Source organism: Ziziphus jujuba, chromosome 2 (genome assembly GCF_031755915.1).
Source record: "Ziziphus jujuba cultivar Dongzao chromosome 2, ASM3175591v1".
Lineage (NCBI taxonomy): Eukaryota > Viridiplantae > Streptophyta > Magnoliopsida > Rosales > Rhamnaceae > Ziziphus > Ziziphus jujuba.
The window spans coordinates 7,326,607-7,468,827 of NC_083380.1; the positions used below are offsets into that span (position 1 = coordinate 7,326,607).

Here is a 142,221-nt window from a genome sequence, read left to right on the forward strand (position 1 = left end):
AATTCATTTGGTAGGTTTGGGTTTCGATTCTGATGTTTGGTGAGTGGATTTCAAGCTTCAAGTCCCTCAAGATGCTGTACCTCGATGGTTTTGATGGTTTTCATAAGTTCAACATTAGCTCTTCTTCACTTAAAAAGACACTTTAGGATTTGATAGTAGGTAGTTATGATGTTAATTGCTAGTTTCAATATCAGAGTTTCAGCAGAGAAACTTGAATATCTGCTAATAGATTGGTGAATTGGTATATACCCATAGATACTCGCTAACATTACATGCTTCAAAACTTGGAACAGTTTCAGTGGCATGGTAATGTTTCTCATTACTCTTATGAAGGAAATTTTGAGTCCCCGTCTAAATCTAATATATCTATGCTTCCTTGTCCAAGTTGACAATCAGTACGGGGCTTTGGCTAATGAAATCATTGGTAAAATTCTTCAAACAATATACGAGTTTCAACAATCTGTATCTACGACAGAATAGGACTCGTTACATAAATTCCATTTACATTATTCCAAAATCTTATTCATCACTATATTGATTCAAAGTTTAAAAAATTCTCTGCTTTGATTTCATGAACCAATTCTGGTGATCATGTTATTACCTGAAAATCCAAACTCTTTAGTCCATTAGCCGTGAAAGATGTGGAAAAAGGGGTAGAATGGTTGAGGGACTGTCTTTCTAATTTAGCATGGAGAGCACCTTGAAAATCTGGTTTATTCAAATAAGCTCTGCATTGATCAAACTTTGTGATATTATCTGTTACAGAAACCCAAAAACCTGTTGAAGTTTCTTAAAACCAATTGACAATCAAATAAGTGCCTTAAAGGCCAAGTTTACTGGGGTAGGGGAAAAGAAACCGTTTCTGCTGCAATCTTCTTTTAGATAAATTTTATGGGAACTTCCTGGTGCAAAGGGACAACAACCCCAAAGTAAGGATCATCTTTGTACATAGACAATCCTCGTAGTGATTTGTTGCATTGGATGAAAATTCACTGTGGTTTTGGATTTTATTTTGCAGCTTCATCAGAAATAATAGCCACAGGCATGAAATTGTTAAATGGAAGGTATATTTTAATGACTTATAAGAAATAGGCTTTGCTAAGATGATTCTATATGTAATGTTTCTTGTTAAAAGCTCTTGAATTTCGAACCATTATATCATTTTTTTAATCTGATGCGGCTAATTTTAAGCGGACAGCATGACTGCAAATGATAAGAAGCTGAATGCCTGTGAATACACCTATTGTAGATGTTCTCCTATGTAATTGACAAAAAAATAAAAAAGGATGCAAAAAAAATAATGAAAAGCGTGGACAGCATTACATTCATCCACCATGAACAAAGAAACAAACATAGTTTTGATTAGAAAACTGACAATACTAACTATAACGTTTTCTAGAATGAAAATATTGCTGAATAGATGGTCTTTATTAGAAAATATGGTTGTATCATGACATGAAGTATATATTTGGGAGCATGCATTGTGCCACTAAGGAAGTGTTTAACAAGTGAAAGACTTTAGCAGGCTAGTAGCTTGGCATTTTGATACCCTGCCTATGTTAATGTAGCAAATATTAAGGTCTCCTTCATATACTTATGTGTAGTCACCAACTACAAAATACAAAAAGAAGTGTTCATACTATTAATTGTATACTGTATCAAGTTAGTACAACACGTGTCATATAGCTAACATTACTTTCTAAAGTTTAAATCTAGGTTCAGATAGAGAATTTGCTGCTTTCATGTCTTCCATTGAAAAAGGAAAAAAAAAATTATTCCCTTAGATCAGCAGGGAAAGGAAAATAAACTTTCTGGTTTGTTCTTTTGAGATAAAGAAAGAGTAAGAGGTGGCTCTTTCCTTGTTCTTCTTTATGCCCTGGTCTCTCTTGCTCTTCTTGCAAAATATTTTGGATATATAAAATTGCTTTGATCTATGACATTGAATAATGACTAATGAGCAACATCTAAATAGGAATGCATTAAAAACAGAAGTTTACCTCACAATTGATGAATCAAGGGGCAAGGATGCCATGTGGTACAATGACAAAGAAATTGTGGCCTTCACATGCCAAACAATTACTATAGATGCGTATCCAAATACTACACGAAGATTAAAATTCAAAACCTTATGGTCACCAATGCTTTAGTATCATATAAAAGCTATTCAACAAAAATCAAAGAATCAAAGCAAAAGATAATAAAAGAAGAGAAGAGACAGAATGCAATTGTTTATCAATGATTAAAGAAACAAAATGAGTATATATATACTAACAAGCAAAGGTAAAAGGACTATTACATCCTTACTACTAACATATTAAATATCCTACATAAAGAATTAATATTTAACAAAGCATGTTGACATGGTTCTCTGCACCATTGGCATACCATTGTATATATAAGTGTTTTCTTGAAACTATTTGGTCGGAACTTGGAAGAATAAAATAAATAAATAATTAATTAATTAAATAATCATGTAGAAGCTTGGAGGGCAAAAGTGTACATGGACAACGTATATGTGTGTTTGTGTGAGCTCTTGCAAACAGAACATTTGCACAAACTGTGCCTCACACATATCCTCCAAGCCACAAAGAAGTTCTCTGCGATTGTGGGAAGCTAGCCTAACGAAGGTGAGTGCCTAGCTTTTTGAGATTCTTAGAAGGGATTGACTATATCTATCTATATATATATATATACATACATATATATAAATAGATCTAATGGAACAGCCACGTGAATCAAATAATTTGGATCGTCTGAGTGATCTACCGGATTCCATATTTCATCAAATTCTTTCTTTTCTTCATATAAAGCAAGTTGCACGAGTTTCTACATTGTCTAGGAGATGCAGAAAAGTTTGTTTGTCATCACCATTCTTGACCATTGATTTAGAGGTACGTGATCACATAGAGCTTTACAGGCTTAATACATTTCTTCACCGGTTTATGTCCTCGCGTAATGGGGCCTGTATGCATCAATTTAAAGTAGACATGTATAGGGCAAATTGGAATGATTATGATGAAGAATTACAAATTGGTAACTGGGTACTTGAGGCAACCAGGTGTAATGTTGAAAAGATTTAGTTGAAGTTAAACTAAAAAATGTTAAATTTGCCTAGTGGTGTCTTGAATTGTGCATCTTTTAAGAGATTTGGAGGTAGATATGGCAACGGATTCCTTGTTAAATTTGCCGGCCTCGTCATTTGGGGGGCTTGAGAGTTTGACATTGAGACATTTGTCAGTTTCAATTGCGTTGTTTGGTGAGTGGATTTCAAGTTTCAAGTCCCTGAAGATGCTATATCTTGATGGTGTTACTGGTATTCGTGAGCTCAACATTAGTTCTTCATCACTTGAAAAATTGATACTTGAAGATTTGATTGGCTTTTATGGCATTAATGCAAATTTCAATATCAAAGTTTCAGCAGAGACACTTAGATATTGTGTCTAGAATGGAGGATGGTAAAGAAACAAAGAAACTCACTTACATTACATGCTCCAAATCTTGAACAGTTTCTCTGGCATGGAAATGTTTCTCATTACTCTTGTGAAGGAAATTTTGAGTCCCTATCTTATTCTGATATATCTATACTTCCTTGTCCAATATCTGCCGATGAACATGGGGACTTGGCTAATGGAATCATTGGTAAAGTTCTTCAAACAATATACAGAGTTTCATCAATCTGTTTCCACGATCTTTGCATTAAGGTGACTTTATCTATGTTTCTTTTATCTTCTTTCAACTGCGAATTCATTTTTTTACATCTAAATTGGGCACTAAACATTTTTTACCATTTAGTAATATCTTTGCATGAGGTGCAGCCAGAATTTTGTAACCTGCATTCGTTTACTCTAATCCGAACTGATTTGGGCGCCAGAATCCTACCTGAAGTTTTTCTACTCAATTTTATGACACAATTAGATACCCTGAAAATACATTGGTTGAATATTTCAAAAGATGTAAGTAGTAACATATGTGTGTGAGAAACGTCACCCTACACGAATTATTATGTCATTGTGTTCATATGTCATTTAAAAACAATGGTTTATAATTTGGTCACGTATTATATTCTGATGCTGCATAAAAGAACTCATTCTTGTCTGAAATTTACATTCAAACTTATGGTAAACATACAACCGTCGTCTTATTTGTTAATTTGCACATTGTCATTGTCTACAATATTGTTTTCTTTCTAACCTTCTTAGTCTTAGTATACTTCCTCACAGCAGGTGGAGGAGAAGATACATTATAGTGCAGAGTATTGGGAGTCTCATAATCTAGAGTTTGTCCGCTCATTGAAGGAAGTAGAAATGGAGATCAAGGGAAAGGACAGTGAGATGGAGTTGATAAAGTATTTTCTCAAAAATGCAAAAGCATTGAGAAGATGACCATTCGTTATCCATCTGCATTGCGTAGGCAATCTATGATTAGTAGAAAGATTCAACAATTCCAAATGGCTTCTTCCTCTATTGTTTTATATTTCCTTCAAAAGTAATTTGCAAAAAGTTTTTAGTTGTAGCATTTTCTGACAATAGAAACTCTGATGTTTGAACGACACGGTTAATTTTGGAATTTCTTTTTGGGTTGAACTTGTTCTAAATTAGCTATAAGCACTCTTTAGCTTCACATGTAACTTTTGTGATTGATTCATGCAGGATTGGAGATATGTTATGCATTTTCTAGCTTCAACTTATGGATTTTCTCTAAAAGATTATAAAGGGTATAATCTTTTTATCTGGTAATATTTTAAGTGGACTGCTTCTGATAAGTAAGTTCAGAATTCTGAGTTTTTTTTTTTTTTTTATTGTTTTTATTATTTTTTTTTTTTTATCATAGTAGTGATATATCATTGAAGATGAAAGGTTGGTATCTTGGCCACTCTGCTATGACTTTGTCAACCAAAACAACTTTGTAACTGAAGTTCCGTTACTCCCTAGATAAACTCAAAATCTCATGCTCATCAATGCTATAATTTCATATCAAGTTATACACGCGAAAAAAAAAATAATAATAATTAAAAAAAATAAAAATAAAATAAAAATAAAATAAAAATAAGAAGAAGAAGAAGAAGCAAAAGAGAGAGAAGAGAAGGAGCTTAAGGCAATTGTTAATCGATAATTTAAAAAAGAAGAAGATAATCTATGAGCTTAAAGGCTTTAAAAAAAATTAAAAATTTGATATGGTAACTTGCCTTTGGAGTCGATGATAAGTACTCATTTTATATCATTGTGAAAATCGTCAAACCCACAGCCAACATCTTTCATATGGAAGGAAATCTAGGTTTAGATTGAGCTTTTGCTGCTTTCATGTCTTCCATAAATAATAATACTAATACTAATACTAATACTAATAATAATAATAATAATAATAATAATAATAATAATAATAATCTTATTCCCTTAGAGATACTAAGAATCAAATTCAAAAGCCTTATGGTCATCAATGCTTTGATATCACATAAAGTTATTCAACACAAATCAAATAATCAAAGCAAAATATAAGAAATAAGAAAAGAGCAAAAAAAATAAAAATAAAAACGAAATTGCTAATCAATGATTAAAGAGAAAAAAAAGAGTATGTATAGACTAACAAGGCTAATATATCCTTACTACTATAACAATAATTATTGTAAATAATAACTTATAATTCCTACATAAACAGTTAATATTTAACAAAGCATGTAGACATAGTTCTATGCAGCACTTATTGGTACACCATTGTGTTTGTGTGTGTGTGTATATATATATATATATAAGTTTTTCTTCAAATTATGTGGTTGGTTTTTGAAGGAGCTAAACCAAAAAAAAAAAAAAAAAAAAAAAAAAAAAAAAAAAAAAACACATGTAATGGCTTGGAGGGCAAAAGTGTATTTTACCTTACATGGACAATTTACATGTATATATGTGTGCCAGCAAACAGAGCACTTGCACAAGCCCTGTCTCACATATCCTCCAAATTAGCGCTCTTCGATGGTAAGCTAGCCTAACCAAGGTGAGTGCCTAGCTCTTTGAGGTTTTTGAAGGGATTGATTATTTATATATGTGTAAATATATAGATCTAATGGACGGCCACCTAAATCAAATAATTTGGATCGTCCAAGCAATCTAGCCGATTCCATATTTCATCATATTCTTTCATTTCTTGATATTAAGCAAGTTGCACGAGTTTCTACATTGTCTAGGAGATGCGGAAAAGTTTGTTTGTCATCACCATTCATGAACATTGATCTAGAGGTCTGTGATCACAAAGAATTTAACAAGTTAAGTACATTTCTAGAACGGTTTATGTTCTTGCGTAATGGGGCTGATATGCATCAATTTAAAGTAGACATGAGTAGGCGAAATCGTACTGATTATGATGAAGCGTTTCAAATCTGTAACTGGGTACTTGAGGCAACCAGGTGTAATGTTGAAAAGATTTATTTGAAGTTAAACCAGATTGAAATGTTAATTTTGCCTAGTGATGCCTCGAATTGTTCATCTTTAAGATGTTTGGAGGTGGATATGGCACATGGTTCCTCGCTGAAATTGCCCGCCGCTTCATTTGGGGGGCTTGAGAGTTTGACATTGAGACACTTGTCGGTTTCGATTGCGTTGTTTGGTGAGTGGATTTCGAGCTGCAAGTCCCTGAAGATGCTATACATCGATGGTGTTTGTGGTATTCACGAGCTCAACATTTTCTGTCAGTCAAAAAAATAGTTTGAACAAGGCTAATTTTGGGAATTGCCATTTAAGATTGAGCTTGTTATAGATTTATGTAATTGTATTGCTTGGCCCTCTTGGAGCCTCGCAAAAGGTTTCAATTGGCTTTAAGCACTGTTGGAGCTTCACATGTAAGCTTTGTGATACATGCATGCTTCGCAGATATGCTACGGATTTTCTAGCTTCAAGTTTGAATTTTCTGTTACAAGTTATAAATGGGACTATTAGCCTTGAAGTCAATATTCGCTAATAAGAAATTAATTAGGCAGGTTAAGGTGATTCTTTTCTTTAGTGAACCTACTTTAATCTGACCATGCTTTTACCAAATCTGGTTGGATGATCAGCACATAAAAGGCTGGTGCCTTGTGTAACGGTCCGCACCTTTAGAATGGCTTAGTGGCATTTTCGTAAATATTTGAAGGTCGGGATCTTCGATCCCGGGCCATGGGAAGTTCTTAAGAATGTCACTAGGATGGTGCATATCGAATGGCAAGCCAAGATGTGAAGGTTTGCTAGAGAAAACCCCATTATGATTCCTCGCACAAAGTGATATCTATGGGTGCCAGAAAGGAAATGGCTCAATAAGCTCTTTAGGGGGGGTGGTCCGTGTTGGCTCTCCACGGCCCCCGGCTCCGGCTTCTAGCTTGGGCTAAGCGAGCCTCCCATGGGCGACGGCAAGCCATGGGGCGGACATATAGTGCCACGAAGGTGGGCATATGTCTCCGAGGGACAGGGAGTCCCGAGGACAGTACCGGTAGGCGCTACGAGCTGGTATTGCGCGTCACTCCTGTGTCAGAGGCTAAGTGTAGCATTCGCTATGCCGTTTTCTATCGGCTATGCCAAGAACACACGTAGGCCTTTGTTACAAGGTTGTGGCAAATGTGCCAATGAGCGGGGGCTCGGGTTCTGCCTCGCTCAAGAGGGTCGGAAGCTAAATAGGCACGGACGGGGCGACACCGTGCCATCGGGTGACATTCATATGTGGGCTTCCAATCTTGTGTTGCTACCCTGAGGGCATGTTGGCACGATGCTGGTGTGCATGCTCTAGGGTCGGATGCTATTCGAGATGTGCATGGATCAAGGCCCGAGTGAAGAGATGGGTTGCTGGCTAGATCTTGGCACAAGATTGAGTAACAAGCTACCGAGTGGGCGCGAGACCATCGGGCTAGCTTGCTGAGCGACATGAGCCATGATGACTATGGGAACCTCATGAGCATACAATTGGTATCAGATGGGTCGATATATGAACTCGGATAGTGAAAAGGCTGGCCATGACTGGAGAGTCTTGGCGCCGCACGGTCTATTCCGCTGCATAAAATGTAGGACCGTGACAAGTGGTATCAGAGCCCGGTTTGTCCTGCAATAGGCGAACCGAGGAACGGATGGTATTGGTTGGTGATGCTTGGATCCGTAGAACCCCGATGCTACTGTGAAGGGGGCGTTCTTGCATGGAGCGTGGTTAGTTGTGGCAGCATGCCCAACTTGAATATGATGTGGGGATGTTCACCAAACGAGTACCAGTGTGCGATACAAATACCTTTAACTGGATGCTCGAGCAGCGAGGCAAATGCGAAGTTCATGAATGGGACAAGCATTTGGAATAAGTGACTGGTGCTCAGAAAGGAATTCATGCGTTGTTAAATGAGAGCACAAGCCGTAAGTAGTGCAGTTCTCTTGAATAATTGAGGGCTTGTTAGCCATGTGTTTCTTTTGGGGTATTGGTTTTAAGAATTACAGAAAATACCAAAAATAGATCCATTTTGACGAAGAGTCTTGACAGCCACAAAGAGTGGGGAAGAAAGAGCAAGCCAGTGCGGCTGGGTGGCAGAGGCCACGTTTGTCCAAGAGAAAAGACAACCTTGTCGAAGCGAATGAGAAGTCAAGACGAGTGGATGCGTGGAGCACTGTAAATTTGCCAGAGGGCAAAACTGGCTCAGAGGAGGGGCCGAGATACAAAAGTGAGCAAGATCGAGGCAAAGAACTAAGGAAAGGACTTAGTTCAAGACGACACTAGGTGTCAACAGCCGAAATAAGGGGGTCGCAGAAGAGAGGACCTCCATTCAAGATGTGGTAACTCGTCGGGAAGAGGATGCCACTTGCGCAAGGGTTGGCGTTGGAAGCCACAAGAATAAATGCACACTCGAGGGATGTTGTGCATAAATTTGCCTTTGGAGAAGGCAAAGCTAGCTTGAGAATTGCTAGCACATCACCATCGTGGAGATGGAAATTTGAGATGCACACTCGAGGGATGTTGTGCATAAATTTGCCTTTGGAGAAGGCAAAGCTAGCTTGAGAATTGCTAGCACATCACCATCGTGGAGATGGAAATTTGAGCGCGGGAACAAGAGCTAAGAAGGGAAACTTAGCTCGTCACGGCAACAGAGTGCCGAGGAAACATGAGGTGGAGTTCAAGAGAGAAAAGAGCTACCACCTGAAGAACTCTCGAGTTTGGGTACCGTTGGGATAGTTGACGTAGGGGCACCACCTGAGAGGAGACGGTGTGCTCGATGAGAGGGTCAATGTCACCATCGGATTACTTGGTAGAGTTCGGTCCACGAGAGGACCTCGAAGGCAAGAGGATGCCTTACTTTGGAGCTCGGGAAGCTATTCGTCCAAGAAGGGACATGAAGTTGGCTAAGAGTGATGCCAACAAGTGAAGAAAGCATTTGTCCAAGGGGGACATGAGTCTGGCTAGGGTGCCAGCGAGATACACAAGAGGCAGAATTTGTCCGAGGGGGGACACCATCTGCATATCGAGCTGAAAGTGCGGGGCGAAGCACTAATTTATGCACAAGGAGGTGCACGTTTTGAGGAAATCTTGAGTTTGGGTGAATGCATGCAGTAGGTCCTTGGCCAAGTCCAAGAGTGGGCGCGCGAAGGTCGTCACGGAGGTGATTCTACAGAGGTAGAGGGACGAAGTATGCAGGATCTTGAGTTTGAGCCTGAAGAGCTTATGTGAATGAAAGGTGTTGCGCGGAGTGCAGGAGTCTTGAAGATAGCAAGCGGGCACGTCGATGAGGGCATCGACGTAATGAAGTGGGGGAGGATGTAACGGTCCGCACCTTTAGAATGGCTTAGTGGCATTTCCGTAAATATTTGAAGGTCGGGATCTTCGATCCCGGGCCATGGGAAGTTCTTAAGAATGTCACTAGGATGGTGCATATCGAATGGCAAGCCAAGATGTGAAGGTTTGCTAGAGAAAACCCCATTATGATTCCTCGCACAAAGTGATATCTATGGGTGCCAGAAAGGAAATGGCTCAATAAGCTCTTTAGGGGGGGTGGTCCGTGTTGGCTCTCCACGGCCCCCGGCTCCGGCTTCTAGCTTGGGCTAAGCGAGCCTCCCATGGGCGACGGCAAGCCATGGGGCGGACATATAGTGCCACGAAGGTGGGCATATGTCTCCGAGGGACAGGGAGTCCCGAGGACAGTACCGGTAGGCGCTACGAGCTGGTATTGCGCGTCACTCCTGTGTCAGAGGCTAAGTGTAGCATTCGCTATGCCGTTTTCTATCGGCTATGCCAAGAACACACGTAGGCCTTTGTTACAAGGTTGTGGCAAATGTGCCAATGAGCGGGGGCTCGGGTTCTGCCTCGCTCAAGAGGGTCGGAAGCTAAATAGGCACGGACGGGGCGACACCGTGCCATCGGGTGACATTCATATGTGGGCTTCCAATCTTGTGTTGCTACCCTGAGGGCATGTTGGCACGATGCTGGTGTGCATGCTCTAGGGTCGGATGCTATTCGAGATGTGCATGGACCAAGGCCCGAGTGAAGAGATGGGTTGCTGGCTAGATCTTGGCACAAGATTGAGTAACAAGCTACCGAGTGGGCGCGAGGCCATCGGGCTAGCTTGCTGAGCGACATGAGCCATGATGACTATGGGAACCTCATGAGCATACAATTGGTATCAGATGGGTCGATATATGAACTCGGATAGTGAAAAGGCTGGCCATGACTAGAGAGTCTTGGTGCCGCACGGTCTATTCCGCTGCATAAAATGTAGGACCGTGACACTTGGCCACTCTGCCATGACTGATATGATCAGCCAAAACAACTTCGTGACTGAAGTTTTGTACTCTGTAGCCTCATTTATTGAGATGTTCAATCATCAAGGCTATAATACCATGTTTAATTGTACAAGTCAAAACAAATGATCAAAAGCAAAATGGAAGAAAAAAAGAGAGAAGAAATTGTTAGGTTTATTAAGGCATTTACTTATCCATAATAAAGAGAAACAGATGAGGTTATCTATAAGTTTATAAGTAGGCGTTGCAATGGATCGTATTGGAATGGAGTTGTATTGTATCATATTCGTATTAAACTAATAGAGTGGAGATTAAAATTTAAACTTGTAATTTGTTAAGATTATGCCTTACCTATTAACAACCCGATTAATAAAAAAATATGTATATAATTATAAGATATATACTTATATATTAAATTTTGAAATGAAGTATATTTTAAGCATATACAATTGTAAAAAACAAAATAAAATAAAAAAACAAAACATAGAGGCACATATAGATATTTATTTACTGTAATAAATCAAAGACATAAAATCAAATAAAATAACACAAAAATAATTGTTGAAAATCATAAAACAATAATAGAGAAATTTATAGCAAATAAATTTTTTTTTTCTTTTTTCACTCCAAATGTATGAGTCCATGATGAAGCACAGAGACAGGTAACAAATTCCTTATCATATTAAAATAACTTTAATACCTTTTTATGAGTCAATGGGTTTAATGATCCACCCATTAACATAATGGATTTAATGGGTTGATCTTTATTCCTCACAACTCAGACATGGACACTGATAATTTTCAAATAAGTTTATATCAATGTTAATGAATATATAATATTTTATTTAAAAAATCCTAAAGAAACAATTAGTAATTTAATAAAGCATGTAGACATAGTTCTCTCAGCCATTTGTACATAATTCATGATTGTATGATAATGCTATCAAAACCTATAGAAGCTTGAAGGGCAAAAGTGTATTTCAACTTAAATGGACGGTATATATATATATATCGATATATATATATATATATATATATATGGAAATTCTATGGTGAGGACGGTCCGCATGAGAACCGTAGTATTAGTGATGGTTTTTCATAGTATTAACGACGGTTTTTTAGAAAATCGTCACCAATACTATGGTCCACATGAGGACCGTCCGCACCATAGACGGACTATATATATATATATATGTATGTATATATGTACCTCCAAACTGTGCATGCGCCTCTTAGTTATGTCTCACATTCTTCCTTGTCGGGCTCTTTCCTTTCACTGCCCCTTTCTCAGGTTCTTGCTCCATTTCTCTCTAATCTTCCAAACCCCCCCAAGAAGCTCTCTACTATGGTGGGAAGCAAGCTTAACCACGGTCAATTCATAGCCCTTTAAGCTTCTTTGAAGTGATTGATTATGTTATCTTTGGTTGGGTTGGGTGTTTCATCCTCAGTCTTTAGAAAGTAGGTCAGTGATTACAACTCTCTCTGTACGTGTAGATCTTATGGAACCACCATCTAAATCAAATAATTCCGATCGTCTTAGTGATCTTCCGGACTCAATATTTCATCATATTCTTTCATATCTAGATATTAAGCAAGTTGCACGAGTTTCTATATTGTCTAGGAGATGTAGAAATGTTTGTTTGTCATCACCATTCTTGAACATCGATCTAGAGGCCCGTTGTTAGGACCCGTCCAGAATTCCTTCCCCGGAACCCTAGACAGCCTTGATCCCAGGGAAACCCTACCGAACCAATGGAAAATCCGGCAGAGCCTCCCCTAAGGGATTTACTTACCACAAATTACCTGCACTGAAAACACACTTCTAACAACATCCCCTTATTCCTCCCACAGACTACAAATTGTTTCCACAAATTGCAGCACTTCAAAAAGCAACAACAGCAGCAACCCAGTGCATAATTAACAACCACACGTCCAATACAGTATACAGAGCATTATACAACAAATGTGAAATTTATAAAATGACAGATAAAGAAACAATACAAGATAGAGAGGAAAAAGGGAAGAAAAACTTCTTGAACCTTCGGCAACGAACTGAGACGTTGGGCTCGCCCCGGACAATCAACGTCTCCAACCTGGACCTAGGGGAACGGAATTTAAGAGTGTGAGATGCTAATCATCTCAGTGAGTGACCCTATCTACTATACAATATAATACCACAGTAATACAGTAGATAGATAATAATTAATTGGAAAATAATAATTTCTCTCAAAACCCTTACAATTCTCTCAGTTGGAAAAGTTCCCCTTTTAAAACATTTTCACAAAACCCGATGTACGTACTCCCCGAAAACCAAGACATCAAATAATTTAATAAACAACAAACAAATAAATAAATACCCCAAATATAAATAAAATGTAATAAATTATAATAAATAATTTTTGAACACCTTTGGGGTTTTAAACTTTAATTGCAATTTACACCGATGCACCACACCATATACCGGTGATGCCCTCCGATACCCAGCGTCCTAAGTACCGACTGGCGGGGGGGTTAAAGAGAGAAACCTGCAACGGCCACTTCGGCGTCCCGACAGTACCGCTGCTGAAACCATCACCTGGCCAAGGAGGGGGGCGGCTGTGCACAACAATAACCTTGCCTGCCCACGGTCCAATGGCAACTCACGGGTGAAGTAATAACCGTGCGCTAAACCAGATAATAACCGCGCACTACCACGTGTCCATACACCATATACCAGAACACCAATACTGTATGAGTGCGTCTAAAAATAAACAATAATAACCAACCGTACCGTTGTTCCAAAAACCACCGTGGGAAGTATACCAAATTTTCACAAAACACCATCCCACATATTTTTATTTAAACAACCCGGTATGAAACAGCGATAACAACAAACCACAATTTTCTCGAAATACGAAATGCAACCATAAAAATACCACGGGCATAATTTATAAAATTTAACCAAATATTTTCGTAAAATATTTAACCCCATTATGCCCGGAAAATCAATTTTAAAAACCACGTACAAATACCACCAAAATACACCTTGCTCATGCATAATAAATTAAACCACAATATAATTCATAAATAAATCACACCACATGAGCATAATTTAAATACCAATTTAATATAATTAATTGCCCAAAAATGATATAAAATCCAGACGCAATTAATTACTGAAAATACTTGCTCATGTGTAACAAATACCATTTAATCACAATAAAATAATAATCGGGAATTTCTTAATGACCCCAAAATTTCCATTTATTACCAATGGGTAAATATATATAAAATAATATTTTTTTTTCCCGATTATATTTAAAGTACACCACATAAGCACAAATTACAAATATCAAATTAATACCACATAAATACAATTAATTACTCCAAAAATATTTTTAAAGGTGGGTCACTCACCTGGAGCACGCAATTAACCCATGATCCACCACGGGATCAATTTCACGACTCACCGGTGCTCCTAGAACAAAATTCACAGACAGTCAAATAAATTAATATTTTAATCGGGTAAATAATACCCGGTACCCGGGGGGTCAAACGCAAACTTTAACCAAAATAGGCGAATGATATACCGAATCGAAGCTTGTGGGACAAGGATCACCAATCCGGTCTCCGTCGACCCCAATTCCGCCGGAGGTGGCCGAAATTTGGTCGGAAAGTTTCGGCCGGTTTTCAATCCCTCGTATCTCGCAAACCGCTTCGAATTTTTGGGATTGGAGGCCATTTTTGGATTTAGAGGACCCAAAATAGGGGGATAGGAGGCTCAATTGGGAGTGGGCTGGCCGGAAAACACAAGAAAAGAGGAGAGAGAAAATCCGACGGCCGGCGGCTTCTCCGGCCCGATCGGCGCGCGTCCGGCGGCGGCTGGCCGTGAAACTTGGCGGCCGAGCTCGCCTCCTCCTTCCGCACGTCACTGGCCGGCGCGTGTACAATATGGGTGGCAGGAAAAAGAAAACACGGGGGAGAGAGAGATGGCCGGTGGGAGAGAAAAAAAAAAGGTACTGTGCGTGTGTGTGTGTTTCGGGGAAGAAGAAGGGAAAAAAGAAAAGAAAAGGAAAAGAAAAAAAAAGAAAAAAAGAAAAACAGGTGTTTTCCCACGTGGGGAAAAGAAAAGAAAAAGAAAAAGAAAAGAAAATAAAATAAAATATATAAAAATAATTAAATAATAATATTATTATTTAAAATAATAATAAAAATAATTTAATTTTACACATGGTTGACATGTGGCATTTCACCATGGTGACACATGGCCACTTTCATTAAGTCACACGTGGCATCTCGTTATGCGTGTAAAAATAATATTAAAATAATTCTGTATTTGAAAAACTTTACAGGTCCATAACTTTCAAACCACATGTCCAAATCGAATGTGCCGCTAGTCTACGGACTCGTATCGACGAGCACTTCACAACCATGCATGAGTCAAAGCTCAACCTTGCATGAATAAAAAGTCAACTCCGGCACCCCTTGGACAGTTTGAACCCCAACTTGTTTTGCTCAAAACTTTCAAACCGTAACTCCGTTTTCAACGTGCTACAAGTCTACGAACTCGTGCCAACGTGTACTTCGTAATGGTACTTCAGTCAACCCAGAATTCCAACTGGATCAAAAAGTCAACTTTTGACCCCTTCGGTTAACGATCAATAGTCAACCTCGGTTAACGTGTAAAAATTCCGACATGGTTCGGGACGGGATGTTACACCCGTGATCACAAAGAGTTTTACAAGTTTGGTACATTTTTGCACCGGTGTATGTCTTTGCGTAATGGGGTTGTTATGTGTCAGTTTAAAGTAGTTTGCATACAAATTCCAGATGATGTTGAGGAAGTAGAATTTTAGATTGGTAACTGGGTACTTGACGCAATCAGGTGTAATGTTGAAAATATTTATTTGCATTTAAGCGACATTGAAATGTCAGGACCCGTCCAGAATTCCTTCCCAGAACCCTAGACAAGCCCTGATCCCAGGAAAATACCACCGAACCTTCCAACGGAAAATTCGGCAGCACCTCCCCTAAGGGTAGGACTTACCAAAAATTACCTGCACTGAAAATACACTTCTATACTCATCCCCTTATTCCTCCCGCAAAACTACAAATTGATTCCACAATTTACAGCACTTCACAACAATAGCGGTAAACCAGTGCATAAATAAAACATAAGTGTCCAAATAGTATACAGAGCTTTATGAAGTGCTAATCAACAAAAATACAACAAAGATGAAAGAAATAATACAACTGAAATGAATGAGTACATAGGTACTTCTCGAAACACGATAGCAGCGGAAAATTGGTTCGCTCCGGAAGAACGTCTATCACCCCTTGCACCTAAGGGAACGGAACTTAAAAACGTGAGATGCTAATCATCTCAATGAGTGACCCTAACTACTGAACACTTTTAATGATAACAATAATAATAATAATAATAATACAATAAGGGAATTGAATTAATACCAACAATTAATAAATAAATAATAACAGTTGGAAATGATAATTTTTCCCTCAAAACTCTCACTAATCACTCCGTTGGAAATGTTCCCTTTTTAAAACAATTTCACAAAACCCAATATTCGCATTTCTCGAAAACCAAGGGATCAAACCATTTGAGAAACAGTAAATAAATAAATACCCCAATATATAATTAAAATGTAATAAATTATAATAAATAATTTTTGAACACCTTTGGGGTTTGAAACTTTATTTGAAAACTACACTTGAAGCATCACACCATATACCGGTGATGCCCTCCAATACCCAGCGTCCTGAGCACCGACTGGAGGGGAGATTAAAGAGAGAGACTTGCAAACGGCACTTCGGCGTCCCGACAGTACCACTGCTGAACCATCATCCCGATCAAGGAGGAGGGCGGCTGTGGCTAATAACAAACTTGCCTGCCCACGGTCCAATAGCAACTCACGGGTGAAATAATAATACTTGCGCGTTGAACCACATATACATATACCAGAACACCAATACTATATGAATGCGTCTAAAAATAATTATTAAACCATTTGTACCGTTTTCCAAAATCTACCGTGGGAAATATACCAAAATTCTCAATTACCATCCCACATATTTTTATTTAACAAGCGGTACGGAAATATCGATAACAAATAAACCATAATTTCCTCGTAACACGAGGTTCAACAATTAAAATACCGCGGGCATAATTTATACAATTTAAACAAATATTTTCATAAAATAATTAACCCAATTATGCCCGAAAATAATACTTAAAACCTCGTACGATTATTACCGAAATATACTTTGCTCATGCATAATAAATAAATTAAATCACCATAAAACCATAATTAAATTGTACCACATGAGCATAATTTAAATACCAATTAAACATAATTAATTGTCCAAAATATTTTTGAAGGTGCGTCACTCACCTTAAGCACGTAAATCAGCTAAGATCCTCCGCGGGATCAACTCCACTACTCGTACGCGCACCTAAAACATCCACAGTATACCAACCAAATATAATAATATTTTATTCGGGTAATTCCCAAATGGGTACCCGGGGAGCAAACACAACGATAAGTAAAAGTTACGAGTTATATACCGAATCGAAGCTCGAGTGATGAGGATCACGGATTCGGTCTTACTTTCCGGTGATCGGACCCGAGGTGGTCGGAATCTGGCCGGAAAGCTTTCGGGTTTCGACTTCGCAATTCTCCCAAATCGTCGTGAATTGGCGGAAACGGATGCTGGATTCGGGTTCAGGAGGTCGAACACAGTCGGGAGGAATCGGCGGTGCAACTGGTTACTCGCCGGAACAGTAACTTTCGGTGAGCCACCGTGGTCACCGGCAACCGTTGCCGGCGGCGGCGCGTGCGGTGGCCGTTGGCTAAGATTTTTTTGCAAATATGTAGATCGAGGGGAGAAGAATCCAACGGGACCAGTGGTGAGGTAAACGGAGGTCGGACAGCGAAGAAATCGGGGTTTGAAGAATTTCGGCCCCTCGCCTGAAAAAGCTCCGATCCCGGCGCGTCGGAGGTCCGGTGGCCGTGAAATTTGGTGGGTAGGTAGGACTTGAGGAGGTGGTGAGGGGTGGCTGGCGCATGTGGTCTGAAAATGGCAGGAAAAGGGTCAATCGGTGGTGGAGGGAAAAATCGCCGCCGATCTTCGCCGCCTCGATCCGGGCGCGTTCGGCGACCAACGGCCGTGAAATTTTGGGGTTTTGCCAGAAATGGGGAGAGGATTCCGTCTATTGGGTGCGTGTAACGTGAATCGGCAGGAAAATTTAAAAATTCCGGCGGTCGGTCGGTTTCTCTCTCTCTCCTCTCTCTCTTTCTCTCTCTTCCCCGAGATTTTTATCAAATAAAAGCCACAGTGTGACACTGTTCATTCCACATGGACCAATCAGGTGATGACACGTGGCGTCATTGTGCACTTAAGCCAGATATAATAAAATATTATGGTATCCGGCGAATTTCAAACGTCCATAACTTTTTAACCAAACGTCTGATTTAAGCGTGCCGTTAGTCTATGAACTCATATCGACGAGTATTTTACAACCATACAACAGTCAAAACAAAATTATACCACAAGAAAAAGTCAACTCCCGGCACCTTTTGGACTATTTGCACCTCAACTTGTTTTGCCCATAACTTTGAAACCGTAGTTTCGTTTTCGACGTGCTACTAGTCTACGAACTCGAGGCATCATGCACTTCGCCACGGTACCCTGGTCAACTAGCAATTCCAACTGGGATAAAAAGTCAACTTTTGACCCGCTTAATCAACGGTCAACGTGCACGGATTCCGGTGCGATTTGGGACGGGGTGTTACAGAAATGTTTGCTTTGCCTAGTGGTGTCTTGAATTCTGCATCTTTAAGATATTTGGAGGTGGTTATGGGAATTGTACCTGATTCCTTGCTAAAATTGCCCGCGGCCACTTCATTTGGGGGCCTTGAGAGTTTGAAATTGGAACGTATGTCAGTTTCAATTGAGTTGTTTAGTGAGTGGATTTCAAGTTGCAAGTCCCTGAAGATGCTATTCCTTGATGATATTTTTGGTATTGCTGAGCTCAACATTAGTTCTTCATCACTTGAAAAATTGATACTTGAGGATTTGATGGTCAATTTTGATGATCATGATAGTTTCTGTATCAAAGTTTCAGCAGAGAGACTTAGTTATCTGCGTATAAAATATTGGACGGTAAAGCCCCAAATATACTTACTAACATTACATGCTCCAAAACTTGAACAATTTTCCTGGCATGGAATTGTTTCTCATTATTCTTATGATGGAAGTTTTGAGTCCCTGTCTTATTCTAATTTATCTATACTTTCCTGTACAAGTTCTGATGATGAGCATGGGGCCTTGGCTAATGGAATCATTGGTAAAGTTCTTGAAACAATATGCCGAGTTTCATCACTCTGTATCATGATCATTGTATTCAGGTGACGTTATTTTTGCTTACTGATCTTCTTTCCATTGTGAATTTATTTGTATTCATATCAATTGGGTACTAAACATTCTTTAGCATTTAGGTAATATGTGTGCATCAGTTGCAGCTAGAATTTTGTAACTTGCGATCATTGACTCTAATCCGCACTTATTGGGGCGATAGCATCCTATTAGAGTTTTCTTACTCATTTCAACGCTACAATTAAATACCCTGAAAATACATCGGTGGGATATTTCAGAGGATGTAAGTGATACAATATCTCTGTGAGAAATGTCACCCTCCATGAACTATCATGTCATTATTTTCATATATCATTCAAAAACAATGGTTCATGATTTGGTCACATATGCATTCAGATGCTGCATAAAAGAACTCGTACTTGGTAGACATACACCCATTTCCATAGTTGCTAATCTACAAATTGTCATTATATCTAATGTGGTTTTCTTTCTAACTTTCTTAGTTTTAGTCACCATCATCATAGGTGGAGGAAGAGGAGCAGATATGCTATACTGCAGAATATTGGGAGTCTCAAAATCTGGAATTTGTCTACTCATTGAAGGAAGTAGAAATGGAAATTAGAGGAGAGGAGAATGAGATAGAATTGATCAAGTATTTACTCAAAGATGCAGAATCATTGAAGAAGATGACCATTCTTTATCCATCTGACTTATGTAGACAATCTGTGATTAGCATAAAGATTCAACAATTCCAAATAGCATCTTCCTCTATCGCATTATATTTCCTTCAAAGCTAATTTGTGAAATGTCTGGTACTTCTGATTTCAGCCTTTTAGCTTTAGCATATTCCAACAATCGAAAAATAGAAACCCTAATGTCTCATTAATTTAGGAAATGAACCTTGAACTTCTAGCTTGAACGTCTTATAGACTTCTTGGTGTTGGCATGCATCTGTATTGTTTTCTAAATTGTCAGTAAGCATTGTTGGAGCTTCACATGTAGCTTTTGTTATTCATTCATGCTTGCAGATATTTTCATGGATTTTCTAGCTTGAACTCAAGGATTTTCTTTTAAAGATTTAAAATGTATTAGAGATGGTTTCTTCCAAAGTTGAATTCAATATCTGACTTGCTATTTAAATTATTTTCTTCCAGTTTCTGACAAACTTAGTTATTTGACCGAATTGTGTTTCTCTTTATATTTGATTATGGTTGCACTATTGTATTTCAACCTAATATTGCAAGTTTATTTGACGTCTTCTGAATAGACCTTAAATAGATTATATATTCTGCTATATATTGGAAAATAATTGCAAAAAATAAAGGAAAAGTGTGGGAAGCATTTCATTCATTCATCATGAGCAGTGAAATAATCACTAAAAAAAAAATTAAAATTCAAAAGTAAAGTAATAACTACGTTTGGAAATGGGATAATTCAAGTGTACTTTTTCACTAATAAATGAAATGGAAGGAAATTAAAGTGCAGAGTGAGCTTACTCTGCTTTCATTTTGAATTAAAAGCTTAATCACTTAAACCAGCAAGGGAAAGAAATTGACTTCCTAGTCTATTTGTTGAGATAAGAAGGGAGTCAGAGGAGGCCACAATCTTGTTCTTTTTTATTCTCTATTGCTCTTTTTTCATAATCTTTTGGATAAACTCACTTCTTTAAAGGGCTTTAGGTTTTTCTAATCAGCCAAAAAACATCTAAATAGTAGTGAACAAAAATAGAATGTTTACCTCCCATTGATGAACCAAGGACATGACTTCAAACTTGTTAATGGGGTAGTTACTTGTAGGTATAATAATAAAAAAAAAAAAAAACACCTTACATCTATATTGTCACAGCATTACATCAACAATATATATCTCAATTACATAAAATCCCATTTACATGATTCAAAATCTCAGTCCTTTGTCACGTCCCGCGAGAAAGGAGTAAAACCCTTGAGGTTTAACCGGAAGACTCTACACTCTCCATGAAGAATCAAGAGAAGCCCGGAATATTCTAGAAGATTCAAGAGAAACCTAGACTAATATAGATTGGAATCTCTCTAGAATACTCCATGTAAATATCTTGTACATAACCCTAGAATAATCTAGAACCATAACTAGATAGGTGACATGTGTACATATCTAGAACTTTCCTACATGCCAAGCCCTCTATATAAAGGGTTGGACTCTCATTTGTAATATATCCAAGCATATCCAAGCACATCCAAGCATATCCAAGCACATCCAAGCACATCAAGAATTCTAGCAATACAAGTATTCTCCACATTCTCTCAAACTCTCCTACTTCCTACTCTCTCACTCTTAGCTTCCGCATTTTCATAGCTTGTGAGCAAGGCTTACTTAGCAAGGGAGGTGCTAAGTGCCGCACGGGAGTGTTGGAAAAGTTAGGCCCGTGACACCTTGCTCTATTGATCCAAAGTCTGAAAATGCTCTGCTTTGTATTTCATGAACCAATGCTGGTGATCATGCTATCACCTGAAAAATCCAAACTGTTTTAGTCTCTCTGCGATCTTCATTTTAGATGTATTTCTTGGGAACTTCCAAGTGCAAGAGTGTATTTTCACTGTGGTAGATGTCAAGCTTGGAGGACAAAAGTGTATTTTCATCTGCAAACAGAACTTATATTATGCCATGCTCTGTGTGACATTCTTCCTCGTCGTGCTCTTCCTTTTTCACTACCACCTCTTTTGTTTTTTTATAGGTTTTTCTCCATTTTCTGTCTGATCCTCCAAATCCCAAAGAAGCTCTTTGCTATCTTTGTGCTTCTTCTGAAGCGCTTGGTTTTGGTTGTGTTGGGTGCCTCAGTATCAGTCTATGCAAAGTAGGTCAGTGATAAAATCCATCTATATATATATATATATATAATGATCTAAAACGGAACCGCCACCTAAATCAAATAATTTGGATTGTCTTACAAATCTTCTGGACTCCATATTTCATCATATTCTCTCGTTTCTTGATATTAAGTGCGTTGCAAGAATCTACATTGTCTAGGAGATGCGGCAATGTTTGCTTGTCATCGCCATTCTTGAACATTTGTTTAAGGAACACCGACGATCCTGATGTATTTTACAGGTTTGACGTATTTCTACATCGGTTTATGTCTTTATGTAATGGGGTCGGTATGTGTCAATTTAAACTAGACTTGTATAGACAAAATCCTGATGATGATGGTGGTGAAGAAAGGTAGCTGGTTACTTGAGGAAACCAGGTGTAATGTTGCAGGGATTTATTTGCAGTCGCATGGTTTTAGATTATTTACTTTGCCTAGTGCTGTCTTGAACTGTGCATCTTTAAGAGATTTGGAAATGGATTTCGAACTGAGGGCACACTAACACTGCCTAGTTCCACTTCTTCTAGGGGGCTTGAGAATTTGACATTGAAAAATATGTATGTTACCATTCCTAATTTTGATGAGTGGATTTCACGATGCAAGTCCCTTAAGATGCTATTCCTTGTTGAAGTTGGTGGTATGCATCACCTGAATACTAGTTCTCCATCACTTGAAAAATTGATAGGTGAGGAAATGTATCATAGTACCAACGAGCATGGTTTCAGTATCAAAGTTTCAACAGAGAGACTTAGCTATCTGTGTATAGCTTGTTTGTCTGAGTACCCCGAGTCGCAACTACTTACATTACATGCTCCAAAACTTGAACAGTTTCACTGGGGTGGAGATGTTTCTCGGTACTCTTATGAAGGAAATTTTGAGTCTCTGTCTTATTGTGATATATGTATACTTCCTCCTCCCAGTTCGGACAGTGAACAATGGACCTTTGCTAATGGAATCCTTGGTAAGGTTCTTCAAACAATATGCAGAGTTCATCTATTGTAACTATGATTATTCTATGCAGGTGCTTATAAGATCACTTATATTTTTGTTTCCTTATCTTCAGTCAACTGTGTGAATTTATTTGTTTTCATATAAATTGCAGCACTAAATGTTCTTTACCATTTAGGAACTAATATTTCCGCTTGAGTTATGCCAGAATTTTGCAACTTGCGTTCATCGACTATAATCTGCACGGAGGTTAATGTTGGCAAAGGCAACATAATCCCAAATAGAGTTTCCTTAATACTCAGAAAATCTATGGGTTTAATCATTTAGAAAAGTAAGTAATCTCACATGTCTATGAGAATTGTCACCTCACATTAACTATCATGTCTTGTTCATGTGTCATTTCAGAAAAAATGGTTTATAATTTGGTCTCGTTCTGTATTCTGATGCTGCATATAAAAACTCATTCTTTTCTGACACATAACTTCATAGTTCAAACTGATGGTAAACATAAACCTATTTTACTAGTTGCTCATCTATACTTTGTTCATTATCTATGATATGGGTGCTTATCTGCACTTTGTTCATTATCTATGATATGGTTTTTGTCTAACGTTTATTAGTCTTGCTCAACATCATCACAGAACGAGAAGATATGTTATAATGCAGAGTATTGGGAGTCTCAAAATCTGGAATTTGGTCATTTAGTGAAGGAAGTAGAAATGCAGATTAAAGGATATGAGGATGAGATAGAGCTGATCAAGTATTTTCTCAGAAACACAAAAGCATTGAAGAAAATGACCATTCTCTATGCATTTGCATTACATAGACAACCTGTGACTAGAAAGATTCAGCAATTTCAAGTAGCTTCTTCCTCGTTTTCTTTGTATTTCCTTCCAATGCAATTTAAAAAATCCGATGCTTCTAATATAATTATGTCTTTTAGTTTATAGCATTTTGTGACAGTCAAAAATAGAAATTATATTGTTTGAACATACTTCTGAGCTTTGTTATGAAAACTTAGTTAGTCAAATGACATTGAAGGTTAAGTGGGTTGGCATTTTGGTCACAGTTCCATGAATATGTCAACCAATGCTACTTTATGACTGAAGGTTTGTACTAGTTAGTTACATTTATTAGTATTGTTCATCTATTTGTGGTACATTGTTCCTAGTGATCAAATGGTGGATCTATTATTTGGCTGGCTTCATTATGAGTCTTATGAACCACCTTGGCAAATTGAAAATGTATGAGTTGGTTTCTTCGAAACTTTGAATTCAATCTTTGGTTCACTATTGAATTTATGGTTGCGTTGCATTGTTGTTGTCTACCTGAATGTTGAAAGTATATTTAAACGAAGAACAGGGAATACTGTAGCTCATGTTGGCCTATCAAGCTGCTTCTGAATACAGCTTAAGTAGATTATATATATATATATATATATATATCTTCTGCTACATCATGGGGAGAAAAAAAAAAAAGAAGCAAAAAACAATGGCAAAGTGTGGGCATCATTTCATTCATTCATCCTGAACAGTGATCTAGTCCTTAAAAATTATAAAAAAAAAAAGAGAGAGAGAGAGAGAAAAATAAAAAAACCATCCTCATATGGAAGGAAATCCAAGTTCAGATTGAGCTTTCTGTTTTCATATATTTTCCATTAAAAATACTTATTCATTCAAACTAACAAGAAAATGGAAAATAAATCAGCTTCCTAGTCTGGTTGTTGAGACAAGGAAGGAGCAAGAGGTGGCTCCAATCTTGTTCTATTGATGTGATAATCTCTCTTGCTCTCCTTCTCTTAATCTCTTTAAATAAGCTTTCTCCAATTCTTTAGAGGGCTTTTGGGTTTTTGATCATCTAAAATCTAAATAGTAATGAACAAAATAGAATCATTTTTAACTCTCATTTACATAACTCAAAATCTTAATCTTCACCAAATAAATATAGATGCTTTCTTCAGATTTCATCAACCAAGGATGATGAGGTTGTCCTTACCTGAAAATCTTAAGTCCATTAGTCGCGAGTAACATAAACAAGCAAGAATGGTTATTGAGGGATTATCACTTTTTGACTTTTTACTATGCCAAAAAGTGAAAAAAAAAAATAATAATAATAACAATAATAATCTCTCAAACTAAATATTAATAACATTGCTTTAACCCATTCTTTTGTTTAAACATTTCGAAAGCAGTTAGGAAACTATTTTAATATATAGGACATATTTTCTTTTTTCCTTTTTATTTTATTCCAAAGTCTTTTCCGTTTGCGTTACTTATATATAGCATATTTTTTAAGGAATCTCTTTCTTTAAGCATATATTTAATATATGTTTGAAAAAAAAAATTTTTAAAAAAAAGAAATTATCTTTCAATACTTTGGCTAGCTATAAAAGATTATATATAACAAAAAATAGTATTGAAAAGGTAAAAAACTTCTCTTCATTAATTTTTATAATGTAATAGCACTGAACAGATCTCCTTGTGCCATGAGTTTGAGGGTAAGAGATAAATATAAAGGGCTTGATGACGGAGTTTAGCTCTGGTTTGACTGTAATGGAAATGATGGTCATGAAAACCATGTTCTTGGCTTGTCATTATATAAAGGAGCACAAAATTAGTCAAGAAAAAAAAAATGGTTGATAATTTCAAGTAGTGGCAGGGCTTACAATAATAAGGAGTCAGTATATTGACTTTTGAGCAGAGATGATAAAGTGCTTCTTTCAAGATACAACTTTGATTGCATAGCTAATAAATAATCTCTCAAACCCAAAATAAACTTAATAATAAATTAGAAGTGATGACTGGTTATGCTAAATATTAATAATAATAAAATAAAAAAAAAGAAAGTAAACCTAGAACAGAAATTACATGTCTTCAGTTTATTAATAGTTGGAATCTTCTTTATTCAATTAATAAGCTATTAATTGATGGGTTGTTTGGACAGCTCATTTAGTTGATATAATAAAAATCCATACTGCATGCAGTTTTTTCTTTTCTTTTCTTTTAATATTCTCTGTTCACGTTCTCTTCTTCTCTTTCACCTCTCCTGCTGTCGTTTCTTCTCTCGTTACATACTAGTTAAGTATTTTTTATTTAATTTTATTGCCTTTAAATTATTTATTTATTATTATTATTATTATTATTATTATTTTTTCTTGTGAAGTAGCTACTGAATAGGAAGGTTCTCTCTTGAAATTATGTAGAATTCGGCTACTATATATGTATGACAAGTTTTGTTTCATTATTGGAAAAAGTAATTGAAGATATTCAAATAGGAAATATAAAACAATAGACCTTTTATTGCCAAATTGTTTTCCATTTTCGTTAACTTCCTGTATGCTTTTCTTAGGAATCTTTTTCCATGAGCAATTTTTTTAATCTACGTTTTGGAATTTATTGTAAACTATTAGGGGTAAAAAAAAAGAAAAAAAGAAAAAAACGAAATTGTTTTTTTTTTTTTTTTTTAATTTTTCATATTGGGATATTTAATATTTTAAAAGTAAAGTCAAGTGTGAGACAAGTAATAACTTTAATTAGATTATTTACTTTGTTATTATTATTTTCGAAAAATATTGAGTTACTTTCCTGGCATTTACGTGGCACTGACAGAGTACATATATAGTACAAAATGTAGAGACTAAGATACAATCTGTCTTTTCCTTTCTTCTCTTTGGTAAGTATTTTATCCTCAGAAAATTGGAAAATCCGTTTCTGTTCTTTAATTTAATTTCCAATCTGAATATATGTTTTTTTTTTTTCAATAATTTATTTTGAAGAATGGTTTTTGACTGGAAAAATCAAAGTTTTGGAAGATAAGTAACGTCCTTGATTTGGGTTTTCAATGGCCGATCGCTCACGTGGTCATGCAAGCTTTCTGATCCAGTTCAATGCTTTGCTCAGAAAAAATTTGACTTACCAGGTCAGTGACAATTGCTCTGTGTATTTCTCTGTTTTTTTTTTTTTTTTTTTTAGTAAAACTGTTACTTGTGTATCAATTAGACAAACAAACAAATAAAAAAAAAAATAGTAGAGAATGTAAAATGTATATATATATATATATTTGTTTAATTATGAATATAATTTCTGATTATGATATCAATTCCATATTCATCTTTACGGAAAAGAAGATGGTGTGGAAATTTGGTGCTCATTTTATTTCCATGCATTTTCTGTCTGTTGGTTTTTGCTCTCCAACAAATGGTGAAAACTGCAGATGATAATCCCACCAACAATAAGTGTGGCTCAAACAACTCAATTATCGATCGGACTAATGGTTGTCCAATTCCAAATCCTCAAGAATGGCCTCCTCTGCTGCAAATACCGGCACCCCAATTTCGTGCCTCGAGTAATGGTTTCGATCAGTTTCCAGATTTGCCAAATGAGTCTTGCAAGCTCAATGGATCATGTCCTGTAACCATACTTATTACAGGGAACAATCAGTCTATTGGACAAAGTATGTCTAATGTGAAAATTGTTCTGTTTTATTATTACATGTGATTTAATTGTTTCATTTCTAATGGCTTTTTAATTTGCAAAATTTTGCAATAGTTTTGGATGGCAATATGTTCATGAGTCCGGAATTTATGAATTCCTCTGATGATGATACCTATGATTTAGCCTATCATGTTCTGGTAAATAGCAATTGCTTCTTGTTTCTTTTGTTTCATTTCTTTTTGCGGGGGGGAAGAAGTTCATTATGTATTAAATTTTCTATTAATATGAAAAATTTGTACATGTTTTCAGGGCTCAGAATCCATGCTTGGTACTTCCTATTTTTACGATTCTGCTTTCTCTTCTGATTTTCCTATCTATTATGTGCAAAAAAAAGTGCTTGCCAAACTCTACTCTAGATATTTCTAATTCACTGCAACAATTAAACATCTCAGAGGGACAAGGTATAATTCATTATTATTATTTTTTTTCGAACTTTGTAATTGTATTTATATCTCAAGTTTAAACTTGTACACTTTATCTTGAATCTAGAGGTCAGATGCATTGAAGGACTGCCCTTGTGGCGCAACAGTTCTACTGCAGTTAATGATGAACTATTTAAAGGTTATTACCAGAAGATAAAACCAAAGGGGAACATCAATAAGATACTTGCAGGTTATTCTACTTGATATTTTTATGATTTATTTGTTGATTTTAATGTAATAAAAGACTGTACCAAGAAAAAAAACTATGCTAGACAGTTTCATTTTTTCCTTACAGCCTATGATTTTCTAAACTCAAGTGGGAACTATTTTACTGTGAGCATTTGGTTCAATTCAACATATAAATTTAATGATGACAGTACTGGTGATCAAAGTAATTTACTACGAGTTCCACGCTCTGTGAATCTGGTAAACATTTCGTACATGTTATAAGTACCGTGTATCTCTATCTCATTGTTATGCTAGATTTGATAATGACTGCTGCTGAACATACCCAATACATGCATTTTATAGGCATCCAATGCCTACCTTCAATTCTTGAAAGGTTCGGGTACAAAGGTCCTGTTTGAGTTTGTGAAAGAAATGCCCAAATCCAGTTCAACCGACCCAAATATGATCAATATCTCTTCCTTTCTTAATTCACTTTTCTTTACATGGATCTTGCTACTGTTATTCCCTGTAAGTAAGGCAACGAGTTGACATTCTCATTCAGATTTTTGTGGTTTTTTGTTTTCTTTTCTAATGGTTAAAGGCATTCGGATTGTTGCATATATATATATATATATATATACAGTGAGTCTAGAATAGGGACCGACTGCACAGAAATCATGCGGACCAAAAACATGCTTATTTTGCTGGCCGTTGGATTGAAATTGATGGTCCAGATTAGATCGCCATTTCCCTCCCATTCCTTTCCTTTCCCACCCATCTCCGGCCGTGTTCGACGCCCATTTCCCACCGTGTTCGAGCAAGCAGCCATCCCATTCCTTCCTTTCCCTCCCATCTCCCATCTTTCCAGCCAGAAGTAGGGACCGTTCGATAGCTAGAGCCACTGCCGTTCAGCCCATATCGACATCCTAGACCATCCAAAACCCATGGCCAGAAAGAGCCACCGTTCAGGCCAATGTTCGTCCGAAACCACTGCCCAGGCCACCGCTCAGAGAGACCATCTTTCTCTTTTTGATCTCTTTCCTCAACGAACGGCAGCGATTGTGTTAAGGCTAGGGTTTTTAAATACATTATTAAAAATTTTCATTCAATTTTTTATTTTTTATTATTTTTTAGGTTTTGATCGATCTTATTCTTTTTCTATATATTGATTTATTTATTTTGAGATTCTATATCATGAAGATAGGTTTTTGAATTTGTATGTAAGATGCACCATCAGAGACACCATCGACAAGGTTCTTGTCTTCTGATTTGGTCGTGCTTCCTATTCTGTTTGTCTCCTTCTCGACGATGTCGTATGCCCCCCCCCCCCCCCCCCCTCCTTCTTTTTCTTAGGGTTTCCTTTTTGCTATTTTGCTTGATTCTGTGTAATTTGTGAATTTTTGGTACTATACTGCTATCTGAACAAGCACCCCAGCTTTCTAAGTTCGCAACCATCGTACATGTTGATATGGATTCGAAGGACGTTCAACCAGGAACCCAGAATTCTGCTACTCTCTCTGTATGTTTATTCCAATTTATATACAGTATCAGAGGAAACAGTGCTGGATACCAGAGAGAGATTTCTTTTGGAGAGGATGTTGTGATTGTGGTGTGGGTTATTGATTTCGTAATTTCAGATAATTTAATAGCAACTCTCTTTTCTTTTCTTTTCTTCTTCTTTTTTTTTTTTTTAATGGAAGCTTTTGTCTTTCATTATCTCCAATAATTCGCTGCAAAAATCATGGTAAAGACAGTGCATACCGCACTGCCATTTCCAAATCAAATTAGGGGTGGTTTCAAGGACACACTTCCTGATGATTTGCTTGCTGCTATTTTGAAGGTTGGATACCTTTGATCAACTTTAGTTAAAATTTTCTACAATTTTCAATAATAAATGTTTAGAATGAAGATTGGTTCTGCTGCTTGGAGATTATGCTTTTCTGGAAGTTTGGTTATTGTGAAGCTATAGTTTTTATAATTTTACACTTATATATTAAAGCTTATCAATGCAGGCAGTGATAGAGAAAAAAAAATTTGAATACAGGTGAAGTAGGAGACGTAGTTGTTGGCACAGTTTCAGCAACTGGTTTGCAGAGAGCAACTGAATGTAGGAAGGCGGCATTTTATGCTGGATTCCCCGGTAACTTTTCTTTATTTTTCCTTTTAAATTTATGTTTTATCAAATTAATGTGCAGTTCTTCACTACATTGTTTTGAACTTGATAAATTCTGCTTCATGGTATAAGACTACACAACTTGTATTTTAAAGTGTTCATTACCTGTATTTGGAACCCATATTGTAAACTAGGATTGGATCAATAATGAGTAATCGAATATTACAAGTTACTCTTCACGTTTTCAATATTATAATCTTTCTTGGACATTTGGTGCCCTGATGTAAGATTCCATTTAGCTTATATTTCCACTGTACTGTTTAAAACAGAAACAATGCTCATAAGAAGCATCAACAGAAAATGTTCATGAGGCCTTTAGGCTGTTGCTGATGTTGTTGCTTCTATTAAGGTGGGATTTTATGACATCAGTAAGGAACATCCTCGAATATGTTTTACACAACCTCAACTTTTGGCTCTGACCATTTTTGTATTCAGTGCAGGAATTGGAGCAGTATTGGAGTCCATGACAATAAATAAAATGAATAGGGTTACTAAAGTTAACCCAAAAGTATATTTCAAAGGCTCCATTTTTGTTCTTCATTTCTTTTTCTTCTTCGAAAAGCGATTGAAGTTGAATAACTTGTTTGGTGTATGATACGGTGTCAAGAGGTGGAGATCTTTACACATGCCCGTGATTGTCTTCTTCCTGATGGTATTACATCTGAAAATGTCGTACAACGTTATGGTGTGACAAGTGAAGAGCAGGATATGGCTGCTGTGAGGTCTATAGATTTAAATTGTATCTTTATGATTGTTTTAGTAAAATTTAGTAGACCATCATAAGGATAAAATATATAATAAAAATTATTTATTTATTTTTTAAAGTAAGTAAAATAGAAGGGATATTGTTGGGAACTCTGATTCTGATTACTCACATTACCTGCGAATTATAATATGCCAATTTGTTGTGGATTACATTGTTCTAAAAAATATAACAGAAGTGAAAGGGAAAACAAATTACGGTACTAAATGTTACAACAGGTTATATTATATTTAAATTTTGGAATAGAGTTCATCCAAAATAGATTTGGAACATCAAACATTAACATAAGAATTCTCATTCATGTATAATTCTTACACAACTTGTCAGCTAAAGCTAATATCCAGGTCAATATCATCATTTAATAGGTACATCCTCTGATTGATGCCCCAACGGTTTGTTGGGTGCTTAAATTGTTATATTTTTATACATTGGATTTATAAGCTGGAAAGTCCCCTTCCAGCATCACCTTCATCTTTACCAAGGCCTGGAGCAAAAATCAAAGTTAAACACGAGTTATATTAAATTGCATCATGCATGATAAACCTCAATCAATCACCACAAAATTGACCTATAAGTGTCTATTATATATATATATATATATATTAAAAAACAAAGAAAAAAAAAAAGGAAAACAGAGTGCAAAACCAATTAAAAGAATTCACTTGCCTGAAACCGTATTCTGAGATGAGTCACTTGCAAAGTTATAACACGTTACCAAGCTTTTTTTTTTTTTTATTACACATTCCTAAGTTTTTAACTCTAAAGTACCATATACTCCAGGTTTATCATATGCGAGAGACCACTCCTTAACAATGGCAAGCAAAAATTCACATCGTAATTGAGAAAGTCCCTCTTAAAGTCTTCATACCAACACCCAAAACCAAGGGATTTATGCAATGCTTGCATATAAATCAAATGACTAGAGAAAATTTAATACCTTGGAAGCCCATGAGGCTCTTACATAGAACTACTTGCTTAAGCAACAAATGCCTGATGCTCACACCCAAAGGACTGTCCACAAAAGAAGAAAAAGATATTAACAAAAGACTCTGTTGGCAAAATATCTTAGCGGGAATAATGAAGAATAAAAAGTATGTACTAGTAAGAATTTTATCTATCTTAGAGGGAATTACCTCTCAGACATCCTCATGTAATAACTGATATTTAGGTATTCTTTCTAGGGGCAGAAAGTAATTCACTATCAGCTTCCTTGTCACTGCTCCCTTAAATATTGCCTGCAGAAAGTGCAAAGAAACTTCATCTAAGACCCATCATACATATATCTAGAAGCACATATATGAAAGAGCAAGAAGAAATTCTTAGAATCACAAAGTAAGAAAAAACATAGAATCTAAAACAATCATATGAAATGGTTAAAAGTAAAGAAAACTGCAGCAAAGAACCTTATATATACTTTGATGTATCCTAAAATTACCAGACTTTTGTCACTTAGATACAAATAATATTGAAACACATATTTTGCCTGTACAAGCAAATTTTGTCTAATCCAACATACTAATTGAGCTAAAATTTTATATATAGTTTATGAATGTTTTCTAAAAGCCTGACTGCTAATAGAAATGGATTACCATTAAGACATATACAAGGCATGTATTAAGACCATGATGTGACATGGCCAACAACTACAAGAAACGTGGCTGCTAATAGAAATTAGAAATAGGCATCTAATTTCAATTCAGGAAATTATGTGTCCTCATATTTATATGGCATCAAAAACACCCATAACTTGGAACTAGTGTTGTATTTGAAGAAAGTTAAAATAGTTATACTAAGAAAGTCAAATGGTTTATCAGAAAAAAAAAAAATTCTTATGAGAGTGCCAGTTCATTCATGGTTTAATTTATAAGAACCAAATGCCATTTACCTCCACAACATCAATGAAGTCCTGCTTTTGGTAAAATGTGCCAACACATTTAGTGTGATCTGCAATCCTGCGTGACAACAAAATAATAGTCCAATGTGAACCACTATTCTCTCAAGATCTCACTTGCGGGATGCTACTTAATATATCTAAAAATTTAAAAAGATTCTCCTTTCCCCCAAAGCCCATCTAAAAAAAGAGATAGATTCTATTTCTTTAAAATGCAAAGTCACAACTTTTATCCACTCAATTCATCTATAATGTACAAAACATCAATAAAGGAGTGCAAAATGCATAAGGTCCCATTTGCAGTCACATATATTACATAAAAATCAGTTCAATTCAAATCCAATGACGTTCAGCATCAAAAAGTAATTTACGAAGTGGAAAGATGGGCCTTAATGGAGGGTTTTTAAGATCTGATGGTTTAAAGAGAAAAAAATACAATGAAACAAATGAGAGGGAAAAAGGATTAAACCGTAGAATGAAAAAAAAACAAAAAAGAAATAATATCCAGAATCCATCGTCGAGAAGGAGACAAATAGAATCAGAAGCACGGCCAAATCGGAGAATGAGAACCTTGTCGATGGTGTCTCTGATTGTCAGGACCCGTCCAGAATTCCTTCCCCGGAACCCTAGACAAGCCCTGATCCTAGGGAAATACCACCGAACCTTCCAACGAAAAATCCGACAGCACCTCCCCTAAAGGTAGGACTTACCAAAAATCACCTGCATTGAAAACACACTTCTATACTCAACCCCTTATTCCTCCGGCAAAACTACAAATTGATTCCATAAATTTACAGCACTTCACAACAATAACGGCAAACCAGTGCATAAATAAAACATAAGTGTCCGAATAGTACACAGAGCTTCATGAAGTGATAATCAACAGAAAATACAACAAGAATGGAAGAAATAATACAATTGAAATGAACGAGTACAAAAGTACTTCTCGAAACACGATAGCGACGGAGAATTTGTTCGCCCCGGAAGAACGTTTACCACCCCTTGCACCTAAGGGAACGGAATTTAAAAACGTGAGATGCTAATCATCTCAATGAGTGACCCTAGCTACTGAACACTTTTAATAATAATAATAATAATATAACAAATAAAGAAATTGAATTAATACCAACAATTAATTAATAAATAATAATATCAGTTGGAAATAATAATTTTCCCTCAAGACTCTCACTAATCACTCCTTTGGAAATGTTCCATTTTTAAAACAATTTCATAAAACCCGATATTCGTACTTCCCGAAAACCAAAGGATCAAACCATTTGATAAACAATAAATAAATAAATACCCCAATATAATTAAAATGTAATATATCATAATAAATGATTTTTGAACACTTTTGGGGTTTGAAACTTTATCTGAAAATTACACTTGACGCACCACACCATATACCGGTGATGTCCTCCGATACCCAGCGTCCTGAGCACCTACTGGAGGGGAGATTAAAGAGAGAAACTTGCAAACGGCACTTCGGCGTCCCGACAGTACCGCTGCTGAAACCGTCATCCCGGCCAAGAAGGGGGGCGGCTGTGGCCAATATCAAACTTGCCTGCCCACGGTCCAATGGCAACTCACGGGAGACATAATAATACTTGCGCGCTGAACCACAATACATATACCAGAACACCAATACTGTATGAATGCGTCTAAAATAATTATTAAATCAACCGTACCGTTCTTTCCAAAATTTACCGTGGGAAATATACCAAATTTTCACACTTACCATCCCACATATTTTTATTTAACAAACCGGTACGAAAACATCGATAACCAATAAAACCATAATTTTTCTCGTAATACGAGGTCCAACAAATAAAATACCGTGGGCATAATTATAAAATTAAACCACCAATTTAACAAATATTTTCATAAAATATTTAAACCAATTATGCCCAAAAATAATACTTGAAACCACATACGATTATCACCGAAATATACTTTGCTCATGCATAATAAATAAATTAAATCACAATCAAATCATAATTAAATTGTACCACATGAGCATAATTTAAATACCAATTAAACATAATTAATTGCCCAAAATATTTTTTAAAGGTGGGTCACTCACCTTAAGCGCGTAAATTAGCTAAGATCCTTCGCAGGATCAACTCCACTACTCGTACGCATACCTAAAACACCCACAGTGCACCAACCAAATATATTAATATTTTAATCGGGTAACTCCCAAATGCGTACCCGGGGAGCGAACACAAAAGACGACTAAAAGTTACGAGTTATATACCCAATCGAAGCTTGAGTGATGAGGATCATGGATTCGGTCTTACTTTCTGGAGATCGGACCCGAGGTGGCCGGAATCTCGCCGGAAAGCTTTCAGGATTCGACTCCTCAATTCTCCCAAACTGTCAAAAATTGGCGGAAAAGGATGCCGAATTTGGATTTAGGAGGTCGGAATCAGTGGACAGGGACCGGCGATGCAACTGGGTACTTGCCGGAACAGTTACTTTTGGCGAGCCGTAGCGGTCACTGGCAACCATCGCCGGCGGCGGCGCGTGCGGTGGCCGTTGGCTGAGATTTTTGGCGGTTTTGTAGATCGAGGGGAGAGGATTCCAACGGACTGGCGGTGAGGCAAACGAAGGCCGAACGGCGGAGAAATCGGGGTTTGAAGATTTTCGGCCCCTCGCAGGAAAATGCTCCGATCCCGGTGCGTCGGAGGTCCGGTGGCCGTGAAATTTGGTGGGTAGGCCGGACTTGAGGAGGTGGTGAGGGGTGGCTGGCCCGTGTGGCCTGAAAATGGCCGGAAAAAGGGCAAACGACGGTGGCCGGCGGTGGAGGGAAAAATAGCCGCCGAGCTTCGCCGCCTCGATCCGGGCGCGTTTGGCGACCAACGGCTATGAGATTTTGGGGTTTGGCCAGAAATGGGAAGCCGCTTCCATCTGCCCAGTGCGTGTAGCAAGATTCAGCCGGAAAAGTGGACGATTTCGGCGGCCGGTCGGTTCTCTCTCTCTCTCTCTCTCTCCTCTCTCTCTCTCTCCTCTCTCTCTTTCTCTCTCTTCCCCGACGTTTTTGCCAAATAAAAGCCACCGTGGTGATACTATTCATCCACGTGGATCAATCAGGTGATGACACATGGTGTTACTGTGCATTTAAGCCAGATATAATAAAATATTACGGTATCCGGCGAACTTCAAACGTCCATAACTTTTTAACCAGATGTCCAATTTAAGCATGCCGCTAGTCTATGAACTCGTATCGACGAGTACTTTACAACCATACAAGAGTCAAAACAAAATTACAGAACAAGAAAAAGTCAACTCCCGGCACCTTTTGGACTGTTTGCACCTCGACTTGTTTTGCCCATAACTTTCAAACCGTAGCTCCGTTTTCGACGTGCTACTAGTCTACGAACTCGGGGTATCATGCACTTTGCCACGGTACCCTGGTAAACTAGAAATTCCAATTGGAACAAAGAGTCAACTTTTGACCCACTCGGTCAACGGTCAACCTCGGTCAACGTGCATGAATTCTAGTGTGATTTGGGACGGGGTGTTACACTGATGGTGCATCTTAAATACAAATTCAGAAACCTATATTCATGACACAGAATCACAAAAATAAATAAATCAATATACATAGATAAGGAATAAGATCGATCAAAACCCAAAAAAAAAAAAAATTGAATAAAAAAATTCGAATAAGGTTTTTTAAAGCCCTAGCCTAATGCCATCGCCGCTGCTCGTCGAGGAGAAAGATCAAAAAGACAAAGAGTCTCTATGAGCAGTGGCCAGGGGGTGGGTTTTGGATGGTCTGGGACATCGATATGGGTTGAACAGCGGTGGCTCTGGCTATCGAACGGTCCCTACTTCTGGCTGGAAAGATAAGAGATAGGTAGGAAAGGAAGGGAATGGGATGACTGCTTACTCGAACACGATGGGAGATGGGCGTCGAACACGACCGGAGATGGGTGGGAAAGGAAAGGAATGGGATGGAAATGGCAATGTAATATGGACCATCAATTTCAATCCAATGGCCAGCAAAATAAGCATGTTTTTTGTCCGCATGGGCTTCTGTGCGGTCGGTCCCTATTCTTGACTCCCCCTATATATATATATATATATATTTTTTTTTTTCTCTTAAATTGTAAAAACCATTGGTGAAAAAATATTTATATTCTGATGTAGGTTATCTTGACATCATTGGTTTATGATAAGGAAAAAAAACTCATAATCATGATGAAAATGCATGGGCTTGGAGATGCAACGTATTGGACGATATCCTATGCTTATTTTCTATTCATATCCTTGATCTACATGTTATCCCTTGTGCTGTTTGGCTCGGTTCTAGGTAATCTTTTTTATCAATATATTCCCTGCTTTCTCATACAGATTATGCTTCAGGTTTACTTAATTGCTGTTGATTTCCTTTGCAGGGTTGGTTTTCTTTAGAATGAATGACTATACCATCCAATTTGTGTTTTACTTCGTCTATGCAAACTTGCAAATTTCTCTTGCTTTTCTAGTAGCAGCATTTTCTTCAAATGTTAAGACTGCTTCAGGTATATATATATATATGGAACAGTTATTTGGATTTGTTCTTTCACCTTTCAAGCATTGAATTTGCATAAACTAGCTAATCATTTTTGGTTCTGATTATTACAAAAATAGCTTACATACTCGTATTCGGAAGCGGGCTTGTAAGAGAGTTTCTATTCAGATCTTTCATCGAAGATTTAACATTCTCAAGTAAGTGAAAGAATTTGTGAATGAGTTTAGGCTTTTCTGATATATATGGTTCAGTTTGTTTCTATCAACGGAAACTTCAAGTTAGCTTGGGATCTCTTAAGAGTGTAAAGCATGGAAATTATCTGTGTTATTTCTGCTTAATTTCTGGACCTTTAGTATTTCTATAGGAAGTGGTATGATTGTTTTGGAGTTATATCCCGGATTCTCTTTTTACCGTGGAATATACAAACTTTCACAATATGGCACCAAAGGGATTCATATTAGGACAGGGATGAATTGGAAATATATGAATGATGGTGTGAATGGGATGAAGGAGGCCTTATTTATCATGCTTATTGAGTGGTTAGTCGTGCTTCTTATTGTATATTATGCAGAGAAAGTTCAATCATCAGGAAGTGGTAGAAATCCTCTAATTTTCTTGAATAAATTATGGAAAAAGAATCAAAGGCAGCGACGAAATACTTCTGTTCTCATGGATATGCCTGATGTTATTCAAGAGGTAAATTATTCTTCTTTTTATTTATTTATTTTATTTGCATTTCAGCATAGAATTGTTCAAGCAGGTGCATATTTTGATGGGCTGCCCATATGTGTCCTGTCTAAGCAGTGTTTCAACTTTGCTTTCACTCTTATTAATTTTGTAATTTGCAATTTGCAATTTATATTCTCATCTAATCTCTGTAATACAAAACTGGACCAAATGTAATCTGGCTAAGTAATGTGTATAACTAATATTCACCATCAATTTACTCGACAGAGAGAGAAGGTTGATCAATTTTTACTTCACCCTGATGCAAGTTATTCAATCATAAATGACAACCTCAAAAAGGTGTACCCAGGAAAGGATGGGAACCCTTAAAACTTAGCCGTAAGAGGGTTGTCTCTTGCTCTGCCACCAGGGGAGTGTTTTGGTTTACTCGGCCCAAATGGTGCTAGAAAGACATCTTTTCTTAGCATGGTAAGCACATCCAGATGCTCTTTTATTTTCTTAAAGTGTATATATATATATATGAGTGAAATAATTTGAAATATTTTGCTTTAATGGTTTCCTTGTTCAAGTAAAGATTACTTTCTTTTTACATCACATTCTTTAAGTCTTCGGAGGTAGAACTTTGGTCATGTTCATGTTTGAGTTCTTTATGCTATTTTACAAGTTAAGATGTTTGATTTTAACAGATGACAGGTCTCACAAAGCCATCCTCTGGCACAACATTTGTTCAGGGTATGGATATAAAAACTCATATGGATGAAATATATACCAGCATTGGTGTATGTCCACAACATGAGTAAGCTGGAATATTTCCTATGTTCCAAATTTCATTTTTCATTTTTCTTTTTCTAGACTAGTTCCAGCATCTAAATATTAGTTTTAATTATATAATTTTTAACTTTTTTTTTTGTTTGTTATACTTTTTTAGCTTGCTCTGGGAGACCTTAACAGGAAGAGAACACCTATTATTTTATGGGAGACTTAAGAAACTTAGAGGTTCTGCCCTAAGACAAGTGAGTATTATGTTTGCTTTAAGATATTCACATGAAGAGTCATAAGCATTTTAGAGTGAAATCAAATATTTCTTGATTGAGCTGACAGTGAGTTGCCTTGTTATCAATTTGCATTTTTCAAGCAATTAAGGATTCATTAAGTAGCCTTAATCTCAATTATGGAGGAGTTGCTGACAAACAAGCTGGAAAATACAGTGGGGGTATGAAAAGGAGGCTTAGTGATGCAATTTCACTAATAGGGGATCCCAAAGTAATATCTATTTTCAATTCTTTCTATTCTGCTCTGAGACTTTTTGCATAATTAGCTTTTTTGCAATAATAGTTATAACACTTTTGCAAGGTTGTCTATATGGATGAGCCTAGTTCTGGATTGGATCCAGCTTCGAAGAATAGCTTGTGGAATGTCATGAAGCATGCAAAGCAAAACAGAGCAATCATCCTCACAAGTATTATATAGTGGCCTAGTTCTACTTCTAATCTTGTTACGTAACAGAGTATGATTTCGCTTTCACATCATCAACTCATTGATAAGTTGGTTCCATTTTTTTTTTTTTTTTTTTGGTTCTTTCAGCTCATTCCATGGAAGAGGCAGAGTTCTTTTGTGATCGGTTAGGAATTATGGCCAATGGCAGCTTGCAGTGCATAGGGAATTCGAAAGAGGTAACTTAATTTCTGTAACATGAAGAATTTGAACATATAGGATTCTCCCCTTTAGTTTCACCTTAGTTTAGTATGCATCTTATTCAAATATGCTTTTCCTTGATGTATAAGATACAAGTTTTCTAAATACTTTTTCTAAAGGCTCAACTACAAAATGCAGGAAAATTTACAATCTATGGCTTTTTATGTCATATATATTCTACCAAATACATTTGGCTGAAACTTAGCACTGCAATGTTGTCTTTGTTATGACAGTTGAAAGCTAGATATGGTGGAACTTATGCGTTTACAATGACAACATCTTTGGAACATGAGGAAGATGTAGAGAACTTGGTCCGGTCTCTCTCAATAAATGCGAAGAAGATATACCATCTGTCTGGAACCCAGAAGTATGAGCTACCAAAAGATGAGGTTAGAATTGTAGATGTGTACAGAGCAGTGGAGTATGCCAAGTACAAGTTCACAGTTTCTGCTTGGGGTCTTACTGATACCAGTGGAGGATGTGTTCATCAAAGTTGCAAGTGGGGCCTAATGATTCAATTTCTCGACTTGATTACTACGCGTGCATTTGTTCGTCAAACTGCCATACTCCTTTCTTTGTTCTCTTCTTTTTTCTTTTTTTTTTCTTTTTTTTTAATATCATATTTTGTTGTGGGTTTCAATGGGTTTAAATTATAACTTAGGTGTCATTTGGTAACATTTTTTTTTTCATTTTTTGCTACCTAATTGTATGTAATTTGCTTAGCTCAAATGTCAATGGTGGTTAGAGTTTGTTAGGCATCTTAATTTACTAAATAAAAAATAGACACCAAATTAAACAAAATTTTTATTTTTTATTTTTCTATTTTTTTGCCTTTCCTTAAAATTTATAGTAAATTTAAATGCTTAACAAATTATAACCATCACTAACAAACCTTCTAGATAAGTAGATTACACATAATTAAATAGAAAAATCGATTGGGATTTTGGCAAAATCGATTACTTTGGTGTTCTCAGAAAGAAATGCTTTATATTTTCTATGCATTAAGGTTAAAACTATAAGTCCAAGAGAATTTTAAGCAACGCTAATTAATTAGTCTTGTTAACCCGAGAGCTATATAGGGAGAGGGAGCTAGTCTTGGAGTAGTGACAAAATGAATTGATTTTGAAGAAAAAGAAGTCCTAGACATTTAGCTTTTTTCCCCCTTTTGTGTGTGTGTGTGTGTCTGCTTGTGTATGATTGCTCTATTAACACTTCAAATATATTTCAACAAATGTTTAAATTGATTTTTCTTGTTTTGTAATTTTTTTTTGTTTTTTAATGAAACGGTTTGATAATAATCATTGGATTAATAAGCCATGGTTAGGACTAAAAGCCAAACATAGATAAGGATGGCTAAAAGCAAAGTAGAGGATCTTCATTCAGTTCAATATAGAGAGATCTAGAGGGAGTGTGCGTGTCTCGGAGTGGTGACTAATTTATCAATATATATATATGTTGTTTTTCTGGCTCTAAATTAATGGTGAACATGAGGAGTTGATGGGATGATGTTTGGTGATGAAGTGAAATGGAAGATAGTAAGAGAAGAGAGAGAGAGAAAAAAAAAACTAAAATTATGATTTTGCCCTCTTTAATGATATTTTAGCCTAGGAGTTTGAGCCAGAACAGATGAGGGGACTTTTCTAGTGGTTTTAGAGAGAGAAACAATGGGTTCTTCAAAATCCCATCAATGGTTCGATGCTCTTGGTGATTAAGCTTGTAATCTCTTCAAGATAATGAAAATCATCATCTCTTTGCTTGCCCGTGCATGTAGGTCACCTTGATCGAACCATGTAAAAACATTTGTGTGTTTTTCTCTCTCTCGCTCTCTCTCTCTCCCCTCTTATATTTATGTGCTTGTCTCTTTCTCTCTCTAGATTCTTCATATGGGTTTGTTCTGAGATATTCTATTTTATCTATATTTGCTTGTTTGTGGACTTTTATGGGTTGTGTGCTACTTTTGGATATATATATTGCTTGCTATACACAAGTTGAATATCTACAAATTGGTATCAGAGCCTAGGTTGGTGAAAATCTAGGGATTGGAGTTTGGAGATTTGGGGCTTTTATGTAGCTTGTTGTTGTTATCTTGTTGTAGTGGAATTGGAGGTTCCCTTGGTTGAAGCTAGGTTGATTATAGTGTTCCCAAGCAAACTTGACCATGTCTACGAAGTTTGAGGTGGAGAAATTTATGGGCTCAAATGATTTTGGCCCTTGAAAGATGAAAATGAAGGCGGTGTTAGTCAAGGAAGGGTTAGATATGGCTTTAGAAGGTGAGGGGAACTTACCGAAAATAATGGATGTTAGAGAGAAGAGTGAATTATTGAAAAAGGCATATAGTTCAATAATTCTTGGTCTTGGAGACAAGGTGTTGAGAAATGTGTCAAAGGAAACAACGGCGGTGGATGTTTGGAGCATTTTGAAAGAGAGGTACATGGCTAAATCGGTACCAAACCGCATCAATTTGAAGCAACGGCTATATGGCTTCAAAATGAAAGAGGGAAGGTCTTTGAGTGATAATCTTGATAACTTCACTAAGTTGATTCAAGACATGGAGAGTACGCAAATCTCAATTGAGGGTGAGAACCAAGCGGTGATTTTGCTTAATTCTTTGCCTCGAGGAAACAAGCACTTTGTGGATACTATCAAGTATGGAAGACAAACCCTGGATGTGAAGGAAGTTATAGTAGCGATAGTTGCTAAGGATGCAGAGAAGAGCTTGAATGGCAAGAGTAGTGATGGGTTGGGGCTCACAGTGACAGGTAGAACCTCAGATCGGCCTAGTAGTAGAAATTGGCGAGGTAAAAGTCGGGGTAGATTGAAATCAAGGGACAAAATGAGATGTTTTTGTTGTAATCAATTAGGGCATTTCAAAAAGGATTGTCCAGAGAGGCTTGGAAAGGGGAAGGGAAAGCAATCCGATGGAGATGCAAGTGTTGCCTCGGAAGGTTATGAAAGCTCCAAAGAATTGCTTGTAATTGACCGAGACAATGGTGTTGAGTGGATACTTGACTCGGGTTGTACTTTCCATATGAGTCCTATAAGGAGTTATTTTGATACATTTGAGGAACTAGATGGAGGATGTGTTCTCATGGGGAACCATACAGTTTGCAATGTTGAGGGGATTGGTATGATAAAGTTGAAGCTTCATGATGGAGTTGTGAGAACTTTGTCGGATGTACGGTATATTCCCGAGTTGAAGAGGAATTTGATTTCTCTTGGTACATTGGATGAGCATGGATATAGTTATAAAGCCGAGAAAGGCACTTTGAAGGTCTTGAAGGGTTCAATTGTAGCGATGAAGGCTTCTAAGAAGAATAGCTTGTATGTGCTAGATGGAAGTGTGGTTCAAGGTGAAGCTTCGGTCTCGGTGAATGAGAAAGTGAGCGACACCAGACTTTGGCATAGAAAGCTAGGCTATATTAGCGAGAAAGGGCTAATTGAGCTTAGTAAACAAGGGCTTTTATGTGGACACAAGGCAAAGAAACTTGACTTTTGTGAGCATTGTATCTATGGCAAGCAAGCTAGGGTGAAGTTCAACATTGCGGTGCATCAAACTAAGAGGATCTTGGATTATGTTTCATTTCAATGTATGGGGCCCCATGAGAACGAATTCAATGGGTGGTTGTAGGTACTTCATGACCCTCATTGACGATTACTTAAGGAAAGTGTGGGTTTACATGTTGAAAACCAAGGATGAGGCCTTCACTAAGTTCAAGGAATGGAAAGTTATGGTTGAGAACCAAACTAGAAAGAAGATGAAGTAGCTTCGAACGGATAATGGGCTCGAGTATTGCAATGAGGAGTTCAATTTCTATTACAATGAGCATGGAATTGTGAGACACAAGACCATATGGATGACTCCTTAACAAAATGGTCTTGCCGAACGTATGAATAGGACCATTTTGGAAAGAGTGAGAAGTATGCTTTCCAATGCTAAGCTACCTAGAAGTTTATGGACGGAGGCGGTGTATACCGCGGTGTACTTGATCAATCGATGTTCGTCAAGTGCTATTGAGTTCAAGAATCCAATGGAGAAGTGGTCCAAGCATGCACCGGATTTAAGTAATCTTAAGATCTTTGGTTGCACTTCGTATGTTCATGTAAATGAAGGCAAGTTACATCCAAAATCTATGAAATACATTTTCTTGGGGTACCTAGAAGGTGTCAAAGGCTATAGACTTTGGAATCCGAATACAAGGAAGTGTGTGATTAGTAGGGATGTGGTGTTCAAGAAGATGCTTAGGTTGGTGAAGGATGGAGAATCTTCGAGTGGAGGTGAAGTTGTCAAGGTGTTATTTGATCTTAGGATTGAGGATAATTAAAGGAAGAAAGTGACTCATGAGGAGCACCGTGATACACAAGTGGCTTAAGAACAAGTTGATGAGGTAGTTGATCATACCGATGAGGAGGTGGTTAATGTTGATAACCTCCATGATTACAATTTGGCTCACGATAGAGAACGGAGATAGTCTAAGGCACCGATGAGATATGGTTTTGCAGATTGTATTGCATATGCTCTCAAAGTTGCGGAAGAAATGGACTCGGAGCCTAACACTTTTGAGGAAGCTTTAGCTTCAAAAGATTTGGTAAAGTGGAAGGCAGCCATGGATGAGGAGATCGATTCCTTACATAGAAATCAAACTTGGAAGTTAGTAGATAAGCCTAAAGGTGGAAGGGTTGTAGGTTGCAAGTGGGTGTTCAAGAAGAAGGAAGGTGTATCCAGAGTTGAGGCACCAAGGTTCAAAGCTTGATTGGTTGCAAAGGGTTATACTCAAAAGGAGGGAGTGGATTTCAATGAAATATTCTCTCCGGTGGTGAGACACACTTCTATTCGGATCTTGTTATCACTTGTGGTTCACAAGGGTCTTGAATTGCATCAATTGGACATTAAGACGGCATTCTTGCATGGAGACCTTAAGGAAGAGATTTACATGGCTTAACCCAAAGGATATGCAAAGGGTGCCAAGGTATGCTTGCTTCAAAAATCCCTTTATGGCTTGAGACAATCTCCTAGGCAATGGTATAAGAAATTCGGCACGTTTATGCTTAGTACTGGCTTCAAGAGGAGCACGTTTGATCTTTGTGTGTATTACAAAGAGTTGTCGAATGGGGAGTTCATTTATCTCTTGTTGTATGTTGATGATAGGTTGATTGCGTGCAAACATATGTATGAGATTGATAATTTAAAGAAGTTGATGAGTTCTAAGTTTGAGATGAAAGAACTTGGAGAAGCCAAGATAATTTTGGGGATCGATATATTTCGGATAAGGAGAGTAAGGAGATATTTGTCTCTCAAAGGAAGTATATTGAGAAGGTCTTAGGGAGGTTCAACATGGGCAATGCAAATCCTGTGATCGTGCCTTTAGCACCCCACTTCAAATTGTCATCCAAGCAATGCCCAAAAAATGAACAAAAGAGGGAGAGCATGACTAAGACGCCATATGTAAGTGCCGTAGGTTGCATCATGTATTTGATGGTGTGTACTAGACCAGACATCACTCATGCGGTTAGTGCGGTGAGTAGATTTATGAGTAATTCGGGCAAACCACATTAGGAGGCTTTGCGATGGATTCTAAGGTATTTGAAGGGATCCATGGATTTTGGTTTGTTGTATCTAATCAGAACAATGGTAATGGTAATTGTGTTGTCGAATATTGTGATGCGGACCTTGGTGGTGATCGAGACAAGAGAAAGTCCTTGACAGGTTATATATTTTCAGCTTGGGGTAATACAATTAGTTAGAGAGCATCGTTACAACCGGTGGTTGCACTCTCAAGTACCGAAGCGGAATATATGGCGGTCATGGATGTCAGGACCCATCTAAAATTCCTCACTGGAACCCTAGACAAATCCTGATCCCAGGAAAATACCACCGAACCTTCCAACCGAAAATCCGGCGGCATCTCCTCTAAGGGTAGAACTTACCACAAAATTTTTCCTGCGTGAAAAACACTTCTAGAAACATTCCCTTATTCCTCCCACCTTACAACAATTTGTTTCCACAAATTTACAGCACTCCAAAATAATAACAGGGAATCAGTAAGCAATTAAACAAATATCTGTCCAATCCGTATATAGAGCATCATACAAATAATTATGAAATTAATACGATGACAGATGAAGCAATACAAGATGGAGAGGAAAAAGGGCGGAAATACTTCTTGGACTTTCGGCAATGAACTGAGACATCGGGCTCGCCCCGGACGATCAACGTCTCCCAACCTGGGCCTAGGGGAATGGAATTTAAAAACATGAGATGCTAATCATCTCAGTGAGTGACCCAATCTATCACACAATTATAATATTAATAATATAACAATAAAAGAAACTTAATGAATCAATACCAAACAATTTTTTAAATAATAATAATAATAATAAAATAATAAAAATAATAAAATAATAAAATAAATAAATAATATTAAGATAATATAGTATTTAATATGGTTGACATGTGGCATCTCCTCATTGTGACACATGGCACCCTTTCTTAAGTCACACGTGGCACACTGTTAACATATTTAAAAATAATATAAAATAATACTGTATTTAAAAATTTTATAGATCAATAACTTTTCAACGAAATGTCCACATCAGGTGTGCCGCTTGTCTACGGACTCATACCGACAAGTACTTCACATCTGTACATGAGTCAAAGCTCATATCCCCAAAAATAAAAAGTCAACCCGACACTTTTAGACAATTTGGACCTCAAATTGTTTTGCTCATAACTTTCAAACCGTAACTCCGTTTTCGACGTGCTACTACTCTATGAACTCGTGCCAATGTGTGCTTTTTAACGGGACCTCAGTCAATGTGAAATTCCACCAGGAGCAAAAAGTTAACATTTGCCCCCTTCCCCGTCAACAACTGTCAAACCCAGTCAACCTTGGTTAAATTTGAGAAATTTTCAGTGTACTCGGAGTGTTACAACGGAAGCAACAAGGGAGGCATTATGGTTAAAATGGTTGGTAAATGAGCTTGGTGTTCCCCAAAACCAAGTCATTGTGCATTGTGACAACCAAAGTGCAATCTGCTTGGCAAAGAATCAAGCTTTCTCGGATCGTGCAAAGCATATCGAGAAGAAGCACCACTTTGTTCGAGAATTAATTGACAAAGATGAAGTGGATTTGGTGAAGATTGCGCGTGAAAAGAATCCAGCAAATATGTTGACCAAGATAGTGCCAACAAAGAAGCTTAGGCTTTGTATGAGTCTAAGCAATGTGCAAACCAAATGACGAGGATGTGTGTGCAAGCAAGGAGTGATGGGAAGTATTTGAAGAGTTTGTGAAATATAGAGTCAAGGTGAAGAAATGTTGTTTTTGTGACTCTAAATTAATGATGAACATGAGGAGTTGATGGGATGATGTTTGGTGATAAAGTGAAGAGGAAGAAAGCAAGAGAAGAGAGAAAAAAAAAAACAAAAAAACAAAAAAAAAACAAAATTATGATTTTGCCCTTCTTTAATGATATGTTATCCTAGGAATTCTAGCCAGAACAGATGAGGGGACTTTTCTACTGGTTTTAGATAGAGAAACAGTGGGTTCTTTAAAATCCCATCAATGGTACCATGCTCTTGGTGATTAAGCTTATAATCTCTTCAAGATAATGAAAATTATCATCTTCTTGCTTGCCCGTGGACATAGATCACCTTGATCGAACCACGTAAAAACATTTGTGTGTTTTTCGCTCTCTCTCCTCTTATATTTATGTGCTTGTCTCTTTCTCTCTCTAGATTTTTCATATGGGTTTGTTATGACATCTTCTATTTCATCTATATTTGCTTTTTTGTGGATTTTTGTAGATTGTGTGCTGCTCGTGGATATATATATTGCTTGCTATACACAGGTTGAATCTCTACAATATATATAGTAGTTTTTCTTTATTGGGATTTTGGCAAAATCCATTACTTTGGTCTTTTAAGAAAGAAACGCTCTGTATTTTCTACGTATTGAGGTCAAAACTATATATCAATAAGTCCAAGAGAATTTTAAACTACGCTAACTAATTTGGCATATTAACCTGAGAGCTATATGAGGAGAGGGAGCTAGTCTTGGAGTGGTGACAAAATGAATTGATTTTGAAGGGGAAAAAAAATAATAATAAAAAATAAATCCTAGACATTCTGCTTTTTGTGTGTGTGTATGTGTCTGCTTGTGTATGACTGTTATATTAACACTTTAAATATATTTCAGCATATGTTTAAATTGAATTTGTTTTTTTGTTTTGGGTAATTTATTTTTTGATGAAGTGGTTTGATAATAATCATGAAATCGATGATCTACGGTTGGGATTAAAAAAGCCAAACATGGATAAGGGTGGACAAAAACAAAGCAAAGCATCTTCATTCAGTTCATATAAAGAGATTTAGAGGGATAGTGTGTCTTGTAGTGGCGACTAATTCATCAAAAGATATATATATGTGTGTGTATATATATGTATGTATACATATATTAGTTTTTCTTTATTGGATTTTGGCAAAATCGATTACTTTGGTCTTTTCAAAATTAATTAGGCTGGAGCTATCTGTGTAGCACAAGGTTTCGATATAATTAATGCATGTCTTAAAAAATCCTTTGAATGAAATTCTGTCCTGATTTAATTTGGTGCCACTTGAAATTAAGAAATTCTCTTTTTCATTTTGATATATATGTCATCAACTACTTTATTATTGACAAAAACAAATTGAAAAGAAAAATGTGGAAACTTCTATAAATAGCAAGAGAATACAAGACCAAAGTGCATTATCCATCGCTTAATTAGCTTTAATTTTTGAAGACAGTTATTTGTGAAAAAAAAAAAAAATGGGTTCCCAAACAGAGCTCCCTCGAATTCCTATTATAGATTTTTCGAAGGAAGAATTGAAGCTTGCAGCTTCATCTTCTTGGCTTTCACTATGCAATAAAATCCAGTATGCATTAGAGAATCATGGTTGTTTCATAGCAAAATATGATCAACTTTCTCCTGAGCTTTCCAAGAAAATTTTTAGCCAAACCAAGGATATGTTTGAGGTTCCAACAGAAATCAAAATGAAAAATACTAGTCATGTACCTTACCGCGGTTACCATACTGGACCTTCAGATCCGAATATGCCAAGGTTTGAAGGCTTAGGCATTGACAATGCAACATCCCTGGAAGAAACTCAAAAGTTCATGAATCTCATGTGGCCTGCAGGAAAGGACCAGCTCTGGTAAGTAATAAAAAAGTTAGTGTTTTTTTTTTTAATTTTTAATTAATTAAATTATGTTGAATGCATAAATTAATACTGAACTGTTTCTGCAGCGAAGTTGTTAATTCTTATGCCAAGTTATTAGGAGATTTGATTGAATTCATTTATGAAATGGTGTTCGAAAGCTATGGTGCAAGGAAACACTATGCCTCTTTTGCTGCTTCCAATAGTCATGTTCTTAGATTCCTGAAATTGAAGCCTAAGGATGCTAGTTTAACGACCAATATAAGGTTTCAATCCCATAAGGACCTTAGCTTTGCAACTATAGTTCATCAGATTGATATTCCTGGATTGGAGGTACAAGCAAAGGATGGAACCTGGATTGCAATTCAACCCCAACCTTCACACTTTGTGTTCTTGGCTAGCGAAGCAATGCAGGTAAGTGTGTGCGTATATATATATATAGCCAGGTTCACTTCAAGTCGAATTGATGGTTCACAACCCAAAGTCTTTATTTTAAAACTATAAGATTGGTCGATGTAAGCATATATTTAATTAATGAATTTGAGATATATTAATTATTGATTAATTGGTTAATTTATGAATCAGGTATGGAGCAATGACAGGATAAAAGCTTGCAACCATCGAGTGACGATGTCAGGAAGTGGGGAAAGATACTCACTAGGGTTGTTTACTTTCAACAATGGAGTCATACAAGTACCAGAAGAACTTGTAGATGATAAAAACCCATTGCTATATAAGCCATTTGATCATCCTGAGTTTATTCGTTTTTTCCTTGATGCTGATCTGGCAACCAGGTTAAATAATCCTATCAAGACCTTTTGTGGTGTCTAACCACCACAAAGCAAATGTTAATCAGTTTATGGCCAAACAAATTAAGTTTTTTACAAGGTCAATTTTTTTTTTTTTTTTTTAATAAATGGTTGTTGAATTTTTCTTTTTTAAAAGAAAAAGCGACCTTATAAAAGACTGACTATATATATAATTGATGCATGTACCCGATGAATGTGTGATGAAAATGTGTATCACTATCTTAAAATTTATATTTCAATAATATCTCTTGTTAGAGATCTATTTACTGAAAGCCAAGCTTTATTTCCTCTCTGTATTCAGGTCAGAACTATATATCTATTGTCTAACAGAATTGTCTATTCTTAGCTGCCAGTTTTCATTTGATGTAAGTTATTGAACCAATATTTCTTTTTTTAATCAACATTACAACTGGAGGAGAGAAGCTTTTCTCATTGGTTTTATCACCAAACCAAAGCCTACGTACGAATACTGTTACTGAACTTTATTGCCATTAATTGTACTTTCAACTGTCAGTAGTCTCTCTTTTTTCGGCCCTCTAAAATGAAGATATATATTTGAAAAACTCACTTAATTCAAGCACTTTAATTTGCAAATTAAAGAGAAAACTCAAAGACTTATTAGGTCATGAATCTGGCATTTATGAAAGACAAATTAAGGTAAAGAAAAAACTTCAAGTTGCCAATGGAGTTCGGTATGACAGTTGTCTTTCATAGAATCTCAAAGATAGAATCGTCAAGGCTTAAAACATTGTTGGCCATAAAATGACAAAATAAGAATTGATTATTATGTATGCAAGATTCTGAACCAAAATGTAGTTTGCCGGCCAGCAATTAATAATTTGTATGTTTCATAAAGCAGCATTGCTTTGCTTTTACTAACTTTAATTTGTTTCATACAGATCGATCGATTAAAACAATAGAAACATTCACATACATATTTAATTGTTAAATCCTAAACTGCAATATAACCCTTTAATTACAAGATTTTTGGTAATATTTATACATTGTTCATTGTGCTCTGCTCCAAAAATTTACGATAGAAATATCCTATTTGGATCTAGTGTTGAAATAGGATACCGCAATATTGTTCATTTTTCTGCACCAAGAAATTAAATGTTATTACTGAGTTGTGCTTTAAATTTCTTGTCTAAGTTTAAAGATGTATCCTCTTTGTAGTTAATAATGTTGAAAAGCACTCTACCTAATTACTTCATGTTGAAAGTGTTTGATAAGTGAAAGTCCACCTTGAAAAGCACTCTGCAACTTGCACTCTGTTTTCTGTTGTTTGGTTACCTACATTTATTTCTTTCATTTTCTTTCCCAAAAAAAAAACAAAAAAAACAAAAAAAAAACAAAAAAACAAAAAAACAAATGAAGGTACTTTTATTTTTTTGGGTGAAAAATTTAAGGGGGGAAAAATTAAAAAAACAATAAAAAAAAAAACAAAAAAACAAATGAAGGTACTTTTATTTTTTTGGGTGAAAAATTTAAAGGGGGAAAAATTTAAAAACAATCACTCTTAGACATTAGGCGAAAAAAACAGAAAAAAAAAAAGGAAACTTTAATGGGGGATTTTGATGAAAAAGTTGGGATGTTGAAATTAATATTTTAATAATACATGATATTGCAAGTAAAATTACCTCATTTAGAAGAATTAAAACATGCTATATTAGATCGGATCGACTTTTGTTTTGTGGATGGGATTATTATAAGTCCCACACATCAGTCACATACTCATTCAACTCATCAGGTCACATGCATATACTCTTTAAGCCATTTGACCATCCTTGGTTTATTTGCCTTTTCCAGTAATGCCAATCAGGAAATCAAGGCTAATAATCCCACAAAGGCCTTTTGTGTTTTCTAGTCAACGCAAACATATATATATATATATAAATCAATTGATCCATAAAATTAAGTCACTCGTAAGGTCGAACTTATATTTTTCTTTTCAAATGTAGACTTCTTCTCATGGTCCTTGGATAACCAGGACCATAAAATATTTGTTTTAATATTATATTTTGTTAGAGATCTATATAAATTTATATATTAAGATTTAAATGCTCAGCATTTTATTTGTATTCTAGTCATACATAAAACTCAGAAATGGTAGCTGGAATATCTACTTTTTTCTTTTTAAAGGGAAAAAAAGAAAAAAGAAAAAGGAAAGTCAACTTGAATTACTAATGTATTAGAATATTAGCAATCCAAAAGCTAACTAATTAGTCGGTACTTTTGAGTGAGATTACGCAGGATATTACCACATGGAGGGGACCATGCTATTGAAGCTCCCTAGGTGATGCGGTGAGGCCACATAGCCGTGGTGGAGATCACAATGAGATGGTGACAAAATTTGGATTGTAGGATTGTCAATTTGAAGGGGTGCCAAAATGGAATGGGCAAGTAGTCCTTAGTTTGAGAGGTTCGGGGTACTCTTCTTATTGTGTTAATCTTTTGGGTGAAATCTTAAACCTCAACAAAACCAATAAGTAATGGCACACACGAAGTTGCGTATATGTTTTTTAATCAAATTTTGATATCAATTATATAAGAGATATATTATATAAGAAATTGATAAAAAACAAGAAAGGAACAAAAAATGTGCTTTGTGTATACTGTATTACTTAACTGTTTACTACTCTTTCTTGCTTACAATATTGACTTTTACAGCATTATTTATACAAGTATTTCACCATACGTTAGTTACAAAAAAAAAAAAAAAAAAAGGCAAAATAAGGATTACCAATGACAAATAACTACACCAACTACACCAGCTTTATCGGTGATAACATTTATCCTGCACTAGTTTTGTTTTTATCACTTGGAGGTGATTTGTTTGAAGTAGACTCTTGTTGATCCAGATTGTATGATGATGTGGCTATGTGATGACATGGCTGCAGCACAGTCAGCTTATCATCCCCCACTGGCAAGTGGGATCTTGTGAACTCCCAGTTTGCCACAAAAATGAAGAAATTGAGAACGGCTGAGAGTTTTTATAAACAGATCTGCAATCTGAGAAGAAGATGGCAGGTACTGGGTGGTAATTTCTCCAAAGGCAACCTTCTCTCGAATGAAATGATAGTCTAAATGAAAGTGTTTGGTTCGATTATGAAAGACTGGATTGATGGTGAGATGAAGAGCACTAAGATTTTCACAATACAGCTTCAGTGGCCTATCATACGAGATACCGATTTCTTGCAGTAAGTGAGAGATCCAAGTGAGTTCGGTAGCAGCGGAGGCTGTGGCTCGATATTCAGCTTCTATACTTGAACGAGCAACAGTAGGTTGTTTTTGGGAGGACCAAGAGATCAAGTTGGCACCAAAGTAAATGCAAAAACCCGTACTGCTGCGTCTGGTTAAAGGGTAGCTAGCCCAGTCCGTATCAAAGCAACCTTGAAGACAATTGGAGCTTTGTTTTAAAAAACGTAAACCATAGACCATGGTACCACAAACATATCAGAGGATACGCTTAACGGCCCTAAGATGCTACTGTTGGGGAGTTTGAAAATGCTGACACACATGATTAACAGCTTGCTAAATATCCGGCCGTGTAAATGTGAGATATTGAAGTGCTCCCACCAGGCTTCGATATTCGGTTGCATTGATAGGAAGATGATCATGGCTGTGAAAGGTTTGTTTGACAGAAATTGGGGTGGCCATGGGCGCAGCGCCTAACAAATTGGCCTGCTGTAGAAGATCATGAGCATATTTGGTTTGAGATAAGAACAAACAACCAGAAAAAGGCCGAGCTTCAATACCCAAAAAATAACGAAGAGAACCAAGATCCTTTAGAGCAAAATCAGTGTTTAAGCGGGTGGCCAAAGCAGCAAGTAAAGAAGCATTAGAACCTGTCAAGAGAACATCATTGACATAAACGAGGAGAAGAAGAATGTCCGTGGTACTTTTAAACATAAACAAAGAAGAGTCAGCTTTACTACACTGGAAACCCAAGCCGAGTAAGCATTGTGAGAGATGATCAAACCAAGCTCTAGGAGCTTGTTTGAGGCCATAAAGAGATCTTTTGAAAAGGCACACATAATCTGGGTTGGTATGATCAACAAATCCAGGAGGTTGCTCCATGAAAACTTGTTCTTTAAGATGCCCATTCAAAAAGGCATTTTTTACATCAATTTGCTTAACTGGCCACCCATAGGAAAGGGCAATGGATATGATCAACCGAATAGAAGTGGGTTTCACCACCGGGCTAAAAGTCTCATCACAGTTAAGTCCTTCAATTTTCGTGTAACCTTTATCCACCAAGCGTGCTTTATAACGATCCAAAGAACCATCTTCTTTGTATTTCACACAGTAGACCCATTTGGAACCGACCACATTAACATTCATCAGCCGAGGTACTAAGACCCAAGTGGCATTGGCATGAAGAGCAGATAATTCTTCAAGCATGGCATTGTGCCATTCAAGGAGAGTAAGGGCTGTCTTGACTGATTTGGGAAAGGGACAAGGATTGTTTCAAGGAGAATAGCAGTGTTGGTGTTATTATGAGGATGAAGCTCAATGATATGGTGGGGGTTTTGTTTGAGCTAATGGCGTGTGAGCATGGGGTGATGAGGTTGAATGGAAGGTTGAAGGGAAGGAGATGGTAGCGGTGGGAAATCTAAGTCCAGAAATAATTGAGGGGAGATGTCTTGAGTGGGATTAAGAGGAACTGTGATGGTTGTAGGAGACTGTGGGGATGTGAGGCTGTGAGTTTGAGAGAAACGAGAGGTTGGCATATGTGAGAAGTCACGAGAAGAGAAGCTCGAGTTTGGTGTTGTAGGTGAGGGTGGCACCTGATCAAAAATTGATTGTGGGTGAGTGGGGACCGGTTGTGATGTAGTGCAACAGGAGGTAGGTGACATGGGGGTGTGTGTTTGAGTGGGGACCGATTGGGATGGAGGGTAGCAGCTTGGTAGGCGAGGAGGAGAAGACAGGTTGTAAGTGGGTTGTCTCATCACAACAACTGGTGGGTAATATAGGTGCTGTTGACTAGTTCTTGTTGTATGAACTGTTGGGTAAGGGGTTGGGTGACCAATTTTGGATTTAAGTGTCGTGTGAGCCTTGGTCCTTGGGTGTGGCATACCACTCATCAACATTAAAGAAAGTGGTCAGTTCAAGAGGTTCCGGTGAAATAGAAGAAATATTAGTTTTGAAAGGGAATAATGTTACATCAAATACAACATGCGTTGAAATAAATACTCTATTCGTCTTTGGATCCAAGCATTTGTACCCCTTATGAGAAGGACTGTAGCCAATAAAAATACACGGATAAGTTTTCTTCATAAACTTACTATTTTCTGATTGTCTCAGATATGGATAACATCTACAGCTCAGAACTCGAAGACTCATATAATGTGGCAATTGTTCATATAATTTTTTATATGGAATTTCCATTTTTAAAGAAGAAGCTGGCAGTCTATTTATCAAATATGTAGCAGTCAAAAAAATATCTACCCAATATTTAGGTGGTATCTTAGCATGAAACATCATAGTCAAACTTGTTTCAACAAGGTGATGATGCTTTCATTCAACAACACCATTTTGTTGTGGTGTTCTTGGACAAGAAATTTGATGAAGAATACCACAATGATCCAAATGAGATATAAATATCTGTGATTGAAATTCACTGCCACCATCACTTTGAAAGATTTTAATTTTTTTATCAAATTGATTTTCAACCATCTTTTAAAATTTGAGAAAAGTATCATAGAAATCTGATTTCCTTTCTAAAGGATAAAACCAAGTGAATCTACTATAATCATCAATAAAAATAACATAATATTTAAAACCTTGAGTAGATAAAACAGGTGCAGGTCCCCATAGGTCACAGTGTATCTTATTCAAAGGAGCAGTAGAAAGATTATTGGAAGTACCAAAAGGAAGTTTACGGTGCTTCCCTAACTGACAACTTTCACACACAGAGGAATTTGTTATCCAACTTGAAACAGAAATATTTTTATTTATATCTAAGATTTGTAAGAACCGAGTGTTTGAATGACCCAATCTGAGATGCTATATTTCAGATGAACCACCTCCACCTTTTATTGCTGCCAACACTTGATTGTAGCTGTCATCATTCAAAGCATACAATCTACCTTGTTTATGCCCTTTGGCTATTATTTGATTGTTGAGGTCCTTAATCAAAAAATCAAAAGAGGTGAATTCCACATTACAAGCATTATCATCAGTCAATTTACTAACTAAAAGTAGATTTTTCGTCAATTTTGGCACTACCAAGACATTTTTTAAAGAAATATTTTTCTGACGAGATTTAAGTGCAATGTTTCCAATATGGGAAATTGATAAAGCTGTCCCATTACCCACATAGATAACATCTGATCCCTTGTAAGGTTTAGAAATTGATAAGGTACCTGGTCATTAGTCATGTGGGATGTAGCTCTAGAATCTGCAAAGAATGTGGGTTCTTCTTGAACTTTATGGGCAATATTAGCTTTATGGTGTTCACCAGGTTCATCTATAGGATCATATCTGTTCAAACAATTGGAAGCAGTATGATAAGGTCTACCACATATTTGACATATGACTGCTTCTTTTTTAGAGGATTTCAGGATCTGAGTGATATTAGAAACTGGTGCAGGAGCTATATTACGAGAAAAATAGTTACCACGACCTTGTGTTGAAAAGTGACTTCCTCCACGATTATGGACAGAAAAGTTTGTAGGACTAAAACCTCCACAATTTTTCACAGAGAAGTTTGCAGGTCCAAAGCCACTCCACAGGAACTGAATCTGCCACCACGTCCTCTTCCTGTTCCACGACTTCTTTAGCCAACAAATGCATATTCTTCATTCAGGCCCTGTTTTTCTTCTGAAAAATTACTTAGAGCCTGTTCATGAGACCTTAAAGAGAGAATAAACTGCGTGTATGTTGGATATGAGGGCTTTGACAACATCGCCAACCTAAAATCTTGATAAGTATGGCCTAATCCTTTAGATAAATGAAAGGATTTATCCAAGTCATTCACTGGTTTTCCAATTGCAGATAAATTATCACAAATAGAGTTAAAGTTTTTGAAATACTCATCTAAGGTTGCAGATCCTTTCTTCAAACCCATCAAACGATCAGTTAAGTAGATTTCCTTCTCCTTCATAGCTGGTAGCAGTTGCTCTTCAATGGCGTGCCAAACATTGAAAGATATCTCCAGGTCGAAGGTGAAGCTGAGTACATCTACTGTCATTGTCCCGAGCAACCAAGTTATAAACAAGCCATCATTGTTGATCCATAATTGATAATTTGGATTACAAACTTTACTGCTTCCACTGCCTCCAGTAGTTTCTATCTGAAGTTCTTCTAATGGATGTTCAGCATCAGTAATGTGATGTAGAATTTTCAAACTTCGAATCAAGGGAAGCATTTGTGATCTCCATAGTAGATAATTTGAAAAATCAAGTTTTAAAGATATCAAACTGGAACATTGATGAAAAGATTGGATGGTTAGTCTTGGTTCAATTTCCAAAGCTACATTCAGATTAAGCTTTGGAGATTTTCCAAGCTCTGATACCATGATAAAAAACAAGAAAGGAACAAAAAACGTGCTTTGTGTATACTGTATTACTTAACTGTTTACTACCCTTTCTTGCTTACAATATTGACTTTTACAGCATTATTTATACAAGTATTTCACCATACGTTAGTTACAAAAAAAAAAAAAAAAAAGGCAAAATAAGGATTACCAATGACAAATAACTACACCAGCTACACCAGCTTTATCGGTGATAACATTTATCCTGCATTAGTTTTGTTTTTATCACTTGGAGGTGATTTGTTTGAAGCAGACTCTTGTTGATCCAGATTGTATGATGACGTGGCTATGCGATGACATCGATGCTGACTGTGACATGGCTGCAGCACAGTCAACTTATCAAAAATATCGTAAGGTTTTGATATCAATTATACATATAAGAGATATAATAAAGAGTGGTAGAAATAATCACGTAATGGCACACTCTAAAGTTGGATATATTTTTTTTTAATCAAATTTTGATATCAATTATATAAGAGATATCTTACAATATCTCTAAAAAAAATTGATCGTGTGAATCATGAGGAATCATATAATAACTTGTAATAAATAGCTCTATTGATTAGAAGCCTTTGATCCTGTGATCATGTTAAATCATTGCAAAATTTCCACATCACATTAATACATTATATCATCATCTATATGTTAACAAGTAAAAAGTTGAAAAATGTGCAAAGGATTCCCTCTATAAATAGCATAATAATACAAGTCGTAAGTGCATCCAGAGCTTGAGCTTGAGCTTAAATTTGTACACACAGAAAGTTACTTGTGAAAAGAAAATGGGTTCCCAAACAGAGCTCCATCAAATTCCTGTTATAGATTTCTCTGAGGAAGACTTGAAGCCTGCAGCTTCATCTTCTTGGCTTTCATTGTGCAACCAAGTCCAATATGCATTAGAGAATCATGGTTGTTTCATAGCAAAATATGATCAACTTTCTCCTAAGCTTTCCAAGAAAATTTTAGCTAAACCAAGGATATGTTGAGGTTCCCATTGAAATCAACAAGAAAAATATTTGCCATGTGCCTTATCGTGGCTATTATATTGGACCAGCAAACTCGAATATGCCACAATTCGAAGGCTTAGGCATTGACAATGCAACATCACTGGAAGAAACTCAAAAGTTCATGAATCTCATGTGACCGGCTGGAAAGGACTAATTTTGGTAAGTATTTACTAACCTTAATTTTGTCACGATCATGAACCCTTCTTCAATTAATTAAGATTTAATGTCAAATTAATTACGTACTTAATGATTTGTGCAGCAAAGTCGTTAACTCTTATGCCAAGTTATAGGAAATTTGACTAAATTTGTACTACAAATGGTGTTTGAAAGCTATGGGGACAGGAAGCACTATTCCTCCTTTGCTGCTTCCAACAGCCACGTTCTCAGATTCCTCAAATATAAGCCTATTGACATGAATACAAAAATAATGAACTTAAGGTTTCAACCCCATAAGGAACTCAGCATTTCAACTATAGTTCATCAAATTGATAATGGTGGTCTAAAGTACAAGCAAAAGATGGCACTTGGATTGGGATTCAACCCCAACCTTCACACTTTGTGTTCTTGGCTAGCGAAGCAATACAGGTGACATGTTTATATAGTCATGCTCACATCAAGTCAACCTCATAATTTAAAATAAAAAACTGCTATTGCAATCAAATCTTTTTATTTTAAATCTATAAAATCGGTCTTATAAGAGCCTGTCTATATATATATATATATATCCATTTTTAATAAATGAATTTGAGATATATTAATTATTAATTATTTGGTTAATTTATGAATTAGGTATGGAGTAATGACAGGATAAAAGCCTGTAACCATTGAGTGACAACATCAGGAAAAGGAGAAAGATACCCACTAGTGCTGTTTACTTTCAACAATGGAGTCATACAAGTACCAGAAGAACTGGTAGATGAAAAACATCCATTGCTTTATAAGTAATTTGATCATCCCAAGTTTATTCGATTTTTCCTTAATGTTGATGAGGCAATCAGGTCAGCTAATCCTGTCAAGACCTTTTGTGGTGTTTGACCACAAACACCAATTAGTCTCTGTCCAATAAATTAATCTCTCATTAGGTCAACTCTATTCTTTTAAAACAAATAGTTAAAGACTTCTTTCATGGTTGTTTTGATTTGCTTTTAAGAAAGTAAAGTCGATCTTGTTAGAGACTAACTACATTTATATATATAATGGGTGCATGTACCTTCCAAATGCGTGATGAATGCATACTACTGTCTTAAATTTGTGTTGGTTATGTGATTCAAAGAAGTCAAAGCTTGAGTTATTTTTTCTGCATAGTTGCTGTCATCAAAACTACGTCATTTCAACCTTATATCATTAAACAAAACTGTGAGTTTTGGCTTGGTGGTTTAAAGAGAAGCTGGCAGTCACGTAAAGACTTTCCAAGAGTCCTAACAGCAATAGAGATATGCAGCAATAGTTCTACAGTAGCAACAGTTCTGCAGCAACCGTTTTCTTTGGTGTTAATATAATTTAAGTTATCTTTCTCTTTCCCTTTAAGGTTTTCTCTTTAGTATTCTCTTGGGAGAGTTGTGAGGTGCGAAAGGTTGTAAAAGGGGATTTTGGGTCTGGTATATGGGTTTTAGGTGGAGCTTCTAAAACAAAGAAAGAGAATTAGATAAGCTGTAAAACACATTCAGTTATAATGCATTTGAACTCCTTGTGGAGCTCCGAAGACGTAGATTCAATCTTGAATCGAACCTCGTAAATTCTATGGTGTTTTGATCTAGTTTATTATTATTTAATTTCTTGAATGTTTGTCTTGCTGAAATTGTAACAGTGGCATCAGAGCATTTTCAATACATTCAAGGATTAGAGAAATTAATTCCTGCCTGCAACGTGTTTGATAAAATTCCTAAGAAGCAACTTATGGGTTCAAAAGTTGAACTTGAAGTATTCAATGGCAAAGGGGATTTTCTTCTCTGGAGGCAAAAGATGAAGGCTATTCTAGTCTAGCAGAGAGTGGCAAAAGCACTAGACAATTCCTTCCCTCCAGAACTGACCGAATCACATAAGAAGGATATGGATGAGATAGCTTATAGCACCATAATCCTCCATCTTGCAGATAGTGTTCTGAGAAAGGTAAATGATTCAGTTACTACCTTTGCTCTTTGGAAAAAATTAGAACAATTATATTCTGTAAAATCTCTTCCCAACAAAATATATCTTCTAGAAAAATTCTTTGGATTCAAGATGAATCCTTCTAAGGATTTAGATGAAAATCTAGATGAGTTTAATAGGTTGTGCTTGGATTTAGCAAACTGTAATGAGAAGTTTTCAGATGAGCACCAAGCTTTGATTTTACTAAATTCAATTTCTGAAAGCTACAAGGAAGTAAAGAATGTAATTAAATATGGGAGAGAGGTTCTAACTACTGACATTGTAATAAGTTCTTTAAGATCCAAGGAATTGGAGATGAAAATTGAAAAACAAGAAAATATACATGGAGAAGGACTTATTACTAGAGGTAGAAAAGGTAGTAGAGATTCTGGAAAGTATAATAATAACTGGAGAAGCAAATCTAGAGGGAAGAGTAGATCTAAGTCCAGAACAGGAGGAAAAAGGTGCTTCTATTGTCAAAAAGAAGGCCATTTTATCAAAGATTGTTACAAAAGGAAGAACAAAGAAAGCAGCGAAAATAGAGAAAGATCTTAGGAAGATGGAGATGCTGCTCTAGCCAACAATGAGAGTGAAATTGGTGATGTTCTTGCTGTATCAACTTATCAAGCAAGTCAAGAATGGATACTAGACTCAGGCTGCACCTTTCACATGTGTCCAAGAGAGGATTGGTTTAGGAACTACAAAAGGATCAGTGGTGGACAGGTTCTATTAGGAAATAATATGGCTTGCAATGTGGTTGGGATAGGCAATATCTCAATCAAAATGGCAGATGGAGTGGTTGGAATATTGAGCAATGTGAGGCATGTACTGGATTTACAAAGAAATTTGATTTCTGTTGGGGTATTGGATGAAGCTGGATACTCTTGCAAATCTGAAAATGGACAAATGAAGATTTCAAAGGGAGCTTTGACAGTTATGAAAGGTATCAAGAGGAATGGACTATATGTTCTTCAAGGGCAAACAGTAATAGGCTCTACGGCAGCTGCAAGTTCAGAAAGTCATGATGAAACACAACTATGGCATAAAAGATTGGGGCACATTAGTGAAAAGGGGCTTCAAGTACTGAACAAACAAGGTTTCTTTGGAACAAATAAGATCAGTAAAATAGAATTCTATGAGTATTGCATTTTGGGGAAGCAACACAAGTTGAGTTTCAAGCTAGGCTCACACAAATCAACCTCAATCTTGGATTATGCACATGCAGATTTATGGGGACCTTCAACAACACTAACTCATGGAGGTAATAGGTATTTTTTATCTATTGTTGATGATTTCCCTAGAAAGGTTTGGGTTTTTCTTTTAAAGCATAAAAATGAAGCTTTTACAAAATTTAGATTCTGGCATGCTTTAGTACAAAACCAAACCAGCAAGAAACTCAAAGTTCTAAGAACTGATAATGGTCTTGAGTTTTGTAATTATGAATTTGATAATTTTTGTAAAGAAAATGGCATCTTGAGACACAAAACAGTTCTATATTCCCCTCAACAAAATGGTGTTGCTGAAAGGATGAATAGAACCTTATTAGAAAAGGTTAGATGTATGCTCACTAGTTCTAGTTTACCAAAGCTTTTCTGGGGTGAAGCTATTATGACAGCAGCATATTTAGTTAATAGATGCCCTTCAACAACTATTGAGTTGAAAAATCGATAAGAAAAGTGGAGTGGTCACCCAAGGGATTATACAAAACTGAAAGTTTTTGGATGTGCAGCTTATGTACATCATAATGATGGAAAACTTGAGCCTAGGTCTATTAAATGTGTTTTTCTAGGCTATCCCGAGGGAGTTAAAGAATATAAACTATGGGTTAGAGACTCAAAAAGCTATAAAACAATTATTATTAGAGATGTTTTGTTTAAGGAAGATATAATGCCTTGTTTGAGTGACCAAGTTGCAAATTCTAGTAAAACACCTACTAAAAATACGGTACAGTTTGAGGTGGAGCCTTATAACCAGCCAAGTAGTAAAGAAACTCAACAGCCAGTAGGTGAAACAGGTGAATTTCAGCAAGTACAACTGCTGGAAGTAGTAGATGTACCTCAAGAAGAGACAACACCTCAACAAAATCAAAGATCTGTCATCTCACAGCAGTATAATCCACTACAACGTTACCAACTTGCCAGAGATAGAGAACGAAGGGTGGTAAGAACCCCAACCAAATTTAATCCTTCTGATTATAATATGTTTGCTTTGGTTTCATATCAGGATCTTTCAGAAAATGAACCACAGTCATATACCGAGGCAATAAGAGGTAAACAAGCTAAGCAGTGGCAAAATGCCATGTTAGAGGAGTTAGAATCTCTACATAAGAATCAGACATGGATTTTAGTTCCCAAACCAAAAGATTAGAAGTTGGTAGATTGCAAATGGATATTCAAGGTGAAAGAAGGTATGACAGATTTAGAACCTATAAGATTTAAAGCTAGACTTGTGGCCAAATGATTCACACAAGTAGAAGGTATAGATTACAAGGAAATCTTTTCTCCTGTGATCAAGTATACAACTATTAGAGTAATACTATCTTTGGTAGCTCATTTCAATTGGGAATTGAAGCAGCTAGATGTTAAGACAGATTTTTTACATGGAGAATTAGATGAGACAATTTATATGAAACAACCTGAAGGTTTTGAGGTGACGAATTCAAAACAGGAGCTGGTTTGCCTATTAAAAAGGTCATTATATGGGCTGAAACAATCCCCTAGGCAATGGTACAAGAGGTTTGACACCTATGTAATTAGAATTGGTTTTAAGAGGAGTAGTTATGATAGCTGTTTGTATTACAAAGGTGAAAATATTAATTTTTCAGTTTATCTACTTCTATATGTGGATGACATGTTGCTTGCTGGTCAAAGTTTAGAGACTATTAATCAAGTTAAGGAAGCTTTGAAAGCTGAATTTCATATGAAGGAGCTTGGACCTGCAAAGAAGATTTTGGGAATGAGTATTAAAAGAAACAGAGGAAAGAATTGGTTATTCTTGAATCAGGAAGATTACATTCCAAAAATCCTTTCTAGATTTTCAATTTCAGAATCAAGATCAACAAGTGTTCCTTTGGCAAATCACTACAAGTTATCTACAAACCTTTGTCCTAGCACTGAAGAAGAACAAGAGGAAATGGCTGGTGTTCCATACTCCAATGCAGTTGGTTCTGTCATGTAGACCATGATTTGTTGTAGACCGGATTTGGCTCATGCGATTAGTGTTTTGAGTAGGTATATGGCTAATCCAGGAAGAGAACATTGGGAAGCTATGAAGTGGCTGTTAAGGTATTTGAAAGGAACTTCAAATTTTGGTTTAGTATTTAATCATTGCAAAGATGGTGTGGTACTTAGAGGCTATGTAGATGCTGATTATGGAGGAGATAGAGATAAAAGAAGATCTACTTCAGCTTATATATTTACTGTGTGTGACAATTATGCTAGTTGGAAAATCACAATTACAGTCTCAGGTGGCTCTTTCCACAGCTGAGGCTGAATATGTTGCAACAACAGCAGCTATGAAGGAAGCACTTTGGTTGAAAGGCATGTTAGAAGAGTTGAAGTTGTTGAAGCAAAAGGTAGTGGTTTATTCAGATAGTCAGAGTTCTATTCAACTTTGTAATAATCCAGTTTTTCATGAGAAGACTAAGCATATTGATATTAAATATCATTTTAATAGAGATGTGGTTGAGGAAGGTTTGGTAAAGTTGGAAAAGATATCCACAGAAAGGAATCCTGCAGATATGGGAACTAAGGTGTTACCTGTGAGCAAGCTTGAGTTTTGCAAAAGTTTGCTCAAGATTGATACAGTTTGATAATGAAGAAAGTGAGTTGAGAAGCAAAGGAAGTTCAATGGACTTTATATTGCTTGACTTATTTGAATCAAGGTGGAAATTGTTGGTTATGTGATTCAAAGAAGTCAAAGCTTGAGTTATTTTTTCTGCATAGTTGCTGTCATCAAAACTACATCGTTTCAACCTTATATCATTAAACAAAACTGTGAGTTTTGGCTTGATGGTTTAAAGAGAAGCTGGCAATCACGTAAAGGCTTTCCAAGAGTCCTAACAGCAATAGAGATATGCAGCAATAGTTCTGCAGCAACAACAGTTCTGCAGCAGCAACAATTCTGCAGCAACCGTTTTCTTTGGTGTTAATATAATTTAAGTTCTCTTTCTCTTTCCCTTTAAGGTTTTCTCTTTAGTATTCTCTTGGGTGAGAGTTGTGAGGTGAGAAAGGTTGTAAAAGGGGATTTTGGGTCTGGTATATGGGTTTTAGGTGGAGCTTCTAAAACAAAGAAAGAGAACTAGATAAGCTGTAAAACACATTCAGTTATAGTGCATTTGAACTCCTTGTGGAGCTCCGAGGACGTAGATTCAATCTTGAATCGAACCTCGTAAATTCTGTGGTGTTTTGATCTAGTTTATTATTATTTAATTTCTTGAATGTTTGTGTTGCTGAAATTGTAACAATTTGTATTTCAATAATCTCTTTTATTAGAGATCTATATGGAAAAAAATGAATGTGTAATTGTGTTTCCCTATGCCTATGAATACAGTTATTGAACCTTGTTGCCAACGTACTTTTCAACAGCAATAGTCCCTCCTCTTTCAGCCCTCTAATATCAGGATATATTTGAAAAACTCAGTTAATTCAGTGTTAATTAGCAAATTGAAGAGAAAAGTCAAGGATTTTAGGTCATAAATTTGATGTTGGTGAAGGACAAACTAAGATAAAAGAAAAAACTTCAAGTTACCAAATAGAGTTTGGTATGACAATTAACTCTCGTAAACTCTCAAAGAGGGGAATTCTCAAGACTTAAAACATTGCTGGCCACAAAACGACAAAAGAAGATATTGGTTAATTATGTATATTAGATTCTGAACCTAAAATGTAGTTTGCCGGCCAGCCATTGATAATTTGTATCTTTCCTATCGCAACATTATTTAGTTTTTACTATTTTTGTTTCTTAGTGGATGGATGGCTTAATTACAAGATTTGTGGTAATGTTTCTACATTGTTCATTAACAAAAATTTACAATAGAAAATATCCTATCTAGATTTAATATTTAAATCGGACACTGCAATGTTATTCATTGTTGTGCACCAAGAAATTAAATGTTGTTATAGATGTTCTCTTAAATGTTAAATGTTAAATTTCTTATCTAATTTTAAAGATGTTCTCTTTTTAATCATGTTGAAAGCACTCTGCCCATGTTCAAAGTAATTTGATAATATATAAGTGAAAAAATATATATATATATACGGAAATTCTATGGTGAGGACGGTTCGCATGAGGACTGCAGTATTAGTGACAGTTTTTCATAATATTAACGACGGTTTTTTAGAAAATCGTCACCAATACTATGAAAAACCGTCACCAATACTGTGGTCCGCATGAGGACCGTCCGCACCATAGACGGACTATATATATATATATATATATATCACTTACATTAGAAAATGGAAAATTTCATGGGATGTTGGGATGTTGATCTAAGGCTTGAAAAAGTTGGGATGTTCAAATTAATATTTTAATTACATTATATTGCAAGAAAAATTACTTCATTTAGAAGAACTAAAACATTCTATATTAGATTGGATAGAGTTTTGGTTTGTGGATGGGATTACTATAAAATCCCACATCAGTCACGTATTCATTCTATATTATTGTAGACAAAAATGGATTTAGAATCCCATAAATATTTTCTTAGCAACATTTATTACAAATGGTATTAAAGTGAGTTTATTAGGCTCTGAAATACTTAATAAAGAGAGGAATATATCGTCTTCTACAAAGCAATTTTGCTGCTTTGGTTTGTCTATGGATCTGGGAGACGTCAAAGTATATTGGCCTTTTTGTTTTTTTGTTTTTTTTTTTTTTTTTTTTACGCTTTGATTTTTAATTTTTAAATTCAACATTAAATTATATAAGTTCATTTTTTATGTTGGAAAATGTAATTCCGGGCATAGTGTAATTACTCATTTTTATACCAAAAAAAGTGATGAGCTCTGGAATGAACGGTAATTACCAGCCTTTCTTTTCTGTGAACCAATTTCACTAATCAGCAAAGCTTACAAGCTTATAGAAAACTCAGAAGTGGCAGCAGGAAAGTCTACTTGAATTATAGAAAGCCTAAAACAAACAAAACACAACGTTTTGAATACAAACTATTATTTAATAAGCAAAAGACAAAATCCAAATGGAACGGCTCCGTTTCAATGAAATGTAAGAGTAACAATTAGTTTCAAATGGTGTCGTCTTGAATCTCTGATTCTCTTTTTTTTCTTCGCTGCATCAATTTCTTTGCTATTTATTCGTTAATAACTTTTGGATCTTGATGCCCTTCAAACTTTTCAGCACCTAAAGCACTTTTTGCATATAATGACAGATAATCAAAATTAAAATCAATAGTTCAACATTAATGTAAAACAGAACTAAACAAGCTTTAACCATGTGTAATTTATTCATCATAAGAAAGAAAAATCTTGTTGATTCCTTTTTGGTAATGAAAACTTGTGTAATATAAGTAAGATATTATCGTTAGAAATTATACTATTGAAGTCAACAGTAGTGATGCTGACCCTTTCTCCCAAAGAATTATGGCAAATCCCCTGGCCAACACAACAAATACATGTCTTTAGTTTAGTTTTAGTTGAAGTATTATTTAAATAATTAGCCTGATTAGATGCTTGGACATTTATATATAATTAAATTAACAATGAGAATGGAAGATTTGGTATCATTATTAAAGAAAACAATAGCCTAACCAGGTAACATATTTCAATAGATAGTACACACACACACACACACACAAACACACACACACACACATATATATATATATATATAATCTTTTTCTCCAAATTACTTTCAGCAAAATTTTAAGAAAAACTTTTTTTCTAATTCAATCTATGTATGGATATATAAAAAAAATTTGCAAAATTTGGTAGTTTTGGGAGATGAAATTAATCCACTGATACCGTTCAATGGTAACCGAGTAGTAATAACTATTAATTACCAAAAATAAAATAAATAAAAAGTAAGTAGCCATAGCCTTATTTTCGTTTCATTTTTTTAATGAAAAGTAGCACAAGGGTCGTAGAGTCGTAGATTGTGGGGTTGGAGGGGCCCACGGGGGCGGTAACAAAACTCAAAAAAATAAACAAAGGAAATTGAGGAGAAGAGATTACAAGAGGAAGGCCCATGCTTATGAAAATTGTACATGTTTCAGGGCTTAAAAAAATATCCATGCCCACGACTTCCTATTCTTCCATTAATATAAAACATCCTAATCCGGTAATAGAGCCAGAATTTGCCTGGAAATAATGTTGTTCAATGAAAATAAACACCAACCCACATTAATTAATTATAAAATTGAGGTGGCTGGTAGAAAGAGACATTTAAAGAGATTGAGTGAAAGTCAGAGACTCAGAATAAATTATTCTTTTTTTAAGATGGAGAACCAATTAATAATAAATAAATAAATAATCCCTTCTCCATTTGACTTCCACTTCTCTTCCAAAATTCTTCACTTCTTATAATTTTCTTTTGTTTCTCTGCTAATCAAGAGAATCTTATGAATTCTGTCCTAATCTTCAATTTGTTAAAAAATGAAATGAATTACACTCACTCACATTGGTAGATGAATACTTTTAATTGCTTCTGAAAAATCAAGTGGCATTAATAATTGTGAAATTTCTCCATTACTTCTTGTATATTTACAAAAAATGTGCTAACCTCTACAAATGACATAATCATAATACAAGTTTAAAGCGCAATCATATTTATCATCGCTTATAAAGTAATTTTGTGAAACAGTTAACAATGGATTCCCAAACACACTGGCCTCCTCAAATTCCTGTCATAGACCTGTCTTTGGAAGACTTGAAGCCTGGTTCGTCTTCTTGGCTTTTCATATGCAGCCAAATCCGGCATGCATTAGAGGATTATGGTTGTTTCGTGGCAAAATATGATCAACTTTCTCCACAAAATTTCTAAGAAAATATTTGGCTAATCCAAAGATCAGTTTGATCTTCCCACGGAATTAATCAAAAGCAGAAATACTAGTGCTGAACCTTATCGTGGTTATATTGGTCCAACAAAACATATGCCACTCTAGTAGGCTTGGCCATTAACAATGCAACAGTGCTTGAAGAAGCCCACAAGTTCATGGATCTCACGTGACCTGATGGAAAGGACCCATTATAGTAAGTAATTGGTTAATTTTTTGGTCATGATCATGAACCTTTTTAAAATTAATTAAACTCTGTCTAAATAATTTCCTTAATTAATTGTACTTGTGCCGTGAATGAATTAGCAGTGGCAATGATGTTTGAAATTAATGATGCAGGAAAGCACTTCGCCTCCTTTGCTGTTTCCAACCGTCACCTTTTGAGATTCCTCAAATATAAACAACCTTAAGACACCGAAACTACGAGCATAAGGTTTCCAGCACATACAGAACTAAACTTTGCAACCATAATTCATCAGAATGGTACCGGTGGTTTGGAGGTACAAGCAAAGGATGGCACCTGGATTGGCTTTGAACCCCAACATTCACACTTTCTGTTCTTTGCTGGCCAAAGAATGCAGGATCTATATATATATATATATATATATAAACCTCCCTATATATATATATACATATTTATATTATGTTTGTAGAAATGAAAATTCTCTTATGCTAGCAGGTTCTCTTATGCTAGCTAGATTAGAGACTAAAAGGAAGTCTAGAAACAGCTTACAATCGCTTATATAGACGCCTTTGTGAGCACTTGAATGTGCCTGTTAGTGCTTATAGGCTGTTTTTGAACTTTAACTTTTAATCGAAAATCCTGAGGAAGAACTTCACTGTAAGAGCATGATTGTTTTCTGAAAATGATATGTGAAATTATAATAAACGGAAGACAAAGAGAAGTGGATGATTATTTATATGCTGATTTTGATTAATTAATTGGTTGTTTCGTTTATTAATTTAGGTATGGAACAATGACGGAATAAAAGCGTGCTACCATAAAGTGAAGGTATCAGCAGGAACTGGAGAAAGATATTCAATGGGGCTGTTTACTTTCAACAATGGGGTTATACAAGTACCAGAAGAACTGGTGGATGACAAACATCCATTGCTCTATAAGCCATTTGATAGTCGTGGGTTTATTTGCTTTTTTCATTAATTCCAAAGAAGTAGTCAAGTTTAATAATCCTAAGAATGACTTTTGCGGTGTTTGACCATCGCAAACATAAATTAATATACGTTAAAGGTCGACCTTGTCAGCAACTAACAATAAATGTTATATAAAAATGACGGATGCATCTATATATATGTAATGGAGATGTATCCCTGCCTTAAATTTGTATTTTCTTATCAATACCTATATATATATATAAAGAAATGCAGATCATTTTCTCTGTTTTCAGATCAGAACTATTTCAGCCCCTTTATTCTCAGACTGTTCAATTTCCTATGATTTGCAAAGTTATCTATCCTCAAATGCAACTAGATCTATAATTTGAGTTTGCAACCTAATTAACTTATCAAGGTTACAACAGGGGATCAATCTTTCAATGTCTTGACTTGATTAATAGTTAGATCATGTTCATTGATAAGATATTATAATATTTCTAACATAAAAAAGTGATAAACAAGCACGTCATGGCAATTGTCAAGGTATCACATGTTGAGATCACTAATGTTAGAAATATGAAATATTTTATAATATCTCTAAAATAAATGCTTATAACATTTATTAAAGAGATATTAATCTTTCTTGTTAAAAATATGACTATGTTTTCCTCATCTCTCCTGCTTGCTAGTTTTCTTTTCATATGAGTTACTGAACTCAGTTCATAATGGTACTGTCAACTGTCAATAATGTACCTTTCGCCAGACTATCACCTTTGATATGCTAAATTTCCAAGATCTAATCAATTTATCTATCCTCAAAGCCAGCTAGCTTTACAGTTTGTGTGGTACTAATAACAGCAAACATTCTTTATGGAATTAATTTATATCATTCATAAGGAATTTGCTTATATATGTAAGATTCTGAACCAAATGTTGTTTGCCTTAGCCATCGATAATTTGTATCATTCATAAAGCATCGCATTGATGTCACAAGTTTGTTTTTGCTTTTATTTTTTTAGAAGATCAAAACAATAGAACCATATTTTTGTATTTGTATCTAATATTTATTTAATATTGGATACTGTAAGATTAATTGTTCATTGTGCTCTGCACCAATAAAATGTCTTACTGGGTTTTGCTTTAAAAATCCATGTATAATTTTAGAAAGACCTTTTTTTTCATTCATGTTGAAAAGAAATCTTCCTTTGCAGCCCATCTTAGTCCACGATAGCTAACTCATAAAGAAGTGTTAATCAATGAAAGACCTCTAGCAGTCTGATAGCTTGGTATTTGATGCCTTGTTTCTCTTAATGCAGAAATGTTATTAACACAAAAGGTTGTATTTATATGTTAATTTTTTCTATCAAAGATATGTCAAATATCTTGACCTTTAAAAACTTAAAGAACAAAAAATCAACTTGGTGGTCTGATGAGATGCAAGAATTTTACTGGGTTTGAAAATTCAGTAACTTGCGCACTGTTTACCATTATATTTATCTATCTAGTCAAGAAAAGTACTTTAATTATCTTACTCCACAATAGCCAACTAATTTTAATGTCTGCAAGCAATTAAAATTGGTGTAATCAAAATTTCCATTGCTTTTGGAGTCTACTTTCACTGAACTTCAAAAGCTGGCAAATTGTGTTTACAAAAAAAATAAAAATAGTATACCAGTTTCATGTACAGAGAAATAATTATTATGAAACAGTTCGAATTGGAATAATTAAGGATTTGAGGTAATTGCTATCTTATAGTACCTGGATTACTAATAAGCCTTTGATCATATGGAATTATTGCAAAATTTCATTTTGTCATATCATCAACTATATATGTACTAATAAAAATAAGTTTGAAATAAAATTAATTATTAATTAATTGGTTAATTTATGAATAAGGTATGAAGCAATAACAGAGTAAAAGCTTGCAAGCATCAATGGAACATATAAAGAAATGATGAAATGTAATCAAATAATGACAAGTGTATATCTTGTCGGAGAACGTGCTCTCCCCTTCTAATATAGGGATGGAGAGTCCGTACTCTGGAAATACTAATATTCTCCTGTATAGCTAAGATATCTTGTAATATATAATATCACCTGGATATCTTGGAAGTCTTTGTTCGACTATAAGAGCAACAAAAATAGCCAAACTTCCCCATCAAGTTAATTTCTTTTCTTTTATGTCATCAACTATAATTAACTACAATAAGTTGAAAATCTTTGCATGGAAACCTCAATAAATAGCCTGATTATACAAGTACAAAGCAAATATCTATCTCTACAATTAGCTTTAATTGTGCTTTACATGAAGTTGTGTGTAAAAAAAAAAAAAAAAAAGAAAAACAATAACGATTCCCGAATTGAGCTCCCTCAAATTCCTATCATAGATTTCTCTAGGGAAGACTTAAAGCCTGGTTCATCTTCATGGCTTTCAATGCGCGACCAAAACAATCATGCACTAGAGGATTGTGGCTGTTTTATAGCAAAATATGACCAACTTTCCGAGAAACTGCTGAGCCAAACTAGGGACATGTTTGAGCTTCCCACAGATATCAAAAAGAAAAATACTAATGATGAACCTTAATTATCATGGTTATAAACTCCACCACCAGTTGAACAATCTGTCTTCTTCGAAGGCTTGGGGTTTGACAATGCAAGAGTGCTGCAAGAAACTGAAAAGATAATGAATATGGTCATGTGGCCTGCTGGGAAGGACTAATTTTGGTAATTAGCAATGGTTAATTTTATTTCATGATACTCATGAAGCTTATTTAATTAACTACTACTTTTTGTGTAATTAGTACTTATTTGATAGCAGAGAAGTTGTTACATCTTATGCCAAGTCAATAGGAGCTTTGAATGACTTGGTACTAGAAAAGGTGTTTGAAAGCTATGGTGCAGGGAAGCACTATGCCTCTATTGCTGCTTCAAACAGTCAAGTTCTTAGATATTCCTCAAATTGAAACCTCAAGACACAGAGAACATTATAAGGCTTCCAGCACATAAGGACCTAAGCTTTGCAACTATAGTCCATTAGATTGATAACCCTGGTTTGGAGATAAAAGCAAATGAAATCACCTATATTACAATTCAACCTGAAACTTCACACTTTGTGTTCTTGGCTTGCCATGGAATTTAGGTCAGTCGCACTCACATCAAGTCAATAAAATGGTTAATTTAAAGATTTTATCACAGTCCAATCTTTACTTTTCTTATATATATAGATTTTCTCATCCAAGGTTTATCCTATTAAATGGCTCCTTATTTACTATTATATATAGTAACAAACTTCGACGAAAATTTGTCAATGATTATTGGATAAGAGAAAAATTGTACATATATTGTGAAGTCCCACATCGGTTGGAAAGGAAAACGAAGCATGCCTTATAAGGTTGTGGATACTTTTCCCTTGTGGATGCGTTCCCATTAGAGAAGTAAAACCATGAGGAGTAGGATTGGGCTCACCACTTAGCTTCCAAAGCGGACAATATTCTGATTGGGCCTGGGAGGCTCGGGCCAGTGGGACTGGCAGGTGAGGAGTGAGACCTCTAACCACTAAGATGCGTTTTAAACCCGTGAGGGGTGGATTATAAGAGGATTCCTCAGTACCAAAGCGGACAATATCCACATGGGGGTTGACTGGGCTATTGAGTTGGATTGTGAAGACCCTGGGCCCCAAGAGGGTGGATTGTGAAGTCCTACATCGGTTAGACAGTTAAAATAAGAGAATAGATGAAGACGAGACACACAACAATGCACAGTCCCTTAGGAATTCGAGAACCTAGATCTCTGATACCAATTTTCAGGACCCATCCAAGATCCCTCACCGGAACCTTAGACAAGCCCTGATCCTAGGAAAATACCACCGAACCATCCAATGGAAAATCCAACAGCATCTTCCTTAAAGGAAGGATTTACCACAAAATTCACCTGCACAAAATGCACTCTTATATGATACCACCTTATTTCTCCTACCTTACTACAATAATTTCCACAAATGACAACACCTCGATAATAATTCGTATAACACATATGTATATACAATAGGATCAATTTACTAAATAAACAATCAAAATACACCTTTAAACAGTCACGTTCGCCCACACCACTCACTAAGTGCCACACATATCAAATATCGTTTTAATTATCATTTTAAAAAATATATCAATGTGTAATATAGAAAGAAAGAAACAATAACCGCATCAACAATAATACTAGTAGCAATCCCATGAGGGAAGTAAAACACTAAAGGGTAGGATTGGGCTCACCACCTAGTTTCCAAAGCGAACAATATCCCGATTGATCCTGGGAGGCCCGAGCCAGTGGGAGTGGCAGGTGAGGGGTGGGATCCCTAACCATTAGGACTCGTTTTAAACTTGTGAGGGCTGAATTGTAAAAGGATTCTTCAGTGCCAAAGCGAACAATATCCACATGCGGATAGAGTAGGCTGTTACATATATATACAGTAATTTTCTATTGGGTGATGGGAGGGCATGGAGTAGATTTCAATACCAATCAAATGTGGTGGAAAGTTGAACGTTTGTCACCTAGCTCAACAACCCCCATTGGAGCAAAATTAAATATTATGCATATGTTGATTTTCATTAATTATTGAATTTGAGATAAAATTAATTGGTTAATTAATTTTTTTTAATAATAAGGTATGGAGCAATGACAGAGTAAAATCTTGCAAGCTAGCATCGAGTGAACATATCAGGAAATGGGGAAAGATACTCAATGGGGCTGTTTAATTTCAACAATGGAGTGATACCAGTACCAAAAGAAATGATGGATGATGAACACACATTGCTTTATAAACCATTTGATCATCCCGAGTTTATTCGCTTTTTTAATGCCTTTGTTGTTAATTTTATCTCAACCATTAAATGACTTCAATAATTGAGATTTAAAAATACATTTATGGTTAATTGGATTTTAATAGAGTTTATTTTTTCTAAAAAGGATTTTAATATGCCACTAAATATATATTAAGTCATTAATTTATTTTAAATTCCAGTCTTAAAAGCAATAAAAATATTTATAAATGATGAAATGATATTAAAACTATCAAGTGGACTTGATATGAGCTTACTATATATATATATTGCTGAATAGTTAAGCTCAGAGCATTCCTAATGCCTTTATCTATTGAAAGTTTTTTTTTTTCCCTTACACATAAAGAAAATATATAGTCACTCTAAAAAAATACATTTTTAATGGATCTGTTTAAATATTTTATCGAGCTTACTTAATAAGAAAAATAAATAGATAATGCCAAAGTAACCCTCTACTTTAAGAGGCTCCATTTGATATTGTAAAGTTTCCTTAAAAGCAAAATTTTTTTTTGAGAAAATATATATAATTAATTAATAATCATAAATATTTCTCTATACATTACCGTTTAAAAAAATTAAAATTAATTAAATATTTATGTCACCTAAATTTAAATAATGTTAGTTTCTATCTCATATAAGTATTAATTCATATTCACCATTAAAAATGCTTCTATTATAAAAATTATTCATGTATATCTTGAAGCATCTAGATTAGGTGATGTATTTTCAAGAAAGCCTTGTGCATATATTGTTTTCTTCTTCTATGGAAAAGAAAAATTGAAATGAATGAAATCAAATGGTCTTCTAAATATTCTTGACTGATACAGTGATTTTATTGGGATTTTTCATATTTTTACCGGATCCAAATGGGTACATGTTCTTAAATATTGCAAATTGCAAACCATCAATTTTTTTTTTTTTTTTAAACATTGCACATTAATTTACTAATGTTTGGCTAGCTAGCTAGTTAAGAAAGTAACTTTGATATCTTTAGAGGTAAAAGGTAGGAAACCTAAACCACTTTTTGCTTATACATTAAGGGGGGAAAAATAAAGAAAAATTATAGAAATTTGTAATGGACAAATTAATAAAAAAAAATATTTATTTATTTATTTATAAGAAAACTGAAAACATATATTCTGCCATAGCCAATCATTAATGGGGGGAAGTATAAGGCCATGAGGCAAGAAAAATAACTATATCTGGAAGAACTGGAACATGCTATACAAGAGCCACCAAAAGTTGAAGTTTAATAAACCTATCAATTTAACATTCAAAAAAATATTAAATAAACAAAAAATAAAATCTATAATTTCTCTAGAAACGATTGACTACTAAAATTTAATTATAGAGCAACTTTTTGTTGAAAATTTAACAGCGTAACTTTTATTCAAATCATCTACCAATGACACATTAGAGCGACATTTATGGCTTCAGGAAACTGAAAAAACCATCACCTATCACCCTTTTTCTTATAAAATTGCGTTGTCAAATCAACTACCAATGACATTAGAGCTGTATTTATGGCTTTTGGAAACTAAAAAAACCATCGCCTATCACCCTTTTTCTAATAACATTGTGTAATGGTGATGACCAGTACCATTGTGAGACTTGTTAACATGGTTATCCTTCATTGATTGCATTAGTTATATATGAATTTATTATTTTAAAAATCTAATTTGTATAAACCCGATCCGACTCGGTTACCATATCTAATTTTGTAAATATTTTTAAGTAAGGTGTCTATTTCTCATTGGAGGGATAGAAAAAGGACTAAAGACATAGCATAAAAAGTTCATATCCTTTAAATATAATATATATCATCCTATTATCAAAGATGAAGAATATAGACATTTGGATGTTAACAGTGGTCATTATTCTCTATATTGAAAATTGTTAATTAAGTATATTTATTAATTTTTTATTTTAAAAATCTAATATTGAAAAGTAAATAATTATTTAAATTGTGAAAAATAAACAACGATAAACTTTGATATCTACTCCCATTTGCTAAACAACTATAATTATATTAAATAATTACATTTTCCATGATATAATTTTGATTATTATTTTATGATAATACTTACATTATCTAAAATTATATAATATTTAAAGAAGCTAAAACTTTTAATTATCAATAATACATTAAATTGAGCTTTGATTACCATTTACGATCTGTTACATTATTAAAATAATATAATATTAAAAAAATCAAGAAAAAAATATTAGAAAATAAAAATTAGTCTCTACTTTTCAACTCAGAATAGCAAAGAAAGGGCAAAAATAAAATAAAATAAAATAAAAAATAACAACGTTTTAGGGAAAAAAAATTAGTCATAAAGTGTCAAATATACTGTGGCAAAGAAAAAAACAACGGCTTTTTTATTTTTTTAAGGCAAAAAAAAATTTCATCTGTTAAGATTCAAATATAGTTCATAAGTTGAGATGTTGATGTTTCTTTCCATCAAGGCTACCATAGTATCTATAAATTTTACAACTTAACGTAAAAAAGAAAATGAAAAAAAGAAAAAGATGCTTTAGGGGGAAAAAATAAATAAATAAAAAACTTAGTTATATTTTTTTTCTAGTTGCATCAGTTATATCATTGTGCAATTTCAATTATATAAATGTAATACGCAATTTGCTTTATTACCAAAGGCAAAAAACAGAAGCAGCTTTTTCGGGAGAAAAAATAAAAAATAAAAAAAATTACACATACATGTTCAGATGTGCAAAATGGTGGGGCCCCGCGATCCATTTGGTTTTTTTTAAAACAAATTATATAATTTATAAATTATTCAAAATTTTTGCTCATTCTATATGATTCGAACTTAACTTATCTTCTCGTCAACATAGATAAAAAATACTCCATCGTTGAAACTATCGGGTTCAAGAGCGATGATCCTTTGGTTTATGTGGCGCAAATTAAACCCAACTCCTTGTTGCGTTCATACAGTGCGGCATAAAATACATAAAATGTGGGGTCCACAAAGTTGTGTACACATTTGGGGGAATGTGCTTTCGGCGACCACCTCAATGTCTTGACTTTGTAAAACTCATCGTTTAATACTTACTTGTAAAACGCATCGTATGATACTTCTAGAAGTGTGGTAGTCCTAACCGACAAGGTAAATGGATGGGACCCACATGTGGGTTTTATTTTCTTAATGTGGGTTCGACTTTCTTTGTGAGTTGGTGAAGTCCTTTCTTTTTTTTTTTGTGTAGTCCTTAGTTTTTGGTGGTGTCCTTAACTTGATTAATATATAGTAGTTTGTTTTTTTTTTTTTAATATATTAATGGATATTAGTACTTTTTTTTTTTTTTTGGCGCTTCAAAATAAAAAGTAGTTATACATAATTAAAGCATGGTTTTACAGAATTAATCACGCATATTTGGAGTTTTTGGATTGTAGATGGACTTATTGTATGTTAGTCTCACATAGGTCACACAGAGAGTCACTATTATTGTATATTAGAAAATTCAAAAGTTAGGTTAACTAGTCAATACTACTTTTACAAATACAAAAAAAAAGCCGGTTACGGCTTTGAAATGTTCAATGAAAAGAACATACACATGAAATTGAATAACCAAATAGCAATCTTCATCTTTGACAATTTAATTTTTACTTACACATTAAATTACAACTTCATCTTCTTCTTTTTTTCAATTTAAAGTGTGCAAGCATTAAAGTTGTATATAAGAGAGGCTCAATCATTCATTATCTTGACTAGTAAAAATCTAGAACACTTGCATGAGTACATCTTTTCAGGTGGGACCCAAACGAGATCTAGTCAAAAATTTCGAACTAGCACACGGATGGATTTTAGAAATAATAGTAGAACCATTTATTGCTTGAAATATGCTAAGGGGATACGCCAACCAACGAGCCATATATCCCAATATACTGCAATGGATTCGGAAGGTAAATTAATGTCAAAAATATGTTTCTTATTACATTTGCGTTTGACTCACAGAGTACGTACCAATTCTGTAATAGGTTTTTATTTTTATTCAACATTTGGCATCCGCTCCTAGTAATTGACTTTCTGTACAAGAACAGTAACACACTGTTACAAAGAAATCTTATAAATTCTTTCCTAAATGACATGATCATAATACAAGTTCAAAGCGAATTCATATTTATTGATTCACTTAGAAAGTAATTTTGTGAAGAAGTAAATAATGGGTTCCCAAACACACCAGCCTCCTCAAATTCCTGTCATAGACCTGTCTTTAGAGGACTTGAAGCCTGGTTCAGCTTCTTGGCTTCCCACGTGCAACCAAATTAGGCATGCATTAGAGGAATATGGTTGTTTCGTGGCAAAATATGATCAACTTTCTCCACAACTTTCCACAAAATTATTTAGCCAATCCAAAGATCTGTTTGAGCTTCCAGTAGAAACCAAAAAGCAAAATACTAGTGATGAACCTTATCGTGGTTATATCGGTCCAACCAAGTATATGCCACTCTACGAAAGCACGGCCATTGAAAAAGCAACAGTGCTTGAAGAAGTTCACAAGTTCATGAATCTCATGTGGCCTGATGGAAAGGACCAATTCTGGTAAGTAATTAATGGTTAATTTTTTCTTTTTTTGTTTTTTGGGGTTATGATCATGTACCTTTTTAAAATCAATTAAACTTTGTCCGAATAATTTCCTTAATTGATTGTGTGCAGTGAGGTTGTTGATTCTTATGCCAAGTTACTAGGAGCTTTGAATGAATTGACAGTGGAGATGCTGTTTGAAAGCTATGGGTTAAGAAAGCACTTTCCCTCCCTTGCTGCTTCCAATAGCCACCTTCTTAGATTCCTCAAATACAAACAACCTCAAGACACCGAAACCACGACTATAAGGTTCGCAGCACATACAGACATAAACTTTGCAACTATAGTTCATCAGAATGATATTGGTGGTTTGGAGGTACAAGCAAAGGATGGCACCTGGATTAGCGTTGAACCCCAACCTTCACACTTTCTGATCTTTGCTGGCCAAGGAATGCAGGTGCTCTCTCTCTCTCTCTTTCTCTCTCTCTCTCTCTATATATATATATATATGTATATGTAGACACCTCCCTATTATATATATATATATGTATGTATGTATGTTTGGAAAAATGAAAACTCTCTTATGCAGGAATAGATGCTAAAACGAAGTCCAGAAACAGCTTACAAGCGCATTTATAAGCAATTGAATGTCTCTGTTAGTGTTAATAGGCTTTTCTTGAACTTTAACTTTTAGTCGAGACTCTGAAGAAGAACCTCATTAAGTACATAAATATTTGTTCCTCTGAAAATTATATGTGAAATTATATTAAAATGGAAGATAAAGAGAGATGGATGATTACATATATGCTGATTTCGATTAATTAATTTATTTGACATATATAATTAATTGGTTTGTTTGGCTTATTAATTTAGGTATGGAGCAATGACAGAATAAAAGCCTGCTACCATAGAGTGAAGGTATCAGCAGGAAACGGAGAAAGATACTCAATGGGGCTGTTTACTTTCAACAATGGGGTTATACAAGTACCTGAAGAACTGGTGGATGATAAACATCCATTGCTCTATAAGCCATTTGATAGTCGTGGGTATATTCGTTTTTACATTAGTTCCGATGAAGCAGTCAAGTTAAATAATCCGATAAAGGCCTTTTGCGGTGCTTGATCACACAAACATAAATTAATCAGTGTTCAATATATATAATAAAAGGTCGATCTTATAAAAGATTGACTATATATATATATATATATTATATAAATGATGAAGGCATATATCTAACGTACTTGTGTTACTGCTTTTAAATTTGTATTTTAATCATTTCCTATTAGATATCTATATTACCCATATAAAAAAAATGCAGAGCATTTTGTCGGTATTCACTTTGGGACTATTTCAGCCACTTATTCCCGGACTATGACCTTTTCCAGATCCATGTATCACAAGCTTGCTCAATTTCTTAAGATTTGCTAACTTATCTATACTTAAACGCAACTAGCTCTGTAATGTGTTTGTGTGTGCAACTTACTATCAAGGTTGAAACAAGGGATCAATAATTGGATGTGTTTACTCTGTACTTGATTAACAGTTATATATATTCATTGAAAATTAATTACAATATTTTTGTTTTTCTAATTCTTCCTTTATGTTTGTCTCATCTTACTATTTTAGTATTTTTAATTTGAAGAGATATAGGAATTGAGAGGGACACTTTTTCCATATTTTTTAGCTGAGTCTAAAAGTGGGATTAAATTTCAGTAACTAAGCCTGCCCACAGACAAGAAACTCTACATCTAGTCACGGCACAATATCTGATTCTATGGCCAAGTTTGAAGGATCATTTAATATTTTTCAATAAAAGATTTTCTGGCTTTGACCCTCATCGCCCTTTGACCCTTCTTTCTCTTTCTACATCCCCAGTGCCATGTAGCTTCATAGACTCTACTTGCGGCTTGCCAAACATAATTGTCGGTATTGAATTGTCACTGGGAACACTCTGATGGTTATTATGAACAGAATATTATTTTATATATACATATATATATATATATATATAGTTTGGTTTTAATGATAACCTAACTCAAACATATTATATAACCATAAATTCCTTAACATATTATATGATAAATTTTACTCTATGTTGCATAATGTACCTTTCAACGATAGCATTTAAACTTAGTTATATATATATATATATATACAGTCCATTTATGATACAAACGGTCCTCATACGGATCATAGTAGTGGTGATGGTTTTTCATAGTATTGGTGACGATTTTCTAAAAAACTGTCATTAATACTATAAAACACCGTTATTAATACTGCGATCCTCATTCGGATCATTCTCATTATAGAATTTTCGTATATATATATAAAATAAGTTCTATGTCAGAACTATATACCATTGCCAAGTTCTCAGACAGAATATTAAACAATCCCAATTAGACTTATTGTACGTTCAACTGTCAATGATCTCTTCCTTTTTAGACCTCTAATATTAAGGTACCTTTGGGAAACTCGGTTATTAGCTCAGTGTTTGAAGATAACTCAAGGATTTAGGTAATGATTTGACAATGCAAAAGCTTCACGTTGCCAACGATGTTTTGTATCTGAAATTATTTTTCCTATCTCGTTTGTTTATCTGAAATTATATTATAGTTGTAATACTTATTACCAATTTTTTAGTTATATCGTGCTTTATATCAATAATAATAAATAAATAAAAAGTAGTAATAGAAAAATAAATTTATAATCGAAACTAGAAATATACTTTTTGAACAATATAATATTTATTTAATTACTTTTGGTTTATTGTACATAGAAATAGAAATTTATGTAAACTTTTGGTTTTAGTAGCCAAGTTCTTTTATTATTTTCCATTTATTTTTGTGATTAATTTTATTATTTAAAATATATGTTAAATTTGGAACATTCATGGCCAGATTTTTTAAATTAATAAAACATTTATTTCATAATCATTAGAAGTTAATGTTCAAAAAAGATTTCGTTTGCCTTCTATCTCTTTATTCATATATCTACATACATATATTCAAAGAAAAAATTTGTTTTAGTAAACATACTATTTGGTTAGACTTTTCTTCTTCTCTTTTTTTTTTTTAATTTTTTTTTATTTTTAACTGAGAACTAATTGGTTAGACTTGCATTTTTATCTATATATATATATTTTTTTCAAAACACGTATTAAAAAACAATTTAAGGCTTAATTTTGTAACGATGTCCCCTTTAAAAAAATTTTCGGGCTCACCACTGGCATTATCTTCTCCATATCCAGGTGAGAAAGACATTTTTGCAAACATCTTTCCGTTCAATTTGGCAAGATTTGTCTACTCACCTAGAATATATGTTTTTCAAAGATAGAATTTGTGTGGAGGTTGCATATAAGAGAGGCTCAATTATTCAACGTCTCAACTTGTGAACCACGTTCCACAATACTTCTAAAAGTGTGGTATTCCCAACTCACGTGGAAAATGGGATATCCATACCTGGAAAATGAGACAAATTAATTATTAAATTTGGAATTAAAACATTGTATTCTCGATTTAACCACTCATATTTGGAGTTTTGGATTTTGGATGGATTTAGCGTACGTAAGTCTCACATTGGCCACAGAGACTCATTATTAATATTGTATTTTAGTAAATTCAAAAGATAAGTTAAAAAAAAAAAAAAAGGAGGGTCTATTCATATTGACTATTTAATTTTTAATTACACATTAAATTACAACTTCTTTATTTATTTATTTATTTTTTTCATTTAAAGTGTGCAAGTACCAAGATTGTCTATAAGAGAGGCTCAATCATTCAGTATCTTGACTTGTAAAAACTCTATAATGCTTGCGGGAGTCCATATTCTCAACTTTCAGGGAGATGGGAGCCATATGTGGGTTTTATTTTTTTTATTTTTTATTTTTATTTTTGGTGTGGTTCTGTTTTGTTTGTTTCAAATATTTATTAATTTTAATTAATAACAGTTAAAATTTTTTGAAAATCTTAAAAATTATAAAAAATAAAATAAAATTGAGATCAATTTAATATTTTTATTTATTTTTTAAATAGTAATTAATTAAAATATCAAACAAATTTTAATTAACATTAACTAACAATTAAATTAATAAAACTACATACAATTAAATAGATAAAAAAATAAAAAAATAAAAAACAAATCATTTATTGCTTGAAATATGCTCAATGAAAAAGAAATACAGCAACCAAGGAACCATTAATTCCCCATATACTACAATGGAAATTAATGTTAAAATATGTGTTTCTTATTACATATGCGTTTGACTCAAAGAGTATGTACCAATTCTGCATTAGGTGTTTTTTTTCTTTTTTCTTTTTTTCCTCAGAGCAAATATATATATATATATATTTCTGCATTAGTTTTTTTTTTTTTTTCTTTATCAAATTCAACATTAGGCATCCGACCCTAGAAATTGACTTTTGGCAAAATTAGGTGCGTCAAACTTGCTTCATTTGGTCCAAGAAAAGAAACACACAGATACAAAGAAATCATACAATGCAAGCATGATTGGGCGTAATTCTTTCAAAAACGACATGAATCTTTCATATATTGTTTGTCTCTCAATCCCTTTACATCATTTTTTTTTCCCCAAGAAAAAGTAAACATCCTAATTGTTAAGAATTTATTTATTTATTTATTTTGTTTTTTTACTGAGACAAATTGGTTAGACTTTCATTTTTATCTATATTATTATTTCTTCAAAATACACATTAAAAAACAATTTGAAGTTTAATTTTATAATGGTCCCCCCTCTGAAAAAATATCTTTGGGCCAATCACTGGCATTAGTTTCTCTATGCCCAGGTCAGAAAAACTTTTTCTCAACATCTTTCCCCACCATTATAACAGGCTCAATTTCCCAAGATTTGTCTACTTCACCTAGAATTCGTATTTTTCAAAGGTAGAATTTGTGTTGAGGCTGCATATAAGAGAAGCTCAATCAGTCAATGTCTTCGAGAAGCGTGGCATTCCCAACTCACTAGCAACGAGGAAATTGGGATCCATGTGTGGGTTTTATTTTCTTTATGTGGGTCCTACTTTCTTTGTTACCTGGGAATAAAACTCCAGCTAAAGCTAGAAATTTACTCCTTAATTTTTGATTCTTTGGTATGGTAGTTTTTTTTATTTTTTTAATAAAATTAATATATATATAGTAATTTGCAAAAAATTATTTAATAGGATAGATTTATTATGCCAAGAGTGAATTCATCTAATTATATTATATTAATTTATTAAATATGATTCATTGTTTATATTATTTAATGACTTTCAATATAATTAAATTCTAAATTGGAAAATTATTAGTTAACAAATCAAATTCTTTTAATATTTCATCTAAAAGAAATCAGTTCCTCTAGTAATATATTTAGTTTTTTTGAAAAGAATTATCTTATTTATTTTATTTCTCAAACAATCTAAAAAAAAAAATTCAAATACAAGTGTTATTATATATATATATATATTATTGCTTTATTAAGCATTTTGGGAAAATTGGTTTGTATATATATATATATATATATATCTTATAAAATAGTAGCAACCAAAAAAAAAAAAAAGTATAAAAAAGTCTTTCTTTCATTTTCAAAAATGAAAAAAAAATCCCTTTCATTTTATCAAATTAAGCTCAAAAATATGTGTGTATATATATATATATATATATACTTACTTTAAATAAACTAAATGACATTATTTTTTGCATATAATAAAGTAATAACATAATTATTTTTTAAAAGGAAATTAAATATATTAATAAATGGGTTAAATAAGGAAGTTTATTTAATGATAAATAAATTATCAATTTAAAATTTAATTATATTAATTTCAAAAAATAACATAAATAACATGTTATGTTTGATAAATTGATATAATATAATTGGAACGTAATAAAATAAACCTATACTACTGAATAATTTCTAATAGTTATAGTGTTGGGAAAAGTTCGAATATTAAATATAACATTTCGTCATAGTGCAATTCTGTAAGACAAATTAATTACTACATTTGGAATTAAATACTATTATTGAATTAACCACCGATCGGAGTTTTGGATTGTGGTGGGGCTTGCCGTACGTAAGTCTCAGTCACAGACACTCACTGTTATTGTATATTAGTAAATTCAAAAGTTAAGTTAAAAAAATAATAACAAAAAAAAAAAGAAATAAACAAAAGCAAAATACAAAAATAAAATTATAAAAATTGAAAAAAAAAAAAATTTCACATGGTGAGGTGTGGCTTTATTTTCTCACCATCTTCTGCTCGCACAACGTCTAGCCTATTCTAATATTTTATTGTAAACTGATAATTCTAAGCTAGCTTTGAATTGCTGTCTTGTGAATGGAGTATTGGTGCTATCATTCAAGATATTAAAATCCTTAAATATATATTTTTTTTATTATTATTTTTTTTTTCCTTGCTGTAGAATTAGTTATGTGCCTAGTTCAGCTAATTGGGCTGCAGACCCTCTGTCTAGGTTTGCTTTGGACTTTTACAGGGCCTGAGTCCAACTCGTTCGTTTATTCTTGTATCCTTGCTGATGAGGTGCCCATTTCTTCTTCTTAACGGAATACAATTTCAAGTTGTCCAAGAAAAAATAAAATAAAACCATTCGTAAAAAATCTATCACACTTCCAACCGTATGGGACCCACATGCGAGTTTTATTTCCTTCGTGTGGGTTTTATTTTGCTCATTTCGATTATTTGTTAATATTAATTAATAGCAGTAAAAATTGATAAAGAAGATAATTTCAATAGTTGATTATCTTTATTTATATCATAAAAATATAGATTCGAATTATAAAAATGAAATTTGGAATAATTTATAATTTTTAAAAAAATAAAAATAAAAAATAACAGTGAAAATTTATAGCATTTTAACAAATTATAAATTTGAAAAAACAAATTAAAATTGTGATCAATTTAATATTTTTGTTTATTTTTCAGTTTAAATTGTAATTAACTAAAATATTTAATAAATTTTAATTGATATCAATTAAAATTTAAATTAAGCAAATTACATAAAACAAAACAGATAAATAAAAATAAAAAACAAACACATTACCCAAACGACATCTAGGCAACAATTTCGAGCGAAGACCCGCATAGATTTTAAAAATAATAGTAAAACCATTTATTGCTTGAAATATGCTCAATGAAAAGGAAATACACTAACCAAGGAATCATTAATTCCCCTTATCCTACAATGGATTCAGAATAGAAATTAATGTTAAAATATTATGTTTCTTTTGACATATGAGCTTGAATAAAATTAATAAAAAAAATCAATAGCTTTCATTTTGACTATTAATTTAATTGTTATTTTATATATTAAATTAATTAAAATTTTAGTTTTCCATTGTATATTTAATAAAAAATGCTAAATATTATAGATTCACTATTGTATGTAACACCCCGTTCCAAACCACATCGGAATTCTTGCACGTTGACCGTGGTTGACCGTTAACTGTTGACTTTGACTTTAACAGTTGACCAAGGGGTTAAAGGTTGACTTTTTGACTCGGATAGAATTTTAGGTTGACTAAGGTACCGTTATGAAGTACACATTGGCACGAATTCATAGACTAGTAGCACATCAAAAACGGAGCTACGGTTTGAAAGTTATGGGCAAAACAAGTTGAGATTCAAACTGTTCAAAAGGTGCCGGGAGTTGACTTTTTATCATTGTAGAATTTTGTTTTGACTTTTATATGGTTGTAAATTTCTCGTCGATACAAGTTCATAAGCTAGCGGCACGCTTAAATTGGACATCGGGTTAAAAAGTTATAGACGTGTGAAGTTTTCCGAATACCGTAATATTTTAATATTTTTGAATCGGTGAACAGTGAAACACTACGTGTCGACATCTGAGAGGTCCACGTGGGTGAACAGTGTCACCCACGATGGCTTTTATTTTGGCAAAATGGCAGGGGAGGAGAGAGAAAGAGAGAGAGGAGAGAGAGAGGGAGAGAGAAAGACCACCGGCTGCCGGAGTTGTCAACTTTTCCACCCGAATTTTGTCACACGCGCAGGCCAGGCAGGAGCGCCTCCCCATTCCCGGCCAAACCCCAAAATTTCACGGCCAACCGACGGGCGATGCGCCCGGATCGGGGCTTTTTCCGACGGCGGCGCCGCCACCTTCAAACCCAGATCTCTTCGCCGTCCGGCCTCCGTTTGCCTCACTGCCGGTCCCGTTGGAACCCTCTCCCCTCGATCTACAAAACCCCCAAAAATCTCAGCCATCGACCACCGGACGTGCCGCCGGAGGCGACGGTTGCCGGTGATTGCGGCAACTCGCCCGGAAATCACTATTCCGGCAAGTACCCAGTTGCACCGCCGGTCCCTCCCTACTAATTCCGACCCCCTGAACTCAGATCCAGGATCCTTTTCCTCCGATTCGTGACGGTTTGGGAGCATCAAGGCTTTAAAGGCTGAAAGCTTTCCGGCGAGATTCAGGCCACCTCGGGTCCGATCTCCGGGAAGTATGACCGGATTCGTAATCCTCGTCACTCAAGCTTCGATTCAGTATATTACTCGTCAATTTTGGTTAACGTTTGTGTTTAACCCCCTAGGTACGGGGTATTATTTACCCGAATAAAATATTAATTTATTTGACTGTGTGTGAATTATTGTTCTAGGAGCACGTGTGCGTCGTGGAATTGATCCCATGGAGGATCTTAGGTTAATTGCATGTTTCAGGTAAGTGACCCACCTTTAAAAATATTTTGGGGTAATTAATTATATTTATGTGGTATTAAATTGATATCTGGAATTTATGCTCATGTGGTGGAATTTGAATATAATCGGGAATAAAAATATTATTTAATATATATATTTACCCATTGATGCTAAACGGAATTTTGGGTTACTAAGAATTTTTCGATTATTATTTTATTGTGATTTAATTGTATTTATTACACATGAGCAAAGTATTTTCATTAATTAATTGTATTTGGATTTTAATATTATTTTTGGGCATAATTGGTTTAATTGGTGGTTTACATTTTATAATTATGCCGTAGAATATTATTTGTGGAACCTCGTGTTACGAGAAAAATTATTTTTATATCGTTATCGATGGTTTCGTACCGGAAATGTTAAAAGAAAATGTGAGATGGTGAATTTGAAAACTGGTATATTTCCCACGGTGATTTTGGAAAATCGGTACGGTAATAAAAAATTTAATAATTATTTTAGACGCACTCATACAGTATTGGTGTTCTGGTTGTATATGTGGATTAGCGCGCAAGTTATTATGTCTCCCGTGAGTTGCCATTGGACCGAAGGCAGGCAAGTTTGATATTGGCCATAGCCGCCCCCCTCCGTGGCCGGGATGACAGTTTCAGCAGCGACGCTGTCAGGACGCCGAAGCGTCGTATGCAAGTTTCTCTCTTTAATCTTCCCGCCAGTCGGTGCTCGGGATGCTGGGTATCGGAGGGCATCACTGGTATATGGTATGGTGCGTCAAGTATAAATTTTCGGATAAAAATTTCAAACCCCAAAGTGTTCAAAAAATTATTTATTATATTTTATTACATTTTATTTATATTTGGGGTATTTACCTATTGTTTATTAAATTAATTGATCCATTGGTTTTCGGGAAATACAAATAACAAGTTTTGTGAAAATGTTTTAAAAAGGGAACATTTCCAACAGAGTGAATGAGAGAAATTATTACTTTCAAATATTTATTATTTATTTAATTGTTGGTATTAATTAAATTCCTTTATTTGTTATATTATTAATATTAAAAGTGTACAGTAGATAGGGTCACTCACTGAGATGATTAGCATCTTATATTTTTAAATTCCGTTCCCCTAGGTTCAGGTTGGGAGACGTTGATCGTCTGGGATGAGCCCGACGTTTCAGCTCATTGCCGAAAGTCCGAGAAGCATTTTCTTCCCTTTTTCCTCTCCATCTTGTATTACTTCTTTATCTGTCATTATATTAATTCCATATTTATTTGTATAATGCTCTGTATACTGTATTGGACATTTAGTTATTAATTATGCATTGATTTACTGTTATTCATTTGGAGTGCTGCAAATTTGTGGAATCATATTGTAGTAACACGGGAGGAATAAGAGGATGAATATAGAAGTGTGTTTTCAGTGCAGGAAATTTGTGATAAATTCAACCCTTAAGGGAGGTTCTGCCGGATTTTCCATTGGAGGGTCCGGTAGGGTTTTCCTGCGATCAGGGCTTGTCTAGGGTTCCGGTGAAGAATTTTGGACGGGTCCTGACATTGTATATTAGTAATTTCAAATGTTAACTTAGGTACGTTTTGTCGAAGCTCGATTGTGTATGTTATAAATGATATTAAAGCAGGTTTGTGAATTTAAATGCACAGGAAAAAAAACCAACTAACCCTCCATATGCGTATAATACAATTTTGAATGAAAATGTTTAATGCAAAGGAAACATAAATCAATGTTCCATTTGTTTCCTTCTCTCTCCTTTTTTTTTTTGGTCAACAATTTGTATCCATCACTGATCTGGGATTTTTCTTGGTTGAATTTCCAGTTGACTTCCATTTTTCTTATCTATTAACAATTACATATATTGTTTCTCGTAAATATAGCACAGCAAACTAAACGGTCAATAGCTAGCCTTCATTTTGACTACTTATTTTTTAGATTAGATGTTAAATTTCCATCTCTCTTCTGGGAATTTTTAGATATATATATATATACCTAGATTCTCCATTTGACTTCCTTTTCTCTTATTTGCCAATCCCAATATTTCTTGTGCATATAAGCTTAAATAATAAATCACAGTTAGTAACCTTCATTTTTGACAACTTAATTTTTAATTTATATGTTAAATTACTGCTTCCTTTTTTTTTTCTTTTTTCATTGGATATATAATATCCTAATATAAAGAGTGATAAGCAATCGCATCATGGCTTATGCAGGTTACAAATAAAATTATGTTAAAGCAATTATCAGATCAAGCTATATTATCACTAGGTTTTTAAATCACTTAGAAGATATCATATAATATATATATATATATATATTTGTATATATCCACTGATCAATTGCTTAGAAGTCTTTGATCATAACATAATAAATAGCAAAATATCTCCATAGCATCTTGTTACATCACCATCACTTAACTATAAATTAACAAAAATAAATAGGAAAAATGTACATTGAAACCTCTATAAATAGCATCATAATATTGCAAAGCACATCCATCCCTTTAGCAATATACTTTCTACAGATAAGAAAGTTAATTTGAGGCGGAAAAAACAAATGGATTCCCAAACACAGACCCCTCAAATTCCGGTTATAGATTTCTCTAGGGAAGACTTCCAAGACTGGCTGCCATGTGCAACCAAATTCGATATGCATTGGAGGATTACGGTTGTTTTGTGCCAAAATATGATCAACTTTCTCCCTGACTTTCCACCAAACTTTTGAGCCAAGCCAAAGATATGTTTGAGTTTCCCATAGAAACCAAAAAGAAAAATACTAGTGACGAATCTTTTTTGTGGTCATTATGTTGAAATATCACTTATTCTAAAAGTTTAAGCTGATGGAATATGAGCTTTCATTATATTTATATTTTTCTCTAATACTCTCCCTCAAATGTAAGCCTGTCTCTTTTAGACTTCTCTGAGTCCTTACATTTGTTTTTTTTTTTTTGGGAGTTCTTGAGTTTTGAACTCGGAACCTCTTGGATCTCTGACTCTGATGTCATGTTGAAATACCACTTATTCCAGTTTTGAACTCGGAACCTCTTGGATCTCTGGCTCTGATATCATGTTGAAATACCACTTATTCCAAAAGCTTAAGCTGATGAAAGGTGGGCTTTCATCATATTTATATTTTTCTCTAACACATTATACTCGAAAATCTGAAATGCCACCACTCCTAGAAGGCATGGGCATTGACAATGCAAGATTTCTTGAACAAACTCACAAGTTCATGAATCTCATGTGGCCTCGTGGAAAGGACCAATTCTATGAAGTTGTTAATTCTTATGCAAAGTTATTAGGAGATTTGAATGAATTGGTACAAGAAATTGTGTTTCAAAGCTAGGGTGAAGGGAAGCACTATGCTTCCTTTGCTGCTTCCAACAGTCATGTTCTTAGATTCCTCAAATTTAAACCTCAAATTCCTCGAAAAGTATAAGGCTTTCAGCTCATAAGGACATCAGCCTTGCGACTATAGTTCATCAAATTCATAATCCTGCTTTGGAGGTAGAAGAAAACGATGGCACCTGGATTGCGATTGAACCCGAAGTTTCAATCGGATACTGCAACATCAATATTTATTCAATATCGGATATTGCAACGTTAATTGTTCATTGTGCTTTGCACCAATAAAATGTTTCACTGGGTATTGCTTTAAAATTCCATGTCTAATTTTAAGCGGTTTTTTAATTTTAATTTTTATATTTTCATTCATGTTGAAAAGCACTCTCCCTTTGCAGCCCATCAAGAAGTGTTTACTCATTGAAAGACCTCTAGGAGGCTGATAGCTTATACTTGATGCCCTGTTTCTCTTAGTGCAGCAAATGTTATTAACAAAAACGATTGCATACCAGATTGAGCAATCCCTGTGCAACCAAACCTGGCATGCATTACTGCATTATGGTTGTTTTGTGGCAAAATATAATCAACTTTCTCCTCAACTTTCCAAGGAATTTTGAGCCAATTAAACCAATGATACTGCTGATCTTCCAACAGAAATCAAAAAAGAAATATACTAGTGATAAATGATTTTGTGGTTCGTGTAGAAATAAATATGAGCATTTTTTATCTGTATTTATGTCAGAAATATATATCAAATCCAAGAGAATCAAATTTGTCTTATCACTTCCAGCATCATTTCAAATCCTACAAAACCTTCAGACCTTGCATTTGGAGTATTGTGTTTTAGGAGATATTCCAAGAATTGGAGGATTGGTGATGCTAGAAATCCTCAGCTTGATTGGTTTTTGGATCAAAGAGTTGCCAGTGGAAATAGGTAAACATCTAAAGGTGTTGGATATGAAAGAACGTATCGGGCTTGAGAGAATTCCACGCAGTGTACTCTCAAGTTTAACCACATTGGAAGAGTTAAAGATTTTCTGCTTCAACGGTTAGAATTCTCTGGAGGGAAATGAAGAGAAAACCTCCACAAGTCTTGGTAAGCTAATTCCTCGATATTTGAAAGTTTTAAATGTTCGGATACCAAAAGTGGAGTTTGTTCCAAGAAACTTTCCTTTCACTTTGAAGATGTTAGGCCCGATGCTATAAAACAGAGTGGGATTTATCCATTAGTGAAGAAATGTGAAGTTTTGGAATTATATAAGCTGTATAATTTGAAGAATTTATTTCCCCATTTTGATGAGGAGGAACAAGATGGTTTCCCGTGGTTGAGGACTCTTATGCAACTGCAACCATATGGGGTACTTGGTGAAATTCAGGTCAAATAGTAATCGGACTGATCTTCATATTCCAAAGATATTCCCTCTTTTGGAGAAATTGTGCTTGGAATATCTTACAAAAGGGTAATTAAAACTTATATATTTAAACGGATTTAAAAAATTAAAACTTATAGAAGGTAAAGGGTAATTAAAACTTATGAGAGGTAAAATTATAATTTTTAGCATTTGTCATAACCATTTAAATATCTTATTTGTTTAAGGGTTAATGTGATAACTTAAATTTTGCATTTAATTTGTCATACTTACACTTTTGTTTTTTTGTTAGTTTATTCCAATCATTATATAATGAATTTGCCAAATTGCATAATCAAACACACTACACAAAAATAAATATATAAATTAAAAAATATATATTTCAAAATAATATTTATTACTTTTGATTTATTCTACATAGAAATTTATGTAAACTTTTGATTTCAATGACCAATTTCTTTTATTGTTTTTCATTTATTTTTGTGATTAATTTTATTATTTAAAATATATGTTAAATTTGGAAGATTCATGGTGAGATACTTTTAAATAAGACATTTCTTTCATGATTATTAGAGGTTAATGTTCAAAAAAGATTTCGTTTACCTTCAATCCCTTTACATCATATATATATATATGGATATATATTTTTTTTTTCAAAGAAAAAAATTTGTTTTAGTAAACATCCTAATTGGTTAGACTTTTCTACTTTTTTTTTTTTTTTCTCGTCAACTGAGAACTAATTGGTTAGACTCGCATTTTTATCTATATTATTATTTCTTCAAAACACACATTAAAAAACAATTTAATGTTTAATTGTGTAATGATGTCCCCTGGAAAAAAAAATAATAATTTTGGGCTCACCACTGGCATTAGTTTCTCCATACCAAGGTCAGAAAAACATTTTTGCAACATCTTTCCTGACCATTAACTCGTTCAATTTCCCAAGATTTGTCTACTCACCTTGAATATATATTTTTTCAAAGATAGGATTTGTGTTGAGGTTGCATATAAGAGAGGCTCAATCATTCAATGTCTAGACTTGTAAAACATATTCTACAATGCTCGGAGAGGTATGGTATTCCCAACTCACGATGTATATATATGGGATCCATATGTGGGTTTTGTTTTCTTTGTATGGTCCTACTTTCTTTGTAAGTTGGGACTTGGGAGTATAACGCCAGCAGCGAGAACAAGAAATTTACTCCTTAATTTTTCACTTTTTGGTGAAATCCTTGACTTGATTAATATATATTAGTTTTTTTTTTTTTTTGGCTAAAAATTAATATGTAGTAGTAATACAACGTTGGGAAGTCTGCAAGATAAATTAATTATTATATTTGGAATTAAAACCTTGTCTTATAGATATAACCACCCATATTCGGAGGTTTAGATTGTGGATGGACTTACCGTACGTAAGTCTCACATCGGTCTCAGAGACTAGCTATTATTGTATATTAGTAAATTCAAAAGTTAAGTTAAAAAGAAAATTAATTAAAAAAAAAAAAGCTGGGTCTACTCATCTTGACTATTTAATTTTTAATTGCACGTTAAATTACAACTTCTTCTTTCTTTTTTTTTATTTAAAGTGTGCAAGTATCAAGGTTATCTGTATTTATTAATATATTTAAAGTGTGCAAATATTTATTAATATTAATTAATAACAGTTAAAGATTGTTGAGCATTTTAAAAAATTATAAAAAAATAAAAATGGTGATCAGTTTGATTTTTTTTCTTTCATTTAAATCGTAATTAGTTAAAATATTTAACAAACTTTAATAAATACTCACTAACAATTAAATTAATAAAACTACATACAACTAAATAGATAAATAAAAATATAAAAAATAAACACATTAGCCAAAAAGACATCTAGTCAAACAATTTCGAATGAAGAGTGGGATGGATTTTAAAAATAATAGTAAAATCATTTATTGCTTGAATTATGCTCAGTGAAAAGGAAATACAACAACCAAGGAACCATTAAATCCCCACACACACTACAATCGATTCAGAATGGAAATTAATGTTGAATATATGTTTCTTATTAGATATGCGTTTGACTCGAAGAGTACGTACCAATTATACATTAGGTAATTGGAATTGGAATAAGATGAAGTGGTCGTCTGACTCGGCCTCAGTGATAGAGAACATCATAGTTTTGGAAGACCCTTTTGGATGGGATACCAGATATGATTTCATCTTCCTTCGCTCCTTATTTGCTAAATTCAACTGGTTGTTATGCTGGAACTTTAAGGAATCTAATAGGTTGGCTGACTGTTTATCTAAATTAGCTTTAAATGACAGATTGTTTTTTAATTTGGAGAGCTTTTGCTGTGAATATCTCCCAAGGGAGGTCTCAGATATTTTGTTTTCAGACATATTTAGCTCCTGTTTAGGCTTGTTTTAATCCTCTTTTGGAGGTTTTCGTGTTCCTTTTGGCAATAATATTTCCTTTCATCAAAAAAAAAGAAAAAAAAAATTATACATTAGGTAATTTTTTTTTCCCTATCAAATTCAACATTAGGCATCCACTCCTAGTAATTGACTTTCGGCAAAATTAGGTACGTCAAACTTGCTTCATTTGGTCCAACAACAGAAAACACACAGATACAAAAAAATCTTATAATTCATGCATGTTTGGACGTAATTCTTTCATAAACGATATGAATCTTTCATATATTGTTTGTCTCTCAATCCCTTTACATCATTTTTTTTTTCAAAGAAAAAATTTGTTTTAATTAAACATTCCTAATTGGTAAGATTTTTCCTTTTTCATTTTTTCACTGAGAACTAATTGGTTACACTATTTCTTCAAATACACATTAAAAAATAGTTTTAACATTCGATTTTTTTTTTCAATGATTATCCACTTTGACAACAAATTTTGGGGCTACCACTGGCATTAGTTTCTGTATATCCAGGTCAGAAAAACATTTTCGGAAGATATTACCCCACCATTCACTCGCTCAATTTGCCAAGATTTGTCTACTCCACCTAGAATATGTATTTTTCAAAAGTAGAATTTGTGTTGAGGCTGCATATAAGAGACACTCAATCATTCAATGTCTTGACGTGTCAAACATATTGTACTATACTTAATAGAAGCGTGGAATTCCCAACTCACGAGGAAAATGAGATCCATACTACTGAAGGTGGTAGATAAAGTAGATTAACAGAAATAAATTTCTCAACTTTTATATCTATGAGTTCAAAAATTAAGGTTCGAGTTTTAACAAGTCCTGTTAATATTTTAGATGATCTCATGCTATAATACAGTGTGGCGTAGAACTATAATCTGATATTTATGATACAATCAAAAGATATTTTTTTTCTATAAAAAAAAAAGGAAAAAAGAAGAAAATGAGATCCATGTGTGGGTTTTATTTTCTTTATGTGGGGTCCTATTTTCTTTGTTGGTTGGGAACAAAACAGAGCTAGTTGTCCAAAATAAAATTTCAAAAAAAAAAAAAAAATCATCCATTTCGTTATCTTGACATTGTAAAAAATCTATAATACTTCCTTCCAACAGTTCATATTCTCAACTAAAAATGAGGTGGGACCCACATGCAGCTTTTATTTTCTTTGGTTTCTATTTTGTTTATTTATATTTGTACAGATTTTTAAAAAAAATTTAAAATTGTGATCAATTTGATAATATTATTTATTTTTTTATTTAAATTATAGTTAATTAAGATGTTTAATAAATTTTAATTGATACTAATTAAAATTAAATTAAACAAACTATAGATAAGTAAAAATCATAAACAAATATATTACCCAATTAGACGCAACAATTTCGAGGGAAGACTCGGATGGATTTTAGAAATAATACTAGTAGAACCATTTAGTGCTTGAAATGTGCTCAGTGAAAAGGAAATGCACCAATCAACGAACCATTAATTCCCCATATAATACAATGAATTCAGAATGGAAATTAATGTTAAAACATTATATGTTACTTTTTACATATGCGCTTGAATAAAATTAATAAAAAAAATTGGTCAATAGCCTTCATTTTGACTATTAGTTTAATTTTTAATTTATATATTAAATTGATTAAAATTTTAGTTTTGCGTTGGATATATAATAGAAAAATGCTATATTATAGACTCACTGTTGTATATTAATAATTTCAAATGTTGACTTCGGTAGTGCATTTTATCGAAGCTCGATTGTATATGTTATAAACGATATTAAAGCAGGTTGGTGAAATTAAATGCAAAGTTCAAAAACCAACCAACCTTCCATACATATATATAATACTATTTTAAATGAAAATGTTTAATGAAAAGGAAGCATCAACCAATATTCCATTTGTTTCCTATCTTTTTTTCTTTTTTTTTGGTCAACAATTTGTCTTCATCACTTATATGGATTTTCTTGTTTTTTACTTGATTTTCCATTTGACTTCCATTCTTCTTATCTATTGTATATTACATATAATGTTTCTTACACGTATCGCATAACACATTGAACGGTTAATAGCCTTCATTTTGACTTCTTATTTTTTAAATTATATGTTAAATTTCCATCAATTGCTTAGAAGACTTTGATCATAACTTAATAAATAGCTAAATATCTCCATAGCATTTTGTTACATCACCATCAATTAACTATATATTAACAAAAATAAATAGGAAAAATGTGCATGGAAACCTCTATAAATAAAAAAAGAAGAAGATAAAATTCAGAAGCACATCTATCACTTTAGCAATATACTTTCTACAGATAAGCAAGTTAAAAAAAAAAAAAAAAAATGGATTCCCAAACACAGATCCCTCAAATTCCGGTTATAGATTTCTCTAGCGAAAACTTCAAGAATGGTTCATCTTCATGGCTTTCCATGTGCAACCAAATTCGGTATGCGTTGGAGGATTATGGTTGTTTTGTGGCAAAATATGATCGACTTTCTCCTCAACTTTCCGCCAAACTTTCGAGCCAAGCCAAAGATATGTTTGACCTTCCCACGGAAACCAAAAAGAAAAATACTAGCGATGAACCATTTCGTGGTTATTATACTCGGAAACATGAAATGCCACCACTCCGCGAGGGCATGGGCATCGACAATGCAAGATTTGTTGAACAAACACAGAAGTTCACGAATCTCATGTGGCCTCATGGAAACGACCAATTCTGGTATGTAATTAATGGTTACATTTTCATCATGATCATCTTGAACCATCTAGTTAATTAAACTTTTTGTTTTAATTAGTTGCTTAATTACGTTTTTGCAGTGAAGTTGTTAATTCTTATGCAAAGATATTAGGAGATTTGAATGAATTGGTACTAGAAATGGTATTTCAAAGCTATGGTGCAGGGAAGCACTATGCCTCTTTTGCTGCTTCCATCAGTCATGTTCTTAGATTCCTCAAATTTAAACTTCGAGACACCGAGTCAAAAAGTATAAGGCTTCCAGCTCATAAGGACCTCAGCTTCGCAACAATAGTTCATCAAATTGATAATCCTGGTTTGGAGGTAGAAACAAACGATGGCACGTGGATTGCGATTGAACCCGACGTTTCACACTTTGTGTTCTTGGCTTGTGAGGGAATGCAGGTTAGTAATTAAGGCTCCTACATCAACCTAATAGTACTTAAAAGTAGAGACTTATATAATAGTCCAAGACTCTTGTGAGCATAGATGTACATATTTGTTGGATTTAGTTACTGAATTTGAGATGTAATTAATTACCAACTGGTCAATTAGGTATGGAGCAATGACAGAGTAAAAGCTTGCAAGCATCGAGTGAACATATCAGGAGATAAAGATAGATACTCAATGGGGCTGTTCACTTTCAATAATGGAGTCATTCAAGTACCAGAAGAAATGGTGGATGATGAACATCCATTGCTCTATAACCCTTTTGATCATCCTGAATTTGTTCGATTTTTCACTCGCTCTGTCATGACTTCCAATGACCCTGTCAAGAAGCAGTTTGATAATCCTTTGAAGGCCTTTTGTGGTGTCTGACCACTGCAAATATAAATTTACTTTATGTCTAATAAATTTAGACTAAATAGTATATATATATATTTATAGTCAATATTTCATCCGGTCAAATTCATGTTTTTAAAATTAAAACTTCTTTCCTAGACCCCGTAATATTTGTTGGATTTAATTTCCATATAAATAAATAAATTTACCGTGTAAGACTATGTATCATTGTTTTAAATTTATATTCCAATAATCTTTCTTGTTAAAGATATGACTACATATTTTCTACTCCAGCTAGTTTTCTTTTGATTTGAGTTATTCAACTCAGTTCTCAATGATAGTGTCAACTGTCAATAATGAATTTTTCAGCCCTCTTATTCCTAGACTTTCACCTTTAATTTGCTCAACTTCCCAAGATTTTATCAATTTATCAATCCTTGAAGCCAGCTCTACAGTTTACGTGGAATACCAACATTCCTTATGAAATCAATTTATATATATCATTCCTAAGGAATTTGCTTGTATATGTAAAATTCTGAACCAAATGTAGTTAGCCTTAGCCATTAATAATCTGTATCAGTCATAAAGAAACCAATTGATGTTGCGAGTTTGTTTTTGGTTTTGCTTTCCTAGAAGGATTAAAACAATAGAAACATATTTTTATATTTGGATCTAATATTTATTTAATATCGGATACTGCAACATTAATTGTTCATTGTGCTCTTCACCAATGAAATGTTTTACTGGGCATTGCTTTAAAATTCCATGTCTAATTTTAAGTTCTTTTTTTTTATTTTCTTTTTTTTTCATTCATGTTGAAAAGCACTCTGCCTTTGCAGCCCATCAAGAAGTGTTTAATCATTGAAAGACCTCTAGGAGGCTGATAGCTTAGTATTCGATGCCCTGTTTCTCTTACTGCAGCAAATCTTAACAAAAAATGTTGTATATATTTATCTAAATACAGATTGAGCTTTCCCTGTGCAACCAAACCTGGCAGGCGTTAGTGCATTATGGTTGTTTTGTGGCAAAATATGATCAACTTTCTCCTCAACTTTCCAAGTAAATTTTGAGCCAATTAAACCAATGATATTGTTGATCTTCCCACAGAAATCAAAAAGAAAAATACTAGTGAAAAACGATTTTGTGGTTCATATCGAAATAAATATGAGCATTTTTTATCTGTATTAACGTCAGAAATATATATCAAATCCAATAGAATTTCAAACAACGCTAATTAGTCTTATTAATCTGGAAAACTATGCATGTATGTGTATATATATATATATATAAAGAGAAAGAGAGTGAGAGAAAGAGTTTCATTGAGTAGTGACTACTTTCCGGTCCTGCTAATACATTTCTATCAAATGAGTTACTGAACTCGGTTGCCAATGATACTGTCAACTGTCAATAATATCCTTTCAGCCCTCTTATCACCTCTTAAATTGTTAAATTTCCTAAGATTTGTCAACTTATAATCTAGCTACTCTCAAAGCCAGCTCTGTAATTTGCACGTGCAACAAATTAATTAATTTGTTTTGTGTCTTTGGCAAATGAATCAGTTTAGTTTAGTGCTTGAAAGTTGAAGAGACAGCTCAAGGATATTACCTCGATTAAGCCAAAGACTTGATCAATTCATCAATTTGAGTTTGGTATCACGGCTTATATGATAACCTCTTCAAAGATATATAGAGCAATTAACATCTCAAATTTAGCGTCAAAATCACTATATATGCATGTAAGATTCTGAACCAAATGTTGTTTTCCAAGCCAGTAATTTGTTTTTTGCTTTTGCTTCTTGGAAGGACCAAACTCATATAATAACCTCCTGAAAGATATATAGAACAATTAACATCTCAAATTTTATTATCAAAATCACTATATTGCATGTAAGATTCTGAACCAAATGTAGTTTTCCAAGCCAGTAATTTGTTTTTTGCTTTTATTTACCGGAATGATTAAAATTATCAATAGAAACATCTCTATTTTGATCTAATATTTTAATTGGGATACTGCAATATATTGCTTTAGTTGCAAGGTTCTTGGAAATATTTCCAAAGTTCTCTACCGATGTGGATGTGGAACTTGTGGGTGTGAGCCACCATTCAATTCATTCATTGCTCCATCCACCTAGCAATCTGACCCACCTGGGCTCCAGAGTGTCTAGGACCCCTCTGCCCAAGTCCACTTTTGGGCAAGGGCTAGTGAGGTTTCAATTCAAAACCATCAAGTAATAACTGCAATAGCTCATTTGAATTAATGGTAGATTCATTTTGAGTTTTCTGGACTTTGTTTGCTTTTGAATCAACATAAGTTCTATTTTTTCAAAAATTCATGTATAATTTCATAGAATTCCTTTTTGCATTCATGTCAAAAATTGCTTCACAAAAGACAACTTATAAGGCAGCGCATTAATCAGGAAAGATCTTTATAAGGCTGACAGAGCTTGGCCATATCACACTTGATGTCTTGCTTCTCCTACTACAACAAAAAACATTGTATCTCAACATACATGGAAACCTAAGTTAAGATTGAGTTTGCTACTTTCATCTTCTACTTGAAAACTTAAAAATCAACTTGAAGGTGATTCTTAAGAGATACAAGGATTTTAGTTTCCATATTTCAGTAACTTGCTGAATATTTTATCATGCTGCCAGAAAAATTATATATATTAATCACTACACTTGCTAGGAACTAAAACACAGACGGTAAAGCCAGTACATATATAAAAATTTAGAGTTTTGGTCTAGGGATGGCATGTTATAGAGACTCACTATTGCATATTAGTAATTGAAAAGTTAACTTGGACAGTACTTTTAACGAAGCTCAGTGGAATGTTATAAACAATATGAAAGCTGGTCAGGTTTTGAAATTTTAGTATGAATATTAAATAAACCTACAAAGCCCCATATAAATAATAAAATTCTGATTTTTGGGGATTCTTTTTTTTTTTCCACTTGAATTCTCCATTTGACTTCCATTTTGAAGAAATCAAGGAATAGTTTTGATTGATTTTGTATTTGATATGTACATTCTTGGAAGAGTACAATAGTGCTTATATAGAAGAGATAAGCAACTCAAAAAGGAAAGTTATAAAGAGCATTTAAAGAGTGTCCTTAAGAGGTTTCTATATACAAATGAAATTCAGATTAAAAACCTTGTGTAGTAAGTCAACCAAACCGATATAAATTTCCTTGCACAGCAAGTTAAACCGACAGGTCCTTCGGGATTGTTTCCTTTCAGACGCAACCTTTCCTTATTTTAGTTCTTCAACATTACTTCTTTCCTTGTCTGATAATTGGAGTCCTTGTATATTTCCTTCCTTTCCTGGTGGCAGATTTTGTGCTAATGACAGATCTTGTGTGAGCTGTGTGAATGGCAGCTTATCTGGTGTGAGCTGTGTGAGTGACAGCTTATCTGGTGTGAGCTTGTCTGCATTCTTATCACATTTCTCTTATAAGTTAATCCCAACGTTTCTTGTACATAAGCTTAAATAATAAAAAAGTCAATAGTCTTCGTTTCTTGCGTCATGGCATATGCAGATTAGATATACAGTTATGATAAAGTAATTGTAATTCTATTTAATTAGTAATAAATGTTAAAATAACTTATGTAGGAGAAATCATATAATATTCCCTCGATTGCCACGAGTCTTTGTTCATGAGTCTCCATCAGATTCTGTTGCATAATGCATCATTAACTATATGTTAACAAAAATAAATAGGAAAAATGTGCAATGAAAGCCTCTATAAATTAATATTCCAAAGTATGCACATCCATTGCTTTAGCAATATAATTTCTGTAGAGAAAGTTAATTTGTGAAAGAAAAAAATAAAAAAAGGGTTCCCAAACACAGGTCCCTCAAATTCCTGTTATAGATTTCTCCAGGGAAGACTTGAGTCCTGGTTCATCTTCATGGATTTCCATGTGCAACCAAGTCAGGTGTGCATTAGAGGAACATGGTTGTTTTCTAGCAAAATATGATCAACTTTCACCTCAACTTTCCGCGAAAGTCTTGAGCCAAACCAAGGATATGTTTGAGCTTCCCATAGAAATCAAATTAAGAAACACCGTTGATCTACCTAATCGTGGTTATGCAATTGATAAGTTCCAAAAAATGCCACTCTATGAAGGCATGGGAATTGACAATGCAAGATTTGTAGAAGAGACTCAGAAGTTCATGAATCTCATGTGGCCTGATGGAAAGGACAATTTCTGGTAAGTAATATATATGCATGGTTACCTTTTTTTTTTTTTTTTTTAAATCATGATCATGAAAATAATTTTATAGTTCACAACTTAAAGGTTTATATCTGAATTTATTATAATAAAATTACTTAATTATTTTTGTAGCGAAGTTGTTAAATTCTTATGCCAAGTTTTTAGGAGATTTGAATGATTTGGTACTAGAAATGGTTTTTGAAAGCTATGGAACAGGGAAGCACTATGCCTCTTTTGCTGCTTCTAACAGTCACGTTATTAGATTCCTCACGTTTATACCTCAAGAAGACCCTGAGGTGACGAATATAAGACTTCAACCCCATAAGGACCTCAGCTTTGCAACTATAGTTCATCAGGTTGATGTTGGTGGTTTGGAGGTAGAAGCAAACGATGGCTCTTGGATCGCGCTTCAACCTGAGCCTTCACACTTTGTGTTCATGGCGTGCCAAGCGATGCAGGTCAGTAATGTTCACCTCATCAAATCAACTTGATGCATGATTTAAAAATTTTATCATAGTCCAAGTCCTATATTATAAAACAGTAGTACTACAGATACCATGAAATGTTTACCAAAAACATTTATCAAAATGACATATGACAATAAAAGTACTATAAAGACAAAGAACAAAAAGTTTACCATATAATATAATACAAATGATGTGTCATTATTTTATTGGTTGAAAAATATAAATATAACAATATAGATGAGTTAACCTTCAAATGAAAGTGTAAATCAAAACAAGTTAATAAAATAATAGTTATACTAGACTTACCAAAATTTATAACATTTATTTATTAAATGATATGACAGTAAACATGATAATATTTAATTAGTTTTTTTTTTTTTTATTCACTAGCTCATTTAAGAGTTTACTTATTTAAATTTAGATTAATAAATATGTTTACCAATTATCTATTTGAAACATTTGAAACATGTTTTTTGTCAATAGTTTAATGTCGCATCATTTTGTCAATTATTTTAGACAGAATTAATTATTAATTAGTTGGTTAATTTATAAATAGGGATGGAGCAATGACAGAATAAAAGCTTGCAAGCAAAGAGTGACCGTATCAGGAAACGAGGGAAGACACTCACTGGCACTGTTTAATTTCAACAATGGGGTCATACAAGTGCCTGAAGAAATGGTGGATGATGAACACCCATTGCTTTATAACTCATTCGATCACAATGAGTATATTCACTTTTTTATTCGCTCCTTCAAAAGTTCCAAAGACGCATTGAAGCTGCAGTTTGAAAATCCTTTGAAGGCCTTTTGTGGTGTCTGACCACTTTATATCCAACAAATTAAAACAAATATATAAAATCAGTCTCTTATCCGGCCAATGTTATGTTTTTAAAATAAAATGTCTTTGTAAAAGTTATTGGACTTGCTTATGAAAAAATAAATAAATCAACCTATCTGTGACTGCCTTTGCAGAAAAAAAAAAAAATAAATAAATATATATATATATATATATATATATATATAGGAATGGTGGATACATATATGTACCCCATGCCTTAAAATGTGTTTAAATAATCTTTCTTATTGTAGAAAAAAATGCTCAGTAGGCAGCATTTTCTCTGTATTATTTCAGTTCAGTACTTATGTATCAAGTCAATGTTAATTAATTTGCTAGTCTTATTAATCTTGAGGAATATATACGCATATTAGATATATATATTTATTGTAGAAAAAAATGCTCAGTAGGCAGCATTTTCTCTGTATTATTTCAGTTCAGTACTTATGTATCAAGTCAATGTTAATTAATTTGCTAGTCTTATTAATCTTGAGGAATATATACACATATAGATATATATATATATATATAGTTATGAGTTAATGGGTTAGTTAGCTTACTTATGATATTTGATATAATGGGAGAATTGATAAATTAGGGATGACAATATTAATTTATAACATTTATAAATTATATGTTAATATTAAAAACATAATATGAAAAAATGAATCTGTAATAAATAATGATAATCAATTTAAAAGCCACAGTGTATGGATCCTACATGATTTTTCTTTGAAAAGATAAATATTTTGTATTTATTTTTTATTTTACCCTTGTATTGTGTCGCATCAATATTATATACTATAACCTAAGTTACATAGTTTACTAAATTAAAATTCTATAAATACAAATATAATTTTATACAATTTTGATATGATAAAGACATGATAAGAACTTTAAAAAAATATTTTATATGGCAGGCAACTTCATCCATTTTGGTTATCATAGAAAAAAATTATCAATCAAAGTTCTAAATATATACTATATATTTTTAGAACTCCGAGTGAAGCTGGCAGGCCTTCCTTTGACAAGGAGTGGACCGGCGTTTGGGACACGAACGGACATAAAACTATTAGAGTGACGTTAGGAGTTGGAGTCCCTTGGACAGGGATTCAAGATCCTGGAAATGCCCAATGAAAAGAACAGTCAAAGCCTTAGGAAGTAAGCTACACTCATTGTCCGGAAAGGAGAGCAATGCTGGAGGACATGCATGAACAATTACTAATTTCCCAGGAGAGGTGAGTTTATGCAGGCTCCACTCTGAAAAGGGATGCTTGAAATTGGAGCAGTGCCTAACCTCAAGTGAGATTAGGTTGGCAGGTAGACTAGCCTGGGGAAAGTACATGAGACCTGAACAACTTGACATTATTCTTAGATGTTGTAGTGATATGAGCTTTTGCATATTATTTGGTAGAGACTTGAGATTCTCACAGTAAAAGAGTTCAAGTGTTCTGAGATTGGAAATGGGCAAGCCTCTTTCAGGAAAGAATTCTAACTTGGAAAACGAAGTTATAACTAAGATATGCAGATGATTAAGGCAATGCAGAAACTAAGGTAAACTCTCGAGATTCACATAATGAGAGATATGGAATGATTCAAGGGAAGCATTGTTGTGCATCACTGCATTTGAAAGTGATTCCAATTGTGTGATTTTCGAAACGTATGGAGTCTTGAGGGAATTGGGTAACTCATTCATTATCTCTACGCGTAAAGACACTATAATGCTTGAAGGAGTCCGTATTCTCAACCAACAAGGAGGTGGGAGCCATATGTGGGTTTTATTTTCTTTTTGTGTGGTTTTACTTTGTTTCTTTCAAATATTTATTAGTATTAATTAATAACAGTTAAAATTTATTGAGTATCTCAAAAAATTATTAAAAAAATTTAAAATTGTAATCAATTTGATACTTTTGTTTATTTGTTCCATTTAAATCGTAATTAATATTACCATATATAATAGACTTGAATTAACACTAATTAACAATTAAATTAATAAAACTACATACAACTAAATAGATAAATCAAAAAATCAAAAACAAACCTATCATCCAAACAACATCTAGTCAAACAATTTCCAACGAATTTTAAAAATAATAGTAAAAAGATTTATTACCTGAACGAAAAGGAAATATAGCAACCAAGGAACCATTAATTCCCTATACACTACAATGGATTCGGAATGGAAATTAATGTTAAAATATATGTTTCTTATTACATATGCGTTTGACTCAAAGAGTGCGTACAAATTCTACAATAGTTTTTTTTTTTTCCCCTATCAAACTCAACGTTAGGCATCCGATCCTAGTTACTGACTTTTGGCAAAATTAGTTACGTCAAACTTGCTTCATTTGGTTCGATAACAGAAACACAGATACAAAGAAATCATATAATGCAAGCATGCTTGGACGTAATTCTTTCATATACAACATGAATCTTTCATATATTGTTTGTCTCTCAATCCTTTTATATCATTTTCTTTCCAAAGAAAAAATATGTTGTAAGTAAACATCCTAATTGGTTAGATTTTTCTTTTTTTTTAATTTTTTCGCTGAGAACTAATTGGTTAGACTTGCATTTTTATCTATATTATCATTTCTTCAAAATACACATTAAAAAACAGTATGATGTTTAATTCTATAACAGTCCCCCCTTGAAATTTTTTTTTGAGATTCTCAATCATTCAATGTCTTGACGTGTTAAACATATCGTACAATAATACTTCGCGAAGCGTGGTTTTCCCAACTCACCAGGAAAATGGGACCCATGTGTGGGTTTTATTTTCTTTGTGTGGGTCCTACTTTCTTTGTTTGTTGGGAATAATACTCCAAAAATTACTCCTTAATTTTTGGTGAAATCCCTGACTGGTTTATGAGGAATTATTTGGTAGAACGGATTTAGCATGTTAATGGTAGGTGCGTTCAATTATATTATATTAATTTAATAAATATGACTAATTATTTATATTTTTTTTAAAATTTAATATAATATTCTAAATCAGTAGGTTATTTGTCAATAAATTAAATTCTTTTAGTATTTCATGTAAAAGAAATCAATTTCTTTATTAATATATTTAATTTCCTTAAGAAAAAGTATTTTATTCATTTTAATTCTCAAATAATATGGAAAAAAGAAAAAACAATCAAATGCAAATGTTATTTCTTAGTATTATTAATTTATTTTTAAGAAAAAAGCATTATATATATGATTGCTTTATTAAGCATTTTTGGAAAAATGGTATAGGCATATATATATATATATATATATATATATAATTTATCTTATAATATTGTAGCAACAAAAAAAGAAGTCTAAAAAAAATATTTTTTTTCATTTTCAAAAGTAAAAAAAAAAATCCCTTTCAATTTATCATATTAAGCTACATATATACATATATAAACACATACTTTAAATAAAGTAAATGATGTTATTTTTTGCATACAATAAAGTAAATAATATAATTATATTTTAGAAAGAAATTAAATATATTAATAAATAAATTAAATAAGAGAATTTATTTGATGACAAATGACTTACCAACTTAAAATATAATTATATTAATTTTCAAAAATAATAAATGATATATCATATTTCATGAATTGATTTAATATAATTGAATGAACCTACAACTTCTACTGAATAATTTCTTGTAGTTATAACTAAGTTGAAAAAAGCTAGAATATTAAATATAATATTTACTCATAGTGCAATTCTGCAAGACAAACTAATTACTATATTTCGAATTAAATACTATTATTAATTAAACACCCATATTTGGAGTTTTGGATTGCGGATGGGCTTACCGTACGTAAGTCTCACGTCGGTCGCACAGAGGCTCACTATAATTGTATACTAGTAAATTCAAACGTTAAGTTAAAAAAAACAAAAAAAACAAAAAAACAAAAAAACAAAAAAACAAAAAAACAAAAAAAAAAAAAAAAAGAACTAGGTCAGTACTACTTCTGCAAATAATATTAAAGCCGGCTACGGCTTTGAAATGTTCAATAAAAAGAACATGCAATAACAAAACTCCCTTGTCCAGGAAAAAATAAATAAATAACCAAACTCCCATATGTCCTTATAATCGAATGAAAAGTACATAAAAATGAAATTGAACAACAAAAAAGCAATCTTCATCTTAACTATTTAATTTTTAATTGGTGTGGATGTTGTGGTCATAGATTCTATGAATTTCATTGCTCCAACCGATAACTATGGACGAGGTAAGAGTGACAGCTTTCTCTATGGGTGGTTCTAAAGCCCCCGGCCCAGATGGTTTTTCCGGGTCTTTTGTCCAATCGAATTGATCTTTGTTTGCGAGTGATATTTATGCAGCAGTTCGGAGTTTCTTTCATTCGGGGTTTTTGACAAAGGCCATTAACCGTACCAATATTGTTTTGGTACCTAAAATTCCAAACCCAAGTGATACTACTCAATTTCGGCCTATAAGTATGTGCAATTTCATTTATAAATTTTTTTTGAACGTTGTGGTTAATGGGTCAAGACTTATTTTATGGGCCATAATTTTTTTCGAACGCTGTGGTTGATGCTCTGGTTCTAAAACGCTGCCTAGACCTCACTTGTGGTTGCTCAGGCCAATAAATCCTTCAGAATGTCGTGCCAGAAGTTAAACATTCGGTGTGTTACATTTTGCATGCTCGAGCTGTGCAAGATGCATCTCTATGGGGACTGTCGAAGAAGCTTTTCTTCGATGGTATAACTACTAAGCTCTTGACTAAAATGGCGGGATGGAAAAGTACTTTACTCTCATCTGTGGGCAAGGAGATACTCCTCAAAACGGTATCGCAATCTATCCCTAATTATGCAATGTCAATTCTTTTGTTACCAAAGGGATTTTCTAAGGATCTAATGAGTGCTGTTTGTCGGTTTTGGTGGTCTTCTGGTAATATGCTCTCGCTCAAAGTAAATTCAAGTGGGGTCTTGGTCTTCGTGACCTGAAGCTTTTTAATGTAGCAACGCTGTCTAAATTGGCTTGGTGGATACTGCATAATACTGGTGCTTCGTGGGTGCGTATTCTTAAAGGTGTCTATCACCCTCATTCGAATTTTCTTGATGCCTCTTCACAAACTCAACAGTCTTGGGTTTGGAAAAGTATTCTGGTTGGCAGAGATACCATTAGGAGGCATGTGCTCTGGTGTGTTGGTAATGGATACCAGACAAAGGTTTGGGATTCAAATTGGAACCTCTTTTTTTTTCCCCCCTCATGAATTACGGCCATTTAGATCGGAGGACGTAGAGATGGTAGCAGATCTGATTAATCATGATACAAAATCATGGAATCTTGAGGTGTTACGCAGCCTTTTTCGCCCTTCATGTTTGGTTGCCCCTATTCTTCATATTCGACTATATCAGTTTGGTCTTTGATGACAAGCTTATCTGGCCATATTCGAGGTCAGGTGAAATTACAGTTTGTTCCTGTTGTCATGTGAGTGAGAATTTGTATACCATAGCTGTTATTTTTCTGTAACACTCTCGCGCTCATGTATAGGCCGTCTTTACATGTGTTAATTTTATTTATTTATTTATTTATTTTGAGTTCTTATATGTGTTAATTTTCTTTTTGAATCCTTATATGTGTTAATTTATTTTATATAAAGTTGTTGAGTTTTATTTGGCTTCTTTTTAGGTTTTTATATGTGCTTTTTTGTTTTTTTTTGTTTTTTTTTTTTAATTTTGTTTAGGTTTCTTTGGATCTAAAAGGAGTTGTTGAGTTAAAGCCTAAAATTTTTTGAATTTTTTATTCTAATATCAAATTAAATTGTCATTTTTTTCAAAAATTAAAATTAATAGAAAGTGGATTTTCATTTCATTTATATTTCTTTAATTTCATTTATATTTTTATCTATCACTCTTTTCATATATAGATCTTTTTTTTTTTTTTTTTTTTACTTTTTAATAAATCCTTATATGTTTTATGTTGATTCATTTCTTTTGAATTTATTTCTGGATTCTCACACATATTTTTTAACTTTTTTATAAATTAAATGAAAATATATTTTTTATCCGTTTAAGCTTTTGGCAGTATTGGCAATCCAATTTGACATAACAGCCAGCTTTCATCAATTTAAATTTTTTGGATAAGTATGTAATACTGAGGTTGAAACTTTAAAGAATATATCCGTTGATTGTTTGTAAGTAGGCCAGGGCAGTTTGGCTTTGGCTCTGTTATTCAATTCAGAGTTCATGGTGAGGTGTGGCTTTATTTTCTCAACATCTTGTGCTTCCTGCTGCATCTTCCTCAGTCATGGTGGAAATGTTTAGCTTTGTTGCATGGACTACTGCTCGCACAACGTCTAGGCTATTCCAATGTTTTATTGGAAACTGATAATTCTCAGCTGGCTTTAAATCGCTGCCTTTGGAATGGAGTACTGGTGGTATTATTCAAGATATTAAATTCCTTAAAATCTTTTTTTTTTTCCCCCTTGCTGTAGAATTAGTTATCTGCCTAGTTCAGCTAACAAGGCTGCAGACTCTCAGTCTAGTTTTGCTTTGGGTAGGGAAATGGACTTTTACAGGGCCTGAGTTCAACCTGTTAGTTTGTTCTTGTATCCTCGCTGATGATCTGTCCATCTCTTCTTATTAATGGAATAAAATTTCAAGTTGTCCTTGAAATTTACTCTTGTAAAAAATCATTCGTTCATTTTCATTATCTTTGACATGTGAAAAAATATAATACTTCCAACAGGCCATTTTCTCAACTAAAAATGAGATGGGGCCCTCATGCGGATTTTATTTTCTTTATGTGGATTCTATTTTACTTATTTCAATAATATTAAATAATAACAGTCATGAGATATTTGGAAAGTGTCAAAATTGATAGGAAATTTGATTTTTGAAATTTAGTTTACTAATAATTATTTTTTCTCTTCATCTGTTCGGTGAGTAATGTGAAAGTTGGGATTGATAAGTAATTAAATTTAACATTGTATAATAAATTAAGGATAAATACGTATTTTAAAAAAATATTTAAAATTATTTTCTCTGAGATTCTAAAAATGACACCTATATAGACGGGAATAACTTTCCCACATATTTTTCTACATTGGTGGGAATCTAATTCTCTGGGTCGACACTTTTCCACTTCACAACAAGTATCCAAACAACAAAAAGTTATTACATTTCCAAAGAAATTAGATTCACACTAACTTGATATTTATCCAAACATGTCGTTATAGTTTGATGAGCACCTTAATGAACTATAAACTTAAAAGAGTAAATTAAAATTGTGATCAATTTGATATTTTTATTTATGCTTTTCATTTATATTATAACTAATTAAGATGTTTAATAAATTTTAATTAATACTAATTAATAATTAAATTAAACAAACTATAGATAAATAAAAATAAAAAACAAACACATTACCCAATTAGAGCCAACAATTTCGAACGAAGACTGGGATGGATTTTAAAAATAATAGTAAAACCATTTATCGCTTGAAATATGCTCAGTGAAAAGGAAATACACCAACCAATGAACCATTAATTCCCCATGTACTACAGAGGATTTAGAATGGAAATTAATGTTAAAATATTATATGTTTCTTTTTACGTGTGCGCTTGAATAAAATTAATAAAAAAGTCAATAGCCTTCATTTTGACTATTAATTTAATTTTTCATTTATATACTACATTAATTAAATTTTTAGTTTTCCATTGGATATATAAAAGGACAATGCTATATTATAGACTTACTGTTGTATATTAGAAATTTCAAATTTGACTTTGATAGTATATTTTATCGAAGCTCGATTGTATATGTTATAAATGATATTAAAGCAAGTTGGTGATTAGGGATTTTTTTTTTTTCTTGATTTTCCATTTGACTTCCATTTTTCTTCTCTATTGGCTATCACATATAAAATTTCTTGCATGCATCGCATAACAAATTGAACGGTTAATAGCCTTCATTTTGACTTCTTATTTTTTAAATTATCTGTTAAATTTCCATCAATTGCTTGGAAGTATTTGATCATAACTTAATAAATAGCTAAATATCTCCATAGCATTTTGTTACATCACCATCAATTAACTTAGTTCTCAATGGTACTGTCAACTGTCAATGATGTATCTTTCAGCTGGGTTTACACTTTTCTACTTCACAATAAGTATCCAAACAAAAGAAAGTTATTATTTTTCCAAAGAAATTAGATTCTCACTAACTTTATATTTATCCAAACATGTCGTTATAGTTTGATAAGCACCTTAATGAACTATAAATTTAAAAGAGTAAATTAAAATTGTGATCGATTTAATATTTTTATTTATGTTTTTCGTTTAAATTATAATTAATTAAGATGTTTAATAAATTTTAATTAACAAGAAATAGTGAATGGTCTTATCAATACACAAATGTATAACTCGCCAGGAATTTCAATTTCGCTTATATTCATCACTGTAGGAATTAGGTTCACTAATTAATAATTAAATTAAACAAACTATAGATAAATAAAAATAAAAAACAAACACATTACCCAATTAGAGGCAACAATTTCGAACGAAGACTGGGATGGATTTTAAAAATAATAGTAAAACCATTTATCGCTTGAAATATGCTCAGTGAAAAGGAAATACACCAACCAATGAACCATTAATTCCCCATATACTACAGAGGATTTAGAATGGAAATTAATGTTAAAATATTATATGTTTCCTTTTACGTGTGCGCTTGAATAAAATTAATAAAAAAGTCAATAGCCTTCATTTTGACTATTAATTTAATTTTTTATTTATATACTACATTAATTAAATTTTTAGTTTTCCATTGGATATATAAAAGGACAATGCGATATTATAAATTTACTGTTGTATATTAGCAATTTCAAATTTGACTTTGATAGTACATTTTATCGAAGCTCGATTGTATATGTTATAAATGATATTAAAGCAAGTTGGTGATCAGGGATTTTTTTTTTCTTGATTTTCCATTTGACTTCCATTTTTCTTCTCTATTGGCTATCACATATAAAATTTCTTGCATGCATAGCATAACAAATTGAACGGTTAATAGCCTTCATTTTGACTTCTTATTTTTTAAATTATCTGTTAAATTTCCATCAATTGCTTGGAAGTCTTTGATCATAACTTAATAAATAGATAAATATCTCCATAGCATTTTATTACATCACCATCAATTAACTTAGTTGTCAATGGTACTGTCAACTGTTAGTGATGTATCTTTCAGGTAGGTTTACATTTTTCCACTTCACAATAAGTATCCAAACAAAAGAAAGTTATTACTTTTCTAAAGAAATTAGATTCGCACTAACTTGATATTTATCCAAACATGTCGTTATAGTTTGATGAGCACCTTAATGAACTATAAACTTGAAAGAGTAAATTAAAATTATGATCGATTTGATATTTTTATTTATGTTTTTCATTTAAATTATAATTAATTAAGATGTTCAATAAATTTTAATTAACAAGAAATAGTGAATGGTCTTATCAATACACAAATGAATACCTCGCCAGGAATTTCAATTTCGCTTATATTCATCACTGTAGGAATTAGGTTCACTAATTAATAATTAAATTAAACAAACTATAGATAAATAAAAATAAAAAACAAACACATTACCCAATTAGAGCCAACAATTTCGAACGAAGACTGGGATGGATTTTAAAAATAATAGTAAAACTATTTATCGCTTGAAATATGCTCAGTGAAAAGGAAATACACCAACCAATGGACCATTAATTCCCCATATACTACAGAGGATTTAGAATGGAAATTAATGTTAAAATATTATATGTTTCTTTTTACGTGTGCGCTTGAATAAAATTAATAAAAAAGTCAATAGCCTTCATTTTGACTATTAATTTAATTTTTCATTTATATACTACATTAATTAAATTTTTAGTTTTCCATTGGATATATAAAAGGACAATGCTATATTATAGATTTACTGTTGTATATTAGCAATTTCAAATTTGACTTTGATAGTATATTTTATCGAAGCTCGATTGTATATGTTATAAATGATATTAAAGCAAGTTGGTGATCAGGGATTTTTTTTTTCTTGATTTTCCATTTGACTTCCATTTTTCTTCTCTATTGGCTATCACATATAAAGTTTCTTGCATGCATCGCATAACAAATTGAACGGTTAATAGCCTTCATTTTGACTTCTTATTTTTTAAATTATCTGTTAAATTTTCATCAATTGCTTGAAAGTCTTTGATGATAACTTAATAAATAGCTAAATATCTCCATAGCATTTTGTTACATCACCATCAATTAATTTAGTTCTCAATGGTACTGTCAACTGTCAATGATGTATCTTTCAGCTGGGTCTACACTTTTTCACTTCACAATAAGTATCCAAACAAAAGAAAGTTATTACTTTTCCAAAGAAATTAGATTCCCACTAACTTTATATTTACCCAAACATGTCGTTATAGTTTGATGAGCACCTTAATGAACTATAAACTTGAAAGAGTAAATTAAAATTGTGATCGATTTGATTTTTTTATTTATGTTTTTCATTTAAATTATAATTAATTAAGATGTTTAATAAATTTTAATTAACAAGAAATAGTGAATGGTCTTATCAATACACAAATGTATAACTCGCCAGGAATTTCAATTTCGCTTATATTCATCACTGTAGGAATTAGGTTCACTAATTAATAATTAAATTAAACAAACTATAGATAAATAAAACTAAAAAACAAACAAATTACCCAATTAGAGGCAACAATTTCGAACGAAGACTGTGATGGATTTTAAAAATAATAGTAAAACCATTTATCGCTTGAAATATGCTAAGTGAAAAGGAAATACACCAACCAATGAACCATTAATTCCCCATATACTACAGAGGATTTAGAATGGAAATTAATGTTAAAATATTATATGTTTCTTTTTACGTGTGCGCTTGAATAAAATTAATAAAAAAGTTAATAACCTTGTTTTGACTATTAATGTAATTTTTCATTTATATACTACATTAATTAAATTTTTAGTTTTCCATTGGATATATAAAAGGACAATGCTATATTATAGACTTACTGTTGTATATTAGCAATTTCAAATTTGACTTTGATAGTATATTTTATCGAAGCTCGATTGTATATGTTATAAATGATATTAAAGCAAGTTGGTGATCAAGGATTTTTTTTTTTTTCTTGATATTCCATTTGACTTCCATTTTTCTTCTCTATTGGCTATCACATATAAAGTTTCTTGCATGCATCGCATAACAAATTGAATGGTTAATAGCCTTCATTTTGACTTCTTATTTTTTAAATTATCTGTTAAATTTCATCAATTGCTTGAAAGTCTTTGATCATAACTTAATAAATAGCTAAATATCTCCATAGCATTTTGCTACATCACCATCAATTAACTTAGTTGTCAATGGTACTGTCAACTGTCAGTGATGTATCTTTCAGCCCTCTTATTCCCAGACTTTTACCTTTAATTTGCTCAATTTCCCAAGATTTTATCAATTTGTCAATCCTCAAAGCCAGCTCGCTCTAGAATATGTGTGGAACTAATTCCAACATTTGTTTATGAAATTAATTTATATATATCATTCCTAAGGAATTTGCTTATATATGTAAGATTCTGTAGTTAGCCTTAAGCCATTAATTATTTGTATCACTCATAAAGAACCCAATTGATGTTGCGAGTTTGTTTTTGCTTTTGTTTTCCTAGAAGGATTAAAACAATGGAAACATATTTCTATATTTGGATCTAATATTTATTCCATGTCTAATTTTTAGAATTTTTTTTTTTTTTTTTTTTCCCATTCATGTTGGAAAGCACTCTGCCTTTGCAGCCCATCAAGAAGTGTTTAATCATTGAAAGACTTCTAGGAGGCTGATAGCTTGGTACTTGATGCCCTGGTTCTCTTACTGCAGCAAATGTTAAACAAAATACGTTGTGTATATTTATCGAAGTACAGATTGAGCTTTCGCTCTGCAACGTGGGCCCCACATGCGGATTCTATTTTTTTTATGTGGATTCTATTTTATTTATTTCAATAATATTAGTTAATAACTGTTAAAGCTTCATTAGCACTTTAGTGAACTATAAAAGTTAACAAAGTAAATTAAAATTGTGATCAATTTGATATTTTTATTTATGTTTTTGATTTAAATTATAATTAATTAAGATGTTTAACAAATTTTAATTAATACTTATTAACAATTAAATTAAACAAACTATAGATAAATAAAAATAAAAACCAAACACATTACCCAATTAGAGGTAACAATTTCAAACGAAGATTGGGATGGATTTTAAAAATAATAGTAAAATCATTTATTGCTTGAAATATGCTCAGTGAAAAGGCAATGCACCAACCAACGAACCATTAATTCCCCCCTATAGTACAATGGATTCAGAATTAAAATTAATGTTAAAGCATTATATGTAACTTTTTACATATGGACGCTTGAATAAAATTAATAAAAAAAATCGATAGCCTTTATTTTGGCTATTAGTTTAATTTTTAATTTATACATTAGATTAATTCAAATTTTAGTTTTCCATTGGATATATAAAAGAAAAATGTTATATTATAGATTCACTGTTGTATATTAATAATTCAGAAGTTAACTTAGACAGTACTTTTAACAAAACTCAATGTCAGTGGAATTTTATAAATAATATAAATGCCGGTTAGGTTTTGAAATTTTTGAATGAAAAGGAAATAAACCCACCAACTCCCCATATAAATAATACAATTCTAATTTCCAGGGATTTTTTTTTTTTTTTTACTTGAATTCTCCATTTGACTTCCATTTCTTTTATCAGTTAATCATAATGTTTCTTGTACATATAAGCTAAAACAATAAAAAAGTCAATAGTCTTCAATTTGAATACTTAATTTTATTACATGTTCTTATTGGATATATATAGTATCGCTTAAATAATAAAAGGTCAATAGTCTTCACGTTGAATACTTAATTTTATTAAATGTTCTTATCGGATATATATATATATATAATATCGCTCAAATAATAAAAAAAAGTCAATAATCTTCATTTGAATACTTAATTTTATTATAAGTTAAATTACTACCACATTTTGTCATAGGATATTATATTATAATATCCTAATATAATCAGTGATAAGCAATTGCGTCATGGCATATGTAGATGACATATAAAATTATGTTGATGTAATTATCAATCTAATTAATTAGTACTAGATGTTAAAATCACTTATGTAGGAGATATCATATAATATCCCCTGAATTGCCACGAGTCTCATCAACTTTGTTCACGAGGTAGTCTCCATCACATTCTGTTGCATCATGCATCGTTAACAAAAATAAATAAGGAAAAATGTGCATGAAAACTTCTATAAATAGCATGATAATTTTCCAGAGCATGCACATCCATTGCTTTGGCAATATAATTTCTGTATAGAAACTTAACTTGTGGAAAAAAAAAAAAAAAAATGGGTTCCCAAACAGAGGTCCCTCAAATTCCTGTTATAGATTTCTCTAGGGAAGACTTGAGTCCTGGTTCATCTTCATGGATTTCCATGTGCAACCAAGTCAGGTGTGCATTAGAGGAACACGGTTGTTTTTTGGCAAAATATGATCAACTTTCGCCTCAACTTTGCGCGAAAGTATTGAGCCAAACCAAGGACATGTTTGAGCTTCCCACAGAAGTCAAATTGAGAAACACCGGGGATATACCGTTCCGTGGTTATGGAATTGATAAGTTCCAAAAAAAGCCACTCCTTGAAAGCATGGGAATTGACAATGCAAGATTTATAGAAGAGACTCAGAAGTTCGTGAATCTCATGTGGCCCGACGGAAAGGACAATTTCTGGTAAGTAATATAAATGCATGGTTACCTTTTTTTTTTTTAATTAAATCATGAACATAATTTGATAGTTCACTGCTTAAGCTTTATGTCTGTATTAATTATAATAAAATTACTTAATTATTTTTGCAGCGAAGTTGTTAATTCTTATGCCAAGATATTAGGAGCTTTGAATGATATGGTACTACAAATGGTTTTTGAAAGCTATGGAGCAGGGAAGCACTATGCCTCTTTCGCTGCTTCTAACAGTGAAGTTATTAGATTCGCCAAATATATACCTCAAGAAGACACCGAGGTGACGAATACAAGACTTCAACCCCATAAGGACCTCAGCTTTGCAACTATAGTTCATCAGATCGATGTTGGTGGTTTGGAGATAGAAGCGAAGGATGGCTCTTGGATCGCTCTTCAACCTAAGCCTTCACACTTTTTGTTCATGGCGTGCCAAGCCATAGAAGTCAGTAATGTTCACCTCATCAAGTCAACTTCATGCATGATTTAAAAATTTTATCCTAGTCCTTTATTATAAAACAATAATACTACACCTACCATAAAATGTTTACCAAAAACATTTATCAAAATGGCATATATCAATATATTATTAATTGTCAATATTCATATATAACTTTAATATAAATGAGTAAATTCTTAAATAAATAAATGATAAAAAAATCTATTAAATATTATCATATCATTTAACACATCATTTGTTAAATAAATATTGAATATTTTGATAAATGTAGCATTATTGATTTTAAAACTATAAAGACAAACACCAAAAAATTTACCATATAATATAACACAAATAATGTGTCATTATTTTATCGGTTGAAAAATATAAATATAACATAGATATTAATGAATTAACCTTCAAAATAAAAATGTAAATTGAAACATACTAATAAAAAAACAGTTATGTTAGACTTATCAAAATTCATAAAATTTATTTACTAAATGATATGAAGAAAGATATGATAGTATTTAATTAGTTTATTTTTCTTATTCATTTATCCGTTTAAAGATTCACTTATTTATATTTAGATTATATTAACATATTTACCAATTATATATTTGAAACATGTTTTTTGGTGAATAGTTTAATGTTACATCATTTTGTAAACTATTTTAGACAAAATTAATTATTAATTTGTTGGTTAATTTGTTAAATAGGGATGGAGCAATGACAGAATTAAAGGTTGCAAGCATAGAGTGACCATATCAGGAAAAGGGGGAAGACACTCACTGCAACTGTTTAATTTCAACAATGGGGTCATACAAGTGCCAGAAGAAATGGTGGATGATGACCACCCCTTGCTCTATAACCCATTCAATCATACTGAGTATCTTCACCATTTTATTCGCACCGTCCAAAGTTCCAAAGACGCATTGAGGCTGCAGTTTGAAGATCCTTTGAAGGGCTTTTGTGGTGCCTGACCATCTTATATCCAGGAAATTAAAACTGATATATAAAATCAGTCTCTTATCCGGCCAATCTTATGTTTTCAAAATAAAATGACTTTGTAAAAGTTATAGGACTACCTTTAAAAAAATAAATAAAACAAAAATAAGAGACTGAATCTGCAGGGAAAAAAAAATATATGTATATATATATATATATATAAAGGTATGGTGTGTGTTTAAATAATCTTTCTTATTGTAGAAGAAATGTTCAGTGGTCAGTATTTTCTCTGTATTAAGTCAGTTCAGTACTATGTATCAAGTCAAAGTTAATTGTTTTGCTAGTCTTATTAATCTTGAGGAATATATACATATATTATATATTCATATAGTTATGATTTAATGGACTATTTAGCTTACTTATGATATATCATATAATGGTAGAATTGGTACATTATAGATGACAATATTAGTTTATGGGATTTATAAATTATTTCTTAATACTAAAAACGTAATATCAAAAAATAAATCTTTAATAATAGTTAATTAAAAAGCTACATTGTGTATAGATTCCACATGATTTTTTGCTTTAAAAAATGAATATTTTTTATTTTTTATTTTCTATTATTTTGTCATAGTATTGTATCACATCAATGTTATGTACTATAAGGTAAGTTATATAGTTCATTAGATTAAAATTTTATAATTACATATATAATTTTGATATAATAAAGACGTAATAAAAACCTTAGAAGAACATCTTATGTTGCAAGCAACATCATTTATTTTGGTTATCAAAAAAAAAAAAAAATTATCAATCAAAGTTTTAAAATATATATATATATATATATATTGAATCAACCCTCATAATAATTGCAAGTGGATTCTATGCCAATTTGATATACTGCTATTTCCCCATTTAGTTCTTAATTAATAAATTTAAAACATATTGAAATAATATGGTATTATATAAATAATGTGGCTTAATAAATAGCATAAGGCCTTTAACGTCCTTACCGTATCAAATTCCACCCATGCTAGTTTTCTTTTCAAATGAGCCGTTCGCCAATGGTACTGTCAACTGTCACTGATCTGTATTTCTAAGTAACTTTTATTTCTTTAGAGACAAAAGGTTAAAAAAATAAAAAATAAATAAAAAAGGAACCACTTTTTCGCTTAACATTATGCAAAAGGAAAATTTAAAGAAATCTGCAATAAACAAATAAAAATTATTTAATTTTGAAGAAAACTGAAAACCATATTCCTGCAACATTAATTTATAATGGGGAAATCGGATATACAACATTATATTGCTTTAGTTACAAGGCTTCTTGGAATTATTTCTACATTGTTCATTGTGCTTCAAGCCAACAAAATGTTTTACTGAGTATTGCTTTAAAATTTTCGTGTAATTCTAAGAAGTCCTGTTAGAATGTTGAAAAGCACTTCTGTCTTAGCAGCCCATCTTACGCAGCAGAAGACAGTTTATGAGGAAGTGTTTAATCAGTCAAAGACCTTAAGCAGTCTGATATGTAGCTTGGTACTTGATGCCCTGCTTTTCTTACCGTATCAAATTTTATTAACACACACACAAAAAAAAAAAAAAAATGTCTGATATCTTGACATGGAAGGAAATCTAAGACCAGATTGAGTTTGCTGCTTTCATCTTCCACATAAGTAACGAAAGTCTCAGTAACTTTGATCACACAGTTTACTTTATTTGGATATCTAGTTAAGAAAAGTACTTTTACTTCTTCAGAGGCACAAGGTGGAGAAAAACTGTAACACCCCGTTCCGAACCATGTCGGAAATTTTTGCACATTGACCGAGGTTGACTGTTGACCGTTGATCCAAGGGGTCAAAAGTTGACTTTTTATTCATGCAAGGTTGAGCTTTGACTCATGCATGGTTGTGAAGTGCTCGTCGATACGAGTCTGTAGACTAATGGCACGTCCGATTTGGACATGTGGTTTAAAAGTTATAGACCTGTAGAGTTTTTCAAACACTGTATTATTTTAATATTTTTTTTTACACGCATAACGATGTGCCACGTGTGACTTAATGAAGGTGACCATGTGTCACCATGGTGAAATGCCACATGTCAACCATGTGTAAAATCAAATTATTTTTATTATTATTTTAAATAATAATATTTTTATTTAATTAATTTGAATTTATTTGTTTTATTTTCTCTTTTCTTTTTCTTTTTCTTTTCTTTTCCCCACGTGGGAAAACACCATTTCTTTTTTTTTCTTTTTCTTTTCTTTTTTTTTTTCCTTTTTTTCCTTCTTCTTCCCCGAGCACCAAAACACAAAAAAAAAAAACACAGTTTTTTCTCCCACCGGCCGTCCCTCTCTCTCTCCTTGCTGCACCTTTTCCGGCCACCCATACAGTACACGCGCCGGCCACCGTCCAAGCCCGCCACCTCGCGACCTCAGCTACCAAATTTCCCAGCCAGCCGCCGCCGGACGTGCCCAGATCGGGCCGGCGAAGTCGCGGCGGCGAGGTGAAATTTTCCGGCGATTCTCGCCGTTTCCGACCAACCCAGCCCTTCCCATACCTCTATCCCACTATTTTCGACCCCTCTGAGTCCATTTCCGGGGTTAGATTTCCCAAAATCCCCACCGTTTGAAAGATCCCTCAAGATCAAAACCGGCCGAAGCTTCCCGACCAAATTCCGGCCACCTCCGGCGGAATTGGGGTCGATGGAGATCGGATTGGTGATCCTCGTCCCACGAGCTTCGATTCGGTATATTATTCGTCTATTTTGGTTAAAGTTTGTGTTTGACCCCCCGGGTACCGGGTATTATTTACCCGATTAAAATATTAATTTATTTGACTGTCTGTGAATTTTGTTCTAGGAGCACCGGTGAGTCGTGAAATTGATCCCATGGTAGATCATGGTTTAATTGCGTACTCCAGGTGAGTGACCCACCTTTAAAAATATTTTTGGGGTACTTAATTGTATTTATGTGGTATTAATTTGATATCTGTAATTTGTGCTCATGTGGTGTATTTTAAATACAATCGGGAAAAACATTATTTTATATATAATTACCCATTGGTGCTAAATGATATTTTGGGGTCATTAGAAAATTTCCGATTATTATTTTATGGTGATTTAATTATGAATTATATTGTGGTTTAATTTATTATGCATGAGCAAAGTGTATTTTGGTAGTATTTGTACGTGGTTTTAAATTTGATTTTTCGGGCATAATTGGGTTAAATATTTTACGAAAATATTGGTTTGAATTTTATAAATTATGCCCGCTATATTTTTATGGTTGCATCTCGTACTTCGAGAAAATTGTGGTTTGTTATTATCGCTGTTTCGTACCGGGTTGTTTAATAAAAATGTGTGGGATGGTAAGTGTGAGAATTTAATGTATTTCCCACGGTAATTTTGGAAAACGGTACGGTTGGTTATTTATGTTTATTTTTAGACGCATTCATACAGTATTGGTGTTCTGGTGTATGGTGTATGGACACGTGGTAGTGCGCGGTTATTATGTGGTTTAGCGTGCGGTTATTACTTCACCCGTGAGTTGCCATTGGACTGTGGGCAGGCAAGTTTGTTATTGGCCACAGCCGCCCCCCTCCTTGGCCGGGTTGATGGTTTTAGCAGCGGTACTGTCGGGATGCCGAAGTGACCGTTGCAGGTTTCTCTCTTTAACCCCCCGCCAGTCGGTGCTCGGGACGCTGGGTATCGGAGGGCATCACCGGTATATGGTGTGGTGCATCGGTGTAAATTGCAAATAATGGTTTAAACTCCAAAGGTGTTCAAAATTATTTACTATAATTTATTATATTTTTTTTTATTATATATTTGGGGTATGTTTTTTATTTATTTATTGTTTATCAAATGGTTTAATCCCTTGGTTTTTGGGAGGTATGTACATTGGGTTTTGCGAAAAGGTTTTAAAAAGGGAACATTTCAAACGGAGCGATTGGTGAGAGTTTTGAGGGAAATTATTATTTTCCAACAGTTATTATTATTATTTATTAATTGTTGGTATTTGTTCTATTCCTTAATTGCTATTAATATTATTATTTTATTATTAAAAGTGTTCAGTAGTTAGGGTCACTCACGGAGATGATTAGCATCTCACACTCTTAAATTCCGTTCCCTTAGGTGCAAGTGGTGGTAGACGTTCTTCCGGAGCGAACCAAGTTTTCCGCTGCTGTTGTGTTTCGAGAAGTACTTCTGTACTCTTTCATTTCAGTGTATTATTTCTTTCAGCCTTGTTGTATTTCTGTTGTTTAGCACTTCTTAAAGCTCTCTATACTATTGGGATATTTATGTTTAATTATGCACTGGACTGTTGTTGCTTTTAAGAAGTGCTGAAATTTGTGGAACAATTTGTAGTTTGTGGGAGGAATAAGGGGATGTTTTTTAGAAGTGTGTTTTCAGTGCAGGTAATTTGTGGTAAGTAAATCCCTTAGGGGAGGCTCTGTCGGATTTTCCGTTGGAGGGTCCGGTAGGGTTTCCCTGGGATCAGGGCTTGTCTAGGGTTCCGGGGAAGGAATTCTGGACGGGTCCTGACAAAAACAATAATAATACTAACAAAAAACAAGAGATAACCAATGGGATATATATATATATATATGAGGCTTAGAAAATATGTGATGTTAAATATTTTAACAAGTTACATGAAAAATTACTAGATTTGAAAGAACTGAAACATGGTATTTAAAGCCACCAAGATTTGGAGTTTCGATTTGTGGATGGGCTTACCTTACCGAATAGTCTTGTGAGCAGCAGAATCCAGTTTGTAAGTAGACCAGTTTATTGGACATCTAAGCCATCAAGTTTGACACAGGGGATGTGTGCAATCAAGGGCCAATACTCACCTTTCTTCTTCAAGCATCTTTTCTCTTAAACAGGACACTGATTGATGCCAAGTACTCCAAGTGAAGCTGGCAGGCCCTCCTTCAGCAAGGATTGGAGGTCGGGGCACGAACGGATATAAAACTTTTCGAGTGAAGTTAGGAGTTGGAGTCCCTTGGACAGGGATTCAATATCCTGGAATTGCTCAATGAAAAGAACAGTCAAAGCCTTAGGAAGTAAGCTACACTCATTGTCTGGAAATAAGAGCAATGCTGGAGGACATGCATGAACAATTACTAATTTCCCAAGAAAGGTCAGTTTATGCATGCCCCTCTGAAATTGAAATTGGAGCAGTGCCTAATCTCAAGTGAGATTAGGTTTGGAGGTAGACCTTCTTCTGGAAAGTACATGAGACTTGAACAACTTGATATTCTTAGATGCTGTAGTGATATGAGCTTTTGCATGTTATTTGGTAGAGACTTCAGATTCTCACAGTAAAAGATTTCAAGTGTTCTGAGATTGGAAATAGGCAAGCCTCATTCGGGAAAGAATTCTAACGCCGAATAGGAAGTTGTAACTAAGATATGCAGATGATTAAGGCAGTGTAGAAACTCAGGTAAACTCTTGAGTTTCACACAATGAAAGATATGGAATGATTCAAGGGAAGCATTGTTGTGCATCACTACATTTGAAAGTGATTCCAATTGTGTGATTTTAGAAACATATAGGGTTTTGAGGGAATTGGGTAACTTACCATCTGGGAAGAAGGTATGAACATCCACTGATGGTCAAGTTCTCAAGAGAAGACATTTTGTTGCCACCAATGTTGCCATGTGAATGATTCCCTATGCAAGAGATTGTAGATTTATGCAATTTTTAAATGCTAATCTCTTAAGTTGTCCAAGAAACTTGCCTCTTGGAAAGGATACAAGAGAAGGACAATCATTGATTTCCAAGTACTGTAGAAGAAATACTGTTTTTGCTACTGTCCATTAGAATAACATGAGGTAGAGACCCAAAAGCCTGGCAACTTTTGATTGTAAGACGTATGGCGACCATGGCAAACCTATCTGAGGGAAAGACACAAATTTTGTGCACTTGTTGATGGATAACTCTTTGAGACGTGTGTTTGTGCATCTCATATGGCAGCTTCTCAAAGTTGACACAATCTTCTAAGACCAAACATTCAAGGTTTTGTGGCAGCCTTTGATCCTCATTTTCCAAGGATATAAGATGAGAGGGAGTTTGGTAGCACACTTATCTAATGACCTCTCAAAGACAGAACCCACCCTTAAATATCTCAAGTTTAGCAGCAAACCACACAATAAGGAATTGCTTATGTAAGATTCTGAACCAAATGTAGTAAAAGGAAATGCTATGAATGACCTTAAACTCTTCACTTTTAAGAAAGCCTCAAATATTTTAAAGCTGTCAAATTCATGACCAACAAATGAAAAGTGGCCTTTTTTGCCAAATCTGTAGACTGTTTGTCAATCTCGAACTTATTGTTCAAACTAATGCATACACCCTTTGAAGCATAGAGAGCAAGATCATTAATTAGGTCATGCATAATGAAATGTGATTCATCCATGCTTGATTGTTGGAAGAATGACCTTGATACTAGATCATCAAAGTATTCAGAACCCAAGTCTTTTATTTGTTTCTTTCCCCCTGGCTGTTGTAAACACCCCTCTACCATCCATAATAAAACCAACTCTTCCTTGTTAAATTCATAATCTATGGGAAGTAGTGCACAATAAGTAAAACATTGCTTAAGATAAGAAGGAAAACGGTCGAAACTCGACCTCAAAGCTGGAAGAATGCCACATCTCTCTTGTGGTAAATTCCATATCTCGCTATTTAGCATACGTTAGAATTTTATGGATCTAAATCTACATAATAAATTCTATTAATCATAAATTACTAACCTCCAAACGCAGTCATTGATAAATTACATTTTTAATCCTGCAAAATACAAAACAATGTAAAGTAGTGCCTATGGACACACTACTCTCAGACCATTCTCAGATCTCTGAAAACCCTAATCTCAAAATACCATATGGCATACATTTGTTTGCTTGCCCTAGATCTTTTGTAGTCTCTGCAAGTCAAACTTACCCATTAATTTTTAACACACACAAAATAATTATAATTTTATAATGTAATAATAATAGGAAAAATATAGGTAAGTCATTGAGCTTATAAAGAAAGTTGGTCCTCGAATCCAATTGGCCAACCGGAATATTACAAAAAGTGTGCGACCAAGGGCCCTACTACAAAATAATAAAATAAGTCAGTCCCATTAATGGCATAAATAGGCCCTATAAATGAGTAACCGATATGTCAACATGAACTGCATAATCATTATCATATATAATCCAAACTCACTTACTACAGAATCTCCTGAACCATAATATCATTTCATCTAAATATATAGCATATCGACATGGCACAACAATATACTAGACTAGACAGTAGAGATTCTCTCAGTAAATCTCCCAAAACATGATACCATTTCAACTGAGCACTTTGCATGCGATAAACTCAGTCTAGGTAGTAGAGATTTACCTAACCACGTGCAATCCCCCAACACACAATACCATTTTATTCTAGCACATTGTGTATCCACTGGATACATCAATATATCCAAACTAGATAATACGGACTCACCATGGCACTTGTGGTCAACATACACATATACATAGACTAATAGTCTCAACAGACCTGTAAATATAAGGAGCAATAATATGTGTAATAAACCATCTCATAAATAAATAATGATCCACATATGTCAATGTATCAAAATACTCAAATAAATAAATAATACTCAATATAGATATTACTGCAGAATACATAATAAACTCCCGCTGATCCACATCAGTCTCAACTGCTTAACAATCTCATATGGGACACATGCTCCTCAAATATGCCTACTAGTAAGGCCTTGGTCAGTGGATCTGCCACCATGCTATAAGTAGGCATGTGAAAAACAGTAATGAAGGCCTCTTCAACTTTCTTCTTTACCATAAAATACTTAACATCAATGTATCTCACACCAGGAGTACCTTTTAAATTATTGGAGAAAGACATCGTTGTAGTATTGTCACAATACATCATAATAGGCTTCTCAATGGAGTTAACTACTCCTAAATCACGAATAAAATTTCGAGGTCAAACTGCATAACGAGTAGCCTCATAACACGCCACATACCCTACCTCCATAGTCAAGGATGTTATCACTGACTGTATGGCACTCCGCCAAGATACAAAACATCCTGCCATGATAAATATATATCCAGTAGTAGATTTCTTATCATCCATGCAGTCTTTATAATCTGCATCACTATAACCAACTACATCAAGCGAATTGGTACGTCGATATGTCAACATATAATCTTTAGTATCCTAAAGATACCTAAAGATCTTCTTAACTGCTTGGTAAGGTAATAAATAGAACCAGGATTGCTCATAAATCTACCAAGCACACCCACAGCAAAAGCTATATCAGGCCATGTACAAACTTGAGCATACATCAAACTATCCACTGCTGAAAAACAGCGAACATTTCTCATTACCATCCTCTCTTTATCATTCTTAGGACATTGATCCTTAGAAAACCTTTCACCCTTCGTGACCAGTACACTTCCAAGAGAACAATTGTGCATATCATATCTCTTAAGTATTCTATCAATATAAGCTTTCTGAGACAACTACAACACATAATTAGTCCTATCTCGAACAATCTTGACACTCAAAACAAAAGAAGTCTCACCAAAATCTTTCATGTCAAAATGGTTGCACAACATCTACTTTGTCTCAGCCAATAGATCAGTGTCATTAGTAGCCAAAAATATGTTATTAACATACAACACCAGAAATATAAGACTGCTCCCACTGACCTTCATATATATATATATATATATATGTACCTATTAACAACATTCTCTTTAAGGCCATTTTTGGCAAAAACCTTATCAAACTTGAGATACCATTGCCTCGAAACGTGCTTAAGACCATAAATTGACGTCTTAAGCTTACAAAACAAATTACCATTCGCTTTTTTATGGAAGCCTACTGGTTGAACCATATATACATTCTCATACAAATCACTATTCAGAAAAGCAGTTCTGACATCCATCTGATGCAACTCTAGGTCATAATATGCTACAATCACCATAATGATTCTAAAAGAATACTTTGTGGATACAGGAGAGAAAGTCTGTATAATCAATTCCTTCTTTCTGGTTAAACCCTTTGGCTACAAGTCTAGCCTTATATCTCTCCACTTGACCATTAGAATCTCTTTTAGTTTTAAAGACTCATTTGCACCCTATAGGCTTGCTAACCTCTGGTAACTCAACTAAATCCCAAACACCATTTGATGCCATGGATTTCATTTCATCTTCCATTGCATCTAACTAAAAATTTGAGTGCAAACTGCTTATGACCTCCTCATAAGTGACTGGATCTGAATCATCACTTATGTCAAAATCATGCTCATGCAAGTAAACCTCATAATCATCAGGAATAGCTGATCTCCTAGTCCTTTGTGACCTTCTCAAAGGCACATCAATATCTGCAATAACTGGAATATCATGCTCCTCAATAATGAGTTCATCCTGACTAACTATTGGTTCATCAACTACTGGATTAATAATATCTTTATCATGAACAATAACACTAGAATGAATACATTTTCTTCTCTCAATTGAGGTTCCCTTAGATCATCACTATCATCAAATCTAAAATCATCTTCAAAATAAACAGCCCTATCTGATTCTACAATTCTAGTAGTATGAGATGGACAAAAGAATCTTGAACCCCTAGATCCAATACAAGAACCAACAAAATATCCACTGATAGTTTTATGATCCAACTTCTTAATTTGGGGATTATAAATCCTTACTTCATCTTTGCAACCTCATACTTGAAAATGGTGCAAATTAGGCTTTCTTCCTGATCACAACTTAAAAAGAGTCTTAGGAACATATTTACTTGGAACTTGATTCAAAATATAAGCTGTTGTCCTTAAAGCCTCTTCCCATAAGTAATTTGGCAAACTAGAATTTGCCAACATAGATCACACCATATCCAACAAAATCATATTTCTCCTCTCAGCTATGCCATTCTGCTGAGGCGTACCAGGCATTGTATATTGCGCATCAATGCCACACTCACGTAAATAAATTGCGAATGGTCCTGGGTTTTGTCCAATCTCATCATATCTACCATAAAATTCACTACCTCTATCAGACCTCGCAGCTTTTATCTTCTTATTCTTTTGAATCTCCATCTTTACCTTAAACTCTTTAAAAATAAGTAAAGAATCTGACTTCTCACAGATAAGCTCAAAATGTCCATAATAAGAGAAATCATCAATGAAGGTAATTAAATACATATAATCACCCAAAGCAGTTGGTGTAAAAGGTCCACATATATCAGTATGGATTAACTCCAAAACATTTCCACACCTAGCTATCTTATCTTTTCTAACCTTGGAAGTTAACTTTCCTTTCACACATTCAACACACCTAGCTATATTATCTTTTCTAACCTTGGAAGTTAGCCTCCCTTTCACACATTAAATAGAAGTCGACAGATCGGAAAAATCAAAATTAGGAAGTATTCCATCCTTCACTAACATTTCCATTCTGTACTTAGAAATATGTTCCAAACGCTTATGCCACAACATTGAGGAATTATCATCAACTCTTGGACGTTTACAAGCAACAATACGGGCAACAATAAAATTAATAGAATAATTGAGACCATTATTAAATAAATCAAGTCTATATAAATTGCCACATAAATAACTTTACTATCCTTATATATTTCAACCTTGTTATTTCCAAACAAAAACTAAATCCTTGACTATCCAAAAGTGAGATAGGTAATAAGTTCCTCCTAATTTAAGGTACATCGGAAACTTCTTATAATTCTAAAACATATTCAGTGGCAAGCTTCAACTTGATTGTTCCCATGATATCCACATTTACTCTTGAGCTATCTCTCATATAAACATGCTGCTCAAGTTTGGTTGGCCATTTTTGGCTTATCATCCCCTGCAATGAATTAGTAACATGAATTGCTGCTCCAGTATCTAACCACCAAGAATTCATAGGTACATCAATAATATTAGTCTTAATCATTAAAATATTATCTTTCTTCTCTTGCTTTCCCTTTAAATTCCAACACTCTATCTTTTTGTGTCCAACTTTATTGCAGTAGCCATAATTTCCATTGAAGTACTCTTTCTTTCTCCTATCTGATAAGCGTCATCGTACTTAGTATTATTCAAAAAATCCAATAATAATGCTTCTCCTTCATGTCAAACTTGATAAATTTCTTTCCTATCTCCTCAAGAAGTTCCTTTGCTGTATCAACCTTAGGAATACTAGCATATATAACTTCATCCATATAATTCTCCATCATCATCATGCAGCACTTATTAGAATGCTTTCAATCCTCATAAAGTTTCCTAACTGCTGCACTACTATCATCAGTTGGTATCTCGGGTGGATCTATCTCCAAAACCAAATCCAATTTCATAAATGTCAAATTCATAACCAAGGTCTTTTTCCACTTCTGATAATTTATCCCATCCAATTTCATCATGGCAATCATAAGCAAAACATTCGGGGTGCTACTAACTGTGAAAATAGTAAACACTAAAGCACTTAATATATATAAAACAATAACTATTTTCCAGCCCCCCAACATAAAACATAAAATATCAATATTGTTAGGATCTTTGTAGCACTAAAGATACCCTTTCATGGGCCAGGAATAGTCAGCCAAATAACCACAATCAAATGCATTGAACTGAATCACCGACATGGTAACTTAGAACCTGTGATTCATGTCATTTAATTAACTTCCACTGCCATTCCAAGCATCATACTAAGCAACTAAAACCACCGACAGAGTAGCCTAATTACCCGTATAGGTGAGTACTTAAAATTCTACACTACTATATCAACTAGGCATAAATCCTCTTTAGGAAAAGCTAACACAATCGAATACACCAAGCATCGATATTTAATTTAATTCAAGAAAATTGGAATAGAATAATTAAACAAATAAATAAATGAACTAATAACCAATAAACAAATAAGTAAATAAACCAATAACAATATATATATATATATATATATATATATATTAACAATAATGAACAATAGATAAATAAATAAACAAATAAATAAATAACAAATAAGTAAACAAAACAAAACAAACAAAAAAAGAATTTTAATTTCGGTTGCTGACATCAGCAAGAGTGATGCTGACGTCAGCGTCTTCTTCTGGTCAAGGACAACCCAGTTTCCTGGTTAACGGGTCGCACGACCAGCTTGACAAACCTGGTTGGAAAACTCAATTCCGACCACCGTTTTCTGTAAAACCAATGCCAATATTCTCGTTTCGATGTGGGCAGCAATTTTAAGGATCAATTTGGCTAAAGGAATGCTTAAAACAAACACCGAAATCAAGAATTATCACCAACCAAGGGTACTTCAAGATCACCGGATTTCACATGTTTTCAAGCCAAATACAAACCAGTTAAACATTCCATTCAACCCAAAAATCAAATTCCAAGATAACCCAGGTCACAAATTCGTGCCCAAAAAACAAAATCCCAAAATTTGCAAAACTCAATACATGGCTGATACCATTTTTTCTTTTCTTTAAAATATAGAACAAACAATAATCGGGCATGAGTATATATACATATATACTGTTTAACAAATATTACAAACACAACGGTTAATCTCATATTTATCAAGGAAGAAGAAATAATTAAAAATATAAACCTCATGTAATCAATTTACACATTCAACTATCAATGGCCGAATAACATATCAATATAACTGATAAATTTCAAAAATAATTTATTATGCATATTAACTATAGGCTCTAATACTAATTGTTAAAATTTTATGGATCCAAATATAAATTCTATAGGCTCCAATTATGTAACTAATTGCAGTCATTGGTAAATTGAATCTTTAATTCTGTAAAATAGAAAATAATGTAAAGTAGTGTTTATGGACACACTACTCTCAAACCATTCTCAAATCTTTAAAAACCCTAATTTCAAAATACCATATGGCATACATTTGTTTGCTTGCCCTAAACCTTTTATAGTCTCTGCAAGTCAAACTTAACCATTAATTTTTAACACACACAAAATAATAATAATTTTATAATATAATAATAATAGGAAAAATATGGATAAATTATTGAGCTTATAAAAAAAATTAGTCATCTAGTTCAATGGACCAACAGGAGTATTACAAAGAATGTGTGACCAATGATTCTACTACAAAATAATAAAATAAATTAGTTCCATTAATGGCATAATAAGTAACCGATTATGCTAAGTCCACAAATTATTTATTTGTCTAACAGTATATCCTCCCATTCACCTTAAGTCAGTTTACCATGTAGAAGGCCTCCAAGTGTCTTCGCTGCTAATGGCAATCCTTTACATTTGTTCGCACTATCCTCGCCAATAACTTTAACATCTTAATGCCCTTCAAAGTTTTCGGCTCGTAAAGCACTTTGGGAAAATAATGACAACAATCAAAATTAGAGAACTCCTTTAGACAGAATGCTGAAACAAAACCTATAGTTGATGCAGCACCTGCATTTCAAGCTGTGACTATTATAGTACTTCTCGATGCCCCTGCTATGAAAGGTCCACATAGAATGTCCCATTGGTCGTAATCCTCATTCCAAACATCATCCATAACAAGAAGAAACGTCTTTCATGACAATCTCAGTCAGGATCCATCCAAAATTCTTTATCGGAACCCTAGACAAGCCCTGATCCCAGAGAAACCCTACCGGACCCTCCAATGGAAAATCTGACAGAACCTCCCCTAAGGATTGGACTTACCACAAATTTTCTGCATTGAAAACACACTTCTATATACACCACCTTATTCCTCCCACATTACTACAATTTAATTCCACAAATTTACAACACTCCAAAATAATAACAGAGAATCAATATATGATTCAATAAATATGTGTCCAATCAGTATACAGAGCATTATATAAATGATTGTGAAATTAATACAATGACAGATGAAGCAATACAAGATGGAGAGTAAAAAGGAAGGAAATGCTTCTCTTGGACTTTCGGTAATGAACTGAGACGTCGAGTTCGCCCCAGGACAATCAACGTCCACTAACCTAGACCTAAGGGAACGGAATTTAAAAATATGAGATGCTAATCATCTCAGTGAGTAACCCAATCTATTATATATTAATAATATTAATAATATAACAATAAAAGAAACTTAATTAATCAATACCAAACAATTAGATAAATAATTGTAATAAATATTTGAAATAATATTTTCTTTCAAAACTCTCACAATTCACTCTGTTAGAAATGTTCTTCTTTTTAAAACGTTTTACAAAATCTTCTATTTGTATGCCCGAAAACCAAGGAAAACAATTAATCAATAGTTTTCTAATAAAATACGATAATTCAGAATATAAATTTATAATGAAATAAATTGAAATAAAAATAACTTATAACAATTACTAAATCATTAATGCATGTCATAACAATTAATACCGAAATATTAATAAAACTCACATTAAAACAATTCATAGAATAATTAAGTAATTAAAATAAATCAATTTATTGAACAATTAAGCAAGGAAAAATTAAATCAAATCAAAACCTCCGTTTAAAATAAATGGTAAGAACATAGTAAGATCTCTTTAAAATCATCAAATCAATGTAAATAGTAAAATCAGGATAAAATGCATTGTTAAAACATTAATATAAATAGGTAATTAAAACATAATAAAATTTCATAAAATTTGTATTAAAATCTCCAATTGAATTAAATAATAAAAACAACATTAAATACATTCTAATTTAAATATAATTTCAAAATATTTATTTTGAAAATCATGTTCCGAAAACCACTTGATGCTCCCACTATATACCGGTGGCGCCAACGGTACCCAGCGTCCCAAGGCACCACTAGACAGGTGGTTAAAGAGAAAAACCGCCATACAGTCGCGTGGCGTGCCACCACGCCGTTGCTAACAGACGTCCCGGCCATGGAGGGGTGGCCTACCCTCATCCGATGGCAACCACAGGACAACCCCATAATCACTTGTGCGCTACTCACACCTACCTGTGCACTCATCACATCCACCTGCGCGCTAATCATATCCATGTATAAAGAACACTAGTACGTGTATGGTACATCTAAAAATCATAAAATCAATATATTTATTTTTAAATCTCAAAATCTTGTAAATACCACTGGGTTTATTCCATCCAATTAAACCCGTAAATTTTCCACAATTCCTTTATAAATCATCGTCATAAAGCCATCGCACAATTTCCATCAATTTCAAATCCATCAACTTTCAAATGCATCAATTTTCCAATCCATAATATTCAAATGCGTAAGCATAAATTTTTAAAATAGTGTCCTTAAATCCTTAAAATTCAAGATAGGTATAATTTCATTAAAATCCCATAAAATTTCCAAAATACATAAATCCATATAAATGCATTTTTATTAATCAAAACAAACTCACAAATAAATTCCACAATAAATCAATTAATATTAAAATCACAATTCCTTTAAATATCAAATTTCCATAAAATCTATATTTCCATAATTGTCAAAAATCATATATAATTTAATGCACATATACATTTCAATTTATTCAAATTATGCCATCAAAATTTCAAATATAATTTTGCTAAATATTAAATCCAAATATTTAATTATCACAAAATAAATATAATTTAACATCCGAAAATAATTTTGAAGGTGGATCACTCACCTCGAGCACGCAATTAACCCAAGATCCTCCATGGGATCAATTCTATGGCTCACACGTGCTCCTAAAACAACAATATTACACAAAGTCAAATAAATTAATATTTTATTCGGATAAATAATACCCGGTATCCAGGGAGTTTAACACAAACGTTGTCCAAAATTCACAAATAAGGTGCCTATGGAAAACTAAGGAGATGAGGATCACATTATCAACCTTCATTGGACCCAATTTGATCGACAGGGACCGGTAGAATGGACGGGAAGTTTCGGCCGAACTTCAACTTGTCATATCTCTCAAACGACAAGGAATTGAGCTGAATGGACCTCAAAATTGAGCTCAGGAGATCCAAAATAAGTGGAAGGGAGTATCAATTTGGCCGAGTGGTGGCCGAATCACCGACGAAGCCAATCTTGCTGTCGCCGGCAACGAAGCCCGATCCGGTTGCATAAGGTGATGGTTGGCCACCATTTTCCGGCTGCTGGCCGGAATCTTCCCCCTCTTCCTTCCCATCAGGTGCGTGTGGCTTCATATGGTTGAAAAAAAAGAGAAATGGGGTGGAGCCGAGAGGGAGAAGGAAGGAAGAAGGAAGAAGAAGAAGAAGAAAAGAAAAGAAAAAGAAAGCCATTTTTCGCGGGTGTTTCCCACGTGAGGAAAAAAAGAATTTTTTTTTATAATAATAATAAAATAATAAAATAAATAAATAATATTAAGATAATATAGTATTTAATATTGTTGACATGCGGCATCTCCTCATTGTGACACATAGCACCCTTTATTAAGTCACACGTGGCACACTGTTCACATATTTAAAAATAATATTAAAATAATACTGTATTTGAAAAATTTTGCAAGTCCATAACTTTTCAACAAAATGTCCAAATCAGGTGTACCACTAGTCTACGGACTCATATTGATGAGTACTTCACAACCATGCATGAGTCAAAGCTCAACTTTGCATGAACAAAAAGTCAACTCCGGCACCCCTTGGACAGTTTGGACCTCAACTTGTTTAGCTCATAACTTTCAATCTGTAGTTCTGTTTTCAAGATGATACTAGTCTATGGACTCATGACAATGTGTACTTTTTAACGGTACCTCGGTCAATATGAAATTCCACCGGAAGCAAAAAGTCAACATTTGACCCCTTCTCGGTCAACGATGGTCAAACCCGATCAACCTTGGTCAAATTTTAGAAATTCTGATATATTTCGGGACAAGGTATTACAATCTCTCTTTTAATCTCACTTGAAGTAGTTTTGGATCCTTGTTATCATAACGCTCAATTGAGATTGCTTGTGAAACTACACGTGTTACCTTGAGAACATCAAATTCTTCAGAAACACAAATCCAAACTTTTGTGTCGAAACCCTTCTTCACTTCCTCATCATTGTATACAAGTTGAGTCAGTGTTGTCTTACCAACTCCTCCCATGCCAACTATTGGAATGACATAGGCTCCAGCATCACATCTTCCACCATTCAACCCCATTTCAACCAAAACCTCCTTATCTTTCTCTCTATCATATATATGGAATTCATCGACCATGAAGTTGTTGGCAGCCTCTCTCTCAGTCTATTTAAACCCATTTGTGAACTCTCTTTCAGTCCATGGAATTCTTTTGTTCCACAATATTTTGCAGGGTTTTGGTGAGTTTCATTATCTTCAAGCCCATTTTAGTATTGAATCTAACAACACTTGGATTGAAACTGGTACAACTAGCAATGGGGATGTGTTTTTATACCTTATTTGTGATGGTTTGTGCTTCAGTCATCAACTTCAGCCTCAAAGCTTTAGTGGTAAATTCATCTAAAATGTCTTCCAGATCGTAAGTCAAGTCTCGGAGGTCACACAGCCATATTTTCACTGCCCTATTTGTTATTTGCTTCCAACAGCATTTTCTTCCAATTCTTTAGTTCAGCCTGAGGTAGATGGCTAGCAAACTTGAGAACTTCATGGAAGCTCAACTTGTTAAAAGGAGACTCAATAGCAGCAATTACAACAGCCTCTCCAACAAAAGGATTGCTTCCATCAGATGGAATTGAGGTTTTGTGCAAGAAATATTTTCAATTGCTACAGCGAGAATTTATAGAACTGTGACCAGAAAAATCATCATCTAAAAAGTAAAGAAAGAAATATTAAATTCCAAATAAACAGAAAGGTACTAATTTTTAGTCCAAAATCAAAATTTGAATTATTGTGGAACCATGACCATAAGTCATCCTATGAGTAAGGAAAGCAAGAAATATTAAATTCCATATAATAAAAAGTATCATATCTATAATCCAAAATCCATATATGAAATATCATTTTCTATTTTTTTTTTTTACATTTTTCATAAGTGTTGAAATACCACTTATTCCAAAAACTTAAACTGATAGAAGGTGGGCTTTCATTTCATTTATATTTTTCTCTAACACTCCCTCTCAAATGTAGTTTTTTTTTTTTTTTTTTTTTGGATGGAGTTGATAAATTTTGAACTTAGGACCTCTTGGATCTTTGGTTCTGATACAATATTAAAATACCACTTATTCCAAAAGCTTAAACTGATGGAAAGTGGGTTTTGATTTTATTTATATTTTTCTCTAACAACAAATATCCAAATCGGAAAGCCATATATCTCTTACACGTATCAAAATTCCAAATATGAAATATCATTGTATATTGCTTTTCCGACTCATATGTCTATGATTATTCTGATTCTATAAACTTTACCGAACAGAGAAGTAAAATGAAGCTGTATAGGTCATATTATTGGAATGAGGCTATGAAACTGCATGAATGTTAGTCATGTCTTTTCATTTCCTCATTAAAGTTTTATGCTTTCTATTCTATTTTCACGTCTCATATTATGATTTTCACTAAAAATACTTTTTAGTAAATTGCCAAAATTATTGCTGGTAAATGGTCAATCTTTGACTTCAAGTCAAAACCAAACTATTTGGCCTTTTGCTTCAAAAGAAAAAAGGACTTTTTTTGTAAATAAATATAATATAATTCAGATTTCATCTCACATTATTAAAATAAATAATAAATAATAAATAAATAAAGAAGGACGAAATCAATAGTTGGCAATTGGTGGTCTGATGCTTGAAAGACGGAGAAAGTCAGAGAATGGTCTAGTCCTGCTCTTTTGTCTGAAGTTTCTTTTCTCAAATCATTAAAAGTTTCTGACTATCCAAACACATTGACCAACATCTAAACAAAGGGGAGCATAGTTGAGGCTAGGGCTGGGCAAAACCCGACCCAAACCGACCAACCCGTCCGAACCGAACTATTTGGGTCGGTTTGGGTTGGTTTTTAACTGTTAAACGGATCGGTTCGGTTACATATGTATTGAACCCGTGGTTTTCGGTTCGGGTTACGGGTGGGTATAAAATTTACCCAACCCAAACCGAACCGACCCATAATAATCCAAAGGTGAAGGTTTAGTCATGAAATATGCATGAGGTCCAAACTGGCCCAAACCAAAAATACAAAAAATTGGGCTGAAAGTAAAGCTCATCATAAGGCCCAAACCGGCCTAAACCAAAAATAAAAAAATTTGGGCCGAAGCCCAACCCAGCCCAACCCATGAACCCAACCCAAACCGAAAAATATTCATTCGGTTCGGTTCGGTTTGGGTTGAATGTAACGGTCGGTTCGGTTCGGTTTTGTACCCAACCCAAACCGAACCGGTCGATTCGGTTTAAAAAAGATCACAAAACCGAACCGAACCGAACCGAGCCCACCCCTAGTTGAGGCACTTTTATTCCAATCTTTAATCACAACATTGCATGGTTCCCAATCATGTATGAGCTTAGTCACATTGGCATGGAAAGCTTCTTGAACATTTGTTCTAGTCAAATAAGCATACACATAGTATTCACTGCAATGATCAAAACTTCATCAATACCTGCAATATTACAAACCAAACACAATGTTACAAACAGAAACTTTCTCAAAAACCAAAATCACAAAAAAAGAATTCCCATAAGAACAAGTATTTCTACATTTCTTTTAGATAGTTTTTGTTACTTCCAAAGGAAAAGAAACAAAACCCATGAAGTGGGATTGTGTTTTTGTATTTTAAATATTCTCTCATAATAAAAATTAAAAAGAAATGGTCAACATTTTCTCTTTTTTCATGTCAGAACTACATCAGCCCCTTATACCATCATCTTTCTCCACCATTAACTTGCTCAATTTCCCATCCATATATTCTCAAAGAGAAGGTTGCATATGGGAGGGGCTCAATCATTTTGATTAGTAGTTATATTTGTTCATTGATTCTTTCTTTCTATTTTACTCAGGTCGCTCAACGGTTTAACTTTTAGGAACTAAGAAGTAAAATCACATGCTATTGAATATTTATCAAAATATATATGTGTGTATACGGTATTGGGTTGGCGTATGGGCTTATCGTAAGAGGTTTTGTGGACCAATACCCTCTTCTGGGCTTTTGAAATTTCAATTGTGAGTGTATATTGATGTTGGAACAAGAAGTGGGCTTACTATCAAAAAGTACCATTTCGGTCAAACAGGAAGTTGGGCTTTAATCGCCATTATCGTCCGCATCATCCACTAATGAAATTGAAAATGTTCTATGATGAGGAAAAACCAACCAACCATCCGACTTCAATTTCTCATGTGGAATTTTTTTGTCCTTTTTTCATTAATACTATATTACCTGGATTGCTTTGTGTAATGAACCTAACATTTAACGTTCGAATTATAAAAAATAAAATAATAATAATAATGAAATTTGGCAATTTCTTCTAGAACCTAATATTTGAAGACTACAACTAAAATGTCATAATAGAATAGAATAGACAATTTTACATTTTTGCTCATAATATGACAACAAAACTGATATTCGAATCATCTTCTAATAATGAAATTAAAATCATAAAATTAATTTATTTGAAAATTATCTTAAGATTATATTCCATTGTGGTTTCAATAAATTAAAAAAAAAAAAAAAAAAGATTATATTCCATGGATATTCAAACACACACCCTAACATGCGTCCCTGTATATGTTGGGTTTACAAATTGATTTATTCGAAAAAGACATTAAAAGTCGATAAGGTTTTTCCAACTATCAAGTCCTAATTAATAAAAAAAAAGGGCCTTAACAAGGTTGAAGAGTGCATTTTTGCAGGTATGATTTTAGATAATAGGGTTTAATTGCATCCATCTTAATAATTGACTTATTTAATTTGGCAAAATTGGTTTGGTGTATAAGAGCTGGAGATATAGGCATTAAGCTCTCAAGGTAGAAGAATACGTATATACCTTGAAGAAAACATCACTCAACTATCAAAGTAATTATATGCATGCATGCTTGGACTAAATCCTGTCCTACTTCAATTTGGACGTACTTGAAATTAAAACACTCACAGGTATGCATGAGCAGTTCTTGTTGTATCTTCTGTCTGAATCAAAGGCATGGTATTGTTGGGAGGGAAAATTAACTAGATTATGATTTTAATCAATTACTTTTGGAAAATAATAATAATAATAATAATAACAACAAAAAACTTAATTCACTATCTATTCCAAAAGTTAACAGCTTATTTTTAATATACTCCACACATGTCAACCCATTAGGGAGGAAAGAAACTATGTTTTGCATGTGCCAAATAACCCAAACATAATTTCAAATTTAAACGAAAATATCAAAGCTTTGATATCATGTTAAATTACTATCTATCCGAAAAATTTAATCTAATACGAAGCAAACTTGATAATATATGTCAAACATATTTTCCAATAAATAATACTACAAGGCACCAACTTATTTGTCAATTTATGTGATAATGTATTATTAATTTTTATCAGGTTTATAGGATTCACTTATTCATGTTTAATCTATATTATTTTTTCCACCATAATAATATTTTGGTTGATCAGCAAAATTGGTGTCTGGAGCAGTACTGTTAGAAAAATATGTACAATAATTGTGAAAATTCGCCATTACATTTTGTTATCTCATGAACTATATATTAACAAAAATAAGTTTGAAAAAAGTGCATGGAAACCCTCTTTAAATAGCATGATAATACAAACCGAAAATGCATCCAAGCTTGAGCTTTCATTTCTGCAGAGAAAGTAATTATTTTGTGGGAAAAAAACAAAACAAAACAAAACAAAAAACAATGAGTTCCCAAACACGGCTCCCTCAAATTCCTGTTATAGATTTCCCTAGGGAAGACTTGAATCCTGGCGCATCTTCATGGATTTCCGTGCAACCATGTCCGGTATGCATTAGAGGAATATGGCTGTTTCGTGACAAAATATGATCAACTTTCTAGGAAATTGTTGAGCCAAACCAAGGATATGTTTGAGCTTCCCACAGAAACCAAAAATAAAAATACTAGTGATGAACCTTTTCGAGGTTACTGTACTTAGAACAAGCAAATGCCACTCTTTGAAGGCATGGGCATGGACGCCGCTAGATTGCTTGAAGAAAATCAGAACTTCATGAATCTCATGTGGCATGCTGAAAAGGACCATCTTCTGTTGAATTAATTACTTATTATGTTTTTGCAGCGAAGTTGTAAACTCTTACGCCAAGCTATTAGGAGATTTGAATGAATTGGTACAATGAATGGCGTTTGAGAACTGTGGTGCAAGGAAGCACTATGCCTCCATTGCTGCTTCCAACAGTCACATTCTTAGATTCCACAAATTTATACCTTAAGAAAACGAGGTGATTAATTTGATTCAGGAGTAATTGAAATGAAGAAACTAACCCAATGAACAACCCAGAAACTTTCTAGGAGTCATAGGGTGTCAGAAGATTCATTGCTCTCCAAGTTTCTTACAGTGAACAAAATGGCAAAATTGACTCAAGGTAGAAGACGACCTGGCTTTTAAGCAGTTACAAGGACAAAACGGTGCGTATAGCAACGATTACAGACACATAACTAATACCACTTAACTAAATAAGCTATTCTATTATTGGACACGAGCTGACACGTAGGCTAAATGAGTTTTTAAACCAAATAAACCGTTTAACAAAACGATGCGTATTGAGGCTCACGTGAGCTGCTAAGCTTGGCACGAGAGTTGGCCACGGTGTAAGGCTTTCAGGGCATAAGGACCTCAGCTTTGCAAGCATGGTTCATAGATTGATGTTCCTGGTTTAGAGGTACAAGCAAAAGATGGAACATGGATTGTGATTGAACCCCAACCTTCAGACTTTCTGTTCATGGCTAGTCAAGGAATGCAGGTGGATTTGCATGTCTATATATATATATATATATCAGTAAAGTTTATATCAAGTCGATTTGAGAATTTTACATTAAATATATAAGATCAATATGATGTGAACCTATCTTCCTATATATGTGTATATTGATTTTAATTAATGAATTTGAGATATAATTAGTTATTAATTGATTGGTTAATTTATTAATTAATTAACTAGGTAGTGTAAAATCTAGCTTGCGATCATCGACTAATAAGTATATAGGGAAACGGGGAAAGATGCTCATTGAGGCTGTTTACTTTCAACAATGCCGTCATACAAGTACCAGAGGAAATGGTGGATGACAAACACTTTTCGCTTTATAAATCATTTGATCATCCTGGGCTGTTCGCTTTTACTTTATTGCTGATATGGCAAACAAGTCTGATATTAATCCTATCATGGCCT

General features: G+C 33.7%; 7 protein-coding genes across 7 annotated transcripts; all 7 read left to right on the forward strand.

The window, feature by feature from the left end:
• The first annotated feature begins 26,727 nt into the window (after positions 1–26,727).
• Positions 26,728–40,208, forward strand: LOC125422550 (ABC transporter A family member 10-like). Its single transcript, XM_060814927.1, is given in 19 exon segments — positions 26,728–26,809; positions 27,100–27,339; positions 27,435–27,517; positions 27,630–27,736; positions 27,832–27,992; positions 28,098–28,228; positions 28,334–28,498; positions 36,953–37,115; positions 37,201–37,326; positions 37,436–37,513; positions 37,681–38,012; positions 38,271–38,471; positions 38,690–38,799; positions 38,932–39,011; positions 39,133–39,266; positions 39,357–39,462; positions 39,588–39,676; positions 39,932–40,167; positions 40,169–40,208. Coding segments are annotated over 19 exon segments (2,664 nt in total).
• Positions 40,209–44,179: 3,971 nt separating this feature from the next.
• LOC132800700 (uncharacterized) lies at positions 44,180–46,933 on the forward strand. The gene is made up of 4 exons (XM_060814928.1): positions 44,180–44,436; positions 44,561–44,665; positions 44,845–44,971; positions 46,610–46,933. Exons 1-4 carry the CDS (start codon positions 44,180–44,182, stop codon positions 46,931–46,933), a joined length of 813 nt encoding a protein of 270 aa, XP_060670911.1.
• A 1,566-nt stretch (positions 46,934–48,499) lies between these two features.
• LOC107407429 (deoxypodophyllotoxin synthase) lies at positions 48,500–49,719 on the forward strand. The gene is made up of 3 exons (XM_016014712.3): positions 48,500–48,885; positions 48,978–49,302; positions 49,474–49,719. Exons 1-3 carry the CDS (start codon positions 48,500–48,502, stop codon positions 49,717–49,719), a joined length of 957 nt encoding a protein of 318 aa, XP_015870198.3.
• A 28,713-nt stretch (positions 49,720–78,432) lies between these two features.
• On the forward strand, positions 78,433–80,458 carry LOC107417448 (probable inactive 2-oxoglutarate-dependent dioxygenase AOP2). The gene is made up of 3 exons (XM_016026064.4): positions 78,433–78,886; positions 79,001–79,325; positions 79,742–80,458. Exons 1-3 carry the CDS (start codon positions 78,507–78,509, stop codon positions 79,988–79,990), a joined length of 954 nt encoding a protein of 317 aa, XP_015881550.2. The 5' UTR covers positions 78,433–78,506; the 3' UTR covers positions 79,991–80,458.
• A 16,569-nt stretch (positions 80,459–97,027) lies between these two features.
• Positions 97,028–98,241, forward strand: LOC107417464 (deoxypodophyllotoxin synthase). Its single transcript, XM_016026072.3, has 3 exons — positions 97,028–97,407; positions 97,506–97,827; positions 97,978–98,241. Exons 1-3 carry the CDS (start codon positions 97,028–97,030, stop codon positions 98,239–98,241), a joined length of 966 nt encoding a protein of 321 aa, XP_015881558.2.
• A 3,886-nt stretch (positions 98,242–102,127) lies between these two features.
• On the forward strand, positions 102,128–103,710 carry LOC132800701 (2-oxoglutarate-dependent dioxygenase AOP2-like). The gene is made up of 3 exons (XM_060814929.1): positions 102,128–102,420; positions 102,629–102,881; positions 103,447–103,710. The coding sequence occupies exons 1-3, from the start codon at positions 102,128–102,130 to the stop codon at positions 103,708–103,710; spliced, it is 810 nt and encodes a 269-aa protein (XP_060670912.1).
• Positions 103,711–117,104: 13,394 nt separating this feature from the next.
• Positions 117,105–119,272, forward strand: LOC132800620 (deoxypodophyllotoxin synthase-like). The gene is made up of 3 exons (XM_060814757.1): positions 117,105–117,536; positions 117,663–117,987; positions 118,701–119,272. The coding sequence occupies exons 1-3, from the start codon at positions 117,157–117,159 to the stop codon at positions 118,962–118,964; spliced, it is 969 nt and encodes a 322-aa protein (XP_060670740.1). The 5' UTR covers positions 117,105–117,156; the 3' UTR covers positions 118,965–119,272.
• Positions 119,273–142,221: the final 22,949 nt, after the last annotated feature.

Coding starts and splice junctions, on each gene's coding strand:
- LOC132800620 (XM_060814757.1), top strand. CDS start 117,157: ATGGGTTCCCAAACAGAGGTCCCTCAAATTCCTGTTATAGATTTCTCT. Junction 117,537..117,662: donor GACGGAAAGGACAATTTCTG/GTAAGTAATATA, acceptor TTATTTTTGCAG/CGAAGTTGTTAATTCTTATG. Junction 117,988..118,700: donor TGGCGTGCCAAGCCATAGAA/GTCAGTAATGTT, acceptor TTTGTTAAATAG/GGATGGAGCAATGACAGAAT.
- LOC107407429 (XM_016014712.3), top strand. CDS start 48,500: ATGGGTTCCCAAACAGAGCTCCCTCGAATTCCTATTATAGATTTTTCG. Junction 48,886..48,977: donor GCAGGAAAGGACCAGCTCTG/GTAAGTAATAAA, acceptor CTGTTTCTGCAG/CGAAGTTGTTAATTCTTATG. Junction 49,303..49,473: donor TGGCTAGCGAAGCAATGCAG/GTAAGTGTGTGC, acceptor TTTATGAATCAG/GTATGGAGCAATGACAGGAT.
- LOC132800700 (XM_060814928.1), top strand. CDS start 44,180: ATGAGATATGGTTTTGCAGATTGTATTGCATATGCTCTCAAAGTTGCG. Junction 44,437..44,560: donor TCCAGAGTTGAGGCACCAAG/GTTCAAAGCTTG, acceptor GTGGTTCACAAG/GGTCTTGAATTGCATCAATT. Junction 44,972..46,609: donor ATATATTTCGGATAAGGAGA/GTAAGGAGATAT, acceptor AGAAATTTTCAG/TGTACTCGGAGTGTTACAAC.
- LOC132800701 (XM_060814929.1), top strand. CDS start 102,128: ATGTGCAACCAAGTCAGGTGTGCATTAGAGGAACATGGTTGTTTTCTA. Junction 102,421..102,628: donor GATGGAAAGGACAATTTCTG/GTAAGTAATATA, acceptor GGTTTTTGAAAG/CTATGGAACAGGGAAGCACT. Junction 102,882..103,446: donor TGGCGTGCCAAGCGATGCAG/GTCAGTAATGTT, acceptor ATTTATAAATAG/GGATGGAGCAATGACAGAAT.
- LOC107417464 (XM_016026072.3), top strand. CDS start 97,028: ATGGATTCCCAAACACAGATCCCTCAAATTCCGGTTATAGATTTCTCT. Junction 97,408..97,505: donor CATGGAAACGACCAATTCTG/GTATGTAATTAA, acceptor ACGTTTTTGCAG/TGAAGTTGTTAATTCTTATG. Junction 97,828..97,977: donor TGGCTTGTGAGGGAATGCAG/GTTAGTAATTAA, acceptor CTGGTCAATTAG/GTATGGAGCAATGACAGAGT.
- LOC107417448 (XM_016026064.4), top strand. CDS start 78,507: ATGGGTTCCCAAACACACCAGCCTCCTCAAATTCCTGTCATAGACCTG. Junction 78,887..79,000: donor GATGGAAAGGACCAATTCTG/GTAAGTAATTAA, acceptor GATTGTGTGCAG/TGAGGTTGTTGATTCTTATG. Junction 79,326..79,741: donor TTGCTGGCCAAGGAATGCAG/GTGCTCTCTCTC, acceptor TTATTAATTTAG/GTATGGAGCAATGACAGAAT.